We start from the raw sequence: 144,179 nt of genomic DNA, 5'->3' as shown, positions 1-144,179 counted from the left end.
TTTTAAAAAGCTTTATCAACAAATTATTTAAATGAAAGGTATTAATTCGGTAAGTATTCAGTTTTAAGCTTTGTTATTACAAGTTTAAATGATCCAGGAGCTGAAATTTCAAGATGAGAAAAAAAGGGACATTAATAAGAATTTCACAAAGAATGCAAAATGTGCGAATAAGTGTGTTCTATAAAAGGAAACCCTTTGTCTACATTAAGCAGGTATCGGACGGGAAGGGACATTTAGTAAAATAAAGAAAGGTGTTAGGTTTTGAAACCCAATTAATAGTCTCTGATTGAGAGAAAATGAATGCTTAGGCATTAAGCCTTTGCACTCGGAAAGTGGAGATCAGCAGAGGTCAGAAGGTTCTTCTCAGTTCGAAGTCAGCAAGCATCTCCTCTATAGTCTAAGGAGCACACACTAAAGCTATTCTACAAGGCACATATTTGCAATATTACAGCTCAGCCTCACTCCCTGGAGCCAATCATGTTAGTCTATGCCTGTAAGCAGGTAAACTCTACTCTTTCCCATGACAACTCAATGACACATGCATGGTTACATCAGTGAATAGTTACACTAGACATGCTGCTGGATACTGTCAGCTGTTCGCATAAGACGCGCTACCATCCTGCCACCTTCTTCTTCTTTCAGTGAGAACCTCACTATCAGTCGCTTAACAAATCACCATTAAACATTCGCTAGCTGGCAACCCGTATCAGGGAAAACACACAAGCAACTGCATCTGCAATCGCTAAACACAAAACATGCGGAATAAAGGCGAATGAAATGCGCAGGCCTCTTGGCCTAAGACGGATGTATGATGTTACAACGCATACTTTTACAACGCCTACCTTTACATCGCAAGTTTTACAACGCATACCATTACAACGCATAATGCTTTTGGGCGCTGGATAGTGAATAGTTTAATTTACTATTCCAACTCCAGTCCCCGTGGATAGTAGGGAAGGTGTTGGATAGTACATTAAACCTATTCCCTATCCTAGAGCACCCCCCAGCGCTATGCGTTGTAATAGTTTGCGTTGTAAAAGTTGCGTTGTAATGGTAGTTCGTTGTAAATGTTTCGTTGTAAAGGCTGTATACCGCCTAAAACGTATTGCGTCACACTTCAGCCTGTCCCCTTTCTATCACTTCTAACTTAAATGGCGACTACAAGCACTGCCACAGTTTGCAGTCATTGTCCTTCAAACCATGTTTGTTTATCATAAGATGTTTAGACATCGAAGCATATTTCATAACTACCAAAGCCACTACTATCTAACTGGGCACTTACCATTGCTCAGTATGCGTTTTCTTAAAGTGCTGAGAACTTTTTCTACATCAGTCTATGGTTATTTGCTAATTTGTCTCTTACTTTTAATATTTATATTCATAAATAATGTACGTTTCCAGGTAGTCATTCACTTTCAAAGCAGCATACAGTATTGATAATAGTTACCAATGTTATAGTTATTTGTTTCTGTTTCTAGGCAATAGCAGTTGCCATTAGGGCAGACCTGAGACATCTACTTTTAATATGTTAATCATAATGAAGCCACAGTTATCTCTCAAAACCTCTAGTAGTTTCAATATCTACATGCACAATTAATGAACAACTCCAGGTAACCTTTTTGCTTTCCTGTCAGATTACAATATTTGTTAAAGGTCTTTGTCGCTACATTTACATTAATACCGTGGATATGAGAGCACATATTGGAAACTTCCCTTGCTCCCTAGCCACCCAGTGATATCTTGATTTCGTATAGCAAATTTACTGGGCTCATTCTTGCTTACTATTGTTTACTTCAACAACCAACATTAAGAAGGGCCCCTCAGTGTTACTATTTTGGAGCGTCATGGGCAGACAGCCAGTTATTAGGCCTGCAGCGATTTATTTTGTTACTTACTACATTGCTAACCTAGTTCCAACTAAGTGACTTCCCACATATTTGTGTTAAGCCATGACAATTGATATGATTTGGCTCCTTCTTCACAATAACTACATGTTAATCTTCCAAAACCATTAAGTTTGTCCAATAACTATATTTATATAATCTTCTAAAACTCTGACAACTTTCACTACAACATTATTGTACTCTGTTTTCCATCCTTTAATAAGTGTTCCCACCTAAAGGGCAATTTAGAGTTTGGAGGAGAGGGTACTCTGTGGCAAAAGTGATACAGTACCTTCTCCACCAAACTCCAGGTCTATCTGCCTGATTTTGAGTCAGGCCGACCAACAGGTTATCTCTGATGAAGTCAAATTTGCTCCAGTGGCATAAACCTTTCTCTAAAGACCCAACAGAGGGGGGACTGGTGGAGGAAGCACATAACACGCTATCTAGAGTGGATGGCGCTATATGTTTTTTTCCTTTCACGACAAGGAGAAAAATAATGAGCCTCATAACATGGGATAAAACTCCCATGTTATGTGGTTCATTAGTTTTTATTTTCAAAAACACCCTCCAGCTATGGGAGTTTTTTCTTTTTTTAATACAAAAATTTGGAAACATTAGAATGCTGAGTAAAGGCAGAGTGGCAGATGTAAAGCCGCCCGTTACCATGTTTACCTTTACTTTCTCCTCTAAACCTTAAATCAGGTCTATAGCCAGCTAAGATGATACCTTCACAACCCTCTTACTCTATGATATGTCTTAATTTTCTTTTTCATTTATCATACTTGGCTTTCTACTAAATTATATTGGTGGCTATATTAGCCAGATAATGTGTACCAATTTTGTGTATGCCACAGTAGGTTACATAGGATGGCATACCTTTGTTCTTGACTGATTTCTTGTGCAAATGTCCTCTACTTCAAAAGTAGGCCTCACTTGCCACTATTTGATCTTCTTGCAACCATATGCTGTCACATATCAAAGTGAGTACCCAAAATCCTAGACACAATTTTAATTCATGCCTTAGGCTTTACTCTATCTAAACCCACTCCTCATTCTTATTATAATCTATGATATATTTCTCCTATAGTAGGATACTCACATGCAACACTTGGATGTTGATTTCCACCTTCAACTCATCTTTAGATAGCTATTTCATGAAATGTTGCACATTCTCTTCAAGCACTATTTCCTGATCTGTGCAAACACATCAGTGGTATGACCTCTCCCACCCTCTTACTCTGAGCATATGCCATTTGAACTGCATCCTGCATATGAATATGTTTGGATCATCTCTTATCACAGCTCTCACTTTCTTCCCAGACTGGGATTCACAACTTCAGTGGTGCACCCTCATACACTATTAGGCACTATAACTAAAAAGATCATTCTGTCATCTTGGAACACCTTCTGTTTTTTTTTTTTTGGAACACCATCGGGTCTCCTGGTCCATCCATGTTTAGTGATCAAAATCCAACAACGTCTTGCAACTTCTTTTATTCCTTCTGCCTTATGCCATATTTTTGCAATCTTAAAAAAGTCCTGTGACAAAACACGTATCAGATGGAGGAGGTGTTGTCTGTTTGACTTGAACAACTGTCAGAACATACCAATGTCACATCATTGTCTTCAATGTGAACCAAAATTAGATGCACATGCATATTTTCTGTGACCTCTCCATTATAAAAATTGATTGTTCTGCAAATACTAGCTGTGATTGTCTAACTTTTATGTGTATCAATAAAGACATGATTTTGTATAACTATGTCATATCTTTTGAATAATCATCACAAACAAGTACTGCATTTATGTTCACTGTTTCATGTGCTCCTGGCACATCTTCGCCAAGTGTGCAGAATGTTAAAAAAGGTCATTAAGTCACTCCTATTGGTAAATTTACAATCCAATTTGATATTTGTACTGGCTCCACCCCACGTTTTTAGGGATCGGGACATGTACATCTACATCAGGATATGTAAGTCTACACTTTTGAGTAACTGTCTACTAGTAAATGGCCAAAAGTAGCAAAGTTGCTCAAAAGTGTATGAGTAAATCTACACATGTAGATTTACTCACATGTAAAATGACTTTCGTGAATAGCCCCAAATGTCTTTCCACTGGGAGAAATGTCATGCTGGGCCTTGCAGTTCTGTGGGTGTTCCAACTTGTGCTAATGGGGTTTTTTAAACAATAATTGTCTGCCTGCACTAGACAAAATTACCCATGGGTCAGTTGTCTTTTGTTCCTACTTTATTTGGGACGACAAAAAATGCCAAAGACAGCTTCCCAGATGTTAGTCTAATACATGGAAATCTTGGTGCTTTTGACTGAAACATCAACGTAGTGAGACAAAATCTGGCTACTATCAGTAGTGAAATTCCTGATGACATTAGCCCTTGGTCTTGGCTCTCAGAATTAGGGGACATATCTCTTTTTCAATAATTGCTTAATAACCACATGGAATGTGTCCTGGTTATTTACTACAAACAGGGTAAACATGTTTGGGATAGAAAACATTCTAGTAATAATTTAGTTTCTTTTTTTTATTTTTTTTATTTATTTTTATTAAGCTTTTATATCAGCATGCAGACAAGACAAGAGCAATGACATATAAGCAATCATAATGCATTTTACATTTTCCATTTTTTCCCCATATTTACAAGTAAACATCATATACAATCAATAATTCATAATTGATCAATTCATCGTACATGATGAAATGAAATCCATTTAGCAATAGGAGACCACAATTTCAAACCTTGAATTTTCTTTCTAGCGCCCTTTGTTTTATAAACTGAAGTCTCTAGATGATAAATAGATAATAATCTAGATTGCCAATTGATAAAAGTTGGTGGTTCGACATCCAGCAATTGGGACGTAATGCATAAACAGAAAATAGACATACAAATAAACATAAACCCTTCTTCAGCCTCCGACCGAGAGCTAGCCAAGCTTTCTTGCCAACCAAAAATCACCAGTTCAGCCGACAATTGTTGTCGAATACCCAGGCTATGTGTCGAAAAGTACTCTACGTCTTTAATAAAATGAGAAAATTTGGGGCAGAAAAAAAACATATGAGGTGCGTCCGCAGCATATAGCCCACAACGGTTGCACTGATTCCCCCTTGTGGACTTCCACTTAGCAAGTTTTCTCGGTGTGTAATATAGGTAAAAAATGGACATAAAATGTTGATTTTTTAAGGGGCCGTTATATAAAACTTTTATGGCTAACTCGATAGTTCTCTCTAAATTAATTTGTTCTATCTCCAATTTATTTTGCCATTTTACCTCCCAAGTCACGAGGTCATCTTCCACCTTTTCGGTAAACATCTGATATAGCGGCCCCATTTTTTAACTTAGTTTGATTGCTTCGATAATGTCTACCTTTCTCAATATAATCAAGTTTTGAGTTATTTTTTGTTCGAGAAAGCTGCTTATCTGGAGATATTTAAAAAAATCAATTCGGGGTAATTTATATTTCTGCTGCACAAAATCAAAAGAAGCTAACTGCTTCACCAGGAACAAATCTCCAATTTGACAAATACCAACACTTTGCCACCTAACCATAACCTGGTCTCTGAATATTTCTGTAAGAAAGGGGCAATTCTTGAGTGGAGTATAAAAATTCAAATTAGAGCCTATGTCAAATTTCTTTTTGGTTTTTCTCCATATTTCATAAGCGGTGCTAACAACTTTAAATTTTATTTTCTTGTAATAACTCGGTTCAATTAATCGGTTTAAACATTGCCTTGCCTCTGTACCCAATAACATCTCGTAAATAGAGGGTGCTGCAAAATCTTCTGTTGGATCATCCTGCAAAATTAAAACCCCCATGTGCTGTAATATGGCTATCCAATGATATAAACGGAAGTTGGGTACACCCCAGCCTCCCCTGGATGTAGGTAGCATACACCATTTAAGAGCTCTCCTTGAATGGGAGTAGCTCCATAAAAACCTCAAACACATTCTCTCAATACGGGAAAAAAGGAGGCTGAAATAGGTAAAGGGATGGCCCGAAATAAATACAAAAATGTAGGAAAAATAAGCATTTTGAAAACATTAGTACGCCCATAAAGAGATAAATGTAAGTTGTTAAGCCTTTCCAATGTCTTGTTAGAGGAGACAATTATTGGGTCCAAATTGAAGGAAATAATATCCTCAACTTTAGGTGATATTTTGATGCCTAGATAGGTTGCATCTACTTCGAAATTGATATCAGCTGGTCGACCAGCCTCTGAGTGATTCAATTGTGTCTTAGAGACGTTTAATTTATAACCCGAAAGACATCCGAATACCTCAGCTGCGTCAATGATCCCGGGTAAGGCATTACTAACATCAGATGTAACCACAGCGATGTCATCTGCATACGCAAATACTTTATACGCCACATTATTTATCTCAACGGGTTTTATTGCGGGGTTTTTCTCCAGAGTAATTATAAAGGGTTCAATATAAAGAGCAAATAGCGAGGGGGAACAGGGGCAACCTTGCCTCGTCCCCCTTGCTATCGCAATATTCCCTGACAGCCTACCCGAGATACGAATAGTAGCCGATGGCTGACGGTATAAGGTCTGTATGGCCGTAATACATTCCAGCGGAAACCCCTTCCAAACCAGGACTGACCACAAAAACCTCCACGAGACCCTGTCGAATGCTTTCTCAGCATCCAACAGGGCCACGCCAACAGGGGAATTAGTACCCTGCGGTCCAGCATGGATATGATCCTTTTGACATGATCTGTAGTATCTCTATGCAAAATAAAGCCATGTTATCTTTGTGAGACCAACCCTGACATTAGGTCATTCAATCTGTTCGCTATTAATTTTGAGTATATTTTACTGTCAGAGTTTAGTAGCGAAATGGGCCTGTAAGATCCCATTTCATTATCTTTCTTCCCTTTCTTTTTAAAAACCACCATCGTTGCTTGGGACCAGGAGTCAGGAGCATTGCCGAGAAAGGCTTGTTGACAAATTTCTAATAGTTCATTTTTTAGCATATGCTTAAATGTACGGTAAAATTTGAGTGGGATACTATCAGGACCCATAGCCTTTCCCTGAGATAATCCTAATAAGGCCAACTCGACTTCTTCACAAACCAAAGGTGCTGATAATATCATTTTTTGCGCATCCTGCAATCCATTCGAAGCCAAGTTTTTTAGATATTCACTGTCATCCCCTGATCCGAAATCTGACCCGGGGCAGCTGTACAAAGATTGATAGAATCCTTGGAAGGCTTCCAAAATGCCCTCCTTAGTTTCTTGCAAGACATCATTTAAGTTGATAATTTTGGCAATATCATTATACACTACTTTGGGCCATATGTATCAAGCCTTTTGCGAATCGCAAATGGCCTTTTTGCATGTTTTGGGATGTATGAAACATTCCCAAAATAAGGAACCGCAAATATTTGCGATTCCTTATTTTGCCATACCATTTAAGGAATCGCAATTTTGCGATTCCTTAAATGCTATGTATGTAGCTTTTTTGGGTTGCGAATTCTGGTTAAGAATTCGCAATTTACCACCAACTTGTAGTTGATGGTAACTTGCGAATTCTTCAAAAAATGTACAATTTGGAATTTTTGAATGTGGCCTGTGATGCACACGGTAAACATCGTTTACAACGATGTTTTCACAACGCGGTACCTTTACACCGCGGCTGTGACAACGCAAGTCGTTACCACGACTTGCGCTGGAGGGCGCTCAAGGTCTAAAAATATTTAATTTACTATCCTAACACCTTCCCTAGGGTCCACGGGGACTGGTGTTAGAATAGTAAATTAAACTATTCGAAATCCGCGCCCCCCCAACGCAAGTCATGGTAACGACTTGCGTTGTCACGGCCGCGTTGTAAAGGTATGCGTTGTGACGGTACGCGTTGTACCGTCATATATCCATGCACACACATGCCCATAGGGCATGTATGTGCGCCATATGCACACACATGTACATTTCAGGGGTGCAGCAGGGTGTCTTTGAGACACCCCTGCACCTTTGAAATAATTCTCAAATTGTGATTAGCAAATTGCAAAATCGCAATTTGAGAATTATTTCGCAATCATTCCTATGGGCCTCCTGGCCCTTAGGAATGCATTGGAAATTATTCCTTAATTGCGAATTCGCAAAATGCGAATTCGCAAATAAGGAAGATTAAGGAATCACTAAAAAATAACGAATTTCTTCATACATACCATTTTGCAATTCCTAAATAGCGATTCCTTAAAAATCGCTATTTAGGAATCGCAAAATAGTTTGTTGATACATATGGCCCTTTGTCCCTTAATATTTTAGCCAACATCCTACCTGTTTGTTCGCTAAATTCATAAGCGTCTTCCTTATGCTGGGCAAACTTTCCGCTATTTGATCAGCAATATTAGCGTACGCGCTCGCCCTTTTAATAATAAGATCTCTTTGGGCTATCATAGAATCTGCACCCGTACTCACCGTCTCTGCAAGTTTACGCTCCGCCAATATAACTGCATCAAAATCCTTTTTATGTTTGGCCCACATCCTTTTGCGTTTAGAGCTGGCTAAACTAAGGGTTTCCCATCTGACAACGGATTTAAAAGTATCCCAAACCACTGTCTGCGCAGTTGATCCTTTATTGAGTTAAAAAAATTCCTGGTTTATCTTTGTCATGTATTGACAATACTCTTCATCGAGTAACAGCTTTCTCTCAAAAGACCAGACTTGGCTGCTTTCTTTTGTCTCATGGTCTAAAACCAATTCTAGTATTACAGGATTATGATCTGAAACCAATTTAGGCTGTATCTCAGAATTAACTTTTCCTAACAATGCAGGTGCTACAAAAAAATAATCTAGTCGAACAAATTTGGAATGCGGGCAGAAAAAAAAGTTAACCCAGAATCATCAGGATATAATAAATTCTACACATCATACAATCCATGGTCTAAAATCAAACCCCTTAATTATGTATATACCAGCTTCTTTCTGCCTATATATATGTTAGAGCCTCTCATATCCACCTGGGCGTCCGTATGTATATTAAAATCGCCACACATTATCAGTGGTTGTATCCATTGAGCTAATTCTGTGTTCAAATAGTTAAAAAGTTCGTCATCATCCAGGTTAGGACCATACACATTGCAATGTGTAAATCTGCACTGATTGATCCTAAATTCAGTGATTGCCCAACTGCCCCATTTATCAGCTACAGATTTTGTACAGACACCCAGACCACGTTTCATCAATATCGTAACCCCTCTCTTAATGCCAGTTTGTTTAGAGCATACTACTAATTCCAACCCCAAGTTTTTCAGATATCCCCTATTAGCCCAAGCGACATGCGTTTCTTGTAAACATAATAAATCAATGTGTAACAGCTGGACTATCCTAGCCAATATCTGCCTTTTCCTGGGATCATTAAGGCCGCATACATTCAGAGTTCAGATCTTTAATTTTCTATCCATTTTCGAAAAAAAACAACTACATCACAAGGCATCAAAGACAGAATTGAAACATATCCATTTACACATTCTTTTTTATCCGTCCTTTTTCTATTTAACATCTTCTGAGCACAAAGAGCCACTTTACTGTACCTCTTATCTGCTGCTGATTTTTCACCCCCCCACCACCAGCACACCAAACCCACCAATTTACACCCACACCCCACCCTCTTATCCCCCCCACTCCACCCACCCACTCAACCTTCCCATCCCACCATATCAAGCCCAGGGACCATCAGTACCTGCAAGTTATGGAATGCCGTACCCCCCCACCCCTAATCTCAAGAAAGGGAGAAAAAAAGAAGAAAAAAAAGGAAACCCATTCGTTAGAACAAACAAGACACTAAACGGGAAAATCTACTGACTACATTTGAAAAAAGAGAAAATGCGGACCTCATGACCTGTGTGACTACGTTTGGTCCAGCATCATACCAAGTAAACAAACTCATTCAGAAGAACTGGCACATTGTAAATACAGGACAATACAACTGGCCAAAACCACGCTTTGCCAATAAACGAACCAAGAACTTACGTGATATGTTGGTCCATACTCGCCCCAGACAAGCCATCCTAACCAAACCAATTAGGAATGCCCACATGGCCCCTGTAATAGGACATTACCCATGTGGTTCATGTTTGGCCTGCAAATCAACCACCAGCTCAAAAACATTACAACTTTCCCCCACATTGAATTGGACACAGAGACAACATAGCAACTGCAATTCATCCCATGTGATCTATATGGTCACCTGTCCATGTGAAAAGAAATACATCGGGATGACTTGCAGGAAGGTGAAATTACGAATAGGGGAACATAAAAGTAATATTCGCCTAAAAAAGAACACCACTAAACTCTGTTCCCATTTCGTTGAGCAAAATCACAGCATTGAGGACTTGAGATGGACTGTCATCGAAAAAATACCAGAAGGGACACCCAATGTTGAAAAGGTACTGTATGAAAAGGAACAACGTTGGGTTGACCGTCTGAAAACGAATCAGTATGGTTTAAATGATGAAATCTCATGGCACCACTTTGCACGTTGAAATACAACATCTAAGTGCAAGTCCAACACGAGATAACGTTTCTTTACATTAGTTGCACATTTTTTCAAAATTTTTTTCACATTTTGTGCTTCCCATCTAGCGTTATGGTAATTACAAACACTTTCCCCTATTAACGCTAAAATGAAAATTATTGCACTTGAAGAAAGTTAAACCGCTTAATTTTGAGTTTAATCAGGTCACTCGATCATTTGCAAAGCAGTCCTCTTTCTAGCGCAATGGCCGATAACGAAGAAAACGCCATCGGAAGCGTGCTCCCAGCGTCCAGGAGGCAGAGCCAGCACAAGACGCGGAACACGCTTCCAACGCGGGTGAGTGTTTCCCCTACCGCTCGCTGCCCCAATGCCACCGGCAGACAGCAACCTCACAATTACCCCCCTCTTGGTATCTTTATAGCCTGGGACTTAAAGTCCGTACCTCCTGACGGGACCTGGTAACAATTACCTAAAGGTAAGACCTCACATGAGGTAATTGAGCACCAAACACTCGGTACGAGTAGTATTTTCATAATACTTCCGTTTTCCCTATCCAGGTTCATTCTGTGTACACCCTAAATAGAGGTATGATTTAAAAATAGTTATACAATGTCACAAATGATTTAGCTTTTTGTGCACTACGTACCGCTGATATACCACTCCTTGATTTAACTCGCCATGATGTCATTTATGTTGTTTTGTTTCCTAAAACTTGCGTATGTCTCTAACATGAGCGTATAACTTTTGAAAAAACACAATGCATGTTCTTAATGACCACGTTTTTTAACAGAAAACTGTTAAAATGCCACCTGTCACCCCCCCTTTTTCCTTTCTAATCCTCTAGGTGACTATTCAGAACCTACATGGGTAAGACTATTATGTTGTATAGACCCACTATTGTCACAAAATAGTGACAATATACTTTTAACTGTGTGTGTTTATTGTTGTCCTGACGAATGCTCTTAGACCCACGGGCCAAGAGAGCAGAAACATGTTGACGTTTTTTCTGTCCTAATGACCTATGCTAAGGATTCCTAATTATCCCCAGAGCATACCCTTACATTTTAATTAGTGGACCAGCGATTTGAATAAAATACAGTATCGCCTGGAAACTATTTTACTCACTTTTTCAGCTTCAGTGGGGTCACTCAAACTTTCTCTGGACACTGCCACGATAAAACCAGAGATCGCCTCGGGTGAGGCTGGCAAGATACTGAATGCAAAAACCCAATGACTGTTGCCATAACGTTTGTGTGGGGCGGAGAACAACATATACCGCTTCTCGTAAAACACAACGTTTATGAGGGTTTTTCATCATATTTCAATATATCTCTTGGAGTAAGTGGTTACAAGTGTCCTATCCTTTTTGATGAAACTTACCTAGTTATGGGGAACAGATAGGACACCTATTCCTCTTCCCTCATTTTGATGAAATACTCATATTAAGCAGCGTACAGCTGCGGGAAAATAGTCTCTGACTTTTCCGTCAAGAAAATCAAGACATCCTTCTGGAAAGTCAACATGGAAGATATGAGTGGCTTGAGTTTTACGGGGAGCGACATCAGCGAGATTCTAGCAGCACAATCCTTAATTCAAAACACAGACTTTGTTCAAGTACTAGCTCAGACTGATGATTGGGACACTCTTACAACAAAAAAGCAAGAACAAATAAGGGTTGCCATCCACGGAATAATCATGACAGAATACTTACGTGCAAAAATAGCGCCTCGAGGTCTTTGGATTGTCAATGCACCACGAATTTTTCTCCATGATTTGGCTTTCAGACGTGACTGGTCCGCAATCTCTTGGAAATGCACCCTTGACTATTTGGTGGTAATAGTGAAAACTGCAAAGAGATTATCAGAAGCCCTATTAACAGAAATTCAAGCCTGTGAAGCCGAACTGAAAAAAGGCATACAACCAGCAGTCTACAAAAAAAGACTAGAGGATTTAAACAAAGAAATTTCGGAGAGCGAAGATTTCCTGATGCAAAATAAACTACAAAAATTAAGCAAAGACATAAAAAAGTTCAGTCACGAAAAAATGCATCCCTACACTAAAACTGATTACAAATCAATGGATTCAAAAACAGATAACGATTCCGATGGTTGGGACTCTTCTGCAAGCTCAGACACAGGATCTGAAGATTCGAACCACAGACGAGGCAGAGGACACTTCCGTTCTCGACCACGGAGAAGAGGCAATAGATGGCCAAGACAACACTTCATGGGCCCACCCATGCCATTCTTCCAACCCTTTATGCAACCGTATACCCGATGGATGGACCCGTATAACCAAGGGTCACAGCAAATGCAGAACTTTATGGGCATACCATCACAGGGGATCAATAATCAAAATCAGGATCCTTTTTTATTGAGGGGCCAGAACCAAAGAGGAAGAAGAAGAACTGTGTCATGGCAAGACCAACAGCCGAATGTCCAAACCAGGAGCATGACATCATCCAAACCAGGAACCAGCAAAACGAGCCATTAATAGTGAACTTGAGTTCAGTCACTCTAACAAAGGAACAAGAAAAGGTCCTTAACAAAGGGCTCGGTTATGTCCCTACTCCTAACCTCGACCTCTTTAAACTCAAATGTGAACTATCAGAATTCTGTCGCACACTCAAACTTAAAGCACATTTTTCTGATTCTACACCTTCTACTAATCTCGGAGACACTACCCTCCGAAAAAAGTCGAATTTCACTCCACCGAACAACACGGTACCAGTAGAGATATTGACCTTCGAAAAGGCCCTCTTTACAGGCATTGATAATATGGCTAACAATGTTAAAAGACCCTTTCAAAACCTAACCAGGTTGGAAAGAGAAGCTTTGGAAGAACTACAGTCAAACACAAACATTGTGATCAAACCCGTAGATAAGGGTGGAGGAGTAGTTATTCTTGGAAAAGAAGGCTACAGAACCCAATGCCTTGAACTACTGGCGGATGATAAATTCTATACTAGAATTGACACGGATCCTACACCTAGATTGAAAACGACTATCGCTATGATGGTGTATGAAGCCGAAACAAATGGCTGGGTAAGCAAGAAAGAAGCGGATTTCTTACTGACAGACAATCCAAAAACTCCATACTTTTACTCGCTTCCCAAAACACACAAAAACAGAACACCACCACCAGGCCGCCCGATAGTTAGCGGCATAGGATCAGTACTAGAACCCCTCTCCAAATTTGCAGACCAATTCCTCCAGCCTCTGGTCAAAAAAACTCCTACGTATTTACAAGATACTAGAGATTTGTTAAATCAACTTAAAGACCAACCTTTTGACCCCACTACGATGCTTCTAGTGGGATTAGATATTGAATCCCTTTACACTAGTCTGCCCCAAAAAGAGACACTGGAAATGTTAGAGGATGTTCTCTTCATGGAAACTTGGGATTTTAGGACACCTAGACACTTTGTCCTAGAGTGTTGCCGGATGGCACTCACCGAGAACTACTTTGAATTTGAAGAACAGCTGTTCTTACAGAGTCACTGGACTTCAATGGGGAGTGCTTTTGCCCCCTCGGTGGCAGGACTCTACGTGAGCAACTTTGAAACTAATCACGTACTGACACAAACCAACCCTTACGTTTCCAGTATACTCTACTGGAAACGTTATATCGATGACGTTCTTTTGATCTGGCACAATAACCACGACCTGAAACTATTTGTGGAGTGGCTGAACACACGCGATCCTTGGCTTCGATTTACATATATAGCTGATAAAGAAAGCATTGACTTTTTAGATCTGACTATATACTCAAAGGATAACAAAATTGAGACAAAAACATTCAGAAAACCAACGGCCAAGAACAGTTTATTGTCTTATAAAAGTTACCATCCCCAACCATTAAGGGACAATTTACCATACAGCCAGTTTTTACGTCTCAAAAGAAATTGTAGCCAAAAAAACTGACTATCTTGTCCAGTCAAAGGATCTCAGCATCAGATTACAACAAAGGGAGTATAAAACATAAACCATAAAAAAGTGCCAAAAAAGAGCCCTGAACCAACCGAGAGAAAATCTACTGACTACATTTGAAAAAAGAGAAAATGCGGACCTCATGACCTGTGTGACTACGTTTGGTCCAGCATCATACCAAGTAAACAAACTCATTCAGAAGAACTGGCACATTGTAAATACAGGACAATACAACTGGCCAAAACCACGCTTTGCCAATAAACGAACCAAGAACTTACGTGATATGTTGGTCCATACTCGCCCCAGACAAGCCATCCTAACCAAACCAATTAGGAATGCCCACATGGCCCCTGTAATAGGACATTACCCATGTGGTTCATGTTTGGCCTGCAAATCAACCACCAGCTCAAAAACATTACAACTTTCCCCCACATTGAATTGGACACAGAGACAACATAGCAACTGCAATTCATCCCATGTGATCTATATGGTCACCTGTCCATGTGAAAAGAAATACATCGGGATGACTTGCAGGAAGGTGAAATTACGAATAGGGGAACATAAAAGTAATATTCGCCTAAAAAAGAACACCACTAAACTCTGTTCCCATTTCGTTGAGCAAAATCACAGCATTGAGGACTTGAGATGGACTGTCATCGAAAAAATACCAGAAGGGACACCCAATGTTGAAAAGGTACTGTATGAAAAGGAACAACGTTGGGTTGACCGTCTGAAAACGAATCAGTATGGTTTAAATGATGAAATCTCATGGCACCACTTTGCACGTTGAAATACAACATCTAAGTGCAAGTCCAACACGAGATAACGTTTCTTTACATTAGTTGCACATTTTTTCAAAATTTTTTTCACATTTTGTGCTTCCCATCTAGCGTTATGGTAATTACAAACACTTTCCCCTATTAACGCTAAAATGAAAATTATTGCACTTGAAGAAAGTTAAACCGCTTAATTTTGAGTTTAATCAGGTCACTCGATCATTTGCAAAGCAGTCCTCTTTCTAGCGCAATGGCCGATAACGAAGAAAACGCCATCGGAAGCGTGCTCCCAGCGTCCAGGAGGCAGAGCCAGCACAAGACGCGGAACACGCTTCCAACGCGGGTGAGTGTTTCCCCTACCGCTCGCTGCCCCAATGCCACCGGCAGACAGCAACCTCACAATTACCCCCCTCTTGGTATCTTTATAGCCTGGGACTTAAAGTCCGTACCTCCTGACGGGACCTGGTAACAATTACCTAAAGGTAAGACCTCACATGAGGTAATTGAGCACCAAACACTCGGTACGAGTAGTATTTTCATAATACTTCCGTTTTCCCTATCCAGGTTCATTCTGTGTACACCCTAAATAGAGGTATGATTTAAAAATAGTTATACAATGTCACAAATGATTTAGCTTTTTGTGCACTACGTACCGCTGATATACCACTCCTTGATTTAACTCGCCATGATGTCATTTATGTTGTTTTGTTTCCTAAAACTTGCATATGTCTCTAACATGAGCGTATAACTTTTGAAAAAACACAATGCATGTTCTTAATGACCACGTTTTTTAAGAAAACTGTTAAAATGCCACCTGTCACCCCCCCTTTTTCCTTTCTAATCCTCTAGGTGACTATTCAGAACCTACATGGGTAAGACTATTATGTTGTATAGACCCACTATTGTCACAAAATAGTGACAATATACTTTTACCTGTGTGTGTTTATTGTTGTCCTGACGAATGCTCTTAGACCCACGGGCCAAGAGAGCAGAAACATGTTGACGTTTTTTCTGTCCTAATGACCTATGCTAAGGATTCCTAATTATCCCCAGAGCATACCCTTACATTTTAATTAGTGGACCAGCGATTTGAATAAAATACAGTATCGCCTGGAAACTATTTTACTCACTTTTTCAGCTTCAGTGGGGTCACTCAAACTTTCTCTGGACACTGCCACGATAAAACCAGAGATCGCCTCGGGTGAGGCTGGCAAGATACTGAATGCAAAAACCCAATGACTGTTGCCATAACGTTTGTGTGGGGCGGAGAACAACATATACCGCTTCTCGTAAAACACAACGTTTATGAGGGTTTTTCATCATATTTCAATATATCTCTTGGAGTAAGTGGTTACAAGTGTCCTATCCTTTTTGATGAAACTTACCTAGTTATGGGGAACAGATAGGACACCTATTCCTCTTCCCTCATTTTGATGAAATACTAAACGGGTTTAACCACATTTTAGCTTGCCCATTCCTACAGAGATCCCAAGAATTCTTTTGCCTCGATTTCGGAAAGGAAGAATTTTTTTGCCCTTTTACAATCACTTTCAATTTTGCTGGGTTCTGCAAAAGTACTGTAGCCCCTTTTGAAATCCAGGTATCAACTGACGAAAATGCCATCTTTTAGACACAGTAACCTGGAAAAAATCTGGTCTAACAAAAAAGCTACAACCTTTAGCCAATGCTTTTTTATCTGGTCTTGCTAACAAATATATAGCTTCCCTTGCTAAAAAGTTATTGAAGCAAACTAGGATTGCTCTTGGGCGTTCTTCCTCTCCTTGTCTGGGTTTCCTGATCGTAAACGGAAACCGATGGGCTCTTTGGATTTCTTTTGACCAGTCCCAAAGTGTCAATTCAGGAAAAGATTCTGACAGTAATTCCCCAACAAACTTCCGCATATCAGACCCCTCTTTCTGCTCGGGAATACCTAGAAAACGCAAGTTGTTTCTGCTGGTGTGGTTCTCCAATTCGGATAGTTTATAGGAAAGATCGTCACGATGAGCTTTAATAGATTCCAACTCAGTTTTTCGGGCGACTGCGTCATCCTCTAAAGCAGAGATTTTAGCCTCCGCTTCCGTAACTCTGTCGGCAGTGTCAGAGCAGATTTTTATAACCCGACGGACAGCATTCTTAACTTTACTGCAAGTTGCTTGTGTTCGTATATTTTCAGCTTTGCTTTCTGCTCCATGAGTCATCATGGTATTATAAATTATGGCCAATGTAATTTCTTGAGAAGCTGTCAAAGCATTGTCATTTTTCTCGGTTTCAGGTCTGGCATTATCAGTCAACTCTGATTCTACTCCTGGGGCTCCATTTATGCTCACTGCAATTTGTTCCTCCGTTTTAGATTTAGTACGATGTGACCCTCTTTTTTTCGATCTCTTGACAGTAGAAGCACTAGCATTTGGCGAGGCCAAATTTAATCTTAAGTCCTCCTCTGAGGTGCTTCCCTCACTATAATTAGCCCAGTCTTTGCTCAAATTAGTGCTCTCATTGGATGACAAATCTGACAATGAATAGAAATTATCACCGGCTTCTTGAAGCCCCATCAAATCCTGTGAGGGATCCCCCTCCACTAAAGCCGACAAATCTGTCGCCAATATGAAGTTATCCAAGTTACCAGACACCGACTCTATTGCGACACTACCAGGGACTCCAGTGACTCCATCTCCCACAATGCTTCTCACCGCACTCGAAACATTTAGAGCATTCGGAGTTACATTATGCGGCTTCTCAATTAAGTCCGGATGTGGAGTTGATACTATATCATTAGCAATTAAGGTTTAAATCCCACCGGGTATATCCACAACCCTGTGTCAGGAGCCCCCCCCCAAAGTTCCCAAATGTGCTACAGCGTTTCTGGAGCTCTGTCTCTCAAACAAGGCAGGCACAGTATAGAGACCCTCTTTCCCCACAGGTATGGCCGGTGTAGTCTTTTCTGCGGCTTCACCCCCCCTCTTGAAATTTGAAGTAAGATTCTCACCTCCTTCAGCTGGCCCAAATGTGGCTTTTTCACTCGCCACATCAGTCATAGGCTGTTCAATAATAGGCTGTTCCTTTGCTTTAACACTGCGAGTGGTGATTTTGGGGAGCATTTTCCGTTGCATCGTAGCTCCGCAGTGTCCCCGGACTACACCGTGATCTGAACCACACAGCAAAGCAGGGAGCCGCCTGAACGGAGCTCGGCGTCGAAAATGGAGCAAACCAGCCAACATCCGCGCAGAGTCTAAAGCCGCCAGAACTGGACAAACGCTTGCTGTGGGTTGAAGGTCCGTCTCTGATAATCAGAAAGCCCGGCACGGATCAAGCCCGGAACTCACTACTCCTGCCTCATCCTCTCTCCGTCATATTTTTCATCCGACAGGGGAGCACACCGAGACCCATAAATCGCTACTTCCACTTTCACGAAGCCTTCAATTCTATGCAGCAATCAGGGTCCACAGAAACAGCGATTGTCCTCTCTGAGATTCGGAGTGAAGGACTGAGCTGCTTACGCAGCCCACGCCACAGCCGCCATCTTGCCTCCGGTAATAATTTAGTTTCTGATGATTTTATTTTCAATACCTAAGTCACCAAAATCACTGACATTTGCTCTGGTCTTGGCCATGCAAGGGTGGGTTGGCTATACTTTTAAACACTTCCACCAAGTGGAAATTTGAGGGTATAGTTATCGTTAATAATAACTAGTGTCTGGCATCTGATGGCCAAACCTCTGGAAGATTGTACAATTATCTGTTAAGAGAGGTGGTTTAAATGATTTTTATGAGTGCAATCAGAATGTAAAGATAAGAATATGATATTTGAGTATTTAGGGGCAAAAATATCAGGCCCCATTAGGAAACCATACAGATGAGGATTGTGAGATTGCCTGGAATATTCTGGAACGCCTACTGCATATGAAGTGTAAGGCAGGATGGAGTGGTATTTCACTACACAGCTAGCTTCCAAATATTTGGTGTGTGTTTATAAACTTCCCTATTGAGAGTCATGTACCAATAAATATACCCCCGGTGGAGGTAAATTGGAAGTCCTGATCGAATATGTATTATCATCTTATTATTTGTTTTCATAGATAAGCAATTCAACAATGTTTTCTACATGTTATAGCAGTGGTGCTGTGAATGTATTGACGTGCGGGTGCTGCCATCATTGTTACATCGCTGAAGTCATAAGGATTGGGAAAATACATTCAGCAGCAGAGTGGTAAGGCTGTAGTATGTAGCTGGTGATGCATTTTGGAGCACATTGTCACACATAAAGCATAGTTTGGGAGTGCATATTTTATATTGAAATGACCACTAAATAAGCACAGACATGCAGATTTACTGATAAAACAATATATAGCACAAACATTATAATGTGTAGAAATTGGGCTTCAGCAAATAATTATCATTTGTAGAACACTAAGTAAAGTGTATTGATTTATTTTGGCACTATTAGGTGTTTTGTTTGTGCTTTTGTAATTAATGGTATATTTTGAAATATGTGTACAGTCCATTCACCGGTATTCAAATATTGTCATGTGCTAGAAAAAAAAAGAAATCCTGCTGCCTTTCCTTTCAAGCCCCCTAAAACCCAGCAAGATTAACAAATAATTCACTTTACTAAATCCTCTCATTTTGCAGTCAGAGAAAGAAAAGTAAACACCAATCTCCATGTTAAAAGTAAAAGAAGCACATTTTCAGAAGACATAGCCTACCATTTGACCTTTTTCTTTGAATGCACAGCAAATGTAACCAGAGAAAAACAAAATTTAGAGGCATTGTATTGTTCATTCACCGTTCGAGATCTGGAAGGGTTATTTTGGGGGGGCTTCAGCACCTACATGTTATAGTGACCATAAATTATTAGTTTGTCTGACTTCCTTTAGCATGGTCCAATACCTGAGTTGGAATCTGTTACGGGGGTTCATATCTCAAAGAATCAAATACATGGGACTTCACATATACAGAGAAATTTTCATGAATTGATATTGGACCTAGCTAAGTCACATATACTAGCAAACACAAGTAAGGTATTTCCAACCTTCAATTCAATTATTTATAGAATGGTTGTAAAGTTAAACACTTCTAAGAGGATGCAACAAAATGACAAACTAAGTAGAATAAAGAAAATGCAAAGTGGAGAGACAGCTTTGCTCTGAGTTGTATAATTGCTGAAGTATGCAATGACACACACACAGAAACAATAGAAACAAATACAACAAAGAAGGTGAACAATAAAGAGGAAAAACAGCATAAAAACCATGCCCAAGCTTGTTGTTCAGTGCAGGAAGCTACTAAATATAATTATGCTCGAATGTATTCTTATTTGATGGCTCTAATGCGCCACATAGAGGCCACCTGAACACAGAGCTACTTGCCCTGGTCCTGAGAATCATGACCATCTGTCCAGGGGTGCTGACTCCAGTCCCTAAGGCCCCTGCAGGGAGTCCCATAGGGCCCTGGACGCTTGCCCCGGCTGGTAAGGTGGCTCTTACCTGCCCCCTTCAGGTGCACCACAAGGGCCACCAAGACCCGGCCATGGCAGGGCCAAGACTGCTTTTGCTGATGCAGCTGGATGATGGAACCCCCTCCAGTGGGTGAGTGAGGAAATCCTCCTTGCTATATGCTCGTGGGCCCAGGCGGAGAGGAGGGAGGCCTCCGGCAAGGTGGATGCGTGCGGCACCTTAAATGCACAAAGAGGGTTGATCTTCCGCTTAGCTGGCCTAGGCTGCGGGGGCCGTGCGACTGCCAGAAAGCTCCAGGTGGGCTTGTAACATTTGCTGGCCACTGCCACACCAGAGGGAGAGGCAGGCCTGGATCCCTAGCCATCCTGCTTCTTCTTTTCCTGTGTGTAGCCCTCTGCTTTTCCTGGGGAGGTCTGTGTGATGAGGGAGGCCTGTGAAAGAGCCTGTAGACAGGGGCTCCCTTGCAACTCCTCCATTCCATCTCAGGCAGAGGCCTTTTGGAGCACCATAGTAGACAGGACATATCGACCTTCCCGGGGCCAACCGGGGTCTATACCAAGGGCTGCCCGCTGTCCCCTAACATGATGACTTGTATGTCTAAGATTGGCTTAGTATATGGTGCACAATTATTTAAGTGAAGTACCTTGTACTAATCCAGAACCGCCTTATGGTGATTTCAGTGGTCTTAAACAACACAGACAGCTCTTTAAGTGGTAGGTGTTGATAGCAGCCTGCAGGCAAAGTCCAGGAGGAGTGTTAAGCAGCTTCATTCACCAGGTCTAATACTATATTGTAGGTTAAATAAAAAAGAACCACACTGTGTCATTATAAAAAAGATGTCTATTTATTACACAACACTCACTAACACATTGGTATATCTCCTACCTGGAGATATCAACATAAATACACACAATACTTGAATTGTAAACAGGTAAGTAAGCACAGTACACAGTGGTCTCCAGGGGGAGACCAAACCATATACTAAGAAAGTGCAATGTGAATTGTGACCAATGTCAGGACTTGGACCAGGAGACTCAGAAGAGCTGGGGACACAAGGACCCACCCATGATAAGTACTCAGGAACCCCACAGAGGCTGTGTGCAGAGTGGAAACATAGCAACATACTCAATAGAAGTCAACAGGAAAGTTGCAGTTGCAGTTTTAAAGAAGCAGGGCCCTTCTCAGTAGACCCTGAAGAAACCCAGTGGAAGACAGAAGGTTGGAGGGTCACCCCAAACATGGATACCCCAGGAACCAGGATACCTACTCCAGGGAAGCCATGTGCAAGGCCCACCGATGGCAGAAGATGCAGGAGTCACTACAGTATGTGGTGTGGACAAAGATTTTGACAGGAAGAGATGATGGGAGGCTGGAGCTTCTTGTAGCCCAAAGATCTCTGGAGTGCAGAGCCAACAAGCCATGGCAATGGCAGGTCAATGCAAGAAGCAGGGGTTAAGTCCCAGCAGTTCTGATGGGGGATACAGGCTTTAAAATTGCAGAGAGGACAGGTCAGGCCTTGATGGAGTTGCAGAACCATCACCTGTGTTTCTGTGCTTTTGAGATCTGTGGGACATCAGGAGCGGTAGACTGATCAGCTTCATTGCGGTGCCTGCAGATGCAGGGAGTGACTCCTTCACTTCAAGGGAGATTACTTTGGTTGTCCTTGATGCCACAGGTCTGTTGAAGATCCTGGATGAAACACATATGCAGACAATGAAGAAGGCTTACAGAACAGCGAGACCAGGAGCAGCAGGAGTCTTCCTTGATGCAGTACAGTTCCACACAAAGTCCAGCGTAGTCCAAGTGTCCAAATGGGCGAAGAGTGATGTGGTTTCAGTCTTGAGTCTTGCCCCACAATGAATCTGAGGATGCACCTACAGTTAAGCCCTTTTATACCCTGTGAAAAGGGTCAGGAAGACTCTGGGGTCCCTCCCAAAGGAGGGATTGATAAAGGGGAGCATAAGTCCATGTCCTTTGTCCAATTTCGCATCAGAGCTGGAGCCAAAAGCTCCCAGAACTGGTTCTAACTAGAGTATGCCAGAAAATAACCCGAATGCCCTTCAAAGCAATCTGGTGGTGCTGGCAACCATCCCCACTCGTGCCCAATATGCTAAGTCCTGTCTGGGAGGTGGTCATACCTCCCTGTGGCAGGAAACCTATTGTTCTACCTTCCCCTGATCAAGCTCAGCTCAGCAGCATGAGGGCAGAATTGTGTCTGGGGAAGCATCAGCACTAGTTTTCTGGCAGATCCTGGAAGGCTGTTACGCGGAGTAATGGGGGCTTCCCAGAGGAGCCCGCCAGAGCAAGGAATCATGCCTCAAAAAACAGTAATGGTGTTGGGGTATGATTCCAACATGTTTGACACCAAACATGTCCAGGTTTGGCACAGCCACTATATAGATAACAATCGCGTAATGACACATGGCCACTATATGTATCAAAATGGTTGACTGCACTTCAAAACCTAGAGAATCGACTCCGGGTTTTGTAGGAGGTGTCCTGCTCATGCAGGGGCATCCTCCCACTTACAACCCAGCACCCTGCTTTCAGGATTGACTTATAGGTTTTAGGTTTTGTGACCTCAGATATAAGAAACCGTATATCTGTTCTAAGTGGCTCTAGCACCAGCTTAAACAAGTTGCAATGGCAGGCCTGTAGTCACAATTTGAGTGGTCTCTCATGGGTGGCATAATACATGCTGCAGCCCTTGGGAGATCCCTGGTGGACCTATGGCCTAGGTACCTTAGTACCATATACTAGGGGCATACAAGGATATACAAATAGCCAATTGTGGAAGTACCAAAGTACTTACCATGTCGATTTTAGAGAGGAATCACAGCAGCTGTCATCCTGATTAGCAGGATCACAGCCAGACTATTTAAGAAAACATACTGACACCAGCAAAAATTGGGGGTAACCATGGAAGCAGATTCTACTTTCCTACATCATGTAGCTGGGGGGCTGCTCATGCTGCCCGCCATGCTGCAGTTGGTGAACAGTGGGGTAAGCAGACCCCCCTGAGGACAAACAATGTCTATCATTCTTGATCCTCTCCACCTGGCTGCTCATGCTGCCCTCCTCCCCTTCCACAAACAGAGGGAGGGCAAGCGGGCCCTGGCAACAGACTTCTACATCTCTGCCGGGTGCTATGGGGTACACAAAGCCAACCATGGCCACTCTTCCACTGGACCTCGGGTGACGATCTTGTAGATGAAGGAGACCCCCGGGGCACGATAAGCTGGAAGCTATCAGCGGAGCAATTGAGACCTTGCTGACCCACTTTGAAAAGAAGGTGGATGCGGTCATGGATGGTATCAACCTCCTTCACAAGGTCATACGAATCTGACAAAATGGGTCTCTCATGACGAATGTTCCCTAGTGGCCTTTCAACCCTAGGCATCAGACCCGCAGAAGCAGATGTGGGATCAAACGGAGCAGGTGCAATTTTTAGAGATGCGAGCAGAGAACACAAAAGGGCATGACAGGTACAGTAATCTATGGGTCATTGGTCTTCTGGATGGCTGCAAGGGCCACGGACATCATTAACCACTCAGAGCAGTGGTTCAGGGAACTGGTGTCAGCTTCTGACATTACCCCGTTCTCCTTCAAAAGTGCATATTGCGTCCCTGGGAGATGTTCCAGCTAGGGGCCCCTCCCATGGCCCATTGTCTCCAAACTCCTACACATTAAGGATCTAAAATCCATCCTCTGGGTGGCTAGCCAGGCCCTCTCCAATTCTCTGGGACAATCATTGCATAATTTTCTTTCCAGACTTCACTCTGATGTTCCAGCACCATCCGACCTCCTCCCTTGGGGTCAAGCGCAAAATGAGAGACCTAGGCCTGCCCTCCTCTTGCCAGCAAAACTGATAGTAATCCAGATCAATAATTATCACCTTGTCCTGGTATCCTAAGAGGCTGGGACTAGCTGGAGGCCACATTCTCCGACTTGATGGATCTAGGGTACATACAGGTGCCAACCAGGGGATAGCACATGCACTGCATTCGCACTGGGCTCAGGTGCCCTGGCAGCCCTTTGGCCTGAAGCACGCCATCCCTTTTGCAAGTCAAGAACGTCAACTATCTGCTCTGGAAGTGGAGCTGACATTTTGGGTGCTACTCAGTTGACTCAGATGGCAGAGGTTCTTCTGTACCCTTCCTCTCTGATTCTGGCTCCCTTCTGTAAGTGAACCCCCAAACAGTAAACAACATAGTATAAGCTGGTTGACTCCCTGGAACACTCCTTTTCCTCTCCCAGGGCCATTGGCCCGATCATGTTGTCCCCCATGGAGGGGAACCTTAAATCCCTCCTGTGCCGGGCCTGGGTCACTCCTCTTTTCCACTACCATCTGTTCACCTTCGCAGGGACTGGGACAACCAAGGAGCTCATTAATTTCCCCTCCCACCCCTGACTCAGGATTGGTTTTTCTGGGCCTGATTCAAAAAGGGCCAGCACTCGTGGTGGAGGCCCCGCAGTCATGGGGGTGTCTACGCACTCAGCAGAATCTCCGCCACCAGAATTCGCAGACTACCCCATGACTGCGGGGGCCTCCGCTAAGAGTTCAGAGGCCCTTTGTGAATCAGACCCTAATTTTGGGTGGCAGGTCATTGCCATGTTGTCTGCAGTATTGGTATTGTTGTTACCTAGTTAAGTTTTTGCATCTCACATAGCCATGCATGCAGGTAACATCACCGCATTCTCCTGTTAGCCGGTTCTACACGTCTAACCCTCCAGCCCAAAGACCTTCCCCTTTTGCCATTCCCCATGGGACATGGGGGAGCACCGGAAACATTGGACCCATGCCACTCCAGAACTATAACATCCTGTCCTGGAATATCTGCAGCATGCACACCCCAGCCAAATGTTACTGAGTACACATCTTCCTCAAGCCCATGTGTTAGAAATTGGATCTCTAGTAGGCAGAGGTATGCATCCTGTCCAAGTAGGAAACACAATCCTAGTCATGGTAGGTAAGATACACACTAGAATGTAGCCTCTGTCTCTTCTCTGCTAGCTTGATAGACTTTGAGATATTAATTTTTAAAGAATAAAATTGTTCTTAGCACTTAGAAGCAATAAGGGGCTATAACGTTTATTTGATCATGCTGAATGGGCAAAGTCAAAAGTTCAGGCTGACCGCGATGGAGTGCATGCTAGATACAGGAGCCATGCAGGCCCACTGAACAAAGTACCTTGATTTTTGTTGCAACTGTGTGATGAGGGGTGCAGCTGAGCAATGCTTCGGTGTCGATCTTGCAGTCGAGGTGATATGTCGATTTCTTCATGCAGTTGTGTTGATGCGTCGCTTATGAAGTGATAGAACCAAAGCCAAAATGTGTTGTTTCCGAGTGCGATACGCTAGGCTTCTCTGCGCAGTTGAGGGGATGCGTCAACCTTTTCACATTATTGCGACAGCGATGCACGATTTCAATGTGTCAGTTTCTGGTGGTTTCAAGTAAGATGCACCGGGTCCACTTCTGCAACAGGGGTGATGTGTCGGTTTTGCTTCACGCAAGGAGAGGATCCTTTGGTTCTACTGGGTTACTTCCAATGGACCAGACACAAGAGCAGATGATGATGCTTTGATATCCCTGAGTGTCAGAAAACAGGATGCAAGTCAACAAGCCCTTGGAGATCACTCTAGGTTCAAGGCACAGCCCAGCTCTCGCTTGAACAAGTCAGAGAGCAGCAGGCAGCAGGCAGCAGGCAGCAGGACAGCACAGTAGACATGCAATCCTTCTAAGGCAGCAGTCCAGCAGAGTGACTGACAGTCTTTGAACAGCACAGAAGTCATCCTGACAGAGGTTCTGTACGGGTTCAGAAATGTCCGATTTGAGGGGTGCAGTGACCAAGTACTAATACCCAGTTGTGCCTTTGAAGTGGGGGGATTTCAAAGAAGGGCTTTTGAAGGGCACAGAAGTTCTTTCTTCCCAACCTTGGCTCCAGACTATCTGTAGGGGGAAAAGCAATATTTTAGTTATACAGCACCCTGTCCTAGGGGCTTTTTAGGGTCTACCCTAGGGTGGCTAATGTGTAATAAAAAGGGAAGTTTAAGGCTTGGAAAGGTTTTTTAAATGGCAGGTCGACATGGCAGTAAATTGCACACCCAGGCCCTGCAGTGGCACACCTGAGACATGTTTGTAGGGCTTCTTGTATGGATGGCACAATAAGTGCTGCAGGCCCACTGCTGGCATTTAATTTACAGGCCCTGGGTAAAAGGTTTACCACTCTACAAGGGACTTACAAGTAAATTAAATATACCAATTGTGAATAAACCAAGGTTGCCATGTTTAGGGGGGGAAGCACATGCACTTTAGCACCGGTCAGCAGTGGTAAAATACTCAGAGTCCAATGTCCAACAAAACCAATGAGCAAAAAGAGGATGTGAGCAGGCAAAAAGTCGAGTTAAAGACCACCCTAAGGCTGACAGGTCTAACACCAAGGGGGCAAAGTGGTTACATTCCAGAAATGATGGAAGGGGCAAGTATTTACTACCAATTTCTCAGCCCATGTGAGGACCACTCATTTGAGTGAAGGCCTTACATCGGGAGGTGAATGTAAATGGACGGGACGTCCTCATGGAGGCACCTCTTAATGGCAACCATGTCCTTAGAGGCTGCTTTTACACTCCCAGTACTGATAAAACCGTCTTCCTCAGCATCTCTTCCTCACACTGACCGGGTGGACACATATTTCATGGCAGGGGGACACTTTAATATAGTACTACTATAGATCCTACTATAGATCATTCTCCAAACAACGCTACCCAACTCCCATACAGTTACCAACGCAAAGGCCCTTTCGGCGCTGGCTGCAGCAATGGACTTTTATTGATGCTTAGCGTTACTGCAAGCCCGGACTGGTACTCAACTCATTTTATTCCCCAATCTACAAGGATTGTATGCACTTAGATCACATTGTGTGCTCCTGGGTCATTTCCCCCTCCATTACATCACCAGATTATGTAGGAAGGGAACTCTCCAAACATAATCCCCTGGCGCTAGGCCTTCCCTGGGTCAGAAAGCCCTTACCAATCACTACCTGTAGGCTTCAGCCCTTCAAACTTGAACACCTCCTGTTTCGTGAGATACTAGCTGATATGATCCAGGCAGTACTTTGATCATAGTGAGAGTAATGAGTGTGAGGCCTTCAGGAGGGTATTTAGGGTGATCATGCAAACCCTGGCGGGGGTGCTCTCCAGCATCCTGCATGACATAGAGTTGGGCAAGTGGGGCTAGTTCGACACTGAAAGACTGGAAACCTCTGATCCACAACTTTTACCCTCCTTGGTTCGTATTCAGGAGGTTAAGGACAAGCTGTTGTAGCACTTACGCTGCTTAGATTATGCCAAGTACACTGCCAGGAGACAGGTGGAGGGGGATAATACCGGCAGACTATTGGCCTGGCTTGTTAGTAAAGATGTATGAAATAACAACCTAGGCAACTTACTATTTGCTTGTCAAATCTAATAATAGAGAGGAAAAGAAAAAGCTAATGACATAAAAGTTCTATTTTTTATTAGTTTGGGTGAAAGATCATACATAATAACACATTATTTAAAAAGATGTATAACTTAGTGGTAATAAGTCAATACATCAAAAGTTAACAAATGATATCATAAATTCATACAAACAATATTTTGTTAAAAAGAAAATACTTTTTTTCCCAATAAAAAACAACACAGTGGCACAATAGTGTTATCGACGCGCGTTTCAGCGACCAGCGCCTTCTTCAGGAGTAGCCACGTTTTGCCTATAAAATACAAAAATATAATATGCAATAGATACTTTTTAATTCATAACAAAGACAGTACAAAAAATAAAACAAAGACATCATAATCAATAAAATACATAAGTGGTTATGTATAACCTTCACACTGAGCTTACATAATTTTATCAAGACATCAGCAATATATAAACTTCTCATTTTTTGACAAGCGGACAAAAAATTCTTAATGGTGATATCTAGTCTCATAGATCTAGGGCCCGATGTAGGTCGGTCGGTAACGGCCGAAAATCGGTATTTTCGGCCGTTACCGATCGGAATAGAGACACCGGGATGTAGGAGGCCGAAATCCGGCGAAATCGGCGATTTTACCGATTCGGAAAGTCACCGAGTCGGTAGAAACCCGAATCGGAAAAAAGTAGGAATCTGAAAAATCTCCGATTCGGTAGAATACCTAATCGGAGATTTTTCAGATTCCTACTTTTTTCCGAATCGGAATTCTACCGACTCGGTGACTTTCCGAATCGGTAAAATCGCCGATTCGGTATAAATACCGAATCGGTGATAATCCGATTCGATGCGAAAAGCTGAAGAATGAGATGTAGGTAAGCACTGAAATACCGAATTTGCTTCAAATTCGGTATTTCAGAGTCGGAATTTACCATGGATTGGAATCAGGTGGTAACCAGGTGCAACCTATAAAAAAGGACCCAAAATGCAGTTCTACTTGCAACATGGCAGCTTTCTATGTCATAGCAAGACGGCTACGGCTACAGCAGGAAGGAGAGAGGGAATGGCTGAGACAGGAGCAGGTGTATAGACAGCGGATCACCCTGTGCATGCTGACAGATCCAGAGATCCTACAGAGGTACAGGCTGGAGGCAGAGACCATCAGAGACCTCATTAGGGACCTCCAACCCCTGTTGCAGCACCCCACCTCAAGGGCACACGCAATCCCTGTGCAGGTGCAGGTGCTATGCTGCCTACACCTGCTGGCGTCTGGCAGCTATCAAAGTGTAGTTGCTGTGGCAGGAGGGGTGACCCAGAGCAGCCTGTCAAGGTTCTTCCACAAGTTCCTTGATGCCATGATTCAGAGGATGGACCACTACATTTCCTTCCCTTCCACCCATGCAGAACTGGCCCAGACAAAAGCTGAATTCTATCAGATGGCAAGATTCCCCCACATCATTGGCTGCATAGATGGCACACACATTCCGATTTGCCCCCCTGCTGACACGGAATACGTATACCGCAATCGGAAGTCACGGCACACCATAAATGTGCAGGTGATATGCAATGCTAAGTGTGTCATCACTGACCTGGTTGCAAAGTTTCCGGGGAGTACCCACGACTCCTATATCTTCCAGAGTAGCGGAATCTATGCACGGCTGATGGCAGGGGATTTTGGTGAAGGATACCTCCTAGGTAAGACACAGTGTCAGACCCCCATAACCAAAATTGCAGTGTGAAGTACATGTATGCATGTGAGTAATGTTACCCCTTTTCCTTCTAGGCGACAGTGCATATGCCCTACGCTCGTTCATTCTCACCCCCTACCTCAACCCCTCAACACCCAGCCAAAGGAGGTACAACCGTGCCCACAAAAGCACAAGGAATGTAGTGGAAAGGACCTTTGGCATCTGGAAGAGCAGGTTCAGATGTCTGCACAAGAGCGGAGGTGCAAGGCAATATACCCCCATCACCTGCTGCAAGATTATTGCTGTCTGTGCAATGTTGCACAACCTTGCAGTCAGGAAAGGCACTGAGGTTGAGTTATCCGACTACGAGGACCCTGATGATGACAATGCTGTGCCACTACCACAACCTGCTGGAGTCCCTGCACCAACTGACGGCAGATACAGGCGTCAGGAGATAACAGACAACTATTTCTGAGTGAGTACAGATGCACAAACAGGTCAATGTATGTTTTCAGAAATGAAATTTAATAATGTTGCATCAACGTTACTGCACTGATGTGCAACAAAAGAAAAGGTAAACAAGAAGTGTTGAAATGTCCATTGTCCGGGTTGCCTCACCCTCACTGACAGTCTTATTTTTTGCTGCGCTTAGCAGCCCCACTAGGATGAGCCTCACCCCCTTCTGTATGCCCAGCAGCCTCAGCTGAGCGCCTGCTGCTCCGGCGCGGCTCTGACACTGTGCTGGCCGGGCTGCTGCGGCTGCTGCTGTCCCCAGCCTCGCCCAGGACGGGATTCACAACAGTGTTGGGGATCAGTAGTGTCTCCATGGCGGTGGTAATACGGCCCATGCCCCTAGTGACCTCTGACATGTTCTGTGTGAGGCTGGCCTCCATGTTTGCCCCACGTTGGCATAGCTGGGCGGTCGCAGCTGCAAGGCGGTTGAGTGACCTATTCTGTATACGTGCATCTCTGCGACGACATTGCTCATGGTCATCCATCCTGTTGCAGAGCTGGGTGATGGCAGTGGTCATTCGGCCAATAGATGTTGCAATCTCCTTGTTGCTATCTACAAATGTCTTGAAGCCCTGTGCCATTTCCCCCATCTGCAGGTTGTGCAGGCGCAACTGGCGATGGCAGGCCATGATGGATTTTGCCTGCATTCTCTGAATCGTCACCATACTGGTCTCCAGCCCTGCGAAGACGCTGCCTCCCTGTGCTTGTATTGGACTGCTGGTTGCACGTGGCCTCCGTGGATTTCTGCTGCCCTGCTGTGTGTGCTGGGGTGACGCTGGTGTCACAGGGTCTTGTGCAGGAGCCTGACCCGCTGCTCCTTCCATGATGATTAATGGAGCAACAATTCTCCTCCTGGCAGGGGATGTGGCAGGTGCAGGGTGGCTCTGTGGTGGTGTGATCTCCGGGGAGAATTGCAATGTGGACGACTGAGACAGAGACAGTCGGGGGGAGTGTGGATGTGTGAGGGAATGTCCACTGTCTTCCTCATTGCCCAGGGCACTGCTGTTGTCCTCCTCCTGTGCTGCTACACTGGTGCTTGCCACCGCCACCGCACTGGCTGTTGGTGCTGGAGCTGGTGCTTGAGTTGGTGCTGCTCCCCCGCCTGATGGTGCCCCTAGGTATTAAGAAGCATTTGTCAACTGAGTGCTAATGTGTTCCAGTCACTACTATTAAAGCATTGCACATCTCATTACAAAAATGTAGATGCAGTATTACAGTTATTTTTCTTATGCTTCTGCAGTGGCATTATTGGGTACTTTTGATGACTACATTTAGCAAGATGCATTGCTCATGTCTGTTGCTAGCAGTACTGGCCTGGGGTTTGGCTGTGCATTGGGTCTATAGGGGAGGTGGCTGGTATGGTGTGTCAAGTTGCGCATGCTTCTTACCTGTAGCTGTAGCTCGGAATGAGCTGTCCAGGTCCCCAATTCCCACGACACTCGCCCTCTCAATGGTCGTCGCCACTAGTTCCTCCAGCTGAGTGAGGGGTGGCGCCCGGTTTGTGCCTCCTCCAGTAAGTCCAGCCTGCTTGTGCAGGTCAGCCAGTTTTCTCTTTGTCACGCCACGGATATCGTAAAACCTCTTCTTGAGGTCGTCTTGGCTCCTGTGGGTGACACCAACAGCGTTGACTTTTTCCCCGATGTCTATCCACAGCTTCCTCTTGGTGCTCTCCGGAACAGTGAGGGACAGCCTTCCATAAAGCTGCCTGTGCACCCTCACCACCTCCTCCACCAACGTTTGCAGCTCCATGGTGCTGAATTTGGTCTTCCTCTTGCGCGCTGCCTTCTGGCTCTCAGTGCTGTTTGCCATATCTCACAGGGATCCTGCTAACACTGCTGCTCACTGTGTTTGCTCAGCTCAGGCAGCTTTCCAGAAAGTTCTGATGAGTTGCACCTGCCTGGGTTGCCACTCCCTGTGGGGGAGGGTGCTTCCAGCTCATTGGCTGATGTCTTCAGTGTCAGTTACCCTGCTCGACGAATCGGCATTCTCCGATTCGGTATTTTCCGATTCGGAATATACCGAATATGTTCGGTAAATACCGAATCGGTATGTATTATGCGATCCTATTGGCCTTTCGGCCCATGGGGCGTATTTCTATTTCCGATTCGGCGTTTACCGAATCGGTAGGATCCGCATTTTTATTTACCGATTCGGACGTGTCCGATCCGGACTATACCGATTCGGTACTTGGCGAATCGGTACGTATCGACTCACGATACCGATTGCTACCGAATCGGTATTGTTCCGAATAATTTTTGCTACATATCATTTTCCGATTGTGAAATACCGATTCGGTACGGATCGGTATTTTAAAATCGGTAAATGCGTTTTACCTACATCGGGGCCCTAGTTATTTCATTGCTCATATTCTCAAGTTTGCATAAATTAGTTATACTAAATTAAAAAGGAAGCCTATAGAACTCGGCGTGTATACATCTAGGTATACCCAATATATAATGATGATATCTAGTTTGGTAAATCTAGTTGTTTCATTGCTTATATTCTCAAATTGGCCACAATCAATTATACTCTATTAAAGAAGAGCAAAAGGCATTAATACTAATGCCACATTTTAACTAAATCATCATAGTACATTTGTATAATGGGGGTATCCCCATTCTTAAAATGTAAGGCATTTATAAATGGTTTTTCCCTATAGATTTCCGAATATATAGAGTTTTTAAACATATGATGCGATTCTGCTACTAAGTGATATCATATATTGTACATTTGATAACTGTACTTACTAATTCACGTAGTTAGGGCAACGCAAAATACCTTGGTTTCCACTTTCTGTTTGATAAGGGAAAGGTTTTCTGTGAAAATATATTCATTATATATATATATTATCTTAATATTAGCTTTTATAGTTATTGTTGCTTGAAATATATACTTCAAAGAGCAAAATTGATTTTTTGGACAATTAAATGATTTTTCAAGCTATTTGTACTTTCTTAAATACATCGTGTTTGCATTTCAAGTTTTAGATCTTAAGGCAACCCTATATGTTGTTATCTCATTTCTCCAAAGGTGGTAAATTGCTATAGGTCAAGGATGAAAAATACTGAAGGAATTACTCAAGTAATAAATATTAAGGCAACACTCCATGTTGTTATCTCATTTCACAAAAGATGGAAAGTCGCTATAGGTCAATGATGGAAAATGCTAAAGGAATTACCTAAGATTTCAACAACTATATCAATTAAGCAATCATAAAAAACCATTTACCTTATATTTCAATAAATTTCAGAATAAGTGATTTTTAACTTAAAAGGTCCTTCACGGTGTATAAAAAATGCAAGCGAGATTACACGAAGCTGAAAATATAAAGACCATAATTATTCATTCTTTCAAAAAATGTATATATATTTTTTTCTCTTTTCCACAATTTGTCTGTGGTCTCAGTCGTATAGGGACTAATTACCTAAAACACTCGCATTAGATCGCCGATATCGAAATGGATTTAATATTCAAAGGATCTATAATGCGATGTCTATTGCAGTTTCCTCGATGTAACCCAGCACGACTCGAATCTAAGAGATGGAAGAAGGACAATTGCCAAAGGGTTATGTCTAAACCTCAAATAAACGAACAAAGATAAAATCAGGGCTAGTCCTTCTGCTACCTGAATGGCACTGAGGTCAAGGCTTGCCCCCTGGTCCACGGACGAAGATATAAACATATACACTTCTAAATATTCCAGTTAGCGATCCAGCTGATGTGGGGATATTAAGGTACTGCAGAAAAAATAATAAAAGAAGGGGGAGAAGGTAAAAACCTAACGTCATATGAATATTCGAGGCCCAATTTAGATAGTGCGAAGATGCTTACTTTAAGATATTTATATAGATAATGCAGAAACTTCTAAGTTTTCTGACACACAGTCCTCCCGATGTGGGGATATTCAAAAAGCTGTAGAAGAGATGGTAGAAAACGGACGCTGATTTTACAATAAATCCGTCCTCTTATAGATACTAAAGGCTCAATCTAAGCGACGCACTAACGCTTACCTTATGATGTTGATACAGATAACGTAGACCAGGGGCAAATAGTAACGTACTTCTCGGATCTGGAATGTTCAGCGACTGTTTCTCTCACAAACAGCCCTTAATAAACCGTCACTTAATTAGGAGAGTCACGCCTGTATGATCACGTGATTTATTCAAAAAACGCGACTCAACCGTAATGATCTAAATAAACAACGGACTTCCAAGACTCGACCGCAATGATCAAAACAAACAACGGACTTCCGAGGGAGCCACAAGGAAACCCGCACGATCAAAGCTCCATGGAAATGGATAGGGGACTGAACAATTATGGGTACACACGATGTATTAACACGCATAGTATATGTCGTAATATTTGTCCTCGCTAGAGGCGCATTTGCACATACTAAGGTTCCATAAAGAATCAGATTAGACACTCCAATCCAAATGATTTTCAGCGGGCCACCTATTTTATCTATATCGAAACACTCATCCGCACCGAAGGCAGACTTCCATATGCTCCTATTCCATGGAACAAATAAAAAATCAAAGCTAGATATTTGGATCCAAACAATTATCGATGTGCCATTTATTTCACAATATTCAAAAAAGATGTAAGTTTAAAAGACTATAATCTAGGAACACGTCTTAACAGATTCTGACTAGGTTTGGAACCAAACGCCACACTTCCAAATTTGTGATGTGGCATATAATTCCCATAGAGAATCAAAACTCCGAGTATTATCCTACATAAATATATATATCATGATGTAAGTACAAGGGCCATATATGGGCGCAGTTTTCATTACAGTACGCGCCAAAAATAGGCAGATGATATATATAATTATTTATAGACTCATCAATAATAAAGATAAGGATTAGGAATCTATTGCGTTCTCCCACGGGCAGTCACTATTAAGCCCCTTTCTAAAAGTATCCAGAACAAAGATCCAATAAACTTCTTGTTTTTTCCTAATCGACATGCCTCCCTTCAAGTCCGGCGTATGTATTTTCTCCAATATACGCCACTTAAAATCATCTGAGCCATGGTTATGTTCTATAAAGTGTTTCACCATTGGCGCCAGTAACTTTTTGGTTTTTATGGCAGAGCGATGCTCAGTTAATCTCACTTGGATAGTCCTAGATGTTTCACCCACAAATCCAAGGAGGCATGGACATTGGATGTAGTATATAACATTAGAAGTCTTGCAGTTCCACATCTGATTTGCATTAGTGGTATGACCATTGTGTGTAAACTGTTCACCTAAAATGATCGTTCCACAGGATTTACCTGAGGAACAGGGTACTGTACCTCTCACAGGTTGATTAGTATCAATTGATTTCTGTAGAAACTTCAGTTGGCTGGAAGCATCCTCGAAGCGAGAGTGTATTATATGATCTTTAATGTTTCGATTGCGTCGATGCGCAAAAAGCGGTTTAGCTAATTTTTGATCATTAGAGCAGTTGCTATTAAGTATATGCCAACTTGAATTGATAATCTGCTTAACCTTGGCATTAAGGGTCGAATGCTTCACGACGCAGACTACTTGTTTTGTATCATTGGCAGCTTTAGATCTTAAAAGGCAGTCTCAATCATAATAGTGTGTCCCTCACAAGCCTGTTAGTAAAGATGTGCAGCAAACCCCAACACAGTAATCTTCACCGCAGAAGGTGGCCTACTCTATGTACAGCTGGAGATAATTATAGTTTTTATTGCCTATTACTCAGAACTCTACTGCGCCATGCCTGATTGCCTCCTCTGACCTCTGAGCATTCCTATAGCATACTCACCTTCCTAAACTTACTCGAGCAGAACGGGGTGAGCTTGAGGCACCCCTCACCGGCCAGGAATTAAAGATGACAATTACAGTGCTGGCCTCGGGCAAATTGCCTGGACATTATGCCCTCCCCGCTGAGATTTATTAAACTATCCAGGGTGTACTGGGCGTCAAGCTCCTTTGCTTTTACATAGTGGAATTAATGGCATGAACTCTTCCCGACACCCTCTGGGAGGCTTCTTTAGGATCATTGCTGAAGACGGGCAAAAATTCCCTGGACCCCACATCATATCACTCCATCATGATAATGAATATAGACAATAAAAGCCTGAGTATGCTATTGGCCCGCAGGGTTCAGCAGGTTCTACCCAGCTTGATCCTTCGGGATCAGAATGGATTTATTCTGGGAAGCAGTACTTTGTTATGTGTACGATGACTGTTTCGAATCATAGAGGTGGCACATGACACATGGCTTAGAGCGACGGTCCTAGTATTGGATATCCATTAAGAGTTTGGCTCTTTAAGTTGGGACTACCTTTTATGAAGTTGTGGCTGAGTTCTGCCTCTGTCCCTATAAAACTAAACTAATTTGATTATTACACACCTTTTCCTCAGCCAGGACCCATTTTGGAGGAATAATTTTGGACCACATTGAGATCGGCCATGGCCCTTGATAGGTAGGCCCTCTTTAACCTCTCATGGTAATGCAGATGATGATCCCCCTATTGTGTTAAGGGATCAAAACATTGTCAACTTGAGTACCTTGACTCCACCTGTTTACTTCACTTATTTAGATATGAGTAAAGGTACTATATATTTGTGGCTTAACTGTTGTTTGTACTTTAGCTTCATGTTGTGCAAGAATGGCAACTATCTGCTCTGGAAGTGGAGATGACATTTCAGGAGCAGAAAGCAGGCTCTTCTGAGTGCTATTCAGTTGACTTAGATGGCAGAGGTTTTCTTGTACCCTTCCTCTCTGATGCAATGCCTGAGTTCTGAAGTTCTATTGACTTCCTTTCTCGTTGTATATAGTCCTACTTCTATGGCTTTTCTTACTTAATTTTTGATTTAATAAACTCATAGATTCCATTTGGAATTCAAAAACATAGATATAATTGTATCTCAGTGTATTATTGTTTTGTATGACCTTGTTTGATAGGGACCGTTGTTCCATTTTAAACTGCAGACCCATTACATGGTTCATCAGAGCTCTCCTAGCATGCACACAGTAGTCACAGCGGTCACTTCAACCTCTATGGGAGAGTTTGGTGGACCACTTCACAACAAAAAATAGAAGGAGGCCCTTCTCTACCCACAGGCATCCTGTAACTCCGAGGTCAAATTCATTCAATGCTATATGCTGCATAAGGCCTACCTATCCCCCAAGTGAGTAGCCACTATATTCCCTGGAACATAGGATGTATGTGCCATGTGCAACACCCCAGGAGCTGACCTGAATCATACTTTTGTGGGATTGCCCTAAGTTGAGATCATATTGGACTAGTGTCCTGTCCCTGCTGGAACTGGTCACGGCAGCCCCTAACATGTCCTCCTGGGTTGTGGGGTCCCTGGGAATTTATGCCAGACTACATAAGCATAGGACCACAGATTGCTTCTTAGACCTGCCTTCTATCCTGGCTAAGAAAACCATTACAGCACACTGGAAGTCACCTACCCCTGAGCTCTGAGCATTGGCGGATGCTGTTCGCCCATTGGGCCACAGCAGAGGCAACAGCATTGCATCTCGAGGACGCCAGGAGTTGTCCATCGCTGCTCAATGGCCTTGGCATGGGAGGAGCTGCTTTCCAGACTGATTAACCCACCACTAAGTTGATCCTCAGATTCTGCATCCACGCCTTGTAACTTATGTCACACACAATGAGCTGTCACCCCCACTGAGGACTAGCACTTCCTCTATTGGATGACATATAGGCCCACTTTATTCAACATCATTAACCCATATTCTCGCCTCTCCACCCTCTCTTTATCTTTCCATACCCCACACACCCATCTTCCACACCTGACACCTCCGCAATGTCCTGCCATCTCCTTAATGCACCTGCATGCCTGTTTATAATGAAGCTTGTATGTATGACCGATGTACATCAGTATTAACTGATTGCCTTATTTTTTCAGTACAAAATGTAAGAAATGTGTTTAAAAAAGTACTAGTGTTTGATCACTTTGTTTACTGGCACAAAAACATCAAGGTCAACTGATCCAATCACAGAGCAGGAATGGATCATTTATGTCCTACACTTTACCCAGAGAATAATGCTTCCACAAAGGCTGGGATAATCATAGACTGAAATTGTTCCTACACTCCATATTTCTATCATCTAACAATACCTTAACCTCCAAAAAGTGCCAAAAATCCAACAGCAGATGACACAGATGCCCCCCAATTGTGATAATAAAAAAAGATTGGCAAAGATTGGCAAAGTTGGGACTCCTGTTTTTTCCCATTATTTAAAGAATGCCGTGTGTGTGGCTCAGTCCCATATTCATGGTTAGGGAGTATTATCCTCCCTCTCCACAAAAATGGCTCCAAGACATTACCTCTGAGTTACTGTCATAGATCCCCTTTAGATGCCAGTCAAAAACTGTTTTGTAGCTAATACCATTGTGAACAACTATAATATTATTAAACATAAACCAGTTTATTATACCTTTATAGATTGACACACTAGAAAATGTAGATAAAATCAAAATATAGTGTCAATTTGACATTTTTTTATATGGATACCTTGCACACAGATACATGATGCAGATAATTCATTGGATTTGATAAAGGATTCATCACCTGCATTAAAAAAGATAATTGTTTAACGCCGAGAATTCTGTACTACTTCTTTTTTCTTTATACAGACACACATTTCTCAAATGGGTCTTGGGACCAGAGTTTCCACCAAGCTTGGACATACAACATTCCATTGTATACTGTACACTGATTACTGAACTATCTTCTATCTAACAACTACTGTCCTTACATTGTTAAAAGCAAGGTTGTAGGTATCTACAAATATTAGAATTTCTATAATTTTGTTGGAAATTTTATGATAGAAAACAGAGAAATTCAAGCATCAAACTTATCTCAATATAGTTCTTACTCAGAACAAATATCTCCATATTCAGCAGCAGAAACCTTGACCAATACCTCATGGAGGGGGCATACAAAATGTTTAATGCAATGGTGAAGAGGCACCTTTCACACCTGCTGAAGATTTGTCAGACACATGTAAGATTGTAACTACTACACAACGAGACCTAGACTATAGAAGCACATGTAGAAATTCACCCTTATTTAGGATATTTCGTTTGTTGCTCTTCTTTAGCAAACATTACTCCCCTTCTTAAATATTAAATGGGGTAGCCGAAACCCTTGAGGGTAGTGCTAAATTCAAACAATTGCCTGATTCTCATCTAGTAAAATACAGTTGAGAGACCGATCATACCACACTCAATCTCGTGTCCAACATATATAGTGCTAAACCGAAAAAAAGTGTGTAGGAGCGAGATGGCACCTCACGGGCGCACCACCATACGGGGACCTGACTGGTACTCGCCAGGACAGCCCTGTTGTCATCATCGGTACCATCAAGCTCAGAACAGAAAATAGTGTCCAAATACACAAAAGATTTGTGAAAAAGTGCAGTGAGATTAAAGCAGAAAAGAAACCACTACAGTGTCAAAAACGTTTAAAACACTCATAACACAACACAGACACTACAATTTTATTCACTGTCTTGTGTTGTGTATGGAAGAAAATAAAAGGAAAAAGTAGATGTGGTTATCACCTATTTAACCACTCATACTTTTACTTGCCACATGTAAGGTTGTGTCTTGTGAGTTATAGATGAGTTATAGATGACGGTACCCTTTTGGTTCCTGACAGACTCTGTAGAATAGTGACATACATGCGTGGGTGTGGGTGATAGAATTCTTAACGTAGAATATTCAGTTCATGGTTTCATGCTGATGAATAGGGATGTGTAATACCAAGCTCTGTGTGTAGTGTGATCAGTTGCATGTACCTGTTCTGTGGTAGGACGCTACAACTAGCAACACATAGGGATTAAATAACCCCTGCGAGGCGAAGAACCGAGAGTGTTCTCCCATAGCGTTTGCCATGGTCGGAGAGCTGTTCCTGCATGCTTGTGTGCCTCACTCGACATGAGAATTGAGAGTTGTCATATGTGGAATCAAGGCACCACTCCAGCCACTGCATGGCTGTTGAAGAAAGAGTAGGCCTCACAGAAAGTTTGTTTTCTTCGGAATTTGAAGATGAGACAAGATGCATTGCACCACACTTGACACAGAGCCGTCATTCATACAGTACGGCTAAAGGCAGTGACAAATAGGTACAGAAAAGCAATAGAGGCTGTGCTCGAAGAGACATTTTTGGCAAAATGTGACACAAAAGGCAGTGACAAACAGGTACTGGCAGTGCAACGAGGGGCAAAAGCCAGGTGCAATAGAATGCTGCGCACAGAAGCAGGGAAATGTAGAGAAACATAATACGTGGCTATAAACCATATATAGAGAATAAGATCATGTGTTATCAGAACCTCAGTAGAGAGAGTAATCCGACCTCAGTATCAGGCGCTGCAACCCAAGCAGAAGTATGGTGTTGTGCTTACAAGGCTGGTGAATCACATTGGCCGACTGAAAGGCCATGAGCAGTGGTTGGAGTAGTGATATCTTCAATGGCTGCCTAAATGATTGCAAGATATGGTGCCGCCATCCTCTCGAAACAACCCGCCTCCCTTTTATACCGCCAAAAAGAAAAATATTGGCGATAGATGGACTGCCTGGGTTGAAAGCTTCAATAATTTTATTGACGCACTGGAAGAAGCAAATGACAAAAAGATCATTAAATATCTAAACAATTTAGCCGGTGGAGAAGTAAAAAAGTGATAAAGAAAATACCACAAGGTGATGAAGTGACATACAGCCAAATCAAAGAAGTGTTAAACACCAAGTTCAATCCAATGCCAAGTGAAGAGGCAAGATGGCGTCCGCTGCGCGGACGTGTGTGTGAGGAGCTCCTCTGCTGTGCGAATCGGCTCACCTTTCTTTGGAGGATTTGGCGCTTGGCGTCCGTTGTCCATTCTTCATCCTTTCATCGCTGGCGGATGTAAAGTATTCAAGTGTGCAGAGAAAGCACGAGATCCCGGCACTGGAAGAAAAAAACGGAGTAATCAAACGCTCGGGTCGGTCTGTGACCCGTCGAACGCTGAACGCTGGACTCGGTGCAAGTTGTGGGCCGGCGCCAACGGCTGCAATCGGGTGTTGCAGCTGAAATTAATTTTGGACCAATACGACGGAGAATAGCGGTGAGGAAAGCTAGCTCCCGCGGAGAGTATTTGGCAGGCATTGAATGGTAACATCGGCGGAACCGTTTGTTGAATGATTTGGAGCTTTTGTGTTTAAAAAAAAAACATGCTGGAGCCGGTGCTGGGGCTAGAGCCAGAGTTATCGGACGTGAATGGAAATGGAAACGTGTTGCTGAGAGATGGAAGTATTCGGGAACCATGCTGATGTGCTTCTGAGGTGAGCGGCATTTATAGTGCAACATTATTGCAACTTTATGGTGAACTGTGGCAACATGACATTGCTGTTGAAAAAGCGCCTGAGACTTTAATTGGATTTCTTGTGTTTGAGGCCATTGCTAGCAGGACTGATTTCAAGGCTTTGCTGGGGGGTCAATTTGGTGTTGCAACTAATACAGCAATAACTAATTTTGTAAGAGGATACACAGTTTGTCCAAAGAAAGTACAAGGATTGGGCTACTGACTGTTCATCTCTCGAGGAAATGTTTTTTTTTTTTGGGACTAGGTTTGTCTATTGACCTAACATTAGTTTTTCGTGTTCAACAATGCCACCCAAGACGGCCCGTGGTGGGAAAACTAGAGCTGCGGGGGACGGGTCAGTTGGCACACGTGCAGCACTTGCAGCTAAAAACAAAGAAATGTTGGGTGCTCAAGACCCAGAGAGTGGTGGTCAGAGTAAAGACACAACATCAAGGCACCCCAAGAAACCCCAAATGTTTCAACCTGCAAGTGGGCTGCTGAAAAGTAATATTGTGGCTCCTAAGTCTCATGTAGAGGTTGAAGTAAGTGGTAAGGGTGGTGGTACGGAGCAAGACATACCAGCACTTGAGAGGCTGACTGCTTCTGAGGTAATAGGAGAGATCGAAGCAGGGTCAAATGCTATAACGGCACTGGAGGTTGGCGATGGCACTGCTAGTGAGGAGGAATCTCATGAGCCGCCAAGTAGTAAGGATGGTGAATTGTATTCATTATCTGAACAATCTGAAGGTTCAGATATGGAAGAAGTTTCACTTCCAGAAGATGGCGATGGGGAAAGTACTCTTACTATGACGGAGGGTGGTCTTCGGGAAAACACCCCCTCTATAGGAGATATTTCAGGTCAAGCCTCTACTATACGGAGGAAGGACAGGGGGGACAGTCCTGATTTAACCACAGCCACTATGGAGACGACGGAATGGGATCTCTCTGCAGGCACGCAGTTATTGCCGCAGTTAGATCTTTCGGATCAAGCTAGTGGAGGGGCTAGTGGAGGGGTGGAAGCGGTGGAAGCAGTGGATCACAGTCAAATGCCTAGCTCAGTTTTATTGGAGGAAATTTATCGATCCATCAACGATCATCCGCTAGAGGCTTGAGCGGAACATTTAAAGACACATACTGCTTGTAGAAAACTACAAAACACCGTTCGACGTCTGGTAAAAACTTGTAATGACTTTACAGATCGAATGACAGAGGCTGAGGCAAGGTTGTCAACTTTGGACGATCAGATGGCTTCACAGTCTGCTGATGTTGTTGAAATTAAGGCGCATCAAGATGATGTGCAGGATAAGCTTGCTGAACTTGAAAATCGCCTCCGTCATAATAATTTACGTGTACTTGGTGTTCCGGAGGGTCTTGAGGGGCAGGATGTGTGTAAATTTATTGTTGAATTATTTACGGAAGCGCTTCCCGAAGTCACTGAATGGAATTGGAATCATGAGTTACAACGGGCTCATAGATTTCCTTTTCGACAGCGAGCACCAAGAAGTGGACAAACAAGTTCACAGCAGCCACGCGCTATTTTGATATCTTTGAACAATTTTCTCGCAAAACAGGTATTATATGATAAGGCGAGACCTGATAAGAAGAGAACTGGGAAAGGCATACAGTTTTTTGTTCGACCAGACTTTTGTCATTCGACTGTCGAGAAACGCTGGAAATTACGGCAGCTGATTATACCCTTGCAAGCAAAAGACCTACAAGTTTTTTTTATTGCAACCTGCAACTTTAAAAATTGTTAACAAGGGCCAGAGTCGTTTCTTTACATCAGAAGCTGCCGTGAAAGAGTATATGCTTACTCTTCCTTGATTTATTACGTTGAAATATCTTTTTGTTGTATATATTGTATACCTTTTTTAGTATTATTTTTTCGATCTGTTTTTTACTTTCGTTGTTTTTCCAGGAGATTACTTGCTAGCATTGAGATATGAGATAAAGATTGACATATATAGTTTTGGTGAGCCGAACAGCATGGGAACAACTCACAGAGCATCACAAGGGCTATTTGCCCTATTGCCTTAGTTAAGGGGGGGTTTCACTTTGGGTGGGTGTGAGGGTTTGGGGTGGTGCTCGTGGGGTGAGGTAATGTGCACTGGGGGTTTTGTGGGTAAGTGGGGTGTACTGGGGTGTGTGGGGGAAAATGTTAAAATGTCAGTTCATAGCAGATATCTTAAATATGTTGGAGCGAAGTCAAATGTTTGTTTGCTTATAAATGACCTACAAAATACCTGTTTTGATGGCGGCTAGGAAAGTGCAAATTTGTTCTTTTAATGTTTGCGGTCTTAATAATGCTTTGAAACGTAAGCGTGTTGCTAACGAATTACGATTGATTAACCCATACATTCTTTGTTTACAGGAAACTCATATTCCCAGCTCTAATTATAAGGTTTTATTAGAATTGGGCTTTTCCATACTAGCGGTGTCTAAACAATCTACTATGAATCGGGAGTAGCCATAATGGGCAGTCGTGTTGTAGCTGGCACGGGTAGGATACGGGTTGATAATTTGGGACGCTGGGCGATTAGCGAGTGTATTATAGGGGGTACCAATGTTACAATATGTACAGTATATGGGTCTAATTTTGACGAGGCAGAAATTCTTGAGTTTCTTAATGTGGAATCAGCACAGTGGCCAACACCGCTGATATTACTTGGTGATTTTAATATACACAGGGATACCAATATATGGGGACCTCAACCACAGGGGTATCAGAGCCGGAAGCCGAAACTGTATCAGGCATTATATCAGTTGATATCTCAACATGGATTAGTTGATGGGTGGTCTAAGTTAAATCCGGGAAACTCAGGGTACACTTTCTTTTCTTTTCTTCATGCCAAATTTGTGAGGTTAGATTACATTTTTTTACCTCGGTCATTTATTGTTGGTGCAAAAATGCAAGTGATGCCTCAGATAAAGTCGGATCATAGCCCAGTAGTTTTAGACGTGATCTGCCTGCAGCCGATACGCGCGATACGTACATTTACATTTAACAAAAAACTAATGTCTGATGAGGAGTATATAATTCATATCAAACGTTGGGCGGTGCAATTTCTAGAATATAATAGAGGTACTGCTAGCCAATCTATTGTGTGGGATTCCTTTAAAGCAGGCGTTCGGGGAGAAACATGGAGTTATGGCTGGGTTAAACAAAAAAAAAGGAAAGCTATGATTGCTTGGATGGTTGAGGATTTAAGAGTGGCAGAGTGTGAGCTTATACTGATAATTCAATCTAATGCCGACTCTCAAGCTGCCCAAACTAAGGTAGCTAGTCTGAAAGCGAGGATCAATGGAATTTGGAGCCAGGATATTGCTGCCCAGTATAATACTTATAAAACTGAAAGATATGAATAAAGAGAGGCAGTGGGCAGATGCTTGGCTCAAAGAATGCGGGGCAAGCAGGTGTTCTAACGCATTGATATGCTGGAGAATGACAGAGGAGAAGTGGTAGGAACTATGGATGGTATTATGGAGATCTTTCGTATATACTATAAGGGATTATATACTCAAGAGGATATTGGTCAAGATCAAATAGATATTTTTCTCCAAGATTTTAACTTCACTAAAATCGCCTCTCCTGAGAGGGAAATGTTAGAGGCTCCAATTACGATGCAAGAACTGCAGCTTGCAGTTGAACAGTTAGCGCTAGGAAAGGCATCTGGACCGGACAAACTGCCTTTAGAGGTCTATCGATTATTATTTTGTGTTATTAAGGAGGATATGCTCGCTACATTTATTAAGGCTCAATGGGGGAATCCACCGGCCTCTTGGGATGAAGCCAACATAGTTGTTTGTAAAAAGAAAGACAAGCCCTCCTCACTGCCGGGATCATATTGGCCTATATCATTAATTAATGCCGATGCAAACATTTATTCCAAAACATTGGCTACCCGAATGGTGCGAGTTATTTCAATGTTGGTATCCCGACATCAACATGGGTTTCTCCCAGGGAGAAGCACGGTAAATCATCTCCATCGGGTAATAGCGTTAATAGATTATGCAACCGCACTTCAAAAGAATATTGGAATTATATTTTTGGATGTGGAAAAAGCATTTGATCGTGTTACCTGGGTCTTTTTATGGGCCATTATGCGCAAAATGGGGTTTGGTCCATTATTTTTACAGGCAGTACAAACTATGTATAGGAATCCTCGGGCCAAAATATTAAGCATGGGCTGAAAATTCGTTCCGCTCGCGGAATTTGCGGATTTACCGCGATTTGAAATCGCTGTAAAATCCGCGAATCAGTGGGGACGAATTTTCAGCCAAGCACTTACAGGGTTACAGCAGCAGGTGCAAAAGTTGAAGCTAATTTTTTGTAACCTTTTACAAAAGGGTTACAAAGAAATTAACTTCAACTTGGGCACCTGCTGCTGTAAGCCTGTAAGTGTTTCCTGGCGCCTCGTTGCCTACTTGCAACTATTCTCTGACCCTGCTCTGACCCTTGAAGCAGGGTCAGAGAATAGTTACAAGTAGGCAATGAGGCGCCTGTCACGAAAATTAAACCTAAACAGGAAGCACTGACAGATGTAAAAACAAGCATTTGCAATGCAATAGGTCTCGCATTAGGAAAGTTTGAGCTATTGGTCTTGTAAATGACAATTTTTTTTATTTAATGTGTTGGTTTTGAAAATAGCTAAATTAATAGCTTTGTCATTTACAATGCCAATAGTTATAAGTTTCGCAAATGTGACACCTATAGCATTTGTAATGCAACATGTTTTGTATTTACGTGACTTAGCTGTATTGATATTACAAATTACAATGGCTTTTAATTTTTTAAATAATTAATACTTAAATAAAAGTGATTTTAATTTATAATGGCAATAGCTTAAACTTTTGTAAATAACTTTTGTGAAGATTATGTTCAGTGCATTTTATTGTGACGAAAATCCAAGAACAGAAGTGAAATATTAACATCTTTTTGTGACATTTGTAATAAAGTTTGAAACATTGAGAGAACATATTTGAACCAGTTGTTGTTGAATGGTTGCGCAGATTGATTCTGGGGTGGTGCTGAGTGGTGCTGTGGTGGTGCTGAGTGGTGCTGTGGTGGTGCTGAGTGGTGCTGTAGTGGTGCTGAGTGATACTGGGATGGTGCTGAGTGATGCTGGGGTGGTGCTGAGTGGTGCTGTGGTGGTGCTGAGTGATGCTGTGGTGGTGCTGAGTGATGCTGTGGTGGTGCTGAGTGGTGCTGTGGTGGTGCTGAGTGATAATGTGGTGGTGCTGAGTGATGCTGTGGTGGTGCTGAGTGATGCTGTAGTGGCGCTGAGTGGTGCTGTGGTGGTGCTGATTGGTGCTGTGCTGGTGGTGAGTGATGCTGTGGTGGTGCTGAGTGATGCTGTGGTGGTGCTGAGTGGTGCTGTGGTGGTGCTGAGTGATAATGTGGTGGTGCTGAGTGATACTGTTGTGGCACTGAGTGATGCTGTGGTGGCGCTGAGTGGTGCTGTGGTGATGCTGAGTGGTGCTGTGGTGGTGCTGAGTGATGCTGTGGTGGTGCTGAGTGGTGCTGTGGTGGTTCTGAGTGATGCTGTGGTGGTGCTGAGTGATGCTGTGGTGGTGCTGAGTGGGGCTGTGGTGCTGCTGAGTGATAATGTGGTGGTGCTGAGTGATGCTGTGGTGGTGCTGAGTGATGCTGTGGTGGCACTGAGTGGTGCTGTGGTGGTGCTGTGGTGGTGCTGAGTGATGCTGTGGTGGTGCTGAGTGATGCTGTGGTGGTGCTGAGTGGTGCTGTGGTGGTGCTGAGTGATAATGTAGTGGTGCTGAGTGATAATGTGTGGTGCTGAGTGATGCTGGGGTAGCGCTGAGTGATGATGTGGTGATGTAGAGGGCAGAAAGGCACAAAAAGCAGTCTAACAAAGGGCAGAAGGGCAGAAAAACAAGGGAAAAAAGAGTCTAACAGAGGGCAGAAGGGCAAAAAAAACGAGTCTAATGGGGCAGAAAGGCACAACAACGAGTCTAACACAGGGCAGAAGGGCACAAAAAACGAGTCTAACAGAGGGCAGAAGGGCACAAAAACAAGGGAATAACAGAGGGCAGAAGGGCACAAAAAACGAGTCTAACAGAGGGCAGAAGGGCAGAAAAACAAGGGAAAAATGAGTCTAACAGAGGGCACAAGGGCACAAAAAACGAGTCTAACAGGGGGCAGAAGGGCAGAAAAACAAGGGAAAAACGAGTCTAACAGAGGGCACGAAAAACGAGTCTAACAGGGGGCAGAAGGGCAGAAAAACAAGGGAAAAACGAGTCTAACAGAGGGCAGAAGGGCACAAAAAAACGAGTCTAACAGGGGGCAGAATGAATCCCGCCCTGCGTGTTTGTCCACGAAGATGCCACCTTTTTGTACAATACCTCTACTCAACTGGAATACTTTCTACTGTCTAATCAGTAAGTGCTCCTCGTTGGCTAAATGTATAAGGGCAGATTTACAATAACTGGCGCATCCCCAGGGATGCGCCAGTTATTGTGCGCCGCAGCTCCGCCACCCATGGTGCGCCGCATATACAATGCGGCGCACCATGTGGCAAAAACGGCACAGATGCGTCACGCATCTGTGCCATAAAAGCAGCGCATTGCTGGAGCTGCGTCGCGCTTGCGACGCAACTCCAGCAATGCTCTGGGGGGCCTTATCTCCCCAATGCTGCATCAAGCCTTGCGCCTGCTTCAAGCAGGTGCCGGGTTTTGACACAGCATTGGCCTCAAAATGACTGAGTGAAATCTTGTAGAGTGAATCAGCCACTTTTAGGAGGCGTTCCTGCGCAGAAACGCCCTCCCCCACGCCGGAACGCCTCCTGATGGCGCAGGGCTTTACAACATGACGCATCTCTCAGATGTGTCACGTTGTTAATACCCAGCACCATGGCGCGTCTTTTGTGCTGCCGCTGCGTCACAAAAGGTCTCGGTAGAGGGTGGCAGTGATGAACCAGAGGGTGACAGTGATGAACCAGAGGGTGGCAGGGGTGAACCAGAGGGTGACAGTGCTGAACCAGAGGGTGGCAGTGCTGAGACAGAGGGTGGCAGGGGTGAACCAGAGGGTGGCAGGGGTGAACCAGAGGGTGGCAGTGGTGAACCAGACGGTGGCAGTGATGAGCCAGAGGGTGTCAGTGGTGAACCAGAGGGTGCTGTGCCCATACACAACTGCATGGGTAACTTCGCCATGCAAGCGGCCCGCGAACACGCAAAAAGCCCCGTGAACACGCAAAAAACCCGACGAACATGCAAAAAAACCCGCGAATACGCAAAAAAACAAAAAACGCAAATTCGCACAAATTCGTGGATTTTGCGGATTGCAAATTCGATTTCCCGCGAATTCGCAAATTTCGCCCATACTTACAAAATATGTACAATGGGATATGAATCATCATTTGTCTAAATTACCCGGGGAATGAGACAGGGTTGTCCCTGCTTTTTACAATTTATATAGAGCCATTAATACAACTATTGGAGTCCACTAATCTAATACAATCAATGCTGGAGGGCGAGCATGAAGTGCGTGTTCTTGCTTATGCCGACGATATTGCGGTGGTGACTTTGGATCCGGAGCCCGCATTAAGGGAGGTGGAACGGCTGACACAAGCATTTGGACAGGTGGCTGGGTATAAATTGAATATCGCTAAAACTCAAATAATCTGTACGACTGGTTTGTGTCCAAGTGAAACACGAGTAACAAAAGAGGCTAAATATTTAGGGATTAAAATTAGATTGTCCATTCAGGAGATAGTTGATGTAAATTGGAGGGATATAATAAGGGCGGTTAAAAGCCAGCTTGATAAGTTCGAATGCCTACACCTTTCGATGGTTGGACGTCGAAATGTGCTTAAGATGTGTATCCTCCCTAAAGTGCTATACTATTTCCGGATGGTACCTTTGGAGTTGTCAAAGGCACAATTAACACAACTGCAAAGTATTCCAGGTAGGTTTATTTGGGGTGGGCGTAAACCACGCCGTGCTTCAAAATATATGATGTTACCATTGATACGTGGTGGATGGGTGGTTTTAAATTTTATTTTGAATTATTTGGAATGCCTTATACAAAATGCGCGATATATGGTGATTGGGGGGGACACACGGTATTTTGAGACACTGAATATCTATCAGATGATATTGGGAAATCAGACATGTGAAGCGCTGTTGAAAGTTTATGAACCAAGCTACTACAAACGTACCAGATTTAAAATTATGACCACAGCGTATAAGGGGTGGAAGTGGTTGCGGAAGATTCTGGTTGTCCAACGGATTAATTTTTATACACCTCTTGACTCCAGGGCCATACGGCCCATGATATTCTGGGATACAACTATGCGAATATGGCGTGAAAAAGGTATTGGCCGCCTAGGGGATTTTTTTAAGGATGGTACATTGGTTTCATTTATTGAGTTGATGGAAACATATGCAATTGTTAAGAATGAGTTTTTTTAACTAATTACAATTAGGGGATTTTTTATATAAACAATGTTGACTTCAGTGTATTGTTAAGATTGAACTTATAGAAGCTCTCTTAAAAGGGGCTAAGATTGGGGCTTTGTATGAAATTTTAATGTCGAAACAATCGGATGATATAGAAATGCAGGATTTGAAATGGCAAAATCGAATGGGTAGTTCTGTTTCTTTTTTGCAAGTATCGATCGAGATGGCGGCAGAAGTAGTTTTGTCGGCAAATTTACTTACTCAATATTATAAAACAGTGTTTAATTTGTATCATACCCCGGCTAAAACAATGCCGAGTGAAGACTATGAAGGGTACATTGTCAGTCAGGAAAGCCAGGGAGCTGGCAAACAATGGATGAGTTTGTATAAAGGAGTGATTCACTACTAAAGCATTGCAATTTCAATTAGTACAAAGATGAATGAGGCTATGCGTCTCAGAGTCATAGATGATTGCCTCTTCAATTCCTTCAAACGATGAATGCTGAAAGAGGTAGTCCGCTTGGAATGAGTACTCATGGCTGCTAGAGCGGAAAAAAGAGCTGACAGACAAGCCAGTAACATAGAGGCCAGAATTGCCCAAAATGAATCAGCACTGAGTGTGAAAAATAAGTTGAAACACAAGACTGAAAGCCATAAAGTAATGTCTTTAAAGAAAAAGAAGGTAAGTTTTTGTGGATTTTCCTTCCTACATTAGGATAGATGGATTGGACAGGTATACAAAGGCTGTGGAAAAGAGAGTCATTTTGTGAAGGTTTGCAAAGCGATGGAAAGATCAAGTGTGTCACAGCGAGAAAACAAAATGGAGGCATGATCAAATGCGTCTCGTCGAGAAAACAAAAGGAATGCCAGAAAGTTCCAGACGTGAAGCTCTATGCTTGCCCACTAGGCCAAGCGGCAACATCAGTTGAGGCAAATAGAAACTGAACAATGTTGATTGTTGTCAAATTCTCCATCTAAGAGTTCATCATCATCATCATTGTCAGATGGGTGTGCGGTGTCAATGTTGATTGCCAAATGATGTGCTCAGGTAGGATTAGTTTCTTGCAAGTAAGAATGCACAAGTGAAAGCGCATAATGAATTTGGACACTGTCCTAAGATCATGCTGAAAGTGAATTGGTGTTCCATATCTTTCATCAGTGACAGCGGTGCATCGATTAACATTCTGCCAGTGGAAAAGTACAATGAACTGTATCTAGTGCCCGGTTGGACACCAAAGTGTAGATGTGACCTGCTTCAACACCACTGCAAAGTCAAGGTTCATTCATAGCAACTGTGAAGCATAAAAATATGAAAGGACGAGCGTCAATTTATGTCGTGCCAGGTACTTCAAGCGCATGTTTACTTAATTTCAGTACTGCTGCTAACATGGGGCTGATATCTGTAAACTACAATGTTAATTCCTATCATCAGATTGTGAATCAGTTTTCCACCTCTGTTTCATGGACTAGGAAAGCTCAAGACCATGAAAGTGCATCTTCACATAAATGAGGACATCCGTCCTCTTGTTCAAAGACATGGGCGAATTGAATTTCATTTACAAGAGGATGTTGAGAAGAACTTAAGACACTATTAAAGCATGACATAATTGAGAAATCCACTGGTCTGACACCATGGGGGGCCACCCACAGTGGTCGGGCCAAAAAAAGGATAGTGGAGGAGCTGTGTGCATCTGCGATGAAATATCACAAGTGAACAAGATGATTGAAAAAGAACGACACCCAGGTACGCATATTGCTGACATGATTACGCAGCTGGATGGAGCCAAAGACTTTTCCCACCTTGATTTGTACGAAGGATATCATCAACTCGAACTGGAAGAGAATTGCAGGTACATTACTACATTTTTGACTCATGTTGGTTTATTTAGATACAAAAGGCTAACTTTTTCAAGATTTCATTCACGGCATAATACAGCCAGTAACAAATGCTTTCAATTACAGTGATGACATACTAGTTTTTGGGGCCACCCGGAAGGAACATGACAAAGCTCTTCCACAACTGTGTTGCATACTTGGCAATGAAGGTCTCATTGTTCATGCGGCAAAATGTGAGTTTCATCAAAACAAGCTCAGGTTCTTTGGTCAGATCTTTTCTAATGGGGGAATGAGTCCAGATCCAAATAAAGTACCGGCCTTGTCATCCACTTTTTCGCCACAAGATGTAACTATGCGAAGATCTTCGTATGGCAAGTTACTGTTCAAGGACTGTACATGACTTTGCCACTGCAAGTGCCCCATTGAGAGACTTAACAAAGCGAAATATCCCATTCACTGGTCAAGTGAATGTGAACAAAGATTCAAGACACTCAAGCATGCATTTGAGAATGCAACTGAAATTGCATACTTTAATCTGAAATTGCAGGTTGCTGTTAATGCAAGCACAGTGGGTTTGGGGGCCATGCTTTCCCAGCACACTGGCATCCCAAAGCTACATTGTGGCTTATGCTAGCCGAAGTTGGTCAATGACAGAACATGCCTATTCACAAACTGAAAAGGAAAACCTCATAATGGTGTGGGTTATGAGTATTTTCATGTTTTTCTATGTGGAAAGCTTTTCACAATTGTCACCGATCCCCAAGCATTGCTCACCATTTGTTTGCAATCCTAAATCCAAGATGCTCCCTCTCATTGAGAGGTGGGTATTTTGATTGCATTGGTTTGATTACATGACTGTGCATCGTCCGTAAAAGGATCAAAACCCTGCTCACTACTTCTCAAGTCTGCCAATACAATAACATGGCCCTGCTTCTAAAGTGGTTTATTCTTATGTTAATTTAATTGCGAAATCCAGTACCCCTGCTGCCATATCAGTAGAAAAATAATTGCTGCCACAAGTGCTAACAGGGATTTGTTGATACTCAAATACATTATTACACACAAATCGTGGTGAAAATATAATCAACCTCTTCATGATGATCTTGAATACCAGAAATTCATAAATGTACAGGAAGAACTTTTAGTTACTCCAGAAGGGATCATAATATGAGGGTTGAAAAAAGTTGTACCCGAGAGTCTGAGATACAAAGTTATTGAACTGGCTTATGCGGAACAACATGGGGTTGTTGCTCTAAAATAAGCTCTATGGGACTGAGTGTGGTTCCCTCGTCTTGATGAGAGAGTTGAAAGAGGGTTTGTAGACCACTCGTGTGCTTCAGCGCGGCTGACAAGCGCTTTTTATTTCTTTTCATTTATTTCAGCTGACTCTGAGTTCAGCTCGTTTGGCTTTTAATACTTTGGAGCTCTGAAGCTGAATACTAGCTTCAGCGCTCGTGTTTTAATCCCTGCACTGCTGTTTGCGCTAAGGCTGATAGCGCTTGCATTCATGTGGTGATGCTTATCTGTTAACCGCTACTTACCCGCTCCTGACCCCGGTCCGCCCCGGCTGTGTGCCGTTTGCTGCGGAGGGTCCCTGCAAGAGCGCCACTTCCGCTTCGCGGCACTTCCGCCCTGCCTCCAGACCGTGCAGGTGAGCGGTCTAGTGTCTCACGTTGGACGGCATAAATGGCCACCTGGAGGAAGCGCAGCGGACGAGCGCAGCGGGAGCGCCGACTTCGCGCCGAAGTCGCGCACAAGTCAAGCCCGTCTGCGCCCGTCCGCGGCCGGCCGAGGCCAGGGGCCAGGCATGCTGCTCAACGTCTGGTGTACTCTTCTCAGGCCCTTCGTGCCCTATCCCATCATGTCCTCCTTGCACCCCATGTTATAGCTACCATTCGAGGAAATAACATTCTATCCTCTCCCCCGCCTATAATCCCCTTTTCACCTTCCCTTCCCCTTTCCTCTCCTTCCCCCGCTGCACCTCGGCTGACTCAGCCCAGTCCTAGCGGTAGTGACCCTCTCACATTACTTTATCTCAATACTCGTTCTCTCCCTAAACATCATTTGGACATATTCCAACTTTTAGAAGGAGGCCTTATCGATATCCTACTCCTCACGGAAACCTGGTTAAATGCTGACTCTTACCCTGAAATCCTGGCCGCCATTCCTGCGGGTTACTATATTCTCCATTCTGATAGAAACTCTGGCAGACCTGGCGGCGGAGTCGCCGCTATCATTCACTCCCACTTACAGTTCACTACCCTTTCCACTCTACCCATAGCCAACACGGACATTCTTACACTGAAATTTACCTCTCCCAACTCCTCATTTATTTGTATATTAGTTTACCGTCCCCCTGGCAACTCGCCCCTCTTCCCATCCTTATTTAGTAGTATGATCTCGCAAATTGCCATCAATTCCGCTAGGGTTTTGGTGGTGGGCGACTTCAACTATTGGCCATCAGACCCCCAGGAATCCTCCCTCTCTCGTGAGTTCACTGACTCACTGCTTGGCCTTAATTTCTCAAAACATATCTCTGTGGCCACACACAACAAAGGCCATACATTAGACCAGATCTGGTCCACCAACCTTGACATCCCCTCTCCCTTGGTCTATCCTTGCCCCTGGTCCGACCACTTTTTTATTTCTTTCTCCTTGCACTTACTTTTGTCCACCCGCCCTCCGATCCCCCATAACCTTCAGGTTCGAAATTGGAAACAAGCTGATATTCCTCATTTCCATTCTATTCTTGCCTCATCATCTCTCCCTGACTACTCTGATCTGAACTCCCAAGCCACCTCTCTTGATCAATGGCTGTCCTCCGCCTGTGACGTCGTTGCCCCCATCAAAACTGTTAAGTCCAAACGCCCCCACGACGCTCAGCGCTGGTTCACTTCCACTGTTAAGGCGGACAAACTTCGCCTTAGACAGGCTGAGCGCCGCTGGCGGCGGAATTATGACCCTTTACTTCAAATCACGTACACTGACCTATTAAAAGCTTATAAACGATCGATCATCTCGGCTAAATTATCCTATTTTTCTCAGAAGGTCTTGACCTCGGCATCCAAGACCAAAGAAATTTTTTCTATCGTAGCTGAGCTCTCCCTTCCTGATCGGGTCACCCCTCAGCCCCTACCCTCACAAGCCCTGTGCAATTCTCTCAACTCTTTTTTTTCTGACAAAATCTCTGCGATTAAAAACAATATTCCCCTCACTACTCTGCCTCACGATTCTGTCCTCCCTCCTTCGAATCCGGATTCTTTCTCCAAATTTCCCCCCATCTCCCTGGATATTTTTCTTTCATTACTTCAGACTGTGAGCTCCGGCTCGCCCAATGATTGCTGCCCCACGTCCATCTTAAGAGCTGCCTTCGTGGCCTGCCCCGGCCCCCCTCTTGATCTCTTAAACCAATCTCTTCTGTCAGGCTCTGTCCCTAATGCTTTCAAAAGCGCTGTGGTGGTCCCCATTTTAAAAAAAACGGGTCTTGACCCCACCACGCTGGCCAACTATCGTCCCATCTCCCTCCTCCCTTATTTAGGAAAGGTCTTAGAGACTTATGTTACCCGCTGCCTCAGTGCTTTTATCGAGGAAACTCACTTCCTCGACGATCGACAGGCTGGGTTCAGACCTGCTCATTCCACTGAGGCAGTTGTGGTGGCAGTTATGGACACGCTGAAACAGGGAGCTGACAGGAATTTGGCCCAGGCCCTTGTACTTTTAGACCTCTCAGCCGCTTTCGACACGGTCGACCATGGTATCTTGGTCGACCGTGTCAGAAATGCCGGCATTTCTGGCTTGGCCCTGTCATGGGTGGTATCTTTCCTTCATTCCCGTTCTCAATCTGTCCGGCTTTCTTCTTTTTCTGCCCCTCTATCCTCTCTTTCCTGTGGTGTTCCCCAGGGTTCTGCTCTGTCCCCGCTTTTGTTCAATCTTTATATGCAGCCCCTTCTTGTCTCTCTTCGTCAGTTCTCACTTACTGCTTTTAACTATGCAGATGATCTGCAGCTTATTTTTCCTCTCAATTCTTCTCCCTCCTCCTGTTCTAATTTTCAAAATGCCATGCTCTTCATCTACGAGTGGATGAACCTTAGTCAACTTAAGCTCAACCCAAGCAAAACGGAGCTGGTGGTGACCGGTGGTTCTCTTACTCCCTGGTCTTCCAACTTCTGGCCTGCAGCTTTGGGTTCCCCTCCTTGTCCAGTGAATACTGTGAAGAGCCTGGGGGTCACCATTTCTAGTGACCTCTCAATGCGGCCACATATCAACACCGTCACTTCGGCTTGTTTCTTTCATCTCCGCCGAATCGGGAAGATTCGCAGGTTTCTATCCCAAGAGGCCCTTATTCTTGTTATCCTTGCCCTCATCACCTCACGTCTAGATTATGCCAACTGTCTATACGTGGGGGTCCCTGCCTGCCATCTTTCCCGTCTCCAACTGGTCCAGAACCAGGCAGCCAGACTAATTTTTCAGCAACCTAAACATCAGCATGTCACCCCTTTGCTGAAAACTTTACACTGGCTCCCAGTTGCACAGCGGTGTGTTTTTAAAATGGCCTGCACCATTTTCAAATCCTTGTTCTCATGCGCCCCTGCCTTTATTTCTTCCTGTTTGCACGCCTATATCCCTTCCCGTCACCTCAGATCTTCGGCTCATAACCTTCTGATCACCCCTAGGTTCAACCGTAAGAAACATGGAGGAGCCTGCTTCTCCTTCCTTGCTCCTGTTACCTGGAACTCCTTTCCTCTTGCCATTCGTTTGTCCACCGATTATCGTTGCTTTCGCAATTCCTTGAAAACTTACTTGTTCCGTCTGGCGCACGGCTAGCGGCCCTGTCCCTGAATGTTCTCCTCCCACCTGGTCTCGAGCGCCAAGAAACCAATTGGTGTATGTGCGCGGTACCAAATCTTTTTTAATAATAATTTAATAATAATAATTCAAGGCATGCCATTTGTGCAGCTGTTTGTCATTTGAGGCAACCCTACATCGATTTAACATATCTGATCTTCCAAAGCATGCACGGGAGAAAATTCGAATGGATTTCTTTGGACCCCTGCGACAACGAACATCAATTTTTCAGTTTTTCCCTTATGGAAGATCTATCATCAACTACTCATGAAAGAGTCATTGAGAGATTGGAAAGCATCTTTGTAACATGGGGTGTTCCTTCATTTTTATAAATCTGACAATGACCAGCCTTTTAACAGGCGAGAATTTAATGATTTTCTCACTCATCTGTATGTCAAGCATCAGAAAAGCGCACCTCCCTGCCACATGTGAATGGTGTGGTTAAAAGATTTATGAGCATCCTCAAGAAGACTGTTCAGTGCACTGCAAAGGTTTGAACTCAAATCATAGATATATTAACATTTCAAGCACCTGCCTTGACCTACTCCTGTTCCCGATGTCAGAAGTGAGATTTTCCCATCTGAGTGTCTGGAGAACCCAATGACACTACCAGAGTCTCTGTCACCAGTGCCGTCATGAACATTTCTCCTGAACCCCACAACATCACATGACCAGATCTGGGTGATTGATTTGAGCACCAAAACGACTTATTGAAGCGTTGTAATGTATGTATTTACTATTGGTACTTTTTTTTCAACAGAGTGGGAGATGTAGTGTCTTGTGAGTTTAGAGATGATGGGACCCTTTTGGTTCTTGAAAGGACTCCGTAAAATAATTACCTAAGTGTGTGGGTGATAGAATTCTTAATGTAAAATGTTCAGTTCGTGGGTTAACGCTGATGAATAAAGACGTGCAATACCAAGCTCCGCGTGTGGTGTGATCATTTGCATGTACCTGTGGTGGGGTAGGATGCTAGAGGTTTCACCAATTGTTTTGTATGTGGTTGAGTTTTAGAGGTGTGACACATTAAATCAACAACGGAGCTGTCTTTAGGAGATTAATGACTGTACTGAAGAACTTCCCATCATTCCATCTAGGATCTGGCTTAGTAGGCATCGATCCTAACGATCTTGGTGCAATTGCCGCCTGGGGATTTTGTATCTACAGGTCTACTAATGACTCTTTAAGGGACTATATTAGAAATTAACTCTTAGCCATTTCAGGGCACCTATTTAGATTTTCAGATACTTAAGTTTACATTGGAAGGGCTACATATAAAGAATTGTAATACCATCTCAGAGAAATCAGTTCTCTCTCTGGCATTGCACAATGTCCCAATCTTAAATCATGCGCTATAATCGATGAATCTGCAGGTTTGAAAACAACAGTCTCCATTTTGCTCCAAAAACAGCCTCTACCACATTTTCTTTCAATTTTAAGGAGTGGAAGTATCACAGGTGGATGCGAGAGGAAGCAACCATGCTAATTTATTTTCCTATTTGCTGTTGTGGTATAGAAGGTATGGATGATAAGTTTTTTTTCTCCATGTTACTAAATGCCCAAATACAATTTGTTGAGAATACGTTTTTCAGCATAAAAAGTAATATCTGCAAAAGAAGCACTGGACTCTATCATGGTTTTTCCTTCTTCTACTGTTTCACCACCATCTTAAGTACAGATTGGCTACACTTGCCTAAATGAAACACTACTGAAGGTAAATGACTACCATTTCCCATGTGGGTGGTACCGCGCAAAAGATACAAGGGCCTAGTAAGTCCAATACAACAACAAGTCCCTTCTCCAAGAAATAGTGTTGAGAATGAGTTCCTGAAGTATCTTACAAACATTTTTTTAATTATAATAATAATCTTTTTAGCTTTCTACTCTTGCTGGTGTTTATTATGGTATTTGATAACATTCAGTGGACATTATGCATGTATCAGCTGCTCCTGAAATGTGCCGGTACACTGATAACGAGACCACAGTTTTGTCTCTTGGCAAATTTATTCAATGAGCCTAGTAGTTTAGGAGTAAATACCTGAGACTTTAATTAGGCTGATGGCCTTGATATCAACGCTTTTTCCTGTGATATATGTTTAAAATGCACCCGTTTTAATATGTTTAATTCATGACATAGCCCATTAAGTGTTTGGGTTGAAACGTGTTTATATGTTAGTTTGGTATTACTCTTTTAGGGATTATTTTTATCTGACTAAACAGAATCCTTGATTGGTTGTTTAAATCCAATCAGTCATTTATTTATTTGGTCAAAAAAAAGACCATAAAGGACAAATACATAATTTTAAAAAACATATATGATATATACAGTCATCATTAAACAATACCTACAAGAAGAATACATTAGATAAACACATCCTTTATTACTTAAAAACAATTATTAAATACGTGAATATGGAACAAAATTAAATGTTCACTTTGGGATTGTTACAGTACATCACTGTGATAGAAATAACGCACATAATCCAGCTGCCTCATTAACAGCCAAAGATCCCCAATGTTTTTCTCTGGTTAATTACACTCCAAATGTAACTGGCCACCGTCAAAGAGATTTTAATTAATGACAGTCACAATAAATAAAGCATGGCCTGCCTGCATAGTCTAAGATTAGTCTCCCTTAAAAGGGGTAATAGATAGCGTGTTCTTCATTCAATGTAGTACTTGCAAAATAGCAGAATGTGCAAAGGGGCCTGTGCAGAAAGGGCATCACTTTAACATTTTATCAAACTTCTAGCGTACAAAACTGGATTAGGAAAGTGGCCAAAAAGTGCAATGTACTTAATCTCAATCTAAATGGGAGAATCCTATGGCAGATTTACAATCCAGACAATTCCATGCCGGGATGCATTTCAATAGGCTGAGCCAGTGGTGTAGCTGGACACTTTGCCGCCCGTGGCAGTCCCTCCCATTGCCGCGGGTTGCTGGGACAGACTGCAGCCCCCAAAACTTGTGCCTCCCATGGCATACCACCCCTACCCCCTTGCTATGCCACTGGGTTGCTATGTAGCACCGTGCTTTTTATGCACTCTATACAGTCCCTGGTATATCTGCTCCAAACCATTAGCGCTCTTTCAATGTATGTTTATATGTAGATGCGAGGGCCTCTGTGTCGGAGTAGAATTTTGGAATGTGTAATCTGTCACTGACAGTTTTTATAAAAGCCAACTAGGGAATTTCCATCACCTTACCTAAGTTCAAGCAATGTGATAATATCCCACAACTTAAACTTATTTCCGGCTTGGTCCAGATGGAGACCCAGAGCAAAAGGGGGTGGAGCTTGAAATAATCACGGATATAGTCTAGCCCAAGTTCTGTGTGGCAAATATGGGTTGTAGTGATTTGATGCACAACAAAAATCTTCTCAGGGACCCATTTTTAACTATGTATCAGGAGAGAGGGGCTCAGAGCGCATAAAGGTCCAGCATACATGCTTCAAATAGCTAATCATGGTCACCAGGGTATGCAGTTCCTAATTAGTGAAGTTTGCTTAGGTCAGTTGAGTTCGAAAGAGTATGCAGGGAGTATTACTATGTAGGAACAAATGCCCTCACACACCTAGACAGGTGTCATGCTTTGTCATTGCGCTTTTGCTCCACGTCGGGCAGGCGCGGTAATGCATGACAGGCACCATCAATGGGGATCTTTACCGGAGATCTTTTTATATGTCATATGGTGAAGTGTGGGTGTGTGGGTAAAATTGTAGATTGGTGTCTTATAGTAAATATGTGAAAGAGTAGATAAAAATAGGACTGGGGGCACACTACAGAAATACTTTAATGATTGAGTCCTTCCGCCTATGTTACAATATGAGGTGCTACCTACTAGAAATAATTATCTAAGGTAGCTGTAGGTCAAAATATTTCAAGCCAAATCTAGTCATGTAAATGATCTAGTGGCTTTTCTTCAGGACCAATAAAAACTAATCTACACAGTGACTGAAATTTCGCTATATGAATTCCTTTCTGTTACTCCGAGCCACCTATACTTCTATATGTATCAATATAAGAAAATACATTTTGAAATGAGACCCAATGATGGTAAAAATCAGGACTCCTCAAGTTTTGCATTGTGACACGCTAATTAGCTTGAAACTCCTGTGGATCAGCACACTGGGAGACCTATTCACGCCAGCAGACTCAGATTTTCAACTGCCTGTTTAGTAGGGTGATCCTTATTTCCCCATAACCCAAAACCATAAGTTGCAATGGAAAAAAAATCATCCCACAATGCAGGCTTCTTTGCAGGATGTGAAGGCACATGGCAGCCAGTTGTGCGCCAGAGCAGGGGAAAGCACACAGATGCATCATATTGTTGTTAATACTGCGCATCCCTGTACTTTTAAAATGCCGCAGCCCGGTGAAGCAAAGCTATGTCATTTTGTAGTAGTTGAGGCCCTTGCTTTGTAAACGTGCACCATTTCTCTAATAGGCTTGCAGCCTGATTCATGTACGGGCCGTTATGCGTGTCCCTAATAGCGATTAATAACGACTCGCTATAGAGGAAACGCAAAACGGCATTCATGTACTTTTCGTTGAAAAAATAGCGACTCGCACGCGGGCGCTAAAGCCGTTAGCGACCCACAAAAAACGCAGAATAATCGCTATTTCCGGCTACCTGCGACCGGGATTGCGACTCGCAATCCCGATCGCACGGGATTGCGCTCGCAATCCCGATTGCACAGGATAGCGACTCGCAATCCCGTGCGATCGGGAATGCGAGTCGCAATCTCGCGGGATCTGGAAAACGGGAAGACGCATTACGAGCACCGTGATGACATCACAACCAGGAAGCAGCCAAATCCCACCCCCAAACAACACAGTGACGCTATCAGTCGAGTGTACACGACCGAAAGCTGCCGCTAAACCGCCGTTAGCGACTCCCAACCCCGCCGAAATAGCGACCGCCATGTCCGACGAACCCCAGCCAGGCCCCAGCAACAGCGCTGGCCGCAAGCGCAAACTGAAATTCTCCGAACAGGAGCTGGAGAACCTTATAGAAGGGGTGGTAGCCAACCACGACCAGCTGTTTGGTGCCAACTCCCGGAGGGTCCCAGAGCAGGAGAAGAGGAGGATCTGGGTGGGGATTGCCTCCAGCGTCAACTCTGTGGGCGTTGCGGACAGGTCTCTGGAGGAGCTTAAAAAGCGGTGGTACGACCTCCGAGGGCGTGCCAAGGAGAGGGTGGCGGAGCGCCTTGGTGAGGCATCAGGCACCGGAGGTGGTGGACCGACTGTCCCACCCAACACCCCCCTGGAGGACCAGGTAGAGGACACCTTGGAGAGGGAGGCGTGTGTTGGCATGACCCCTCTGGACTCCTCCCGCCCCACCCAAGACACCCAAGGTAAGTGGCATGCGACTGCGACCCTGTCCCCTATGACCGCCCCTGACCAAATAGGCTCACTCATTGGCCCTTAGTCATGCCTATGTTGTGCATCAGGAAATGCCCTGAAGCATTGTGGGAGACGTAGTATGTCCACAATGTAGTAGTACCACAATGCGGCCAGAAAGGTTCCAAAGTGCGCAAATACACAGCCACCCAGGGAATGACACCCAGCATGCATGTAACATCTGCACGTCTGACAGTCACATGCACCTAATGAGTATCCACTTACCCTCACAGGTGCGGGTGATAGCAGTGACAGCGAGAGGCTGCTGATCGATGAGGAGGCCCAGGAGGAGGAATCCCTACCTGATACCCAGCCACCAGCCCCTGCGGCAGCGCCAACACCAGCAGCCAGGCCCCCCACCTCACCTGCTGCAACACCTGCAGGCCCACCGGCTGCCAAGGCCAGGCCCCCCGCCTCTGCTGCTGCAACATCTGCAGGCCCACCGGCTGCCAAGGCCAGGCCCCCCGCCTCTGCTGCTGCAACATCTGCAGGCCCACCGGCTGCCAAGGCCAGGCCCCCCGCCTCTGCTGCTGCAACATCTGCAGGCCCACCGGCTGCCAAGGCCAGGCCCCCCGCCTCTGCTGCTGCAACATCTGCAGGCCCACCGGCTGCCAAGGCCAGGCCCCCCCGCCTCTGCTGCTGCAACATCTGCAGGCCCACCGGCTGCCAAGGCCAGGCCCCCCGCCTCTGCTGCTGCAACATCTGCAGGCCCACCGGCTGCCAGAGCCAGGCACCCCACCAATGTGCCTCCAGTGCCTGCCGCACCTGCAACACCAGCTGCTACAACACCTGCAGCACGTCCATTAAGATCTGGGCCAGCCACATCCGCTACACAGCGGCACAACAGCAGGCGGGGCAATGGGCATCTCCATGCCTGCATGAGCGTGGAGCGGCGCATGCTCCGCATACACCAGCGCCAGTCCCAGCAGCAAGGAGCCATCCAGCTCCAGCTGCATAAGATAGGCCGCAATGTGGCGGGAGTCGGCGAGAGGATGGACCGCATGACGGCGGCCATGGACCGCATGACGGCGGCTATGGAGGACAACACTGCAGCGCTGGTGAAGCACCGCAGTGTTGCAAGCAGGCGCCACCACCAACTGCTGAGCCGGCTGTCCACCTATAGTCGCTCCAATTATGTCTCGGCAAATGCCACCACCCAGCTTGCGCGGCGCTCGTTGACCCAGCAGCACCAACTGGTCCAGTGCTGCGAGGACATTACCCGGGTGCTGGAGCACTTGACCACCGCCGTCACCGCACTGCATGCACCTGTGCTACCAGCCATTGTGGGGGGAGATGATGCGAGTGAGGGTGCCTCCAGTGTCAGCAGCCACTCTGCCACGCAGGCCCCCCCACCTAGGCGCAGCACCAGGGCTACGCCTGGTACAGCTGCCCAGGATGAGGAAGAGCCTCACAGGCGCCTGGGAATTGTGCGCCGGAGGCGCCAATGACATTGTGTCAGGGACACAGGCGCGGGCTGAAGCTAAGCCTGCCATGAACCGTCTCATGCAGTATGCATGAATACTGCATTTTGTAAATAGTTGTTACCATGACCCTTTTTTTTTGTGATTCAAACAAATACATTTATTTTGCTGCACACATACGCCTTGTGTAATCATTACAGTTTGCATGCAATTGTGATATGTGGGGTGGGGGAAGGGGGGGGGCTAGAAATTGTTAGCTGTGATGTGGTTGCGACGTCTGTGGCCTTCAGCTGGGTTCTCCCCGCGTGCATGGTGCGCATGTGCTGGTGGCCGGTCGTCCCCCTCAGATTCACTGCCTGAGATGTCAACTGGTATCCGGCGCTTGGTTGCAATGTTATGAAGCATTGCACAGACAGCCACAATGCGGCAGCACGCTGCAGGACTGTAATACATGGCCCCACCTGTCTTGTGCAGTATACGGAACCTGCTCTTGAGCAGGCCAAATGTCCTTTCAATACAGTTCCTTGTCCGGATGTGCGCAACATTGTAGCGGCGTTGCTGAGGTGTGGCAGGGTTGAGGTAAGGGGTCAGGAGGTATTCCCGTAGGGCGTAGCCACTGTCACCTGAATGAGAGGAGCAGATGTTGATTGCCTGTGCAGCGCAGTTACTTCATAGCAATGTGACATTGTCGACAAAGTGTACTTACCAAGTAGGTGTCCTTCCCCAAACTCTCCCCTGATCAGTCGTGTGTGGAGTCCGCTGTGCCTGAAGATAAAGGAGTCATGGGTACTCCCTGGGTACTGGGCCACAATGTCAGTGATGATGGTCTTGGCATTGCAGACCATCTGTATGTTGAGGGAGTGGTACGACTTCCTGTTGCGGTACATATACTCCGTGCCAGCTGGTGGGCAGATGGCGACGTGGGTACAGTCTATGCAGCCAAGGACATGGGGAAAATGGGCAACATGATAAAATTGTAGTTTTGTGAGGTCCAAATCCTGTTGGCTCGTGGGAAATGTGATGTGCCGGTGGAGCTGGCTGAGCATGGCGTCAGCAAAAGTGTGGAGGCAGCGTGACATGGTGGGCTGGGATATCCCCCCAGCAGCGGCTACTATGCCCTGGAAACTGCCGGATGCCAGGAGGTGCAGGCTGCACAATACCTGCACATGTGTGGGCACAGAATTGTTTCGCCTTGTTGGGTGCTGCATGATGGGGTTGAGTTATTGTATCAGCCAGGTGATCATTTCCCCATTCAGCCTGTATTTGGCATAAATCTGTTCTCTGGTTTGCCCCAGCAAGGTGACCCGCTGACGGTAAATCCTTGCCTGCCTCATGCGTCTCCTCCGTGCTGCTCGCTGTAGCCTTCGCCGCCTCACCACCATGTACATCCCAGGCATTGTGGAACGCCTATTGCTGCTGCTGAATGTCCTTATGTGTGATTGGTCAGGCCTGGACCTGTTGGTGATTGGCTAACAGTTTTTCAAATTTTGGTTAATCATGGCTTTTATGGTTACCACCTGCTTTGAGTTGTCCTTAAATTGCGCCGCGCAAATGTGCGATTTAGCGCTTTTTCGCAAATGTATTTCTTTCATGAATGCCGATTGAGACAATATTGCGTTTCGCTATTCAATTCGCAGATTCCGTGGTTGGTCGCTATTTCAGTATCGCTAATGCTCGACTTCCCGGAGTCTGCGAATATTACAGCGTAATCGCTATTCCGCTCGCTATTATTTTTTAGCGATTTCGCTATTTCGTACTTGAATGCCGATTCCGTGTTTTGCACCCGCAATTGCGTTTTCGCAGCCATTGCGGGCGCTATTTCGCTTCATGAATCAGGCTGTTGGAGCCTAAGGGGCATATTACCAACAACTAGCGATAATTATCACTATGTTGGTTTAGCGGCAATATTTTTATCGCCGAGCTGCGGCGATTTTTATCGCTTAGGAACCTTGCTATTATCAAGGTTTATCTCCTAAGCGATAAAAATTGGCCAAAATGCATGAATATCGCTGAAAAGTCTGCGATATTCATGCATTACCGAGCTAATGCTCTTAGCCATGTTATCCACCTCCCATTGGATAACATGGCTAAGAACTGCTCAGGGGCAGGTGTTAGCTTTTGGAGATATTCGCGCTTAGCGCGAATATCTCCAAAAGTTGGTAATAGGAGATAGTGATGTTAGCTACTGTTTCCAGTCGCTAACATCTTGGCACGCCCACTTTGCATGTCATTAGTGATAAATATCACTGACATGCAAAGCGGGGCCCAAGATGGTCGCTATCACCTACTAGCTGTCGCTAACTGGTGTTAGCGACAGCTAGGTAATAGGGAGATAATTTTATCTCCGCTTTCTTGGCTTTTAAAGCCAAAAAAGCAGAGATAAAACCCCTTGATAATATGCCCCTAAGTTCCTAATAACTTTTAAAAGTTTCCCTCTATGCTTCTGGTAATATTGGCTGCTATTATATGGCCTAATGGCTTCCAAGTGCCAAGATCATTAAATAATACTCCCAAGTACGGGAAAATGTAAGCAGCCATAACTTTAAACCCATTTACCAAAAATGATTTATTCTTGTCCCTCCTTGGGCTGTATACCATGATATGTGTCTTTGACTCGTTCACTCACAATTCTAAATCAGGTGTAAAGGTGACAAATCCATCCAACAGTTTCTGGATGCCGTTTGAGGTTCTGCACTGCATCATCTGCATAAAGCAGCTTGGGGACTGAACGAGTCCCGACCCTCGGTACATTCAAATTCAGATCGATTAGCTGCCTTTCTAAACAATTAATGTATAATGTAAATAGAAATGGTGCCAGCACACAATTATGCCACACTCCTCTAGATAAATTGAATGTCACAGTGGTCCCACCATTTAAGCCAAACCTCACACTTGCTGTTAACTTACTGTGAAGTTGTCTGAGTAAATTAATACCATTGGCCTTTACCCCCTTGCTTATCATGATTTCTCAAAGTTTGTAAGGGTTCCAATGATCGAAAGCCGATCTGGGGTCCTTGAAAAGCACTGATCGATGGTCCCTTGTCCTGCATGAAATCCAAACTAAAAGTCAGAGAAAATATTGTTTTCCTGGGACCATCCAAAAGGATTCTTCCCACGATTTTTGCAGAGTTAATCAATGAAGTAGGTCAATAACATGTAGGATTGCCTCTGTCTCCCTTTTTGATTATGGGTACTATTGTGGAATGGGACCAGGACTTTGGGTGCCGGACTTAAAGAACGTATTCAGTACATTTGTTAGCAAAGGTGTCCATAATTCAATATTATCGTTAAATAAAAGTCGGCAAGTACTACTTCCGGACCCGGGGCTTTTCTTGTGGGGAAACTAATGATGGCAGCAATCGCCTTGAAACACTCAACCTTCAGTTCTGTCGGTAATCCCAGCTGTCCTCCTCACCTGGATCATAAAATGAGCTTTGAGCAGCAGCGTTACCATATATCATTTAAAAGTAGTTAACCCAAACATCAGGTGTGAAATTCTGAAGTTATATATTTGAAATATAGTTAGGTAAGCTGCAATGTTTAGCAAGAGGCGACCTACGTTCCTGATTAACCTCCTGCTGTTGATATCTAATCTCCTTTGTGTCTGCAAGAGCAAAGAGTTTTACTTCAAAAGAAGCACAGATGATAGATTTCGGACTGAAAACGCGCAGTCTTTCTAGGTCACATCAAGGTGTATGTATATACATATGCAAAAAAAGAGAAGCAAAGAGAAAAAAAAGAAGTAGAGAACTCTGGGTTGTTTAGGTGGAAATCAGCTCCTGTATAGAGCACTCTCAACACCAGCGACACTCTACATCTGCACACCTCAAATGTCTGCTTTTCTATTAAAGTCTTTAAGCATAGGATTAGCACAGTGCCTTTCTCGCCAAGATAGAAAGGGACAAAGCCTTTTGCCATTTCTACAGCAAAGTATTTAAGCATAGTGCTTTCCCTGCCGAGCTGTTAAATGACAAAAGCCATTTACCACTCCGGGCACAGTATCAGAGCTTTAAATTGATAAAATATCAGCCAAGCCAACCTGAAATAAGTAAAAGCAACCCCTGACACCACAGTGTTTCGCTCAAATTAGTGCTCTTCAGAGAGGTACAGCTTTATTCAGAAAAAAAGGAGTACCCAGTATAAGTCAAAATAATAGCCTTTCAGGCATGGGGTGACACATAAATTATGCAAAAAAGGAAGTAGAGAGCTCTGGGTAGTTCTAAAGTTTAGGTGGAAAGCAGCTCCTGTATAGAACACTCTTGATTCCAGAAATACTCTAGATCTGCTCGCCTCAAATGTCTGCTTTTCTATCAAAGTCTTTAAGCATAGGATTAGCACAGTGCCATTGTTTTATCTTAGGTTTTATTCTATTCACCTGGCGACAAGGATGGGATCAAAACTACGTGTGAGGAATTAATCCAAGCTTTTTAAGGTACTTTTATACAAGATATTTACTTAATAACAAACCTACCTAAGGATTTGACGCCCCGCCCTACCAGTGTCCAGATTCACCGCACAGCCCAGTGACAGAGCATTTGTTTTCCTGCTGCCATTGCCATGGTGTATGGTTCCTACTTCCTTTGACATCTACTGCAATTGACAGGGTCTATTTTTCCTGCTGCCATTGTCAGGGTGTCTGTTTCCCATTGCCTTTGACACCCTGCTGCCATTGGCAGAATTACTATTTGTGCTGTGAGCCTGGCACCTCATTTGGATTCGACTTGACCCTGATGCTCCTTTGACCTGGCTTGGACTTGACACATGTTTTGTACTTGAACAACTTCTGTGTGGATTTGGATTCAATTCTACTTTCACTGGCTCACTGTGTTGGCTGTTTGAAGGGAGCAGTTCACATTCAGTGACTACGTTTTCTGTGCCAGTGGTTTGAGAGCGATCTGGGCAGGAATGGTAATTCACTCATGTCAGCAAGTAATGCCTCTGAACCTGCAGATCAATACCTAAATGATGTTGGTGGAGAACTTTCCGGGTGAGCCATTTTCATGTTATCATTTTTTGTTCCTACCGCTTAACGTGTGCCAGTTCAACTGCTTTGCAACATTAAAAATATGGCTTGAGCTGTCCACAGCGCATGGTGTCTTACCTGCGTACAGCTCCTCTGCGATTCCTCCATGTAAGCCTCTGTGACGTGTCCCCTCAAGGACCCTGGCTGCTGTGGACGTTTTAGTGCATGCTACTGAAGTTAGCCATCTGGCGCAGCGTCACCAGCGCATGCCGCCATCTTGCGATTGGTAATTTACTCTGCATTTCCAGTCTTTGTCAACCGTGCTGTTCGCTCCATAAAGTTCATTCTCATCTAGCACTGGACCTGTAACGTCGTGGTGGCATTTACAGCTGCAATTCATGTCACTGTGGAGCCATGTTTTAGAGGTATTTTGGGTTACATTCTAGCGCTAAGCCCCTCCCGCACTCCCGCCCTCGATTGGATAAAATGGCACCCTTATACAGGAGGCGCAGCGCCTGGCCGGGATCAGGGGCCATAACCCCTGGCCCAGGGCCTTGGTACTCCAGGGAAGCATTGCTTGCGCTAAACAATAAAACCGGTCACATAAGCCCGCAAACAGTAGAGACACTTAGGCGGGAGGAGGTGCTGAAACCCACAGCCAAGCCATTTATTAGCAAGACTAGCATAAGGAGGGAAAGAGGAAAAGTAACATCACAGAGCGTTGCCCTGCTCAATACACGCTCCCTCCAAAAACACAATCTGGAGGTGTTTTCTCTGCTCCAAGAAGGCAACCTGGATGTATTAGGGGTCACGGAGACATGGTTAGAGGATTCGTCCATGCCCGACTTGGTGGCAGCATTGCCTCCCAACTTCTGCGCCACCATCCACAATAGGAAGGATGATAGGAAGGGGGGGAGTCACCCTTCTCTATAATAAATCCTTTAAAACTGAAACCATTTGTGCAGAAAGCCTAGAGGGTGCGGATATTCTGGGAGTCAAGCTTTGTTCTGCCACCAATTGCTTGGCGATACTCCTTGTTTACCGTCCCCCTAGAACTACTCCAGCCTTCATCGAGCCTTTTTTGGGACTGGTCCATGACCTACGAACAAGGTATGAGGGTCTCGTGGTCATGGGAGATTTCAATCTCCACTGGGAGGAGTCCCCCAAAGACGCAATGTCTAAACAGTTAGAAGAGGCCATGACCGCGCTAGATCTAACCCAGGGGGTGACTGGTTCGACACATAAGAAAGGTCACACATTGGACCTGATCTGGACATCAGTCCCGATGTTGAGCCCCATCACCATATCACCCTGTATATGGTCGGATCATCATCTGTTGCAGGGTAGAATAGCATTCCCGGGGCAAAGTGTAGTTCCCACCGCTGAGTGGCAGGTTGTGAGAAGGTGGAATACAATCAACACTGATACACTAATCTCCACTTTAGAGAAACCCTCTCACTTTAATAGACTACCAGAGGATGACGTTGAGACGGCCAGCCTCAAACTGTCACAAAAACTGGAAAGTGCCATCGAGGTAGTGGCACCAGCTCGAAGGGTAAAAATCGGAGATAAGGGTAAAAGTGCCCCCTGGTTCAATGACGCACTGAGGCTCCTGAAACGCTCCCTGCACTGGAGTGAGAGAGCCTGGCGCAAGGGGTATAATCCCAATACTCAAGCATCATACGCTAATGAGCTCACCATCTACAAACAAGCTATTAGGGCCAGGAAAGGTGAGTTTTATGAAGGTAGAATTGCGACAGCGCCCAATCCCCAGAAAGAAATCTTCAAGGTCCTATCAGAACTGAGGAAAAAGAAGGAACAGCCCCCCTCCTTCTCGCAAGAAGACTGCCAAAAATGTCAGTCCTTCTTTACCACCAAGATAGCAGACCTCCTGACAGAAATCGAGACCACCCCTAGACTGGACTGCCTGGGAATTACTATAAAACCTACCCCAACACTCACCCAGCCCCTAATCTCACTACTCTTACTCACTAAAGAAACTTTGAAAATAGTGATGGGTCGAGTCAAATCAGGCTCACCGGCGGACCCATGTCCTCCGAGGATCTACAAACAAGCCTGGTCAGGGCTGGAGGACGACATATTATCTCTCCTGAACAGCTCACTTACATCCGGACAGGTCCCTTCCAACTTCAAGGAAGCCCGGCTGATCCCTCTCTTAAAAAAGGCAGGGGCAGATACAAAGATCTTGAAAAACTACAGGCCCATCTCACAACTACCTTTCTTAGCCAAAATAATGGAGCAACATGTGCTGCCCAGCCTCTCACATCATCTTGAGAACAATCTCCTGTTGGAACCCAATCAGGCCGGTTTCAGGGCCTATCATAGCACGGAATTGGTCATGCTTTCAGTGCTGGACGACCTGAGACTTAGAGCAGATAAAAAAAATCTGTGTGCCCTGGTGCTGTTAGACCTCTCCGCGGCATTTGATACGGTCAAACACGACCTACTGCTGTCGCGGATGTGGGATCTCGGTATCCAGGGCACAGCCCATGCCTGGCTGACCTCCTTTCTTGGCGAACGGGTTCAGAGAGTACAATTGGCTGACCTGGTATCGGAGGCAGCAGGGATCACATGTGGAGTCCCACAGGGCTCAGCCTTGTCACCCCTGCTGTTTAACGCCTACCTGCAGCCCCTTATTTCAGCACTAAATCAGATGGACTGCAGTATATACAACTACGCTGATGAAATGCAGATCATCATCCAAATTGGCAACTCTCCAACAACATATCAGAGAATGCAAAACATGTTAAAATTTACCGTTAATTGGATGACGGCCAACTCATTAAAAATAAATCCCGATAAGATCGAGGTGCTTGCAATCACGACGGCATCTAGCCCTTGGAGTGATCTCTTGTGGCCCACTGAATTAGGGACCTCCCCAGTACCAGCAGAAACAGTGAAAAGCCTAGGCCTACTCTTAGATGCCAATCTCACTATGTCAGCCCAGGTCTCAGCTGTAGTGGGCACATGTTTGGGCCTAATGAGACAAGTGCGTAAACTGTCCCCCATCTTGATGGTGGACACGCTCAGGAGAGCAGTATCAGCTTTGATCCTGGCACATCTGGATTACGGCAACGTTCTGTACGTCGGTACCCCTCAAAAACTGATGAACAGACTTCAGATAGTCATGAACGACGCTGTCAGACTTATCTTCAACAAACCAAGAAGGACCCATGCCACCCCTCTCCTTCACAAACTCCATTGGCTGCCGGTGAAACAGCGGGCCAAGTTCAAGGGCCTATGCATTACGCATAAAGCCTTGTACGGGCAAGCCCCAAAATACATTAAGGAACGTTTTGTTCCGTACGCTCCCAGCAGGAATTTACGATCGGCAGATGCTGCACTGTTGGTCTGCCCACGGTTCAAACTATCTTCTCTAGGAAGGCATACTTTCTCCTATACAATTCCCAGTGCATGGAATAAACTGCCAGAGAGCTTGCGCAAAGAAACAAGTCTGCTGCCCTTCAGGAAAAAGCTAAAAACAGTGCTGTTTCAGGAGGCATGGGACACCATCTAACCTGCTTCCCTAATAATATTGTGTCCACCCTCTGCTAAGCGCTTAGAAACCCCTGGGTGATAAGGCGCTCCACAAATCCAACATACAAATACAAATACATTTTTACTGTCTCTTCTCCTACTGCCTCCACACTAGAGATGCTATGCAGTTTTCTTCGTTGCTTTAGCTTAAGTGTTGATCTTCAGGTTTACTGGCACTTAAGCAACGTGATTTGCTTGTCTCAATTTTGGCTCTCATTACTACAGTGTTTTATTATTATGCATTGCCTAAGTTTTTAGATACCTGCATTTTTCTATCTTTCTTTGCCATTCCCTTATGTTATTTAAAGGTTCTCACCTATTTTACAATGTTTTATGCACATCTGTTTCGTATAGTACTTCCTTTACTTCTCTGATATCACTGCCCTGATTTAATCATATAATGCATTTTTACAATTTTTTCTTGTACATGCTACTGTGCTGTTTATGCTTTTCCTTCTTTGCATGCTGGTTTCGTTTACATTTCCCTTGTGTTTATTTTCTCTTGTGTGGTCTAACTTGAGGTTGACTGTATTTATCTTCTGTGTGGTGCAGTTCACCCAGATCACATTTTCCTTGCGCTTACTGTTTGAGGATTCACATTTTTGTATTTTCACCCTTTTTATACTTTGCTCTACATGTCTTTCCCCTGGGATGATGTATTGGGTGTATGCCACCCATTTTGATTTCTTGTTGGGTGTTCCCACCCTTTTGCTTGCTTTCTAGTTGGGTGTGAGTCACCCGTTTGCTTTTTCTGAATGGGTGTTAGTCACCCGTTGCTTGATTTCTGGTTGGGTGTAAGTCACCTGTTTGCTTTTTCTGATTGGGTGTTAGGCACCCATTGCTTGATTTCTGGTTGGGTGTAGGGCACTTGTTGCGTACTTATGATTGATTTCTGTTTGGGTGTTAGTCACCCCTTGCTTGCTTTCTGTTGGGTGCTGGTCACATGTTGCTCACTTTTGGTTGGTTCTAGTCTTTGTCCTTTTCTCCTCTTTGATGTGTTCCGTGTTTCCCATTTTCTTCGCTAGCTTGGCCAGCCGGAGTGGTGGTAATTCAGAGCATCCTTTTCTTGTTTGTTTTTTGTGTTTTACTTTTCTCTCTTCTTTTTGATATTTTCGGGTTTCAATTTTGCTCTTATAAGGAAGGAGATGTGTGTCACTTCTCTTTTTGGTATTCTATTTTTCTCTTTGTACGTTTCAGCAGTTGTGTTGTCGCAATTTAAGTGCCTGTGTATTTCACTAAATGCTGTTACCATTTTTGCATTTGCGACATCATATTTTCTCTTTGTATGTTTCAGCATTTGTATTGTCACAATTTAAGTGCCTGTATATTTCACTAAATGCTGTTTGCATTGTTGCATTTGCAACATTTTCTTATGCATGTTTGTTTTCTCTATATGCTGTTTGCATTTTTGTATTTGCAATATCTTTTTTATGCAAATTTTTACTCGCACTTTAGTGTTTTGCATTTCTAATGCAATGCAGTTTTCTTCTTGTGTCTTGCGACATTTTCTCTCACAAGTTTCTTTTTACTTGAAGTGTTTTTGTCTGTTATATAAAGGGGGAAGGTGTGTTATATCTTAAGTTTTATTCTATGCACCTTTCCTGTTTCTCTGCCTCTGCTGCTCAGCCAGTGAGAGTAGAATGTTGGTGTGGATGGTGATGTCAATAGAATGTTGGGATTGCTGTGAGGTGGAATGTCAGTTGGATCCTGGGCTGAGCAGCTCCTGGTGAGGCCTGTTTAGATCTTTACTGGAAAACTTTTCTAAACATCTAAGATCAATAAACCTATATCATCCGTATCTTAGCCAAAGTCTACTGGAACTCCTTCCTACGATACAACAGCCATCCATGCCGAGATAGAAAAGGACAACATCATTTGCCATTTCTACAGCAAAATCTTTAAGCATAGTACTAGCACAGTGCTGTCCCTGACGAGCTACAAAATAACAAAAGCCATTTACTACTCCAGGTACAGTATTACAGCTTTGAATTGATAAAATACCAACCAAGCCAACCTGATATGAGTAGAAGCACCCCTTACATAGTGATTCGCTCTATTTAGAGCTCTTCAGAGAGGTATAGATTTGTCCAGACAGAAGGAAGTACCCAGTATAAGTCAAAACAATACCCTTTCAGCCATAGAGTGATGCATACATTATGCTAAAAGAGAAGTAGAGAACTCCGGGTAGTTCTCAAGTTTAGGTGGGAAGTAGCTCCTGTATAGAACACTCTCAACATCAGCGACACTCTAGATCTGCTCAACTCAAATGTCTGCTTTTCTATCAAAGTCTTTAAGTATAGGATTAGCACAGTGCCATCCACGACGAAATAAAAGGGGAAAAGTATTTTGCCTTTTCTACAGCAAAGTCTTTAAGCAATTACCATTTCAAACCTTTAATACTGTGCCTCGAGTGGCTTTTGTAATTTTACAGCTCGACAGGGACATCACTGTGCTGGTACTATGCCTAAATATGTATATATTTTTTTATTTTATCTGACAATGTCTAAGATTTCAAGAGACAAAAGGAGCTCAAGAGACAAAAGGAGCAGGTGGCTGAGGTGATATGAAGGCTTGTTGTTGGAGATTTCAATTGACTATTGATTGGTAAGAGTAACAAAGCGGGCCTTAAGAGGGGGTTTTAAAAATATACCTCTTAACAGAGGGGAATAAAGATTGCACCACTTGTGATTCCTGTGGTGAAGATGATATTGGGAAAGAAAAGCATATCTATAGAACAGCAACCTGGTTGTTCTGCTACACATGATGTGCAGTGTAAGAAACCGTCTCAAGGAGGTCGCAGTTTTGAAGTAAGCGTAGTCTGGATTCACACAAAATCATTCCTGATTAGGTATAAGGTTTTTGTAAGACGTCCCTATCTCAGCCTTGCAAGACGGCACAAGCAGTGAGACCTTCCTAGAGAACAGTGTCTGTGGTTCATGCACAGCAACAATATACAACATTAACGGTCGTAACACAAGCTCCCATTGAGAAATGGGAGTATGCAACTGAACGGTGTTTGGTCACATTGTAATGAGGCGTTCAGGACCGCCTACCAGAGGTCGGTTGGTCCCAGGACCAAGAAGGTGTCGGGTGGACTGACGTCTGTCTGACATCGTAATCAGGCCCTAAATGTAGAAAGTAAGCAAGATAAAACTCCCAAAACAATTACATTGAAAAAAACATTATTGATCAAAATTTTATGAAAGTAAAGTACATTTGAGCTAAGAATTGTAAGATATTAGTATGCTTTTTGAAGGCAAAAACTGTCACTGGAAGTAACATTTTATAAAATGACATGCTCGCAGATGGGCAATGGGACGTTTGTTTGTGGCATTCAAATATAACAATATTTTTTGAAATAATAACTGATAAAAAATATCTGGATCAGCGGGACTGGTTTTATAACTTCTTATCTGGTGACCCCAAAGTCCCCAATTGTGCAGGGAAGCTTCTTGGACAGGAGATCTAGCTTGGGAGAGGGCTGCTATGGAAAGAAAGTGAATGTGCAAAGAAGGCTTTGTTTGTCGACCACTGCTCCTCAGAAATAATGTGATATGAAAAGCATCTTACTTCAGAGCCACAGGAGTCTTAGCTGGAAGAACAGGTTAAGTTGCCAATTCAGGATGGCCAACTTCAAGACAATGTATGTGGCAACATTTAAAACGTAATTTTAGTAGTGATGGTTACCAAAAGTCCATTGTGTTCATTGGCTTTGTTTGCAAAATATAGTATTTGCTTATGTGAATTTGTATTTGCTAATTGTACAAACATAGCTTCTAAACCCATGCTACGGTTGCATAAAAGACAAACATTTTACTTCTCAAATGTACATGCTTAACAGCTCTGATTTCTTTAGTGCACTTTTAGAGCTCACTTATAAGTGTTATAAAAATCAGATTTGATTTTTCTTCAGAAGCAGGGGGTTCAGGAGTACAAAAATCTTTGTGCAAAACCATGTTGCAGTTTTTGCTCAAGATGTAAGTAAAGAAAACTTTATTTTCATACTTACATCTGGAATTATACCTGTGTGCAACTTGCATCATCCTTATGCCCATTAAAGATGACTTAATAAAAGGTCAAATAATTATTTTTAATTGCAGAATTGTTTATCAGGTAAAGGAAAGGCACATACATAAGCGAACTGTTTTGCAGATCCCTCCTTTCCTCTGGTCAGAAAACCATGACAGTATCATGAAGAGCTCATTGACTCAGTGCAGAGCTGCACACAAGCCAGAGGGGGTCTCTTGGGTACCCCCACGGGCCCTAATTCAGAAGGCCCCGGGTGAAGTGTGGAAAAGTAAATTTTGCCATGTTCTGTGTCCCTACGTGTCATCCATCATATGTTATGTGTGCATGATTAAATATGCATATGCATTCCCCATGTTCGATTAATGACGCAATTACAGTTGTGTCCACCTCTAGTATGCCAGTTTCCAGTCCTCGTGAATACTACGAATATCAGGCCTATGTAAAGCTACGTTGCCACGTTTCTCAGTGTGCACGTTATTCCATTGTAAAGTCCCCGTTTTTAGGCCTCAAAAGGGCCTGGACACCAGATTCAGCTCCTGTCTCCTGAAGCCTCGCTGAGGAGCGATACAGCCCCCACCTGTATCCTCGACCCTTCACTTACTTCCTGCCTCGCAGTGCCCGGCCCAGCCTGGCTCAATCTCTGAGTCTGCCAAAAGTATGTTATAGTTCCAGTTATCAGTTCAGTCCTCCTTCTCTGCATTCCTAAGCTACTGAACTGCATCAATAGTTTCCGTCATTGTCTAGCCTTCACGTCTCCACGTTAGAGAAATACTGCATTTAATGGTCATTTAATATTCTTCATCACGCACTACATGTAGAATAATGCATGGTCCGGTCTTAGAATCAAGTTAGCCTTTCCTCTCCTAACTTCTAGTTTATATCAACATGTTCTCTAAACATCAGATACTAGATACTGTTTAGGTACATGTCGCCCTGACTCTCCAGACTTCAGTCTCTGCTCCTAGCACAGAGTTCATAGCCCCCAGCTTCTCCTAGTGATACGTCATTGCCAGTTTGCGCGCACCATCAGGTTAGAGGTCCCGGCTCCTTAGGTAGCCCCCTCCATGGTTTCCGCCCCATTCATGACATATTCTGTTACGTTTGCATCACATGTCTATGTATACGCCCAGTTACACCTACTTTCGCCCTTATCTTTCGCGACTGCTACGCGTCACACCTTCTGCTCCACCCACTGCTACGCCTACTGTAATGTAATGCTATGTGTTTGCGTTATGTATATATGCTCATGTATTGTTATTAAAAGTCAGCGCGCTCATCCCAGACCCAGCCCCAGCAGCTGCTGGGCCCTGTCATCCTATTCCTATGCAGGTTGTCCTGTTCCTGTCCTTATGCTGTATTAAACCTGCAAGAACTCCTACTACCTCGAATCTTGACTCTTATTTATTGAGCTATCTGTTATGATATATGTCTAGTCAAAAATAGGGTATTATTTATTTATTTACCACATAATGGCGCCCGAACAGGGACTTGCCCTTTCCCCACGCGTCGGTGAAGCCACGCCGACCCCCTGACCCTCTGCAGTCGTGACGGAACTCTTCTGTGCACCGGCAGATATTTCTGCTTCCAGTATCCCTCAGGCCCACGGAGGAGACGGAGGAGGCGGTCCAGCATCCAAACGAGACGGTGGAGGAACGCGGCGAGTCCCGACCAGAGCCCAAGCCAAGAGTCCAAGGTCCGAGGTATCCGGAGGCCCACCCGTAACTGAAGTCCGAAGTTCGTCGTCCGTCGTCGTAGCAGTCCAGTCCAGTCCGAGGCCTTCCGTTCTTGCTGCCCGGTGAGTACCATTACTGGGGTAGTATCTAGACAGGGTCAATCTAAATTGACTCTGGTCCGTGGGTTGGTGGTACACAGACTCACAAACGAAGTGTTCACCTAGGTGGATACGGGTCTTGATGCGTCCCTTTATGGGACCGGTATGTTCCGTACTGTTTCAGCAGTGCATCCAGTAACTCTAGTCTGTTCCGTTCTCGAGAAATTCTTGTGTTTCTGTTCTCAGTATTCCAGGTAATATTCTGTCCGAACTGTTATGTTATGATGTTGTTCAATGTATTTCCAATGTCGTGGTATGCCTGAATTGTTCTCCAAATTGTTATTGTTTCTCGTGTATTGTATTGTGTTCCGATTCAAGTTTACAATGTCTCTCTTTTCGAGATTACGTCAGCTAAAAACTAGAAAGGGTTTGTTAGAAGAAGCAGTTCCTGTTCCGCCGAGGGACAGTCCAGGTCATTTTATGTATCAGAAGCATGGCATAAGCGCCATATTGTATCTAGATTTATGGGTAGAGTATACCAAACAGTTAGAAGAAAAGTATAGATGGCCCGTATCGGGTACATGGGATGCCGAGTGCATCATGCGAGTAGAAGAGGCATTATGGAAAAAGAAAGCCAGACAGTCACAGAAAGATGCCATCGAGTTATGGCGTAAAGAAGCTCGTAGAAGAACTGAAAAAGAAATCAGAAAGTCAGAATTAAGTAGAGAATCCTTAGAACGAGCACAAGAAAAAGAACTAATCGAGATAGGTGAACAAGTCAAAGCCGAACAGTCAGACAGACAGAGGCATGCCCTTATTAGGGGTATGTATCCTCTCCTTGCCGAGGGCTTGCCAAAAGCGACCCCAGAGGCATCCAGTAATTTCCCGCCACCATTAGTTCCGACCAAGCTACGTCACAAACAGACCGCAGCTGATATTTTTATTTCGTCCTATTTGGACGACACAGTCCCAGAATATGCAAATCCTGTTCGCGCTCCACCAGTCCCTGTAAATCAGGCACTTCCCGCTCCTCCAGACACCGGAGTACCTGTTACGGTACCCCCGGTCCAGCCCGTCATACAAGTCCAGCCTGCATTTCCATTTCCCACTCTGCCAGGACGAAGAGCCTCAGTAGACCTAGACTCCAGTTTAGGGGCCGCAGGGGGAGGTACTCCTCAAACCCCGCCGCCACACAAGCGTTTAACGTTAGCCGAATTACATGCACAAGCGTCACAGCGTACGCCTAGACATCAGACTGTAGCAGAAATAAGAAAATCCCTTGCCGAATGCGGCTATGATCCAGTCCCAGGCGAGGATAATATGGTTTTATATTCATTCCGCGTAAGAAAGGTGGCCGAGTATCTAGCCACCTTACCGAATATGAAAGAAGATCTAGACAGAATATATCGTTTCATCCGTACAGGGGAGGATCCAGAAAGTATTAGTGAGGCCATGTCTCAAAGGAAAGCCGAGATCCAGCTCATGATATTAAAGTTTCTGATCAATTGTCTAATAAGAGAACAAGATTACCCGTCTAAAGATCCGGCCGAAATGAAAATCCTGACAAGGTGGAGTGATAATATAGCCGAGGGTAAGCACAAGACCGTCGGTGCTATGGAGAGTATGTACAAGAAAATCCGTAGAGAAATAATAAAGATACACGAACAACGTAAAGCAGCACAAGTAAGCGAGAAAGAAAGTAACTCTGATACTGAAGAGGTAGAGGACGAGAATCCCGCCAGGATAGCGTATGTAGGAAAATCTAGATTTTCAGATCGCCATTTACGCCTAGAACACAAGTCTACTTTCCATCATCCAGCACCAGAACAAGGTTCTCTAGAACAAGTGTTTCAAGCTACCGATCACATTCTGAAATCACGAATCGGTTACAGTGAGTTAAGTACCATGCATGAACAAGAACTAGCCCGATCAGCAGTCCGATGGATTACTGATTCTACCACTTTTCCAGACGAAATAGTGGCACAAATGTTTCTGAAAATGCCCCCAGCCGAACAACGACTGGCGGGTATGTATATGATTCAGCACCTCATTACATTGTATGAGGGTCAGCACTCTGATCCAGGCCCGTTACATGATATCCTGAACGAATTACTCCAGTATAGATGGAAAGGTCTAGGTACCGATTTAATTAGTGTCATTCTAGAACAGCGTCACAAATATAGAACGTTTCTGAACCCGCATTTTGTTCATGCCTCACCTCCAGAAAGTAAACCATTTTACATGGAGAGACAGAATCCGTTACGAGAAGTCCACCCAGTTAAAGGAACGGGTGGCGAAATGCAGCGAGTGTTTGTATACACTCCAATAACAAAGATGGAACTCCTCGAGATGAAGAAATTAATTCCCTGTCATGACAAAGATCCAGCAGGGTTCCATAGAGAATTAAAAGACATGCTCCGTATGGGAGAATACACATATCCAGATATAATCAAAATGCTAAAGGTTCTGCTGCCCGCAGGGGTGTATGAGAAGCTCAAGGAAAAAGAATGGGAGGTGGGAGAGAAAAAGATCGATTGGGCAGTCCTAGAAGCTGAAGATAAGGCACGAGTACCAGGTACCGGTCTTGGAGATAAATGTAAAGAATTACCGGAATTATTAATACAAGTTTTACCCAGATTATTGACAACTAGAAAAGAAGACTGGGATGCAATCTCAGCCTGTAAACAGAAGCAAGATGAGGATATTAGTGATTTTTATTCTAGATTTGAAAAGTGTTTCAGCATCAACAGTGGCCTCAAGACAAGTAGTGAGTCATACCCTCACCTTTTTGTTACTAAATTAGTCGAGAATTCAAGCCCACAAATTAAAAATCGAGTTTTGAAAGTCGAAAGTACCTGGCAAGCTAATACCCCATCCCAGATGTTGCAAATGCTTCAGTATCACCAGAATAGAATCAGAGAAGAACAAGAACACGAAAGAAAACGTATGAAAGACACGAAAATGAAAGTACTAGTTGCACAATCTGTTCCTCAAGACAGTCAGAAGAGGGGTCCGAATCAAGCCAGTCATCCTGCAGCTCCCGTTAAAGGGAACTGCAATTATTGTAAACAGCCAGGTCATTTCATAAATGAGTGTGCAGTTCTGAAACACAACATAGCTACTGGTAAGACTAAAGAAAGACCACGTCCGCCTAGACAAGGACAAGTTTCACAGATTCCTCAGCCACAGAATGCACCACAGACAGTTACCGCACCGCAGCCTATTGCTGCAACACAGCACGTTACATCGCAGATGTACCAGTATGCACAGTCTGAGTATCCAGAGTACCAGCAGTATTCATGAAACAGCCTAGAGAGGGAGGTAGGCTTGCCTCTCATCGAGATACCTGTAGATCAAGAAGGTCCCTATGTTCACAGTCAAGTATTAGGGAAAGACAGAAAGTTTTTGATCGATACAGGGGCAAGTAGGACCACAATTAGTCATGCCGAAGTTCCAGGGGCTCCGCTCTCAGGCTCAAGAAATGTTTCCCTTGGATTTTCAGGAAAACCTATCGTAAATGAGATTTCAAAGCCAGTTACTCTAGAAGTAGGTCCATTGTCCCGCACTACTGATCTGTTACTTACTAAGTCATGTCCAGAAAATCTATTAGGTATTAAGACACTGAAAGAGTTAGGTGCAGTTATATGCTGTTCCCCAGAGGGAATACGATTGTTCCTACGTGACTTCAAGGGTCACTATGTATTACGAGATTTTGATTCAAGACTGTCTAATGTTCCGCAGCACTTATGGGCGCAAGGTCCAACTGATGTAGGTTACATGCAAATCACACCCTATCGTGTGACTCTCAAGCCAGGTGTAGTGTTACCACGAATCAGACAGTACAGATTGCCACCTGAGGCTGTAGCAGCCTTATCCAAAATTATTGACGAGCTTATTGCTCAAGGAGTGGTTGTAGAAACTGACTCCAACGTATGTAATTCTCCGATCATTCCAGTCATGAAACGTACTGATCCAAATGCACCCCCGGTATATCGATTAGTGATTGACCTACGAGAGCTTAATAAATGTATTATTCCGCAGTACCCAGTTGTCCCAGACATCTCTTCCCTATTAACGGCCATTGATTCCGAAGCCACGTTCTTCACTGTCATAGACCTCAAGAACGCATTTTTCAGTGTTCCTATTCATCCAGACAGCCAGTTTCTTTTCGGATTTTGTTTAAATGGAAGGAGCTATATGTTCACACGAGCTCCTCAAGGTTTCACAGAAAGTCCTAGTATTTACAGTCAAGCACTTAAGAGACAACTAGACAACATTCACATGCCAACTGACACTGCCCTGCTCCAGTATGTCGATGATCTACTGATCACAGCCCGTTCTGAACGTGCTTGCGAGCGAGCATCCCTTACAGTTTTGTATTTCCTAGCCGAGATGGGGCACAAGGTGTCCCCTTCTAAGCTTCAATTCTGTGTCCAGCAAGTGGTATACTTAGGACACTTACTGTCCAAGAGGGGTAGGCAGTTGACACCAGACCGTATCCAGTTAATAGCGAGTCTTCCTCAGCCCAAGACCCAGAAGGAGGTACGTGCTTTTATCGGCCTTACTTCTTACTGCAGACAATGGATTCCCCAGTATGCATTTCTAGCCAAGCCACTGATACAGTTAACGACACAGGAGGCAGCCGTATCGACTGTCCTCCCTTGGACATCTGAACATACACTTAGTTTCAATGAGTTAAAGAAAGCCCTATGCCAAGATCCAGTTCTAGCGACACCGAACTACAGTAAGCCTTTTACACTTTTCGTTACTGAACGCGAAGGTACAGCATTATCTGTTCTCACACAAGATCAAGCAGGACAATACAAGCCCTGTGCTTATTTTTCGAGCACATTAGATCCTGTAGCCCAGGCTCTGCCTGCGTGCCTCAAGTCAGTTGCAGCCACAGCCCTAGCTATCAGACAAAGTGATTCCATAGTCTTAGGACATACCTTGACAGTACAAGTTCCACACTCTGTGGAAGCTCTTTTAAACCGAACACAAACTCAGCACTTGACAATTGCACGTTTAACAGGTTATGAATTGACACTGTTCCAGCCACACATAGAAATCAGACGCTGCAACATTTTAAATCCTGCTACATTGTTACCATCAGTTAATTCAAATCCAGCCACACATGATTGCGTGGAAGTAGTTAGCATTACGACAAAGCCAAGACAAGATCTGACAGATATTCCGCTACCAGATCCCGACCTGACACTTTATGTGGATGGTTCATGTATGAGAACTAGTACAGGAGAACTAGTCGCCGCGTATGCAGTGACTACTGACACTGAAGTTATTGAAACACACCGTATTGATACTCTGTCCGCTCAAGCAGCAGAGCTAGTTGCTCTGACACAAGCCTGTATACATGCCAAGAACCAGAAAGTTAATGTTTACACAGATTCACGCTACGCATTTGGAGTTGTACACGACTTCGGAGTGCTCTGGCAGGAGAGAGGTTTCATGACTTCTCATGGAACCAAGATTCAGCATGGTCTCCTTATTCAAGCTCTGTTAGATGCCATACACTTGCCGACATCTATTGCTATCATGAAGTGCAAAGCACATACGAAAGTTACTGACATTATTTCTCAAGGTAATGATCTAGCAGATCGCACAGCCAAGCTTACAGCACAGACTCCAGACATTCAAGTTAATCCGACACAGACACATGCTCCAGATCCGACTACATGTATGACAGTTAAGGACCCTACACAAGATGTCATAGATATACAGTTACACGCTACTCCCGAAGAAATCAAGAAATGGTCCGAACAAGGAGGGGTCCAGACAGATCAAGGATGGTTAACGAAGGGTAGAGCCACATGGTTTCTCCCCGACTCTATGGTTCAAGTCATTATTAATACCGCACATAGTCCAGCACATTTAGGAGAAAAAGCTATGTTAGACAGTATCCAGAACATTTGGTTCAACAAGCATTTACGAGCTGCAGCCAAGCAGAAAGTCCGTACCTGTATGATATGTTGTCAGTTTAATCCAGGTAAAAGTGTCCCGGTGGAACGAGGTGGATTCCAGCCCCCTGACCACCCTTTTGAAGTCCTCCAGATGGATTATATTCAGATGGAGCGATGTCGAGGTTTCAAGTATGTCCTTGTAGTTGTATGCGCTTTGTCCAGGTGGACAGAAGCATATCCAGTCCCAGATTACACAGCCGCGACCACTGCCAAGCAGTTGGTTCGTGAGTTCTTCCCCCGTTATGGACTCCCTAGAGTCGTATATTCTGACAACGGCCAGCCATTCTCATCTGAACTCATGAAGCATGTTTCCCTTTTGCTAGGGTACCAGTGGAAGTTTCATTGTGTACGCCATCCTGAAGCAGCCGGTCTCGTAGAGAGACATAACCAGACCCTGAAAATCCGTATTGCAAAAGTGTGTAAAGAAAAAGGTGTGGACTGGCTAGTAGCTCTGCCAGTCGCTTTGTTTTATATGCGCATGGTCGCACATTCCAGATCAGGTCTGTCCCCGTATGAGGTCGTATTCGGCCGCCCCCCAAATATGTGGGGTACTCCTAGACCCCGAAGTATTACCGATGTTCCAAGTAATATGCTGACAGATTACCTAGCTTCCTTGATGTCTGCCCTCAACTCATGTCGTTCACAGGTTGCTGCCGCATTTCCAGACAATACCGAGGTGGCACCGCACGAAATCGTTCCAGGATCCATGGTGATGGTCCGCAACTTTGACAGATCAAGTCCGCTGGAGCCTCGTTGGAAAGAGCCCCGACAGGTCCTCCTCACTACCCGTACAGCCGTGAAGTTGGAAGGACGCAAAGGCTGGGTACACCTTTCTCATGTCAAACTTTTTAATGGACTGAAACCCGTCTTAAAGAACATTTCCCAGGATTTGAAGGATTGCCAAAATATTGTTCTCAAGGACTGTCCCGCAAAAGACATTGCTACAACCCCTCCCCTGTTAGAGAAAACTCCGCAGCAGGAGTATAAACAGAAACTTCGGTCTAGTAAAATAAGTCAGTCAGTTTGATTGTCTAAGTCCTCCCCTAGGTGAAACGGTTAGACTGTTTCTGACATGTATAAAATAGACCCCCATAGTGAGAGAGTTAGTCAAAACTCAATCCGATGTATCGTTTTTCTATGTTTCATATTATTTCTCAGCATTATGATTTCCTGCACCAGTTATGCATTTTACCTATGTTTCCCAGTTCTTCATGTAAATAAGTCTGCTAATGCTACAGTAGAGCACACGTTTAGTGACCTGCCCCCTCATGAACTCTCTTACCGCCTCGCCATGCGTAATAACTCATTTATCCGCATGTTACATTACTCACACCAGACCAGCAATGCCACTAATTGTTGGGTGTGTGGTCGACTCCCCCCTTTCCAGATACCGAAGGGAGTCCTGCCACTTTTTCCTTATCCATTTTCACATAATGGTTCGTGTGGAGCATGGTCCACGTTAACGTCATCCTCAACAGATATGTCTTTTCTTAACAGTACATGTTTTCCAGACAAGCAAGGTCTTCCCCACAGAACAGGTTTAGATCTAGAAAATGAAGTGTATAATTTAGGTAATTATTCTTCGAATTTTATGGTCCTGAATGTTCAGTCTGATACTACTCCAGACTTACCTGCTATTTCAGTACTACCAGTCAAAGGCGAATTATGTGTCCGAAATTATGGTTCCATACACGTAGGACATAGTGAATGTACTACTATTGTCAAGTATAGTGACAGTGGGAAATCTATTTTCAAAGCTTCACGTCATTCTTATTTTATTTGTGGTCAAACCGCATATGTTCGTCTGCCCCTCGATTGGGAGGGAACCTGTTACATTGCCTTTCTACTGCCACCAGTTTTTCTAGCCCCACCTGATTATCATAGAAATACACATCTAGTACATATTAGACATAAAAGGGAGTCCCCAATTGTCGATTATACTGAAACTGCTCTAGAACAGTATACAGATTTCAACAGAGGTTTCTTCTTCTTTATAGGACCTATCCAGAATAGTAAACTGATCCGTAGGTTAACCAGAACCCTCGAAGCTGTAGTAAATGAGACTGCTTCTGCTCTAGGTAACTTAACCGAAGAGCAATCTGCTATGAGATTTGTCGTTTTACAGAATCGTCTCGTCCTTGACGTCATACTGGCCGATAGGGGCGGGGCCTGTAGAGTCATCGGATCTAGTTGCTGCATTTTCATTCCAAATAACGCGCCGTCTGTTTATTCAGCTATAACCAGACTCCATAAAATTGCCCATCTGATACACCAAGATCCAGGCACCTGGACATGGTCCGGTTGGTTCTGGAATATAATTTCCGCATGGGGATGGAAAGTCTTGTCCTTTCTAGGTATTGCAGTAGCGATCATATTCAGCTGCTGCCTCTGTATACAATGTGGCCCTGCGATTTGCGGCATTTGTGCTACCTCTTGTATTCCTAGTCCCAAGCCCCGTTCTAAATCCCGTTCCAGGATAATTCGAGACGAGCAAATGATACTGTATGAAATGATAGATGGTATCATGAATATTGATGTTTCCTGATGGAAACGTAGTGACAAGGAGGGAATGTGGAAAAGTAAATTTTGCCATGTTCTGTGTCCCTACGTGTCATCCATCATATGTTATGTGTGCATGATTAAATATGCATATGCATTCCCCATGTTCGATTAATGACGCAATTACAGTTGTGTCCACCTCTAGTATGCCAGTTTCCAGTCCTCGTGAATACTACGAATATCAGGCCTATGTAAAGCTACGTTGCCACGTTTCTCAGTGTGCACGTTATTCCATTGTAAAGTCCCCGTTTTTAGGCCTCAAAAGGGCCTGGACACCAGATTCAGCTCCTGTCTCCTGAAGCCTCGCTGAGGAGCGATACAGCCCCCACCTGTATCCTCGACCCTTCACTTACTTCCTGCCTCGCAGTGCCCGGCCCAGCCTGGCTCAATCTCTGAGTCTGCCAAAAGTATGTTATAGTTCCAGTTATCAGTTCAGTCCTCCTTCTCTGCATTCCTAAGCTACTGAACTGCATCAATAGTTTCCGTCATTGTCTAGCCTTCACGTCTCCACGTTAGAGAAATACTGCATTTAATGGTCATTTAATATTCTTCATCACGCACTACATGTAGAATAATGCATGGTCCGGTCTTAGAATCAAGTTAGCCTTTCCTCTCCTAACTTCTAGTTTATATCAACATGTTCTCTAAACATCAGATACTAGATACTGTTTAGGTACATGTCGCCCTGACTCTCCAGACTTCAGTCTCTGCTCCTAGCACAGAGTTCATAGCCCCCAGCTTCTCCTAGTGATACGTCATTGCCAGTTTGCGCGCACCATCAGGTTAGAGGTCCCGGCTCCTTAGGTAGCCCCCTCCATGGTTTCCGCCCCATTCATGACATATTCTGTTACGTTTGCATCACATGTCTATGTATACGCCCAGTTACACCTACTTTCGCCCTTATCTTTCGCGACTGCTACGCGTCACACCTTCTGCTCCACCCACTGCTACGCCTACTGTAATGTAATGCTATGTGTTTGCGTTATGTATATATGCTCATGTATTGTTATTAAAAGTCAGCGCGCTCATCCCAGACCCAGCCCCAGCAGCTGCTGGGCCCTGTCATCCTATTCCTATGCAGGTTGTCCTGTTCCTGTCCTTATGCTGTATTAAACCTGCAAGAACTCCTACTACCTCGAATCTTGACTCTTATTTATTGAGCTATCTGTTATGATATATGTCTAGTCAAAAATAGGGTATTATTTATTTATTTACCACAGAAGGGGAGCCAGCTGTAGGCCCCCAAAGACAGATTCTGGCAGCCGATGTGTGCCGGAGAAACCAAATCGGAATAGCTGTCGGAATCGGTCATTATACTTGCTCTCTCGGAAACTGAGTCCATAGAGCTGTATGATTCAGCTCCTAAAGACGCGACCTGTATGAATGCCTTTTAAACCGATTCGGACAACCTTACTGGTTTTTAGGCATCCTAATCGGTCCATGTGGTGTACGATTTGGTCGGCAACAAGGGTTCCGGGTCAGATTCAGCAAACCCGAATCCAATTCGGAGCCCTTCTGAATGACATTGGAATTGAGACATTGGTGTTAAACACTAAAATGTGGGGATAAGGGGAAATAGTACCCCATTACTACTATTACCGTCGTCAACATGTTTCTGCCTTATGGCTTAACTGAGTCCATGGCATTGTTCAGGACGAACAAGCAGGCTCCTAATTCAGCAATTTTGTATTAAGAATTGCATCATTAGTAGGGTGACCTATGTCTATCTCTTGTAGGAAATGGTTCATGGATGCCTTTAAATATATAATTAGCTTTCTTGGATACTATTTTTAGGGAAGGGATACGTAAATAATACTTATGTGATATGTAAGCATATATCATACACACGCTGATGTGACATTGTGACATTCTACACGTGAGAAAATAATAAAAAAGCTTGTCTATAGAAAATTGTGAGACCAGCTCACATCCATACCCCAGAGTACGGTTTTCCATGCCGCATGGATAAAGGGATCAGGGACCCGTAAAACATGTAAAAAACAGTTGTAGTGGTGTGTGAAGACACAGGCAAGGGAAGAAATGCATGACATAGTACATTCCTTCCCGTGTAGGAAAGTGCACTGGGGGTTCCACGTTGGTGCTGTTTAAGACTCAAAATGAGCATTTAAACAGCACCATCTCAGGACTGCCACGACATCCACCCGCCAGGCCACATAATTACTTGTAATATGGAGGATGAGCAGTTGTTGTGTTCTGATGATCCTGGAGTAAAGTGGTGGTGTGTCACCTGCTCCAGGACCACCAGAACTCGTAATAAAGCCCTTAGTCTGTTTTTAAAGATTGAAATCATTCTGCAGGGCAAAGCTATGGGCTGTGTCTGGCAAGGGATCCACATGGCCAGATATCTTCTCACAGAGGTTCTAGTGAAACAGATTTGCTGTGGCAGATAAGCTCAATACCAGAAACCCCTGTTTTGTCAGCCCAATGTGGTCATATCTTGGGTGGGTGGATTGGCTTGAAAAATTTGTCCCAGTCCTCCAGTGGCCTTGAAATCAAAAATATTTTTAAGTCCTAGGTTTTCAGAGACATTAGGAGAAGTTCAGGGAGAATAGGCCAAGGGTCCCAGGACCTCAGGAACAGAATATCCAGGGTAAAGTCTCACTCCAGCATAAGCCAACAGAGGGGTACAGGTCAGGTCCAATCGGTACTGGTCACCTGGGTACTTCAGGAAAAGACATCTTGTAGATTGTCATGACCCTATAGCCCAACATGAGGCCAGCACACGGAACCTTAGAGTCCACGTCTTCGTCCTGGCTATAAGTGGGAGCAGGTCCAACACTTAGGCACCTCACAGTTATCAGGCTAAGGTGCAGTAATTTTTTTGTTTTTTCACAGGGCCAGAGTACCCTGAAGAAAGTGTCTTAGTGTGCCACATTTATGTCTGGCAGTAGCTTGTAGGTAGTGGTGACTTGTGGCCATTACATAACCAATGGGGATACCCTACCCACTTTTGCAGCAGTGCTTGTGTTTCCTACTGCAAATAATTCTACAGCACCCTTCATACTAAACTCTAATTAAAAAACCCTTCTTCCCTTTTGATGAACCCTTGTGCCCAACCAAAGGTGAAGGCAGTGTAATGAGCAGCCTCTCCTCTGTGGTCACTGCAAACCAGTTCCGTGGACAGCTTTCCCCTACTGGATATTTGCCTGCTGGACAGAGAGCACAATGGAAGGGGTCTGTTCATGTGTCATCTGACATTTGTTTGCAACAGGGGAGGCCCTTTTGTGGTAAATTACATTCCCGGACACAACCCAACTGGTCTTCCTGCCAGGGAAAATAAACACTTCCGCAAACCTAGGTCATTGCTTTTGCTCTGAAAGCAGTGTCCACTCCTTATAGGGGCTGATCACCAACTGGGGGACAGTTGAAGGCTAATACAAATTAGCCTCCAGGATCTTCTGAAAGGGAAAACCAAACTTTCTAAAAGTCCCTTTTCCTTAAATTTAGCACAAATCCTACTTCACCATTAAGCTGGCCTTTTAATAAATATGAAAAATAATTGTTTAATCATTTTATTAGCTCACCCCTAGACTGAGAAATCAGAACTAAAATATAAACTGATTCTTGTAAAAATAAAAAAGTGCATAGTCAAAACAAAAATGACTCAACTAAGAATAACAGGTATTTGCTCCCAGCCAACCTTCCTACAGTGAAAATAGATTTTGGGTGCAGGTTATTGTAAGGACATGTTATCTTTGAATTTCTACATGTCCTACTTTTGAACATTGTGCATCTTGCCTTGAGAGCTACAAAGTATACATCGGGATTTTAAGAAAATGGGTTATTGGTTGACTGGGGTCTAAGCCCCACTCAAACAACAACCAAAATCATTGTTGGGGTGAACCAAAAAGTAATAAATTAATCTGTGCCAAGCACTCTGGTAGTTTGGCACAAAAAAAGGTCAGGCTTAAGTTTGATGTGTTAAGTATTTATGAAGCCCATACAGTATAACGTGACAATTCAACACAAGTAAAATTTCTCAACCAATCAAAAAAATAAAGTACATTTTTAAGTAAAATAGCACCAAAACATTCAAAATTCAATCAGAAGAATCAAAGATATCAATCCTTAAATTCTTAAGTGAAATAGCTCTTATCTGATAGTGCAGACTGGGGGAAGTTGCAAGTTGAGGCCAAACGCGATGGAGAGAGGGTCAGGTAAGAAGACTAAGTTCATTAGGCTGAAGAGTTACCTTCCTAATTCTGGTGCAAAGGGTTCCATTCATATTGGAGGAGACAGCGAGAAGGAGGATTTCGGTGCGAAGAGCAGGCCGAGCGATGAGGACTGTCGCTGCTTTGGTGTGAAGAGCTACTTGTCTGTTACTGTAGTCTCACAGTGGTTGATCATCATGGATGGTTGCTGTTGGCATGAAGTTCAGGTCTCGTGTTGCTGGTTGTCATGGGTGGTTACTTTCGGCGTGAGGAGCAGGCCTCATAGGAGCTTTGTATCAGCAGTCGCCACTGGCAGCAGAGCTTTAGCATGAATGAGCTGGTTTGTCACAGTGAAGAACCCAAACTTCAGGATTTTCACCTTTCTGCTTAGAAGGAGACCTCACTGATGCCAGCCAAGGGTCTAGGAACTGGGGGTGCACCTCTGGGGGATCAGGATTCACTCCAGCAGAGGACAACTGGGTGGCAGACAAGTCCAAGCGGGTCCAGTTGCAGCTGGACAGTCGCAGGTAGGGCTCTGGAAGCTTGTTGTATCCCTGTAGCCCACCCAAGAGGTCAGCCAAATGACCCTTGGAGTCACTCTGAGAGGCCTGGGATCATGGCATGCAGGTCCAATCTTCCTTCTTCAGACAGAAAGGCACTCCTTCAAGGGTAGTCCCACTGGCCACCGGGCAATGCTTCTTCTGAATCTTCCAAAGGTCCAGGTGTGTTTTGAAGAGTGGTCCTGAAGGTCCTTTTTTTCAGCCTTTGTGTGGTAAATTCCCTCCCCTTCCCTCAAAACTGATTCTGGTCAGATCTTCCCCTTCTCCTGGTTCAGGCTCCAAAGTGTTTACGCTGATAAAAGGCAGGGCAGGCTCGTGTCAGGTTTCTTTGTGTGTGGTGTAGGCAAAGCACTTTCAAGGGTGATGCTGGGTATCGTTCCTCCCCAGCCTCATGGTGGCCTATCCTGTGCACACCTAAGCCCCCTTTGTCTCACCATTGAGAAGCAATACACAAACCCCATCTGCAGAGCCATTCACAGTCATGTGACCCAGGACACTGACAGAAAGGCAGAGTTAGTTGGAACAAGAAAATGCCAACTTTCTACATGTGACATTTTTAGAAATGCAACTTTAAAATCTAACTTCACCAATAAAGAGGGTTTTAAATCACATTTTGAGTGTAAACAACAAATCTCTATCTATTCCAGTTTTAAAGTTTGAATTTAATTAATGTAATAACGTAACACAGTGTTAACCAATGGGAGAGATAGGCCTTGCAACAGTGAAAAACGAAATTAGGAGTTTTTCACTGTGAAGACATGAAAAGCTTAAGAACATATGTCCTACTTATTAACTACAATGCATCCTGCCATATGAACCTTTGGTGTTTACCATAGGAGTGACTTATAAGTATTAAATAGGAAGGTTTAGGCCTGGTAAAATGTTTATTTTGCCAGGTTTAAATGGCAGTTCAAAACTGCAAACACGGGATACAGTTGCAGGCCCAGGACAAGTTTTACAGTGCTACATTGGTGGGTGGCACGAGTGCTGTTGTCCACTTGTAGCATTCGATTTACTGGTCATGGGTACAGGTAGTACCATTTACTAGAGCTTTACAAGTACATTAAATGTGCCAAATAGGTCTAGTCCCAGTTCACCATGGTTGAAGGACAGGGCAAAAGCAGTTTAGGCCTGGTCAGAAAGACTAAAGTGCAAATTAGCAAAAATAAGTTCAGAAAACTCAGGAGGTGAAGGCAAAAGGGTTGGGGAAATTCCACCGCCATGGATGTCTGGTCTAACAGGGAAGACTAATTAATTTTTAAAAGGTAGGTTTTCTCCGGTCCAAAAGTGAAGTGCAATTTGACAGATCAGGCTGCATTTTTAAAACGGAAGCAGGCCGACTATAGTGGTAGTCCTGGAGCTGTATTTCTCTTGTTACACTAGTGGATGGCATAGTAGTACTATTCCCTATAAGGTACATTCAATTATCCATGTCATGGGCGTATTTTGGGACATCATATACAATAGCCTTGTAGGAAAGTTGAAAATGTCCTTTAGGATTAAGCCACGCCAATTTCAATGCCTTTTAGTGGTCAAAGAACATGCACTGGGATCTGGTTAGCTGTGCCCAAGTGCTCAGAGTAAACAAACAAAAAAGCAGCATAAGTGGGGGTAGTAATGTATGGATTACGGAGCTTCCCATGTAAGTAAACATTTAAATAAATAAAATGAATTTCGTTGAGTGCACTGCATCCCCAAATGCGATGCAGTGCGCGCAACGAAATTCGTTTTTTTAAATTTAAATGTTTACTTACCTGTAAAATCAATACATTACTACCCCCCACCCTGCCCCTCCCTCTCCCCACATCACTGCCCTGCAGGTACTCCCACCGCCGCCCATGGCTGCAAAATAATGGTGGTGAAACCCAAGAAGAGACACTTTCTCACATTGCACATGTGCCACATGCATTTGTCGGAGAAATTCTTTGTTGCCTGAGGCAGGGGTTCATGGCGGGATATTAGTTTCCTCCCAGAAATCAGTTTGCCTTTGAAGCATCAGCTTGGTTTGGCTCAAGGCGATTATGTTTCTACCTTGTGCTTTTGTTTCCCTGATCACCACATCTCGGAGTATCATCAAGTAATTCAGTTCAGGATGTACAATTGACAACAATCTCTCTTGAGAGTGGTGTAAAAGACCATAATGATGCTTCACCTATGAATTTAATGTCTTACATAGAAGAAACAAGACAAATTAATTGTCTCTTCAGTCATAATTAAAATTGTCACAGCAGCAATGTTGCGGATCACTAATGATAATAAAGTCTTATCAATAAGATGATATAATATAGGGTGCTAAGTTGCAACAATCCAAAATAAACTTTTTATGTAAAATGTTGTACCTCAGCTATAAATAAAGTGTCAGTCAGCTGCACTTGCAGAAGGAAAGTAGGTCCAGAATTAGCTCAGAGCTGTTCTTCTCAGCCCCAGGGTGCTGTTTTCCAGACAGGATGCAACAAACATGAGGCTGTTCTGGTAGAGGGAGAAGACATGTAGTTACTGTTAAACCTGGTTAAAGTTAAACAGAGCCCCAGCATCACAAAATGGATGCTGCTGCCACAGACATGAGTCTGCCCTCCTGCTGCTGGACAAAACTCCGGCAGGGGAGGCTTGGACAATAGATTTCCTGTCCAGGGAGGTGCTGGCACCTCCCCAGACAGGCTTTAGTGTATTGGGGCAGGGAGGGCTGAATTCAGTGAATGCTTTCCAGACACTGCCTGGGGCACATAAGGTGTTCCATGGCTTTCCCAGTTCAAACCGGTTGCTGGGGCACTCAGCCCCAGCTCTGGCCCAAAACTGGACAAAGGGGAAGGGGTGTAACCACCCCTCTCCAGGTCTACCCTTAGGAGTGACCTTAGAGTTAGTCCAACCCCTAAACTTACTATAAGTATAGAACCCCAGTCCCTAGGACTTTAGATTACCCTGGACGAAACTCTGCAACATATATCCTGGACCTTCGACATTCCATTTTGACTGGAAGTGAAGCATTGGAGCACTTGAATCCCAAGCCCCAAGCCCTTTTTGCACTGAAGCTCAGAGACCCACATTCCACGAGTGTCCCGTGGGCCCACTTTGTGCATTTCAGCTTGACGCATCTTTGTGGTTCCTAGTCCATTGGCTAGTGAGCCCCCAAGAAGACCAATCCTTGATTTAACTTACTTTCCCGGTTGCTCCAGGCTTGCTCCAACTTTCTTGCAAAGGAGAAGTTCCTCAGACCTTGCTGGTCTACACCGAAGCCAATCTTGACATCCTGAGTGGATTGCGTTTGCCAAGGCTTTTTGGGTCCAATCCGGATACCAACACTGCAGTCAACTAGATCCCACTCCGGGTCATCGTCGACACCTCCTGGTCCCCATGGCTGAAGAGACAAGCTTCACCTTTTCACCTGAAATCACCCGACATCTGGTGGCATCTTCCTATCGCCGCCGTGGTCACTGGCTAGTGGCCCAGACTCTGTCTTCTCTGCTTTCAGGTTCTTCACATCTCGGATCCACCCTTGGATCCACCCGGACACTTTTCGTCTGGTCGCCTGCAGCACTTCTTCGCAGCTCTCCATTGGAATCAACGACGAAACCCGACACGAAAAGACACCTATGCACCCGGGTTCCCTGGGTGAGGTAACACGAGTACTCTGGTGCTCCTGTGGCTCTTGACTCTCGAAGTGTCCTAGTCTAAAAGGGTTCCATCGTAGTTCCCCTAGAAGTGTCCTTAAATTGTAAATTTGTAACTTGTTTGTTTCCCATAGAAAGTCAATGGTAACCCATGGCTGTGTTTAGACACTGCACGCATCTCCCGTGGGCCTCCTACAGCCTAACCTTTGGTTGTTCCTTGAAGCCCTAGCGATTCCACAGGCCCCAGGCCTGCTTTCTAACTCTCATGTGGTTCTTTTACCACAATTTTAGTATATGGTTTGTGAGGCCCCTAGGGCAAAACGTATACTGTGCAAATCATCATATGCTAATTAAGTTCCTTGTATTGTACTTTTACCTCTGACCTCATAAAGAGTGCAGAGGGGTTGTTTTTAGAATAAATACATAAATATTTGATATATACCTGGTGTGGTGAGCTTTCATTTGGTACTCAAGAGATTATAAATGGTAGAACAACTTGCTTAACTTGTCTCCAAGTCTTAGCCTGAAGGCTACTCTCGACAGCTACCACTAGGACAGCTTTCTATAAGGTTGACTTTATAACCTACCATCAATAAAGGTCGATTGGACTGGTGCAAGGTGCCCACTAGAATAGTGGACATCATATACCAGGCCAACTTCTCAGAACCCCCACAAGATATAAGAATGGCTTGGGCAGCAGGTAAAAGTAGTTTTAAAGTTTATAGAATTCATAATTAATTGTTGTTGTGGGCATCTCTAAATTGCCTGGACAGCCCTACCTTGTGGCAGGCTCTCATAAGTGCCTCTATTGACAATTAGGTGCCAGTGCCAAACCCTGGAAACCACAGGCTCAAATTAAATACTTGGTGCAAGAGTGCCTGCGCTGGAGCTAGTTAGCTTTTTTAGCACCGGCGCAGGGGAGAGCACTGGGATGCGCCGTATTCTTGTTAATACAGTGTATCCCTGCAGTTTTTAAATGATGCAGGTCGTTGCAGCTAAAGTGCTTGCAGTGCCACGATGCGTCACTTCATTGTAAAAATTGTGTTGCTTTAGATGTATTTGGGCTTGAAATGCAAATATATTTACGTGTTTCCAATAATATTTGGGGTTAATATGAAGGTACAACAAATCAGTAATAGTTATTCCCTCATGCCATACACCTATCACTGAAAGGGGCAAAACCTGATTGACTTTCAAATAGTGTTAGAAAGTATGGAAGTTTCATTTTTTTTTTTCTTTATGACATTGATAAAAAAAAGTGACATTTCTTTTCTGCATCCCTCAGACAAACAGGTTATCTGGGAACATTCCCCATACATTATTTCCACTTTACCCCCGCATGTTAGGGCACGAGTCATATACATACATTCGTGACTACTCATATGTCCAAATTAGCTGAAACCAGTTTCACCTTCTCCAAAAATGTAAGCACTCAAATCCACTTGAAGACCCCCAAAACACTATTCAGGCCTCCTCTTATCACAGTTTGATGGAGCAGCCACAGCCGGCAGTGGGAGTACCTGCAGGGCGGTGACGCGGGGAGGGTGAGGGGCAGGGTGGGGGGTACTAATGTATGGATTACCGAGTTTTACAGGTAAGTAAACATTTAAATAATTAAAACGAATTTCGTTGCGCGCACTGCATCGGATTTGGGGATGCAGTACACTCAACGAAATTCGTTTTATTTATTTAAATGTTTACTTACATGGGAAGCTCCGTAATCCATACATTACTACCCCCCACTCTGCCCCTCCCACTCCCCACATCACCACACTGCAGGTACTCCCACTGCTGGCCGCGGCTGAGATGGAGGTAATGCAATACTGTCTAGCCTTGCCGAAGTACAGTCAGCTACAATCAGAGACATCCTACACCAGCCGCGGCCCGTGGAGGGAGTTACGGTGGGGCAGGGAGGCGGGGAGGGGGAGGGGCAGGGTGGGGGGGTGCTAGAAACCGGCATATGGATAATTGCAGGTAAGTAAACAATTTAATTATTAAAATGAATTTCGTAGTGCGCCCTGCATCGTAAAATGCCACGGCTGTCCTACACAGTATTTACTGTATTGTCAATGGCGTCAAGAGGTCTGATCACATCACCCTATCGGGAGAGAAATCCACTGACTGTACCTAGATGCCATAATTGTAAAATGGCTTCCTAATACGTCTACCGCAGCCCTCCTACTTTAAAGATAAACTCACAATCAGAATAGAGAAGAGAAGCACCAGAAAAAATCACAATGGAATCTAGAATCTTTAAGGCACGGAAGATGAGAAAATAGAACTAGGCCTTCTCATGTCTGTCTCCAAGATTCCGGATCGATCTGCCAGCGAATCAAAGGCTGACCTGTTATCATTCAGAAAACTTTGAAGAATCAACAAACAACATGTACCTCCTCTAACACTATTGCTCTTAGTGCCACCATTGTTGCACTGTCGCTCTTTCTCGGCTGCTGGGGAGACAGGATAATGTTGCAGTGATTTGAATGCAGCACTTTCTTGTACTGTGGAGTATGCACAGCTGTGTGTACTGCTGTTACTGAACTTGGCAAAGTCTCACTGAGCGAAAGAGTAAACCCTCACAAAATATGTGTGGCGAGTTTGTTTTTGAATTAATGTCTGAAACAAAAGGGTAGACTGGATAGTGTTTTCATAGGTCTTCCTCACTGACATGGCTTCCGAACTCCCTCGGGATCTCCCAGCTTCATTGGAACTCTAGTAAGATGTAATCGTCTCACTGGGATTCCTGTGAGATTTCACAATCCAGGGTGAAGAAGACCAACAGATCCCACAAGAAAAGGAGGAAGAGATATTACAATCCACTCTCAATGGTTTGTATGCTTTGTATTTGCACATGCCTGGCTCAAGTTCCAGCTTAATGAGCTCCGTTGGTGCACTGTCAGTGCGAGATCCTGAATGAACGTTTTGGTGTTGGCAGGCAGTGGGGCCTGTCGGACATAATTATCACCAGCCAGAGGTATTTCTTCGGCTGCGTCTGTGAGGCAGGGGGAAGGGGCACTAACATCACATAATGATTTAAACTGAGTTGTGTGTCAGCCATGCTGGCTGTGCCACTCCCATCCACCTGAAAATCGGATACCAAACTGGACACCAATAATCTTTATAGACATATTTAAGAATTGTATATTTTTAAGTTTTGCCTGCAGCAAATAATGATCTAGTGGGTGCAAGTAAGACCTCTTGAATGTGACTGGCAAGTCAAATGACAATACACAATGTTGTACGATTTTCAGAATTGCTGTAAAGTTCCTCGAAAGGCAATAGTAGCCTTCATACAGGAACATGCCGATGTCAAAGATGACCATATTTGATCTCCCCCACTCCTCTTGAGTGTGGAGATATCAGACACCTATAGGTCTTGGATAGCCAAGGATGCTAATTCAGATGCAGTGCAGACAGCCACGTTTTGAAGTTAATCAAGCACAATTGCAGGTTGGATAGTGTAGTCCCTTGTAGCCAAATGGCAAAACATAAAAAAACAATACCATGTGAAAGATATTCATTACCAACATTTTTAACACTTCTGGTAGTAAATAGCAGACATCACTTACCTGATTAACAGGTTAAGAGGCGGTGGAGAAAATGCCTTCTTCAGAGAATATCTCCTAGGCCTCCTCAAACAAGAATATGGCCCTGGCCAAGGACTACTCACTAACGTTCTCCATTTAGCCTTCCGAGTTTAGGGGTTCATGGCATTTGTTATCGCACATATCCAGTGTCTCGCTTGTGAAGTTATGCCTGAACACAACTTAAACAAAGGATTTGAAAATCTTGCAGTTGTGTGTGGCCATATACACGGAGGTGTCTGTGCATGCATTTGTGCAATTTAAAAAAATCATATGGGTGCGGGTGGTCTCCTGAGTTGGAGATCTGTGTGTGTCGGCATCTGTGTATTTCCGCATGCCCTTCGAGAAACCGGCTACCTTATTGCTATGATTCTGTGTCTAGTTCGAGAAAACGTTAACATTTTTTTTTGCACCTGCAGAACAGCACTGAACCTAAACATATATGAACCCAATCATCATAAAATCCCTAGATTTACTGTTATGGTTAATGACACTCCAGTGCAAATTAGCACCATTGTTTCAGTTTATGTTGCCCTTCTTTGGTTTTAATGTATCCCTTTGGTTTGGAGAAAAGCCAGGACCGCCGACTTGGCATATTTGAGTTTTTCCCTCGATTATATTTAAGTGAGTTGCAAGGAAAGTTTACTTTCAATTTCACTTACAATTTAGATATTTTCTTTGTTTTTGTTTTTGCTGTTCATTCTCTCACTTCTCTCCAACTAATCTAGCTTATGGAGTACAGATGGCAGCCTTTGTTATCTTGGCATCTCTGTCTGATGTGCCATCTTCTATCCGTAGTCTGTTTCCTGACTGTAATATTCTCTCTACATATGCCATAACAGATGTACAGTAAGAAAAACGAGGAGAGAAGAGGAAGATGTCTTCCCTCTTTTATCCTTATTTTTGTTGTTAAGAGACGGAGGGTAGCATATACGAAAGAACAAAATACACACTCAGAGGGGCATTTGAGTGCAACTCATGACCGCATACTTTTTTTTATAAACTTTAGTTTTCTCTTGCTAATCAAGCAACTTTGGTTTAAAACAAACACACGGTGCAATGAATTCTTTATAAAGAAAAGTCGTATATGCACCAGCTTTAGTCCATTATTAAATATTGCACCATTTTATAAACAAGATTACTAAGTAAATGAGATCGAAATGTATGACATTATTTTACTTACCTGAGGAGACGCTACCATACTTCACAGCTCCACAGCTTGCCAGGAGACTCAGCCCACGCCGCCACCGCCGAGAGTCACCTTACCTGCAGTTTGTTGGCGCCGCCGCTCCGGGACTACGAATCCCGGCAGCCTACGCGGCGGCGCGCGTCAGTGACACCGCGAGGGCGCCAGGGGAGGCGCACATAAGCGCCGCAGGGCCGGCGGAGCTCTGGGACATTATTTTACTTACCTGAGGAGACGCTACCATACTTCACAGCTCCACAGCTTGCCAGGAGACTCAGCCCACGCCGCCACCGCCGAGAGTCACCTTACCTGCAGTTTGTTGGCGCCGCCGCTCCGGGACTACGAATCCCGGCAGCCTACGCGGCGGCGCGCGTCAGTGACACCGCGAGGGCGCCAGGGGAGGCGCACATAAGCGCCGCAGGGCCGGCGGAGCTCTGGGACATTATTTTACTTACCTGAGGAGACGCTACCATACTTCACAGCTCCACAGCTTGCCAGGAGACTCAGCCCACGCCGCCACCGCCGAGAGTCACCTTACCTGCCGTTTGTTGGCGCCGCCGCTCCGGGACTACGAATCCCGGCAGCCTACGCGGCGGCGCGCGTCAGTGACACCGCGAGGGCGCCAGGGGAGGCGCACATAAGCGCCGCAGGGCCGGCGGAGCTCTGGGACATTATTTTACTTACCTGAGGAGACGCTACCATACTTCACAGCTCCACAGCTTGCCAGGAGACTCAGCCCACGCCGCCACCGCCAAGAGTCACCTTACCTGCAGTTTGTTGGCGCCGCCGCTCCGGGACTACGAATCCCGGCAGCCTACGCGGCGGCGCGCGTCAGTGACACCGCGAGGGCGCCAGGGGAGGCGCACATAAGCGCCGCAGGGCCGGCGGAGCTCTGGGACATTATTTTACTTACCTGAGGAGACGCTACCATACTTCACAGCTCCACAGCTTGCCAGGAGACTCAGCCCACGCCGCCACCGCCGAGAGTCACCTTACCTGCAGTTTGTTGGCGCCGCCGCTCCGGGACTACGAATCCCGGCAGCCTACGCGGCGGCGCGCGTCAGTGACACCGCGAGGGCGCCAGGGGAGGCGCACATAAGCGCCGCAGGGCCAGCTCCGCGGGACGCGAGCGGGACGCCGGGCGAAGCCCGGGCCAAGGGCGGGCCCGTTTTAGCCCGTTCTAGACTGTGAGAGACTGGACTGGGCCACCCCTCTTTCCTCCACCTGCGAATCTACTTGTGGTAAGGCGACACAACTCTATATCTGAAGCACAAGTGGCTTGCTGTCGTTATATTTATATTTAGGGTTGTGCTGCTTGCAATTGACTGACTACAATGTCGAAGCAAAAAAACGCCTGTAACTCCGGCTAACACCATGGATAATTATCTGGTGCAGGTGGTGGCAAAAATTAACAATGTTCGGAGGTCTTCATTGGGAATCATTGAATCGCCACCTTGTGCCCAAATGAATCAATCAGGGGTATTCCACTCACTTAGTGATGAAACCTTCCCCACCGATCCAATCGAGGACCTTAATGATTGTTCTATTATGAATGTATCCACGGCCTCTATCACACAGCAACATGACCCTTTTGTAGATCTAATTAATTTAGAAGAACAACATAATGTTACTACAGCTATGGAGTTAGTACCTCAGAGCAATACCCCTCCGACTCCGGTCCCTGCACCAAGAGCAAAAAAAGGGACCACTAAGGCTCCACCTAGAAGAGGGGGCCTACGCTCTTCAAAGAACAAACCTGTAACTCCCCTTAGAGGAGCAAAGAAAAGGGTGGAGGACAGGATAAGGGAAGACGAGTATGAAAGTACAGATGGGGAGGATACCCTCTTAAGTAAACTTATGGGCATACTTGAGTCTACATTATCTGGGTTAATGAAACCCCTTATATCAAAGGTAGACCAACTTGCAAACAAGGTTAACAAGCTAGAGACCCTCTTAAGGAAAACTAATGAGGGGGTGGGAGAAATATCAAATTTAATAACAACTAAATGTGAACTTATAGAGGCTGCAGGGAAATCTCTCGGGGGGATCATGAATGTAGATCCACCAGTTCCATCTGACCAAATCCAACAAGTTAGCTCTGGGCATGGTGAAACCCCCGATATGGCTTTAACTACAGATCCAGCACAAGCAGCACCCAACACCACCTCTGAGCTTTTTAACCTAGAAACTGGCCCAGTCGAATTAATTGTGGAAGCCTCCCCCTTGATTCTAGTACTTGCAAATACTCCATCGTTGAATATAGGACAGATCGAATCTCCAGATTCCTTAAGACATAAGGCCCTTCAGTGGCTTGGTAATAACATGCATATATCGCCCTGGGGCAAGGAAAAACTTTCTGATGATTTGCTCACAGCAAGAAGGGTCAAGTGGATAGGTACAAAGGTAAAGAAATTTCAAGGGGATTGTGTGGTTTTGAACTTCAAGAGCCCTGAAGTGTTGCCTGATGTTTTACGGAACATCTTCCCCCCACAACTTAGAACAGCAGAAATAGTACCCTTGACTCTGGATTTCTTCTATAGCAGAAGAGGTCTAGTAGCTAAATCTAGCATACTAAGAACTAAGTGGACTGTTGTGGGAAATAGAAGGGCCAGGGTCAATCCAGCAGGCGAGTGGGGGCTAAATTTGGATAACCATTACACAGTGTTGTCCGACTTAAATGCATGCGATTGACTCGCATGTGTATCTATTGCTCCTCCGGAAGCACAGTTGGACCAACGATACGTTAAGACTCTCTTCTCAGATGAGCATCTATTATATAAACCATCTATGGCCTCTAGTGTATTTTCCACTTTTGTTCCAGAGGAACCAGTTAGAGTGCTGTTGGAACAAAATGCAGCACTGGAGGTAATCAAGGAGTCATCTCCAATGAGTAGAGTTGCAGTCCCAGGGATAGTTCCCGTAGAAACAGTAAATACCCCTGATATTGTTCAGATGTGCTATCAAAAGGCCTTATACCCATTATCTATCATCTCTTGGAATATAGCGGGAATCGCAAATAAGTTAAATATCCCAGATTGGGTCGACTTTATCGACCAGTACGATATTGTTATGTTGCAAGAAACTTGGTCGCTTGTACCAATTTTCCGGCAAGGGTATTTGAATTTTTATATTCCTGCTGTAAAAAATAGAGTGGGTCGTCCCTCTGGGGGCTTGTTAATTTGGGTACGCCAAACTTTGAAAAGTGTGGTCAAGCGAAGGTCTATACCCTCTAATGATATTCTAGCACTGGATATTAACTGGCAAAATGGCCAACAATTGGCCTTGTTCAATCTTTATTCCAGGGGAGTTGTTAGAGGTAAATTATCAGAGACCTTGACGATTCTTGAGCATCATATTGAAATGCTGCCAGTGTTACCTCATATAATAATAGGCGGGGATTTCAATACCACCTTCGAACCTATGGGCGAGGAGGATAGAACCTTGGCAGAAGATGAGGATATAAAGTGGAGAATTCCCCAACTAGATATCCCTGCAATCAAGAAATGGAGCACAGTAGCTATTCAATTGAAAAGCTTTTGTCTTTCTAGAGGGCTTAGAGCAGTAAATGGGCGGGTACCGTCGGACCCTAAGGGGAAAAATACTTTTGATAATGGTCGATCGGCCAGTAGAATAGATTATATACTACTGGATGTAAGAGCTTGGGATAGATTGATAGATATGGAAGTGAAGGACAAATTAGAAAGTGACCATAATCCTTTGTGCCTGACACTCCATCACTATCATGAAGTACCCGACCTCCCTAGAGGGGATCAGACGGTTACACAAGATCTTGTAAGCTCAAACAACCTCCGCCATTTGAAGTGGAGTATGCTCCTAGAGGACATTGTAAAAATAGAGACCCTAAAGGAAACAGTGGTGGAGGAAGTCTGTAAGATTAAGTCCCATTATGGGATGACTGACTTCGCAGATTACATGATGGCTGCTCATGAGAAAATGTTTTCTAAAATTCAAAGTTTTTTTGTTAAAACGGTAGCCTCAAGTAAAAAGAGAAAGCCCCAAGAGACTAGAGGGTGGTATGATAAGAGCTGTAGGGTTGCACGAGATAATCTTAGCATGGAACTAAGATTAGGAAATGCCGAAGCAGTAAGGCTTGCGAGAAACCACTACAGACAGGTCCAAAAAACAGCCAAGAAGCGTTGGGACGAGGATTGTTGGCAAGAACTTAAGGAGGCGTGTGCCTCAAAGGACTCCAAGCGTTTCTGGGCCTCAGTAAAATGGGCAAAGGGTGGCATAGCACCCCAGCCAACTAATTATGTCCCGAAAACCGATTGGGTAGAATATTTCCGACCACAGTATGCTCGTAACCCTATGTTTAATACTGATTGTCCTCCTCATCAAGTTTATTACAAATCACCAATTTTTACTGAGGGGGATGTGAGTGTAGTACTGGATTGCGTAGCAAGGGGCAAAGCACCAGGTATGGATGGAATTCCGGCAGATATTTTTCTATCTGATCGGAAATCCTGGTGTACCTACTTTGTAATGCTGGCTAATGCGGTGGCTATGGGAGGGAAAGTGCCTGCTTCATGGAAGGGAGCTGAAATTATTCCCATTTATAAGAAAGGTGATCGTTCCCAGGCTAGAAACTATAGACCCATTAGTCTGATTGATACTGCACAAAAACTAATGGGCCGATTAGTCCAAAACAAACTGCAGCAATGGATTGACGAAAAAACATTTTGTCACCTTATCAAGCAGGGTTTCGTCCCTCAACTAGTAGCGTTGATCAAGTTCTCCACTTCCTAACAATCTACTGGAGAAACGTTACTTTAAAGCAGGGGCCATTGTATGCAGTCTTTGTGGACCTAAAAGCAGCTTTCGACCTGGTCCCCAGAGAAATGCTCTGGAAGACCTTGTCGGAAGTGGGCCTAAGCCAGGAATTGCTTACACTCCTTGTTCGTCTTCACGAAAACAACTTTGCAAGAATAAGATGGGGCAAGCAAGGAGAAGTAACTGATCCCTTCCCAGTAGAACGTGGGGTAAGACAAGGGTGTGTCCTAGCTCCTACCCTTTTCTCTATCTATATAAATGGTATTGTTGAACATCTAGAAAAGGTTGCTAGTGACGCCCCTGTAATTGCTGGCTCTCGTGTACCAGTCCTCATGTTTGCGGATGATACACTCTTACTTTCCCACACCCCTAGTGGGCTTCAAAAAGTGGTGGATGCCTTTGGTGTATTCTGCGATGGGAGGGGCCTTGAATTGAATACCACCAAAACAAAATTTATGTGCCTCAACCAACAGTTCACCTTTAAAGGTGTAATAAAATACAAAGGTACACCACTGGAGAGAGTGGATTCTTTTTCCTACCTAGGCATCACCCTCCAAGAAAACATGAGCTGGAAGCAACACATAACCATGACCTTATTAAAGTATAGGCAGCTAGCAGGCGCTATCACACTCAAACACCGCACCTCATTGACAAAGCCAGTAAACAGTGTGCTGGAAATCTATTCTATGAAAGTACTGGGGGCTTGTTTATATGGCTCCGAACTATGGGGTTTTTCTAATTTGAGAGAATTGGGACGAGCTGAAAACAGGTTTTTACGAGGGATTGTGATGGTCCCCCAAAGTACACCGACAACCCCGTTAAAATTGGATCTGGGAAGAAAATCTATAGAGGACATAGCGAGGTTACGTCCTCTCCTATACTGGAGAAGGATTATGGTGACCCCAGAATTAAGCCATTATGCAGCAGCATTGAAGGATGTCATCAAATTTGATTGTTTCCACAGTATTCCATGGTTAAGGGAGCTTCGGGAACTCCTAATAAAACTGAAATTGGACTATCTGTGGGAAGTTGAAGATGTAACCTGCTTTCCAACAAAGGCTAAGTTAAAAGAACTATACTGGGAAATGGTATATCTTACAATGTTTAGTGACAGTACAAGTTCAAATCTAACATCTCGCTTCTTAAATATAAAAATGTACCCTTTCTGCGAACCTTTCTGGGATATAATTGAAAAACCCCATGATAGAAAACTTTATTTCCAATTTCGCATAGGTGTACTTCCGCTGAACGCGTTTAAGAAGCACTGGTCCCCGGCATGGGACGAATATTGTCACCATTGTAATGAACAAACTGAACACATTTCTCATTTTTTGTTTTGTTGTCCTCTGTATTCGTCTCCCAGACGTAAATGGTTAAAACCTGTGTGCTCAAACTTGGGAACCCGTAGCCAATCGGAAGCTCTCAGGATACTTGAAACTGATTGTTCTACATTTCTTGTGGTTGGTGTAGCAAAATTTCTAGTGTGGTCTTGGTTAATTCGTACCCGATCGTTAATGGCAATTGCACCTTAATGAAATTATGTATTTTGCATTTTGCCACATGGATTATACTATTTTACTTTAGGAATCTTACATTTTTATGAATTGCTATAAATTGCTATTATTAGATCTATTTTTATCATGTATTCATTCGACATTTAATGTTTAATATGTATTTTTAGAACTATTTTTAAATGTAGTATTTATTGTATTAGGGTTAGGTGAATGCTTTTATGACAAATGTCGAATAAAGCTTTAAAAATGAAATGTATGCCCAACATTAGCAAATTCTAGAAGCCTGCTTGTTTGGTTTATCTTTAATTAGTCGTGGAGAATATAGAATGTGGAATACAGAATGTTTTATGTCACATTCCTTGTGTATGCAACTCCCTTTTTTAATAAATGTTTCTGCACAAGTTTTACTGTGGTTATATTAAGCCCCTCTCCTTTTCACTGTGGTAAGATATAAAAAATATGTTAGCATTACTATAGGCCCCCTTTGTTTCCCCACCTACAGCTTTAACATGACCAGGCTGACCACATGTAAAGCTGCAGGTCGGGTAATTCAAAATATGCATGGCGGTGCTGCAGAAGTCACCTGACCTACATTACTACTCCACCAATGGAAAACCAGAAAATAAAGACTGCAATTACCAGCAAGAACACATGTGTACGTGTAAAATAGAAAACAAGCACTATGCATTTGTGTGTCAATAATTAATGTAATAAACATTATTTAATATTTAATTATTTGTTTTATTACACTATTTTCAGACATAATGATAGAATCCGGGTTGTTCTTTGATCTTTGCCGCATCGCAGGATTAGACACAGGATTGCCGCATCACCAGCCCGTATTTCGCAAGGAGGGGGACTGCAAGATCCAGAGTCCCACGTACCAGGGGAGGAGCATACACACCTGCAAAGCACCAGGAGGAGCATAAGAGGCAGCTGGGGCTCCCGCAGCGATGCCCGGGCCAAGGGCGGGCCCGTCCACTCCCATCAGAGCCCAGAAGAGACTGGACTGGGCCTACCCTCCGACATTCTGGGATATATATATATCTCACTGAAAAGGTACTGTCACGACATTTGCAACTAATTGTAGAAATTAAATGCTGACTTTTCTTTTTACATATTTTATATCAATTTAAAATTAAGTTAGAAGTAATGGCAAAAAAGAAGACCCACGCCGATCAGACAGTAGTGAGTGGGGCAGGAACTTCAGATGCTTTTTTGACTAGGGTAGAATCGGTACTGACGCATGAGATTGCTCTAACAGAGGGTCGCCTTTCCTTGGACCTGTTAACTGCGCAAAAGCATTGCTCACTGAGTACATTTACCTCACTAACACCGCTATTGGCCTCATCTGCTACTCCATCAATATCATCAGCAACACCTGTACAAACTGCTGCACCAGTGGGCTCGCACCCATCCCATCCACAGGATGAGCCTAATATTAGCTCTAAGCCATTATTAGCAAGCCAGGGGCAAATAGTAGCGCCTGATAAAAGCAACGAGCCCCCAGTGAAGTGCAGAAGGGATGGTGCACTGGTAAAGCAACCGGAGAAGAAAAAAACGCAACCCACAATTGTAAAGGGAAAGAAATAACTGAAAGAACTGATCCAGGCCCAAATGACACTGTGCCTCATGCTATAAATAAGGACTTTGCTTCCTTCCCACTAATTGAGAGTGATGATATGTGGACGAGGTTTGAGACAATGATTACTGTATTGCTAAACCCTCTACAAATACAGTTGAATAGGATTGAGGAGTGTATGTCACATATTGAGGGCCTAGTAACTTCCTTTCGTAATTCTCCCATATGGCTTTTCCATCAGTGCCATCAGTGCCAACAGGTTAGGCCCCTGCCCCTGGCCCTGGCCAAGCCATATCTAAGTAATGGTACTACACAGGGGAATCAACCTTGCCAGAGAGGAGGCAGAGGGCTGGCGCCTTCTAATATAAAGGAGGAGAACACAAACAGTCATCTTTCTCTGAGGTGTCTGCCACCTACTACTCAAACTAAATCGCAAAGCCAAATGGCTTACGAGGTACAGCAACACCAACCTCATCAGAGCAATGGTACACCCCTACTGCAACCGGTCACTATCATAAATGACCCAGTTAATAATATTTACCCAACATTACAGGGCCAGAAGGGGAGGGTCATTTATTTGAATAAACAAAGCCCGTCGGGGGTACCTTACTAAACCCTATCAGTCTTTGTACCTTCCTAAGGCCTCAGAGCCTCTTGTCATGATTCTGGTCAAAGTCCCGACCTTAGGGAAAGATCAGTTGGAAAGTACTATTCAACAGCTAAACAAATCTCTCCACTGGCTTTCCCGTCAGGTCCCTAGGGGGGTCACTGGGGCTGTCCCACTCGCAAAACAGATCAAAATGGCACGAAGGGTGAAGTGGGTGGGCCCAACAGATAAATCAATGGACGGGGATTGTGTTATCCTGAATTTTAACAATCATTACAGCCCTAGAATCCTCGTGGACTACCTGCAGGGGGATTTACGTAGGGATACTCAGGTAAAAGTTCTACCCTATGGGTTTTTCTTTCATAGACACTGTCCCAATGGAGGGGGGACCTAGAGAGTTAGCCACATATAATAGATTCCCCCCCTAAGTGACTTGGAAAAGTGTGATTGACTGAAGTCACCGTTATATAGAGAGCAGCAAGGGCCACCTGCCTCCCTCTCTAATGATAGCCAATCAAGTAAATTAGGGCCCAGTGATAGCACACATATAATAAAGATCCCCATATGGGTGGGAGGGTTAAAAATATGGCATCTAATGCAGGAGAGGCATCTGAGGGACCACAAAGGGATCAACCTGGAAATAGAGTGATATGCAAAGGGTTATCTGGTCAACATAATTGGGAAGGGTTTGTTTTTAGAACCTGGAATGTGAACGGGTTGAAAAATAAGGTCAAGAACATCGACTGGGTTAACTTTATTTCCTAATATGATATTGTATGCTTTCAGGAAACCTGGTGTGTAAATTCTGTACATATTGATGGTTTTCCGTCCCATTTCCTTCCAGCAACTGGCTAAAAAGCAGGTTGAGCAAAGGGGGGCTTGCAGATACTTATTTCCAATAAAATACCTATAATGGTTAAAAAAGGTGCATTAGTGGAACCTCATGCTCAGATCTTATGGCTAAGCAAGAAGGGAGGTACATTTTTATAATATTATCTTCGACTCTAAACATATTAATGTGGTAACAGCCCTCAATTGGCAATTAGAAACTGTTTTAGCAACAATTAGTACAGATTATTTCCTATTATGGACAGAAGATTTTAATATACAGGCATGTAATGCCTCAAACCCTCAGACATGCTGCCCTATTCGTGGTGACAGGAGCGAAATTGACCACTTTTGCCATAACGAGTATGGGGAAACCTTAAAACCAATCGTATCCAAATACGATCTCCTCTTACTTAGGGGAGGCTGCGGCCAAGACGGGGTTGTATTCCCAACTTTTTTAGGGAGAAATATGTATTCGGCTATTGACCGCATATTAGTATCTTCCTCGGATATATTAAGGTGTGGAAACCCCAACGTCGTCCCCTCCATTCTGAGTGACCACAACCTACTTGCTTTACCTTTGTTCTTTTGGGGCACAAAGGGCGAAGCTTTTTCCATTGTGGACAATATTACCCCATTTAGGAATAATGGAACTAGAATTAAGTGGACAGGCGTTGACCCCAGAGGGACACTAAAGCAAATACTTATACATAACCAGGGTGAAATCGCCTATTGCCTTCAGGACGATATTTCCTCAATTGTAATAATAAGTAAATTTAAATGCATCAACTTGTACTTTAAAGGATATTTAACTGGGCAAAACCCGGTAATGAAACTAAAAATAAGAAGGGGTGGTTTAACAATACCTGTACCAAAGCACGCCTGGTGCTCAAATGTGCACTATCCAAAACACCGCGAGATGCACTGGTGATCAAATCCCTAAGACAAGAATATAAAATTGCTCTAGTAACTAGGAAAAAGGTACTCCAGAAAGAAGCATGGGATAACCTGATAACTTCAACTGAGACAAGGAACAGCAAACTCTGTTGGGACACTGTTAATGCCCCCTTTTAAAAAAAATATGATGTACCAGAGTTTGGTTCATTTATCCTGGCAGATACATTGGTGGCACACTTCTCCGGAATCTTCAACAACGCCAAGGAGATAGTGGGGCGATTAGATAGGGATGTTCATGAAGAGAGAATTTGTATCTTAGATATCACATGTGCAGAGGCCGTACTGGCAATCCAGCAGAGTGCTGGGGGCGGGCACCAGGTCCAGATGGAGTCCCAGTAGACGTCTATAAATCTAGAGTGTTCAATTCAGCCATAAAAGAAACAACACCACAAACATGAGGTGAGACTATTATTGTCCCAATATATAAAAAGGGGGACAAAATTGACCCAAAAAATTATCGCCCGATTTCCTTCCTGGATACCTCCTTAAAAGTCATGAATAGGGTTCTACTTAAAAGGTTGGAGGAATGGGCTGAAGAGCATTGCATCCTAATGCCTGTGCAGTATGGGTTCCAGAAATGTCTGGGGACAATTGAACAATGCCTTAATCTAGAGCTACTCATCAGCAAAAATACTAAGGCAAAGACGGGCTCCCTTTATCTATACTTTGCAGATTTGAGTAGTGCCTTCGATTTAGTGGCCCACAACTTTCTATGCCAAACCTTGATTGACTTGAGAGCACCTCGGGCAACTGTTAACTTCCTCTCACGCTTATATGAAAAACTAACTATAGTGGTTCATTTTGGCCCCTAGGCAGAATGTACCCCTACATTTAAAGTGGGATGGGGTACACGGCAAGGATGCGTGCTAGCCCCAGTTTTTTTCTCCCTTTTTATTAATTAGGTTGATACTTATCTACAGAAAATTCAAGTTGATGTACCCAGGGTGACTGGTCGTTCGATACCTGTACTATTATATGCGGACCCCGGTAGTCCTCCAAAGATTGATGGAGGGTTTCTTAGGTTTTATGGAACAACGGAGGATGATAATTGACAAATTAACAATGTTTACCATGATATGTGGGCCTAAAAAGAAAGCTTGTAGAACCTTTCATATAGATGATACCCCAATTTGTACAGTAAACTCTTTCTCCTACCTTGGTATACTGTTTTCAGATAACGGTACATGGCCCCAACATATCATAAATACAAAAATTAGAATGAGTAGGGCCAACCAAGGGAGTTTTAAATTTGCGGCCAGATTGGGCAATCGACCAATGAAGGAGATGGTTACCATTTATAAAGCTAAAGGACTAAGTACTGCTATATATGGGGCAGGACTTTGGGGCTACACAAATAGAGTTGCGTTACAAACTGAAGAAAATTGCTTTATGAAATGCTTGTTGTCTTTACCATCCTCTGTATTGAATACCATCACACATCATGAGGTGGGGCTGCGATTTTTAGAGGACATCTTGATGGCAGGACCCTTATTATTCTGGGCACAAATCTGGCAACATGGAGAAACTGCTTTTACCAGAACCATCATTTTAGACTGCTTAAACCTGAATGATGCCCCGAAAATTTCCTGGTTGTCTTATGTTAACACACACTGGGGAGTTTAAGTAATATGTCTGTATGGACGAACCCTGGAAAAACATTTACTATTAAAAAGAAAATACCTAAGGCCTCCTTCATGTCATTTAGAGAAAACCGTAGTGCAAAAATGGAATTGAGTAAACCAACTATGGCACCATACAAAACATACGTGCTAGAAGAGGGTATTAACGGTTACCTGTTGTATGTGACTCATGTACAGCATCGGTTTGTTTTATTGAGGCTGAGATGTGGTATTGTACAATACTGTGTCAGTTTCCCAAAAATGAAGGCACATCCTTTAGATAAGGTACCCTGCCTGTGTGATAATAAGAGTAAACTATATTGTTCTGCACATTTTATTGTAATTTTAGTAATTTTTATTTGAAGACCCTGTTTGTTAACCGTGGTATCAGGTCCCATACATTGGCTTTGAAATTCCTAGTAAGCCTAGAGGATCCTTTGACATGTAATAACACTGCCCTGTTTATTTTAAAATCAATTACCGCAAGGGAAAGCTTTGTGTTACAAACTAGTAATGGATGACACCAATGTCTGTATTTTTTTTAATATGTGCCAATTTTTATGTATTATATTGTCTGTGCTTTTATGGCTGATTTTTAATAGTCGAATAAAGATGTTGATGATGATGACAGAAAGAGCATGATAAATCATATAATAGAAAGGCAAACTATTTCTCACGCACATGAGCTACACTTATAGCCAAGAAAGTACAACCATGGAAATGTATTCATTATTATTATAATGCTTGCTATGTGGGGGCAACTGCAAAAGATGATGTTATTAATGTAAGAGAACACAACCACCCCCCAAATGACACCAAATTTGAAGTAAGGCATGTATTACAATATTTAAGAGATGCAAGCACTATCTTGCAAGATCCCACAACTACAATACTAAAAGATATACTCCCTAAAGTCCCTGAACAACCTTAAACCACTTAACCACTAAATAACATGAACAAAAAAGCCAACAGTGATACCCCCTGCTGTGCCTAGCAGATACCACAATATCCAAATTCCTGAACACTTAATCATCACACATGATGAAGAATCCTTCCTCTTACATGATGACCTCAATAATGAAAAATGCGTTATAATATTTGCTACAGAAGAAAACTATTCAAAACTAAGCCAACGTCAAACATGGTTGATCGAGGGGACATTCAAAATGTGCCCCAAACCATTCACTCAGATATACACCATGTAGTGTGAATATCAGAACACTAATATACCATTTGTATACGCTCTGCTACCTAAGAAACAAATTGCACTCACTGCAAACTATTAAACCACAATAAAATAAAAACAAAGTACTCTCCACATACAATTATAATTGATTTTGAACAATACATGATTCATGATGCTTAATCTATACTCAAACACAACCATACAAGGCTGTTAATACCATTTTAACCGTAGGATTTGGAGGCATCTCCAACAATCTGCAACCAAGAGCATACTTGTCTTTGAAATTACAATACATGATTGCTCTAGCCTATGTCCCTGTAACAAAGGTAGCTTACCAAAGCATCCTATTTATAGAAAGCTCATTCTACCAACAAAAGGAACACAAACTAAGGCCCTTATCACGATGGCGGTAGAGCAAGCTCCAACCACCATCGCCGCTGGCAGGCGTTTGTCCGACAATGAGTCTGTGATCCCACCTGCCCAATTAGGATAGGACCGCCAGCACTGCGGTGGAAATGTGCCTTTTGAACCGTAGCTTGCGCTGCAGCCAGGAAAAGGGCCGCAGTCCAAGCTGCAGTGCAAACATCCATGCACCATTAGCCAGGCACACAGTGCATGGATGTTTTGGGGGGTACCACATATGCTCCCCCTTGATGCTTAGAAGCGGGCCACAGGGGACAGAGCCCTGCTTGGGATTCCCCCAAAAGTCTGTTTCCATCTGCCTTTTAATGGCAGTGGGACCGCCATGAAAAGGCAGTCTTAAAGGGACATCTTAATCCCTTTGGCAGTGCCTGCACAGGCACTGCCTCAATTGTAGGTATTAGTGTCCGATCGCCGCCCGAAGGGTTCCTTGAGCCTGTCGTAGTTGGTGGTCTTCCCATATAATTGCTCCAACTGCTGGTATTGTAATCCTGCAGTCGGACCGATGCCCTGGATGTCAGGCAGCCTGCTACAGACGGCCTGTTGGTGGCTGTCCACCTGACTTTAAATGAGGGCCTAAATCCCCCAATGAACTGCTTTGAATTTCAGAGGTAACCTAAATTCCAAATACCATGGTGGAATGTCTACAACAGCACCATGGCTAAAGAAGCTTGAACCAACAAGGCAGTAGAAGGATGGCATAAAGCCTTCCAGTGTCCACTAGGCAGCATCAGCCGCGGCCTGTGGAGGGAGTTCCGGTGGGGCAGAAAGGCGGGGCGGGGGAGGGACAGGGTGGGGGGTGCTAGAAACCGGAATATGGATAATTGGAGGTAAGTAAAGAATTTAATAAAACAAATTTCGTAGTGCGCGCTACATCGCCTTTTGCAATTATCCATATTCTGGTTTTTAGCACACCCCCCATCCTGCCCTTCCCCTGCCCCGCCTTTCTGCCCCACCGGAACTCCCTCCACGGGCTGTGGCTGGGCAGCATCCGACTTACACTCTACAGATTCACAGAAGCCCTACAAAAAGGACAAAGCTGCCAAAAACTATGAATGGATCAATCAGTAACTCAAATTAAAACTAAACTTTGCAAATAAACCTATATAATGTACAACATGCAACAATGTAAAGTAAAACTCTTAGTTGACAACAAGGGAGTACACTACTTAGAATGAATAGCCAAAACCGTATTATAAATACTGTAACTATATACCCAGTAACCAATAAACCTAAGGTAAAATCCAACCCAGCATAACTAAATATTAAACAAATTGTTTTTATACATCAGTCAAAAAAAACATACAACTAAAACAGCAAATAAGACTGATACATAAAATCAATATGGATATTAATTACTTAAAAAAGAAAAAGTCACCAATCTCAAACCTAAACATTACAAATAAAATCAAATGGAATAAACTAAATACAAAATTTAACATGTAATGTAACAACTACCAATCACATTAAATACACATACATACTAAAATATAACATGTTCCACCCAAAAAGAATAACTTCAATAAAAAGTGCTGCTCTGCAGCTGTAGATCTTCATCCATATCCATGTAGTCAAGGCTACTTTTGGGGGTGATACGTTGCACTTTACAAATCTGGGATTATTAAGAATATGCTGAACTAAAACAGGAAAAATAATTCCCAAAAATGCAAAAATAAAACTCATCCATTTTAAATCCAATGAATGAATCCAAAGTCTTAAGGTGCCAAAAGGTGTACAAAAGTTAAGTTAGCAGTAAAAAAATGGCAGCTAAATGAAACTGAAAGGGACTATCTCCCATAGAAAACAATGGATATTTAAATAAAAAATGTTTTCAAAATGTTAAAGAAAATTGAAAACATGTCAATTAAAGTTATATGAAATATGCAACATTGATGTTAATAATGTAGAGATGATCAATATAGTATTATTTAAGATATACCTAATAAAACAGTTACACATTGTTAAATATTTAAGTGAAACAAGTGTACATGTATGTAAAAAAAATATATATACTACCCATGAAAAAATAAAATAAAAGAATAGAAATGTTCAACACGGTTCACAAAGTATCTACATGTTTATTTAATATTCAAAATGTACTAAAATGTTGCTTGAATATAACACTGAAAATATTTTCCTTATGTGTACAAATATGTAGGTAAAAATGTATACACATATATTTAATTCTTTTATTATATATCTTATCATATTTGTACTAAAATATTGCTTAAATATAATAATGAAAATGTTTTCCCTATGTACACAAATATATGCAAAAATGTATATCTATATATACATTAAATAAAAATAAATTAAAACAACAAATTGTGTATTATTCCTCTATTATTTAAACAAAGAAAAATATGAATAATGTGTGTGAGAAATGTAATACCAACTCCTATCTAAATGATCTAGAGCAGTGGTTCCCAAACTTTTGACTCCCGAGGACCCCCATTGAGTCATCACTGGAAGCCAGGGACCCCCAAGCAATTTGTATGAGTTAGATTTCAAACATTAAAACAGTAATTCAAAAAAATACACACGTGTGCACACAAAACAAATACTCAAAGTACTAAGGATTTTGGGGCCAGATGTACGACAATTTCATTAGCATCTCGCAATTGGCAACACATTGCGAGGGGCAAATTGCGAGTTGCTGAATGAAATATACAACAGTGTGTTTAACACTGTTTGGGATTCCCTATGGGGTCGCAAATTCCGAGGTTCATTAATATTAATGATCCTCTCGCAATTTGCGAGCCCATTGGGAATGGCAGCCCTCCCAGCGATGGTGGCCTGCTGGGCTCTGCAGGCCACCATGTCTCTGACTGCTTTTAAATAAAGCAGTTTTAAAAAAAATGCAGCCTGTTTACCATGCATTTAAAAAAAAAAAAAAATGAAACGTTTTCGTTTCATTTTCTAAGGGCAGGCAGAGGTCCCTGGGACCACTCCCTGCCCTTAAAAAATAATTTTGCATGCATTTGCAATGGGGAAGGGGTCCCCTTGGGACCCCTTCCCATTTGCGAATGCTTTACCATCTACTTGAAGTAGGTGGTAATTGTGACTGTTTTGCGACCGCAAAACATTTGTACATGGTTTTGAGACTCGCTATTTGGAAGGGAATGCCCCTTCCAAATAGCAAGTTGCAAAACCTATTTAGAGAGTCGCAAACAAATTGCGACTCGCGAAATAGGCTATGTACATGGCCCAATAGGATTTTTGCATGTGCAAACTGGTTCGCGAACCCGTTCGCGCATATAAAAACAGATCGTACATCTGGCCCTTAGTATTTTATATTGAAGTAATAGCCCCTCTGTCACATGTATTTCATTTGTTTTATAGCATCTCTCATACCATTGTAGGATGTCAGAGCACTTTACATCACACACATATAGAGACATTGAATCATACATGTAAATCAGTGTGTGTGTAAAATGTTTAAAGAGTGCTTGGTCTGGAAAAGCACAAACTCAGGATTCAGAACATAACACAGTGGCTAGCATTGACTTTAACATTAAAAAAAAATTTCCACTCAAATATATCTTTTTAGCAGCATCAGGATAATGAATAACTGGGACAAAATATAAGTTACTAACTGGTACCATGCAGTTTGCAAGCAGCTCTTTGATGACAGCGTATAGGTCCCTCTGCTAGATTACGATTGTCACTTATGAAGTGCACAGTAACAAAAGAATCTCTGTGACAAAAGCAGTAACCACCAACCTAGGCACATAAAATACTGCTTTTTAAGATGCATGTTACACGTTCTTTGCAGTAGGCACATTAACCCTCTGTGCTACATTAGATAAATCAAAGCTGCCACTGAACAAAACTCTCCGCTCTCCAGCAGGTACATTAATCACTGGCATTCTCTTGACACTTTTATTGTTGCTGGAAAGCTGCTAATTATACAAGAAACGTTTCTGTGCTTTTAAAACTGTTACCTATGGACCCCCTGGGAATGTGTCACGGACCCCTTGGGGTCCGCGGACTACAGTTTGGGAAACACTGATCTAGAGGAAGGACCTGCACACTAAAGGGATTACACTGACTATTCCGCCTCCCATCCAAACCATTTTGAGGAATGTGTTGGACACTAAGGAGGTTACATATACTACTCCCACTCCAATCAAAGCTATTTTGGGAAAGGTGATGAACACTAAAGGGGTTTCATTTACTATTCCCACACCAATCAGAACCATTTTAGGGGAGGTAATAAATAGCAAATGGCAATAAAAGGGTTATATTTAATATTCCCACTTCAATCTAAACAATTTCGGGAAGGATTTGGCACTAAAAAGGTGACATTTATTATCCCCAGTCTGAGCTAAACCATTTTGGAGAAGGTGTTGTACACTAAACGTGTTACATTTATTATTTCCACTCCAAGCGAAACAATTTTTGGGAAGGGGTTGTACACTAAACGGGTTACATTTACTATTCCCACTTCAATCTAAACCATGGTGGAAACATGTTGGTCACTAGAGGGATTACATTTACTATTCCCATTTCCAATCTAAACCATTTTAAGGAAGGTGTTGAACACTAAAGGGGCTACATATACTATCCCACTCCACAGTAAATTAAATGGCATAAGTCTTTTAACAGTAAAGATATGAAATAAATTATACCCTAATACATATTTGTAATATAATCGACAGCACAAATTATCTAGAGAAATATTTATTTTTAATATATCACTTTAAATAAATTATTCCTTATATTCCATATTATTACTGAATAATTCACCAATATTATAAGTACTGAAGAAAATCACTCATTAACAAAAGGTAGACATAAATATAACATTACATCTAATATTTTTAATGGCATATTTATTTCACCATGTATTATTTATAATACATGTATAACATATAATAATTTTTGATTGCACATGTAAATATTTAAATTGACTAATATATAATATATTTAATTATTTGTAATTATTTTACTAGAAGTAAAATGAAAATAAATAGAAATAAATAATGATAGAAACTGAATATTATTTTAATTTTTAAACATAAGTTTATTGTAATACATAATAATGAAATGCAAAGCCTACATTTTAAGCATACTAAAAAACCATATTAAAATGACATGAGAAATATTTTATAATTCAAGTTTACTTATTTTATCCACAAAATTAAAAAAATTAAAATACTATTCTTATTTATTACACACTAAATCTATACAATTATTTATTGTGATTAAATATTAAGAAACAATAGCTGTTGATTTAAAATATACATCTTACCACTAGAAAATAATGACTTAAAAATTACAAACTTTTTTAAACATAAAAATATACAATTTTCAATGAAAAATTCTTATTTTATAAAACATGCTAACAATTACACGTTTAGAACATTTTAACAAAATTATCAAATGTACATATCTTATTAAATATTTCAGATATTTTATGTAAATACTAAAGTGTTTATATAAATTTAAAATAAAAAATATAATTAACATGAAAAACATTGATTGATTAATTTTAAATATTTTAAAAAATCTAAATATTCTGTATAATAAATACAATGTAATATGCATGCAAATTAATATTCACATATTTAAATGATTCCCCCACTCTTTTTCATTAATTAAAACATTAATCAAATTTATGAAGACAATTGAAACGTTTAAAATTACTAAATAAATTACGAAGATTACTAAAACAAACATGAAAATACCTCTAAAATAAAACATTACATTCAACAATATCTTTTCAAACAATATTTTCTAGAATAGTAAAACAACACTTAAAACAATATTCTTACCTACAATATTCCTGTTTATGATATTTTTGTCATCGCAACATTTTCCACACAATATTTATGTATCTGAATATTTTTAATTCAATATTTTGTCCAAACACCAAAAGATCATACACCCTTATTCTATATATGAAAACGCTTTACATATTTTCAGTGAATTTCAAAAGGAAATCTTGGTCTAGCATCATAGCCTGATCTGCTTTTAAGAGCAGATATCATGAGTGCTCAGAAGGAAATCTTTATGTAGATCCCAGATAATGTCCTGTTACTAATCTGGTGCTGTAATTTACATTTACGATAATACAGCATGGTTTAATGCAAGGAATTTACTTGTGATGTACCTACCGGAGAGGTTATGTATACAAAACCAACAACATCTCATATCACTCATAAATTCAAGCATTCTAATTATGGGGTCTATCCACACAGGTATGTTGTGCTGAAAATGCAATTTTGTAGGCAAAAGTATTAATTTACATCTGCCAATATTCTAACAAAGGAATTTCTGGTGGGGGGCATCAATGCATTTACTACTGTGGCTTTCCCACAATTATTGTGGAGAACTCTGGAGAAGTGTGGCTCACTGGTTAGAGGAGGCAGACCTGGAAGCAGAGGTCAGCCCGGGACCAGGGTTCAATTCGCGGGGTCTTGAGTCCTAAAATGTCCATGGACTCGACAATTCTCGCTCCGGTGCCTACTCGATTCACGGGTTCACACTCTGCGACTCTGGGCAATAGCTTGCTTAATCTCCACAACGGCCCCTCGCGGTGGGATGCCTGGCTTTCACCTTGCGGATACCCTGCTTGGGTTATCTCACAGGGGAATACCAGGACGGGTTCCCTAAGCAAGCCCTTAGAAACCGCTCGGTGATTTGCGCTATATAAATTCCTGTACATTTACATTTACATTTACATTTACATTTACTCTGGAGTAATAATTACCAATTGAGGGGTTCGGAAATGGGTGCTCAAAGACATAGTTTGTCTTGGAAGTTTGAGAACGCATAAACACGAGGGCATTCCCAAACTCCTTTCTAAACACTTTTCATCCTGGAAATGGTTGAGGATTTCCTCTAGGCCTGGACTTAATCCAATTCTAGGATATGAAAGGGAATGTATCATCCCAAGCCAAGAAATGATGGGTAGTAGGGGAAGAACTTTCTGCCCATGTAAAAATGTTTTCTCCCTGAAAAAAAAAAAATAACACGTTACTTTTTACAGAGGAGCTGTAATGTCCCCTGAGCTATGCAGAATTCCACACAGGTGAAACAGGAGCACTTGAGACATGTCACTTGGCATTAGTCATATTACACCTGAAAACCTGTGTTGACTGGAATTACTTAAAACGTAACATATCTCACTAAACAGAGGTAAACCATATTGGCACCGCATGTCATGGATGGAGGTCTTTCAAACTTGGTAACATAAAGTATGCTCAATTTACAGTAGAGTCAAGAGACTGGCATTTTGTAAGAGCATATACTTGCGGAATGTTTTTGTTACAATACATATTGTGTTGTAATGCTTGTTGTTCCCACAGTGTATGCAAATTTTCTTTGTGAGCTACTCCAAAGTAGTGCTTTTTAACTTATACATATGGGAATCTTTTATGAAGAACCTATTTGCCCTCTGTGAACACCTGCATTTCATTAATATGCCACTGAGTTATTGAACATTTTAATCTGCACCATCAGAATGAGTCAAATGCTGAGAAAACCAGGTGCTGCTGCATCCAATTTCCATTTTAGATTATCCATTTTCTATGTTCTGAAGGAAACGTCGAATTGTTTTTCTGTCACAGTTATGTCTTATCTGCCTCTGCCTCTTGTACAGCTCAGTTATGGAAGAAGTACTAAAATGGGGAAAATAACTGAGAGGCATTAATGGCTGCCTAGGACTGGAAGGACAAGAGATGACACACAAGACATCTGGATTGGAAGGAGAAGGCATTGCTTCTAAAAAGACCTTGATTGTGGCCCTTTGGGGCAGAGAGAAGCAGCACCCAGGAACCCAAAGCAAAAAAGACCAGATGCCAGGGAATCAGGACACCAGGATCCAGAAGCAGATACCCAAGACATGTGGGGTGTTCCTCTTCTGCAAGGAGAAGAATTGGATGAGGAGCCTTACACCTGTGAGGCATATTAGGCTGGATCCTCCCTGAAGACATCAACAATGCAAAATATGACCAGGATGAAGTTACCATTGCCCAGTCCATGACCTAAGGAAGGAAAAGCATTGAAATGGAAGTAGAAGGGGAAGACTACTAGAGTTTAAAGGAAGAAAAACTATTTTCGGCTCAAATAAATTCTATATAAGGGCTGCCTGACGCATTAGAGAATGGGACAGAAGGCTCACAAGGAAAGGCACAAAAGTGAATGAGTTTTTAAAAAAGCCTAACATAAAAGACACATCTGACAGAGAAAGGAGGAGTTATTTGTTCGAAAACCTTACTTAAAAGAAGTAAGGGGGGAACATTGCCTAGACAAGGAAAGAATACTTTCTGGTAAACTCCTTCCCTATAGAGAAGGGATCGTCCATTTGAAATTTGGGGAATATACATGTATATAATTTGCGAGCATTCCGTTCGAATGACAACTTGTTATCCCTTGCTGCACCTATATCCAGTTACATCTAGGCCCAGATTTACTAACGCTTTGCGCCGGGTTTGCCTCCCTCTGGTGACACTAGCCCCGTGCAAAGTATTAGGATGGGATTTAAAATCCAATTCAAATCAGGATGTGATCCAAACGTAAATGCAAAGTTGAGCTATGAGCTTCTTTGTGTTACATCGTCTCAATGGAGTGTTGCTTAAGTGGTACATGGGGCAACAGCCCACAGGATTTTTTAAACATGAATTCCAATCTACAAACATTGGTTGACAGGGCCTTGCGCAGAAATCTTACAGCTCCTCCAGGCCTGCATAACAAGAAAAAAAATCATTTCTCAAGGTTTTTCAAACTTTGCATGTGTGTCATATTGCACAGCACACAAAAATGTAGGAAAATCGGTTCAGCATAATTTTTATAGTGAGAGGGAGCCCTTCCAGTACAGAACACATGTTTCAGAGAATGTGCACGCCTTCGCACTGTGATTCCGTTAGTATCCCTGGTTGAATGAAGATCTGTCACGAGAAAACAAGCTAAACCGGACAGACTGCCAAGTTGACAGGGACAATCCTGAAGAATGATGTTCAGTAAAACCCCCTTTCAGAATGAATGCTGTCATTCTCTCTGCCTGCTAACACCATCCTTCATGGATTCTATAGTACCAAGTGATCTACAAAGTGAATAGCTCGCATTTATTACCTTGCTCTGTTCATCTCTTTGATTTTCTTCTCGTTTGTTGGGGGGGAGGGGCAATGCACCAACATTAAATCATTGACACAATGTCCTTATTGTGACTCAGATTACATTGTTTACAAAATAGCCATCAGCACACACACTCTCCAGGTCACCTGTTTGGTGTACCTGATTAATTTATTTTATTTCTTAAATCCTTGAGATTTGTCAGGGATTGTGAGGTTTTATAAATATGCTTATCCTTTTACTTTAAACAGAGACTGGATACATTGCACCAGCAAACCGAGCCGTGCCGACCTGACACACAGCTTATTGTGATACATTTTATGGTGTGCTAAAATGGCACATAGCAAAATATTCCACAGCCCTCGAGTGACAAATTTACACTTACTGTATGTATATGTTAGCATACACACAAGCAACCACATGTACAGATACTTGCTTTTGATTCCTCTGAGCCATGGAATTACGGGGCAGATGTATCAAGATTCCATTTAGCGATTTTTAAATAGCGATTTTTAAGGAATCGCTATTTAGAAATCGCAAAATGGAATGTATGTAGAAAATCTCTATTTTTTTGCGATTTCTTAGTCTTCCTTATTTGCGAATTCGCAATTAAGGAATAATTTCCCATGCATTCCTATGGGCCAGGAGGCCCATAGGAATGATTGTGAAACAATTCTCAATTTGCGATTCGCAATTTGCTAATCGCAAATTGAGAATAATTTCAAGGGTGCAGGGGTGTCTCAAGTACACCCTGCTGCACCCCTGAAATGTACATGTGTGTGCATATGGCGCACATACATGCCCTTTGGGCATGTGTGTGCATCACATGCCACCTTCAAAAATGCCGAATTGTGCATTATTTAAAGAATTCGCAAATTACCATCAACTACAAGTTGGTGGTAATTTGCAATTTCTTAACCAAAATTCGCATTTCAAAAATGCTACATACATAGCATTTAAGGAATCGCAAAATTGCGATTCCTTAAATGCTATGGCAAAATAAGGAATCGCAAATTTTTGCTATTCCTTAATTTGCGATTTTTTGATGCATGCCAAAACATGCAAATAGACCGTTTGCGATTCGCAAAGGCCGAAATTCTACGAATTTCGCCATTGCGATTCGCAAAAGGCATGATACATCTAGGCCTACATTACATCACTAGAGTCTCAATACAATACAATAAACAACAGTTGCAGTGTACATTTCTGCATTATTGGAAGGAATCACTACTCAAATTTCTCAACATTCTTTGTCACAAAAATAGCAGAATGAAATGAAAAGCAGCTGCATATGTTGGAAAGCTGTGGGAAAAGTTTTGACAGAGCACAATTAAGCTGAAGAAACCTGTAAAGTGTGCTGTTAGGAATTTCATTTCTGCAAAGCAGTTAAAACCAAGCACAGTATTTGGCTTCTGGTCCCTCGCCGTGTAGGAAGGCAGGGGAGCTTGTTCCTTAAACGCACTAATGACTGAACAGTGTTTGCCACAAAGTCATTGAGGTTGCAACGACCTTCTGCCGCCTTTAGAGAGACAAGCCTGACCCATTATTAATTGCATCTCCATTCGATGCAAAACCAGATTGCAGTGCTCGCTAGAAGACTTAAAAGCTTCTGCCTGGTTGATTACAAAAGTATTCTCCTCTACAGGCTGGAAAGCCTGAATAGCAAGTGAATATTTCTTCTATTACATGCAGAGGTTATTTTTGTTATGTCTGCAAAGGACCTGCGTGAGGTTTATTTCTCAATATTAATAAATATTTCTCGATTTTAGGTTTCATTATTATTGTGTAGACAGTTCCATGAATATGCCCCATACACAGATATTTTAAAATATTTTAAACAAAAAAAGGTAAAGCAAAGTTGAGCCTTGAGAATTTCTTAAATAACATTTTAGTTCACTCATGAAAAAAATCCTCAACTTTGTGAAAAATCCTCAGTCTTGCCAAAACAATGTAAGTAAAATGGACACTGGACCACGCAATGCAGTTCTTTAACCACATAGAACAATTGATGGACAGAATGCTGGACAATGTCAAACTCTCACTCCCAGTACAGAGATCTGGGTCTAAATCTATTATTTTTTTTTGCTCACCAAGCCACCCCAGTCTGGACATAGCCATATGGAAATCAGTCTTGACCCTGCTTCCTATGTGAACAGACCAGCCTGAATTACCAGGCATTTTCAAGCAAACCTAAATGTGAAACTTGTCACAAAACAATCAGTTACTAATCCAACAGTTTCGCCATGCCCAACCCTCTCTTCAAAAACCGGATATGTCCAAGGACGTGTGAATCTTGGGTTCTGGAGCAAGCAACTACGTGCATGTGTCTGAACAGTGTTCCCAATTCTGTAAGCCTGCGTGAATATTAATGTATTTAAAATCTTTTACATTTGTCACTTGTTGCAGTCATAATAGGGCTACCCAAAATCTGCTGAGAACTATCACCAATAAACCCACAATCTGCATAAGTGGACATCATCACTCCATGCATGACCACAATATGCCCTCAATTATCATCTTAATTAAGGAATAAATATTATTATGAAATGTGTGGAACCTCTTATTCAAAGAAGTGGTTGATTTAGGTATTCTGAAAAAATGCAGAATAGATTTTGAATTCACGCATTGTCACCAACTTAACTATCCATTAAAAAAATTAAATTGCTGGTATTTTAGTGGTGTCTTCTGTCTCTGATCCAACATGTCTGCCCTTTCCGAAAATGTAGGACCCAGCATAGAGCATTCCGCAGAAAGAGGATGTAAAGGACTCATCTGGCATCACCATCGCTGGCAGTCATTTCCACAAATCTCAGAATATGTTCGGACATATTGGGGAGTACCCAGTAGAGATATTGTCACTGCTTACCAGTACTCAATGATGTCATGAATTATGTCATTGAACATGTCATAAGTGATGTAATATGTGAGGTCGTAATAGTGAATGGCAAGGGTCCAAGTTATAGTTTGCTCTGCTAACTGTAACTGGTAAATGTCTAAGTTTATTTTTAATTCAAATCATTAATGTTGTCAGTGACATATTAACCTAACTATGCATTACTTTAAGCATTTGATTTTTCTGTGAATTTCAGTTTTATAAAAAACATAAAGTCATAATTTATTACCATACATAAAGACAACCCCACAAAGGGGCAGCCAACCCAAGCCTCATTAGGCATTGGGGACCTCATTCCCTAGGGCCTTATATATTACCTACTGGCGGTCGCCAGTAGGTAGTTATAGTTAGGACCACATTTCCATAGGAAAGGCATTTTTTTCATGTGCTTATATCTTTGGCATCATTTGACAAATCTTTATGAAATGTTCCCAAAAGTTTCTCTTTTTAGATCAGGTCCTATCTTAAAAGTGTGGGGGTGATTGGTCAAGGGGGACTGAGAAAAAAAGGGAGTCCCCTTTGTGTTTTCTCGATGCAATTTCCATAGGAAACTCTAGACAAGGCTATAGGTCAAACTGGTGAATGGAATTACGCCAAATTTGGCAGGGAGAAAGGTCTTGGTCCAGAAAGCACGCTTATGTTTAAATGGGGTAAATCCGTTGAGTAGTTTTTGAGAAATAACACATTTTACAGATATCAAAATTTGAGAATTCTGACATCAGATTGGCTTGCAGCTCATTGGCTGGGAACGGTTGAAACTAGGAAGTGTTGGCATCCATTTTGCGACTCAGTTGAAATGAGTAGGGGGAATAAAGAGAAAAAATGTATAAGAGGGTATAGTAGGAACACTGGAGTTACTTTTAGCAGTCTGTACGGTGCAGAGGCAGGGAGTTTGAATGTTGCATTGGCCGTGGAAATCACGTCCGCAGAACAATGGTGCGATATTGTGGCAATGTTGCGTAGGCTCTGGAATGCCCGTCGGGAAAACAATGCGCCGTATTGCGACAAGCAGTGTGTAGGGTGCACACACAGGTAGTGTGAATGTTGCGTAGGCCGTGGAAATCTTGTTCATAAAACAACGATGCGCGGTATTGCGTCAATGTTCACTAGGCTGTAGAAATCATATGGGGAAAACAATATTGAGCCGTATTGCGTCCTTCCTTTAAAATAATGCGGAGTAATGTTTATTTATTATGCGGTGTTCCCTTTTATCACAAATAGTGCCACCTTGGTAGAGGAAATTTAATATTATGTGGCAGGGCGTGTTCTCTCCCTGTGCACGGAACTAAATTAAAGTTTAATTGGCTGAAGTGCTCAAACAACGAGCTTAATGTTCATTGGCTGCCAACCAATGAAAGTAGAAGTGTTGCAAGCCATTCCCTCCCCTCCGCAGAGTAGCAAGGACATCTGATTGGTTCACATGTTCCAAGGAGGACCTTCCAGAGCTTAATGTTCATTGGCTGTGAACCATTGAAAGTAGAAGTGTTGCCAGCCATTCCCTTCCCCTCCACGGAGTAGGAGGGACATCTGATTGGCTGACGTGTTCCAAGGACAACCTTCCCAAGCTTAATGTTGATTGGCTGTAAACCACTTGAGGTAGAAGTGTTGTCTGCGATTCCTTCCCCCTCCGTGGAGTATCAAGGACATCTCATTGGGTATTGTGTTCCAAGCAGGACCTTCCCAAGTTTAATGTTCATTGGCTGTGAAGCATTAAAAGTAGAAGTATGGTAGCCAGTCCCTCCCCTTCTGCAGAACACCATGGACATTTTATTGACTAAAGTGTTCTGAGTACAAGTTTGCTCCTTATTGGGTGGGAACGGTTCACTGTTGTCAGCCATTTTGTGATGCACTTCAAAGGAGTACGGGAACACAAAGTAGTAGAGGAGAGGGGAGGAACACTATTAACTCTGTACAGTGGTCAAAAGGTGGTGGACAGGGATTATGAAGGTAAAAATTGTTTTTATATATTTTAAGGGCCATTTATATAATTTGCATGGGGCCTACAAATCATGTCAGGAAAACAACAGTGTGTTGCGGTCTTTTTTTTTATTAAGTAAGTGGGTGGTATGCTTCACAGGAGTAGTATTTACTTATAAAGTGGTGGTTACTTTTCTGACGGGGAGTGCTACGTCTTTGGAGCAAATATAATACGAGGAGGGGTTTGAAAAAGAAAGCGCTCTGTTGCGGTCTTCATTTAAATAAGGTTCTGAGTAACCTACTTCTCTGGAGAAATGATTATTTATAATGTATAGTTATAGTGCAGTGCTTACTTCTTTCGCGGGTAGTGCTATTTCCTTGCAACAAAATAGTAGGTGTGGTTGCGCTGCAAAAAAAGTCTAGGTTTGAAACAGTTTATGTTAAGAAATGACAAATATACTTTCTTAGGAAAGTGTAGCTGTATATATCAGAGGGGTGACAAATAAAAACACAATTCATAAAATATCCCTTAAGCGTGGCCACACCCTTCTTATTATCCTATAGTTTGTAAAAGTGTTGCCCAATATTCTTGTTACTATAAGAGTGCATCAGTTACTTTTAGATAAAGTAGAAAAGAAGTGCTACAAGAAACACTCCCACACTACATCATCTCAGGCAACAACAACAATAACAAGTAAAAACAGTTAAACATAAAGGAAGTCATATTACCTAGAAATGTACGCTTCATCAAAACATTAAATAAAGCACTAGGTATACAGGTTTTTTTTAGGGACTACTATTTTATAAAATATTAGCAGTGTTACAAACTGTGAGGTAGTAAGTTATCAACGGAAATACCTGTAGAAAATGCTCTTAATATCTCGCAGAGATAGATCTCTAACCCCTCTGAAGTACTATAAGGTCACAGTATTAAAATATACATGGTGTTAGATTTGGGGTCTCTAGTTGGCACAGCTAGGTACTTGTGACAAATAGGGACCCTTGCCTCTAGTCAGGGTAAGGGGGTACACTCCTAAAATAACCCGTGATCACCCCCTTGGTAGCTTGGCACGAGCAGAAAGGCTTATCTCAGTGGCAGTGTGGAAAGCATTTGTAAACACATACAGTAATTAAGTGACAGCACTACAGATGGACACCACACACGTTTTATATTAAAAATAAATATTCTTTATATAGATTTAACTCAAGACCATAAACAACAAAAATCCACAATACTGTACTTAAAATGGTAGGTTTAGCTTAGTTTTCTTCAGATCATAAAATGCAACACTTTGAGTCAATGTACCTTAACCCCTTCCATGCTGCCGCGATTCTGCTCCTGTGCTGAAGATTTCAGCGCGGGTGGGGTCATGACGGCCCCCAGCCATCATCAGCACACGAGCACTGTAGTGCATGACGGCTGGGGGCCGTCATCAGCATGGAAGGGGTTAAGATGCAACACCCAGGGCAACGAAAGTGTTGCAATGATGGAGATGCGGCAAAGATCCGGTGCAAAGAAATAAAGACGTCAAGTTCTTCCTGATGCGGCACGCTTCTCCAATGTTGCGAGAAGTCTCTACTTGATGCGTCAGCTGCAGCAGCGACACCCTTGTTCCGTGATGTGACGACAGCGGCTTTGGCTGCAACACTCTTCTCCGATGATGCAAGACGCTTCCGCTCGATGTGCCAACTCCAGTGGTGACACCCTTGTTCCGTGATGCGACAACAGCAGCTCCGACGGCAGCGCGCTTCTACCTGGATGTGAGGCGTTTTTATTGATGCGATGCAATGCGACAGCTACAGCGGTGACATCCACAATGCGACAGCAGCGACGGCGACACGCTTCGTCCTCATTGCAAGACACTTTTCTTGATGCGGTGCAATGCGACAGCTACATCGGCGACATCCACAATGCAACGGCAGTGGCTGCGACGGCGACACGCTTCTTCTGGGTTGCGGGACGTTTCTTGAGGTGCAGTGCAATGCGACAGCTACAGCAGCAGCATCTTCATGATGCGACAGCAGCGGCTGCAACAGCGACAGGCTTCTCCCTCTTGAGTCGCGCTTCCAGCTCCTTGCGACACGCAGTCCCTCTGAAGGCCCAAAACAGCAGCAGTCACTTCCAAAGAACTCTTGGGGAGCTGGTGGTTAAAGTCTGTTGTCCCTGAGCCTTCAGCAGGAGGCAAGCTCTTTTCTCAAGCCCTTGGAGATCCTTACAAGTTGAATAAAGCACACAAAGTCCTTTTTCCTTTCTTTGGCAGTCAGGCAACCACTGCAGGCCAATCCCCCAAGCAGTACTTCAGCTTAGGGATAGTCTCTCCTCAGTTTCTTCAGGTTCCTCTCCTCAGCTAAGGTTTCTTCTTGTTGTCCAACAGTGATCTAACTCTCTGGGGTGTGGGTCCCCTCTTTTATACTACTTTTCTCTTTGTTCTCTGAAGGCAAAGGGGCCTTTGTCTAGTCCAAACCAGTTCTGGACACCCCACAGGAGGTGGGACCAGCATTGTGGAGGGAAGGCACAGCCCTGGAGCACTCTGTTGACATGACTCCTTATCTCCTTTAACAGTGCAGGGCAGAGACATCAGACGCACCACAGGAGGTAGAGCCAGCATTCAGGAGGGAAGGCACAGCCCTATTCAGGTCCCAGGTGCAACTCCTCCCTCCCATCTAGATGCAGATCTCTCTATTCACCACTGGGCTGACTCACCCTGTCTCCTGGAATCCCCCAGCCCCTGTCACTCAAACTCCAGACAAGGAATACACAACCGAGCAGAGGCAGGCTTGAATAGTTAGACAAGAAAATACCTACTTTCTAAAAGTGGTATTTTCAAACACAGAATGTTAAAACCAACTTCACTAAAACATGTATTTTATCATTTTGAGTTCAGGCATACTAAACTAGAATTTTTACCATGTCCCCTGAGTCAGTTAGGATTATATGATGTAATAATCTAACTGCCCATTCTGGCCTATGGAGAACAGGTTGCCTTGCAATAGTGAAAAACGAAAATGGCTATAATTCACTTTTAGGACATGCCACTCATACCAGGGCATGTCTTACCTTATCAGACCCCCCAGGATATAGCGGCATGGAATAGCAAATTTAGCGGCACAAAAATGGAAATTTAGCGGCACAAATATGGAAATTTAGCGGCAATTTTGCGGCATTTTATGTGGCCATTTTTCCTACAACAAACACAGATATCTTAGTTTTTTTAGTTATTTAACAACATGAAGCTATGTATATTTGGTTTTTTACAATATAGACACTTTGGGGCAGATTTACAAGCCCCTTGCGCTGCTTTTTTGAGCTTGGTGCCACTGTACCTGCTGCACTAATGATGGCTATACCTATCGCCCCTTTTATTAGTAAGCACGTTAAATAGTACAGTGTATTTTGAACACAACCTGATATCCCACCGGATGCCCGTTCGACAGACCTAAACACTAGAGAAAGAGCAGTCAAAACCGCCAAGTGGTCACTTGTTACACAGTAGCGAACTGCATGTTGGTACTTGTAGTTTCGTTGCAAAATGTCAGCCTGCAAATCGTCTCCGCTTTAAAAGCGGGGACTGGTTGAAGTTGACACCCATGACATGGGGCCTCTTGACGCCCCAGTTAAATTTCTCGCCTCTAGGATTTTTCCAATGGCTCACTCCCAGGGGGAAATGGTCTGCAATAGGTGAGCTCAACCCTCAGACTTCATCCCTTGTCCAGCGCGCCTCTGCAGATACCCCGTCCCGTGTGCGCCTCAGCTCTCTCGGCTGAGTGGTTCTGTCTGTTTATCTTGAGGGACAAACATCTCTGCACGGCGCTCCGTCTCCAAGCCAGCGAATAGGGTGACCAACTGGCATTGGTGCAAATTCAGGACGGTGAGTGTAAACATTCAGGACAAAGGGTCAAAATTCAGGACACAAATTCAGGACAGGAGCTCAAAATTCAGGACAAAACTTCAGGACAATAGGTACGTTTTACAGACACATCAGAGGTCGCGCAATAGTATATAAGTAAGCCCAGCCATTTCCAAACATATTCAACCGTTTGCAAACCTATCCATCATGTATCCTTCCATCTATCATTTCACTCATCCATCCCTTCATCCATCCCCTCATCCATCCTTTCACTCGTCTCCATTATCCATCCACCCTTTCACCCTATCCATCTGTACACTTATCCATCGACTCTTCATCCCATCCATCCATTCACTCATCTATTCAGCCATTTACCCTTTCACCAATCCAGCCATCCTTTCACTTACTAATCCTTCCACCCATCCACTATTTTAGTCATCCATCCATCTTCCCTTTCTCTCTCCATCGACCCTTTCACTTAGCCATCCTTCCTTCCATCCATCCTTTCACCCACCCATCATCCATCCATCCATCCATCCATCCATCTGTCCTTCCCCTCATCATCCATCCTTCCCCTCATCACCCATCCATCCTTTTCCCTCATCATCCATCCATCATTTGCCCTCATCATCCATCCATCCTTTGCCCTCATCATCCATCCATCCATCTACCCACCCACTCTTCATCCATCCATCCTTCCCCTCATCATCCATCCATCCTTCCCCTCATCATCCATCCATCCTTTCACCCACCCCCTCATCATCCATCCATTCCCTCATCATCCATCCATCCATCCTTCCCCTCATCATCCATCCTTTCACCCACCCCCTCATCAAACATCCATCCGTCCATCCCCTCATCATCCATCCATCCATCCTTCCCCTCATCATCCATCCTTCCCCTCATCATCCATCCATCCTTTCACCCACCCATCCATCCATCCTTCCCCTCTATCCATCCCCTCATCCATCCATCCTTCCTCTCATCCATCCTTCCCTTCATCCATCCATCCTTCCCCTCATCCATCCTTCCTTTCATCCATCATCCATCCTTCCCCTCATCCATCTTTCCCCTCATCCATCATCCAGCTACCCTTCCACCCATACATCCAGCTATTTAAATTTTCTCTCCATCCTTCCCCTCTCATCAATCCATCCATCCTCTCTCATTATCCATTTATTCAATCTTTCATTCATCCATTCACCCCATATCCTGGAGTACTGAAAGGTGCCATTGCTTGTTTGCCTTCTATGGCCTGTAGTCCTTTTTTTAAATCGGAAAATTGATACTCTGCTAATTCTTTAATCTATAGAATAAAACCATGATTTCATAGTATGCTCATAGAGAGCCCAGCGTTTTTGCACTAAACTTCAGCTTTAAGGAGAAGCTTGCTACGATCCAATGCTAAAAAACGTACATGGATGGAGCACTTAGTGCAACATCTTTAAAGCAAGGTCAGACATTTTGCTAATACAATTCACATTAGAGTAGAAGTGCAAGCACATAGACAGTTCCGGGTGTGCATGCTGCAGATAATCTCTCAGCAATGCAAGATTCGAGTTTAAAAAAAATATATTAACAGATTTAAGGTAGCGTGTCTTTTGTTTTCAATTTAAATTGTTCTCCGTTTCTTTCCCAAATTGACTTGCTGACTGTGTTTAAAAACAATTTGCCAGGTCAGTAAATGAGCCTTCTCACAGTCCTAAGACTCGAAGTTCCTATTCCTGTCACTGCAAACCCTTTCACATTACACTCGAAGGAGAACTGCTCTGTCCGATTCCTGCTCCATCCTCTGTGACAACAACCCATCCCCCCCTCCCCTCCTGTTGATGTGCAAGGTGAGGGCTTCCATTGTCATTCTTGGGGGCCAGGAAGAGGTGCGAACGAGCGCAGTCCCGGGCAGCTCTGAATGACAAAGAGCCTAGACCTTCACACTGCCAGCTGCAGCCGAGCTGCTTTAACCCTCTGACCCCAGTGTCTGTAGATCATCTACAGGTGTGGGGCAACCGGTGCATGTCTTTGGATAAAGCAGACCCCCCAGGATATAGCGAAAAATGCCGCGATTTCTACAAAAATGCCGATTTCGCGGGCATTTTTGTAAAAATCGCGGCATTTTTAAAAAAGTGCCGATTTCGCGGCAAATCGCGAAATCGCGCTATCCTGGAGGGTCTGCCTTATACTTACAATGCATCCTGCCCTTGGGCCTACCATAGTGGTGTCTGATATGAGGAAAAGGGAAGGTTTAGGGACTGGTAAGTGGGTGCACTTGCCCAGTCAGCATGGCAGTACCAGACTGCACACAGGCTCTGCAATGGCAGGCCTTAGACACATTTTTACAGGCTGCTTCTGTGAGTGGCACAACCGGTGTTGCTGGCCCAGTAGCAGTATTTAGTTTAGAAGCCCTGGGCACACTCAGTGCACTGAACTAGGGTCTGACAAGTAAACCAAATCAGCCAATCATGGAGTCACTAATCCATACATCAATTTACAATAGGGAGAGCATATGCACTTCAGCACTGGGCAGCAGTGGTAAAGTGCCCAGAGTCATAAAACAGCCAACAACAGGTCAGACAAAATATAGGAGGAAGGCAAAAAGTTCAGGGATGACCCTGCAAAAAGGGCCAAGTCCAACACACGGTGACTTTACAGTATTCAACAGGAGAAGAAGAACAAGGAGCACAACAAAAATAACACATTTTTTACAATCTCTATTCAGTAGAAGTCGGGAAAGTTTTTTTCGTGTGCTTAGAGGTCGCTCGCTGCTCTGTTATGAATATATAGAAAAGTAGTAATATATACAATACTATTTCTATATACTCTATAGTGAGAACGAGAATAGGAACCACAAATAAGAAAAAGAGAAATACAAAAACATCAATTAAGAAATGTAGGGTTTATCAAAGGCATTCAGTAAAAAAGTATCTATGTAAATAATCTTTTTTAAAACTGCAATTTCAAAAAATATTCTCACTGTAAAAATATCTGATCAAGTAACTTATAAAGTAAGTTATAAAGGTCAGTAAGTTGTATTTGAGATGGTTTACTAATGGTTTACTCCTGGCAGTGACAAAACTCCAATTCCTCTTGTGTGAAAATATAACACTCTGCTACAAATTGAGAGTTTCACTGATGCCACACAAAAAAGGAAAAGGAAAATAAAGTCATAAACAAAAAACAAGATCAATAAAGAAATATTTTTCAGCTGTGAATATTTTCTAAGTTTTTTTTCCAGAACTTCGAAATCTTTCGTCTTCACACTAACGGCTCATAAACTCCTCTCAGATCATAATGACTGTGAATCTTATAATATACATATTCACAGTATATGATCAAAGGGGGGGAAACAGATTAACCCCTTCCACGCTCATGACGAGCTGGGCTCGTCATGAGGTAGCCTCCTCGCACGCTCATGACGAGCCCAGCTCGTCATGAAACATGGGAATCAACAAATCTCAGCACAGGAGGGGAAAATGCATAGCATCGATGTGGTTAAGAAGGAGAAGCTGTTCACGTTGCATATTAATCTTTAGTCTTCGCTTCGACGGGTCACCAACACCTCTGAAGTTCGCTATATTCTGAGTATTACAATGTACATAGTAACAGTATAAAACCTCAAAGGAGCCAGAAAAGGAACAGTGTTTCCTCTACTCTGGGTGTTTCTCAATGCAAGCTGCTGACATTACATATAAATGGCAAAAAGAACCACTAACACTTTTTTCGTAATACAAATCTTTAAATATTCACAAATAGCTAAGTATTATAAATATCTACTATGTCATAATCAACCAACGTACAACTCCGTAATATGATTTGTTGTCGCAAAAGAAGAATCCAACGCTAGAATAGGGAACCTGCATCACAGAATGGACATGCAAAAATAATTCACATAAACAAAACTAATTGAAAAACGAGTGTTGTTTATATACTTTTTGGTTATTGAGTAGTCTATGGAAGGAAGATGCGGCTCTGCACATTTAGATGTCACGTTCTACAGTTGACATATGCTCCAGTTTTCACTGTTTCACTTGTGCACATGCTGGGAAAAGTTACAAAATGTGAAGCGGTGAAGGTTTCACTTTCAATCATAAGTATAAGTTCCTTAATATGTACATATGTTGGAGAGCTTTAAAACTGTTAACCGGCAAACCGTGTAATTTCCTTTCTAGTGACTAAAAACATCTATAAATTGGCGTAATTCTAAATAGAAGATATAAAAAAAAATATCATTCAGAATAGAAGAAAAAAAAAGTATGGGCTAATATTTCTCATCACTATGGTTTTAAATTAAAAAAATACCAGCATTTGAAAAGCGTGCCCCGCAAAGGTGTGCCGGCGCTCAGGGCATTGGGAAGATGAAGCAAGGTGTTGCCCACAGTGACATAGTGGTGGGCTAACGTGCCGCTGGAGCCCGGAATCGAGCTGTGAACGCTGTTGTCCGAAGTCAGGTATCTTAGCTGCTGCGTCACACTTTTTCCACACTTCTATTTTATTTACTGCTAATTAAGTTTTAAACATTGTTAAACTATAACTTATAACAGGCTACTGTTACAATTCGTTTTTCACAAAAAAAAGTATGCATATATTTTTAAAATGTACTTAAAAACAATAGAGGTTTTAGGGACATGTTAGGGACATGTTAGTTAGAAACTAGCATTTGTAAAAACCTTTGAAATTCACTGAAAAAACCATACGAATTACAGACATGATCGTTAGAAATTAGCATTTTAAAAAACCTTAGAAATACACTGAAAAAACCCTAGGTTTCAGGGACATTATAGTTAGCTGGACATTTCACTCGTACAAAACCATAGAAATTCCACTGCTATAGTTAGTTCAGCTAACTATAACAAGTGCCCCCGCAATGCACTGCTCATGGCATCACATATTACATCATACAAGGCATGGTCAGTGACATCACTGATGACATCACTGATCACATTTCAAATTACATCACTGATGACATCACTGAGGAGATCATCCACATGAAAATCTAATGCACTTCTCACAGTCTAATATAACCTTTGATACACCCACTGTAAAATACAGACTACCATTTTCAAAACCATCAAGACACCAATACAGTTACTCCATATGCACTCACTGATTCCTAGGTCTACACACACATCCACTCATTTACCCATACAATCACTTATACATGCAGTCACTCATCAATACAACACTATCATATGCACTCATACACCTATTCAGACACTCACACACCACCACTTATCCATGGAGTTACTCACACACCTAGTCAATCATGTAAAGAATCAATCACACTCCCATTTACTCACCTATACAGTTATACACACACCACCTCACTAATTCATAAAGATAGTAACATACTTACTCTCTTATATCATCACTGATACAAGTACACACTCATCCATGCTGCCACTCTCACAATTACTCACTCTCACATAGTTATGTATATACACCATTACTCACATATACTGCCTTTTACATATGTAGTTACTCACATGTACCACTGAGCCATCCATTCACTCACCAACACACCCATACATACACTCGCCCACTCATAGAGTTGTTTACACATGCACTTTTGAACCCATACACCCAGTCAATCAACTACTCACCCATCTATGCACAGTCACACACCTCCAACCCACCCACACACACACTCAGGCACCCATACAAAGTCTCAGGCAAACAATCAATAACCCATATAGACTCTCATGTAACTACTGTCCAACCCATGTACCAGCTTACACAACAACAGACAGGCTGATACAGACATTCACACAGTTTAGTCACTAACCCATGCATTCGGTAAGACATGTTTAATCAGTCATTTATACAATCAGTCACCCACCTCCTAAATCCTACATCCAGACACTTATGCACCCACTCATTCTTCAATACATCTTGGCATATATATATAAAACATATTTAAACTTTACAGAAACACACAATCACTGGATGATGTCATCAGTGATGTCATTTGACATATCATCAGTGATGTACCTGACCATGCCATGAATGATGTAATATGTGACATCAAGAGCAGTGTATTGCAGGGGGCAAAAGTTATAGTTAGCTGAACTAACTATTGAAGTGGAATTTCTATAGTTTTGTTCGAGTGAAATGTCCAGCTAAACTATAACATCCCTGAAACCTATGTTTTTTTCAGTGAATTTCTAAGGTTTTTTAAATGCTCATTTCTAACTATAACGTCTGTAAAACCTATGTTTTTTTCAGTGAATGTGTATGTATGCATTGCAGACATAGGAAATACAATGTCCAACAGGTTCAATATCATAACCTAATAAATAAACTTCAAAAGCAAGATCAAGTTGTTTTTTGTAAATCCGACAAAGGTGGTAATGTTGTCCTTTGGTCCAGAATGGACTATTTAGAGGAAGCATATAAAAAATGAAATGACATAGCCTGTTATGAAAGGAGCAGTTGGGGGGTGGTACATACAGTTGATCTAATGTACAGTGCACAGGTAACTAGTGACAGATGATAGACTTCTCATTTATGAAGAATGGCAGGTCTTGAAGAATGATCATCCCAACTTGTATTTATTGCTGAAGGTGCATAAAAATTCCACTTAACCACCAGGCAGGCTCATTATTTCTGCATGTCAAAGTACCTTTGAAAATACCTCAAGTTATATAGATTTCTATTTGCAGCGTTTTGTTAAAAGCCTCCCGTAATTTATTTTGCACACAGCTGACTTTCTCAAACACATCAATGATATCCTTTGGCATGCTGAATAAATTTTAATGATGCTTAATGTTTCACCTCTGTATACAAATATTCACCATCAGGATGAACTGTGAGCTACTGAACACTTTCTGAAACATAGACCTATGTGTATGCATAGTCAAATTAGTTGGTGCCTGGGGAACAACTATTTTTATTTCAACAAGGAAGTGTTCCATCAAAAGAAAGGGATTGGTATGGGCATGTGCTTCTCCCCCGGCTATGCATGTCTACACCTAGGCTGGGCTGGTGAGAGGAGCGCGGGCTCATGGCAGATTACGGTGTTAAATGTGAAGAGCACATTGTTTGTTGGCTTAGATATACCGATGACCTGTTTGTCATTTGGAAGGGGTCCTTGGAATCAGCCAATAGGTTTGTTGAGATTATCAATAGCAATACTGTGAATCTCCATTTTGTGGCCCATATAAGTAACCAGGAGGTCGTGTTTTTGGACCAAAGAGTTCACATCAGGGAGAATATGATTTAAACCTTTTTAAATAGGACGGTTGCATTTTCCTTCTCTGTTGCAACTCAAAACACAGTTCCAGAAGCAGTGCCCAGAGGTTGATGAAGTCTTTGCAGTCCCTGACACTTCAGAACAGGAGGCAAGCTCTACTTCAAGCTCTTGGAGATACTCTTCACAAGTAAAGAAAGTTCAGTCCAGTCCTTTAACTGATCAAGGCAGAAGCAGCAACTGCAGGCCAACCAAACAAAGCAATAACACAGCAAAGGGGCAGTACTCCTCCTGGCAGCTCTTCTAGCTCTTTTACTTGGCAGCTTCCTTGATTCCACCGTGTTCTAAAGTTCTGGGGTCTAGGCCCCAATATTTATACTCAAAATTCCTTTCTTCTCTCAGGCAGAGAGTGTCTGTGCTTAGTCCAAACCAGTTTGGTCCTCTATGGCCCAGCTTCCCAGCAGGAGGTGCAGACAGCATTGACTAAAGCAGACCAGGCCCATTCAAGTGCAGGGAAATAATCTCCTCCCACTACTCTAAATGCAGCCCATCCCTGACTCATCCCGGAAAGGCAGGACACACCTCAAGCCCCCCAATGACTGTCTGAAGAGAATGTACATCTCCAGCCCCTGTCACTCCAAAGCCAGACATTCCATTCACAAACCTAGCAGAGGCACACAGAATGGCTAAGCAAGAAAATACCTACTTTCTAAAAGTGGTATTTTCAAACACAGAACTAAAAGATGCATTTTTACAATCTGAGTACAGGCATACTAAACTCCATTTCCCCATCTTGTCCCAATAGGAAGTTATGCTTATAAGATGTTATAAGTAAAACTCCCATTCTATGAAATGGGAAAGATAGCTTTTCCATTGTGAATAACGAAACGCACTGTAATTCACTAGCAGAACATGTCAGACGCACCAGTACACGTCCTACCTTTAACATACACAGCACCCTGCCCACAGGGGTACCTTGGACCTACCTTAGGGGTGACTTATATTTAGGAAAAGGGACAATTAGGGCCTGGCAAGTGGGTGCACTTACCAGGTCAACATGGCAGTTACTAACTTCAACCAGACTCTACAGTGGCAGGTCTGAAATACCTTTACATGGCTACTTCTATGTGTGGCACAATGAGTGCTGCAGGCACACCAGTAGCATTTGACTTACAGGCCCTCGCACTCTTAGTGCACTGTACAAGGGACTTACTAAAAAATCAAATATGCTAAGCATGGAAACACCAATCCATAATACAATTTACAACAGGAGCACTTGCACTTTAACACTGAACAGCAGTGAAAAAGTGTGCAGAGCCACTAAACCAGCAAAAACAGAGTCAAAACCGGGAGGTCAGAAAGCAAAAAGACAGGGAAAACATGGCAAAAGATGTCAGGTCTAACTGAATGTGATTGCAATTAGCAATATGTGGGGAGCACCAAACTGCAAGTTCATGAAAGGGTGCTCCAACATTTAAGAGCCATTAGCAATAATAGCCAGAGCTTTCCAGCTGCTAGGCTTTTTCAACCACATCATTCTAGCAACCTCACCCATAGTAGGTATTTTGTAATTGATGCTGTGCCTAAATTGGCTCGGGGGGGCATAAAGAGAAGATGCTAAGGCAATCGGAAACAAAATATATTCTCAATTTAGACTCTACTTCTCTGAAAGGATTAAACATTGATTATGATTTTTATAATTTTCTACAGATGAGTTATCTTGCGTTTTCCTTTGTGTCTGTGTTTTCTGTTATGATGGTGTTTCTTCTTTACACTGGGGCTATTTTTCCTCATGTATAAATAAGGGATTAGATCCCTAAAAGAATTCAACAGCACTTCCCTTCAGTAATTCATGCTTTTATATTCACTTTTGGCGATATCATGCTGCAGTTATTTTGTATGGGGTCTTTGATACAGTGGCCTTTTGATCTATTGGGGAGAATGCATTCAGATTGGTGCATGTCTTGCACAGTGTTCTAATTGGATACATATCTGGTTTCTTGCTGTTAACTTGTCACCCAGGTGCTACAATGTGGATTTTTCCTGTTATGTATGGGTGACTTGTTCTTTTATTTTTAACAGAAGGAATGATAATACCAGCATTAAATAATTTTTCTTATCTACGGTGCAATGTATATACTTGGCTTCACGAGAATCATGAGTTCTCAGTGATTCATCTAATATAGTGTAGTAGACTGTATCAAGTTTTAATACTTTTAGGTATTTTTTTATGATATGCCAGATTTCACCAGTGGGTGTAATAATTAATGTTTTGTGGCTCAGTAAGGCAATTTGATATAGACTTACATTATTAGATTGATTCTTTTAATCCATGTATTTATACTATGATGGAGCACTTGCACATTAGCCATTTTTGATACTGTGATTCATTTTTATGCATTCATGATCTTATTTAGGTGATTATTGTACCGATTCATTCCTATACTGTAATTTTACTGCATATATAAAGTATCTTATGGTAATTCTTTCGGCACTTTTCTAAAGGATGTATGTTTTCTATTTCTATGCACCATGAGTGAAAAAGTACAAATGGCTGTTTAACTCTTGCTGTGCATATGTGATCAAAGCCAGGATTGGCTAAAACGTGTCATGCTGACAGAACTTTATTAAACTTACAAAGTGCAACAAACTGTTGGTGTCCATGCTTGTCTCATTTTGGAGGAGCATACAAGAGTTTCTTGATATTTATATATTCACTTAAAATACATAGGTTTCAGGTACGTTATATTTAGAAATTAGCATTTTAAAAAACCTTTGAAATTCACTGAAAAAAACATACGTTTCAGGGACGTTATAGTCAGAAATAAGCATTTAAAAAACCTTAGAAATTAATTGAAAAAAACATAGATTTTATTGACATTATAGTTTGTTGGACATTTCACTCGAACAAAACCAGAGAAATTCAGTCGTTATAGTTAGTTCAGCTAACAATAACTCGCACCCCCACAATGCACTGCTGATGACATCACATATTACATCATTCATGACATGGTCAGTGACATCACTGATGACATTATTATTATTAAGTATTTATAGAGCGCCTGGCTACCCTTAGGCATCCCCGCGCTAGCAGTGACAAGAAAAGTTGGAAGGCAGGCTTATTATGGCGAGATTTGAAACGCCAAGTCTTCAACTGTTCGAAAGGTAAGATGGTGTGAGGTGGAACGTAATGGAAACTAGAGGGCGTTCCAGAACTTAGCTGCATTATGGAGAACATGCGGCCCCCAGATCGTACTTTTGGGAACATTGCCAAAAATAGATCTGAAGACCGGAGGCATCTCATGGGTTGGTAAAACGCCACCAGAGATTGATTTATCTTGGGACCAGTTCCTCAAAGCATTTTATGAGCTATACACAAACCTTTGAACTTGATCCCCTCTGTAATTGGCAGCCAGTGAAGTTTTTTAGCACAGGCTTCACTGACTCACCTTGGGGCACAGGCGAGAGAAGCCTAGCTGCACAGTTTTGTACCACCTGTATTTTCTTTATAGTGGTTTTATGGTGCCCAATTAAAGGGAGTTCCCATAGTCCAGCCGTGAAAGTACCAATGCCTGTACTATCACTCTTCGAGCCAGGACAGGGAGCAGCAGGATGGTTTTCCTTAACATTCTGATAATTCCAAAGCATGTGGAGCTGGCTTAATTGCTTGGCTGTTGAAGTTAAGAGCTTGATTTAACCATACTCCTAAACGTCTTACCCACTCTTTGGGAGTTGGTGGAGGATCAAGGCATTTGGCCCAGCTTAATCCTGCTGTCGCTATAGTCACCCCAGGGCGGTTGCTTAAAATGTTTAGCTCCGTCTTGTCTCCATTGAGTTTGAGACAATACTGATCCATCCACAAGGCCACTGCTTCCATACATGCTTCAATATTGATCCGTGACTTCGTAGGGTGCTTTAGGGCTACCACCAATTGCGTATAATCCGCGTAGGTGGTAATTTGAATCCCATAAGGTAGGACTAATTCAGCCAGTGGCTTAAAGTATATATTAAAAAGAGTGGGACTCAATGACGAGCCCTGGGAGACTCCGCACAAGAGCTATAAACATTTTAAAGTGAACTCCCCCTCGAACACCTGGAAAGCTCTATCCTTCAGGAAAGATGAAATCCAAGACAGGGCCTTACCTGAGACTATGACCACTCTGAGCCTGTCAATAAGAATGTTATAATTGATAGTGTCAAATGTGGAGCTCAGGTCCAATAAGATGACCGCCACTGTCTGTCCTTGATCAAGAATCTTTCTGGATTCTTCCATGACTGCTAACAAAGCTGTTTCTGTCCCATGGTTTCAGCAAAAACCTGTCTGAGTGGGATGCAGAAGAGAGTGGTTCTCCAGGTGCTCAGAGAGGAGTTTATTTACATATTTTTCCAGTATTTTACTGGTCACCGGATGTAAAGAAACCGGTCGATAATTGCTCAAATCCTCAGGGTCGAGGGTAGGCTTTTGCAGGAGCTCCTTTATCCTGGCCTGTTTCGATGTCAGCGGTACCTGTCCACTCACTAACAAAGAATTTAAAACCTCCAACAAGACCGGGAGCACAGTTTCTTCTACCTTACAGCGTTTTTGGAGGGGTGCTGGATCAAGGGGGGAGCCTGATTTAACCCGGGCAAAGAGTTGTGATAGCGTGTTCATGTCCAAACCTGGAAACACTACCAGGCTGGGAGAGCCTGGTAGTGTTCGCGGGGGTGGTCCGGTGCGCAGTATTTGGTCAGTTTTTGGTCCTTTTTTTGTGATTTGGAATATTTCCCTGGGTGCATTTGCAGCTGCGATTATTTTTGGGCTTGCGTAGAGCCTTAGAAGAATCGAGCGCTGAGTATCGCTTGAAATACCAGGTAAAACAGTTTTAAAATCACACTATCATCCCGAGAAAACGTCCCCAATACAATAAAATGCAAAACGTGCTTTGTATAAAAATGCACCCTAAAAACAGTTTTTAGAATGCAGAACGTGCTAAGTGAAAAAATGCTCTCAATGCTGTTACTGGCGTGCTCACTCTGTCTTTCAGTTTCGCTTGTCGCTGCGCGTCCGCATTTGCATTTGACTTTTATGGCTGTCTCTCCTTCTGCCTGATTCTCTTGGCCCCACCTCCTCCGTCCACACAACCGGAAGCTTCAATGGTGTACAGGGGATTCGGCTTACGGAGAGCCTTAGAAGAACCGAGCGCTGAGTCTTGCTTGAAATACCAGGTAAAATGCGCTTGTTTTAAAACAGTTTTAAAATCACACTATCATCCCCAGTAATTGCTCCCCAATACAGTTTTTAAACTGATGACATTTCAAATGACATCACTGATGACATCACTGATGACATCATCCAGTGACTGTGTTTCTGTAAAGTTTTAATATGTTATATATATATATGCCAAGGTGTATTGAAGAATTAGTGGGTGTATAAGTGTCTGGATGGAGGATTTAGTAGGTGCGTGACTGACTGTATAAGTGAGTGATTAAATGTGTCTTACTGAATGCATGGGTTAGTGACTAAACTGTGTGAATGTATCAATCTGTCTGTTGTTGTGTAAGCTGCGGCATGAGTTGGTCAGTAGCTACATAAGTGTCTATATGGGTTATTGATTGGTTGCCTGAGTATTTGTATGGGAGACTGAGTGTGTGCGTGGATGGGTGAGAGGTGTGTGACTCTGAGCATAGATGTGTGAGTGGTTGATTCACTGGGTGTATGGGTTTAAGAGTACATGTGGAAGCAGCTGTATGGGTGGGTGAGTGTGTGTATGGGTGTGTTGGTGAGTAAATGGATGTCTCAGTGGTACATGTCCAAGTAACAACATAAGTAAAAGGTAGTGTATGTGAGAGTTGGAATATATAAATGACTATATGTGAGAGTCAGTGATTGAGAGAGTGGCTGTGTGGCTGAGTGTGTACTTGTATCAGTGAATATATAAGAGAGTAAGTATGCATTAGTATCTGTATGAATACATGAGGTGGTGTGTATACAACTGTATAGTTGAGTACATGGGAGTGTGATTGATTCTTTGCATGCCTGACTAGGTGTGTTAGTGACTCCATGGATGAGTGGCAGTGTGTGAGTGTCTGTATCGGTGTATGAGTGCATATGATAGTGTTGTATTGATGAGTGACTGCATGTATGAGTGATTGTATGGGTGAATGTGTGGATGTATGTGTACACCTAGGAATCAGTGAGTGCGTATGTAGTAACTGGTATTGGTGTGTCAATGGATTCGAAAATGGTAGTCTGTATTCTACAGAGGGTGTATCAAAAGTTATATCAGAGTGTGAGAAGTGCATTAGATTTTCATTTGGATGATCTCCTCAGTGATGTCATCAGTGATGTAATTTGAG

This window comes from Lissotriton helveticus, chromosome 8 (genome assembly GCF_964261635.1).
Source record: "Lissotriton helveticus chromosome 8, aLisHel1.1, whole genome shotgun sequence".
NCBI lineage: Eukaryota > Metazoa > Chordata > Amphibia > Caudata > Salamandridae > Lissotriton > Lissotriton helveticus.
The sequence above is the reverse complement of the archived record's forward strand: the minus strand, read 5'-3'. Positions refer to the sequence as shown.